The 121896-nt window shown below is 49.5% G+C and overlaps 5 protein-coding genes across 6 annotated transcripts in view; 3 read left to right on the plus strand and 2 right to left on the minus strand.

Moving 5' to 3' along the window:
• Nucleotides 1-3539, minus strand: part of LOC135456378 (adenosine deaminase-like) — a 19302-nt gene extending 15763 nt beyond the window's left edge. Inside the window, exons 1-2 of one of the 2 annotated variants that reach the window (XM_064730178.1) lie at nt 3435-3465; nt 2583-2695 (exon numbers count right to left, since the gene is read on the minus strand). In XM_064730178.1, coding sequence (XP_064586248.1) covers nt 2583-2585 — 3 coding nt within the window. In that variant the 5' untranslated portion in view covers nt 2586-2695; nt 3435-3465. Of the gene's footprint in view, nt 1-2582; nt 2696-3434 lie in introns of both variants that reach the window. The other variant, XM_064730177.1, reaches the window with a different exon arrangement.
• Nucleotides 3540-23983: 20444 nt separating this feature from the next.
• CCN5 (cellular communication network factor 5) lies at nt 23984-29782 on the plus strand. The gene is made up of 5 exons (XM_064730189.1): nt 23984-24091; nt 26388-26604; nt 27189-27443; nt 28007-28200; nt 28667-29782. Exons 1-5 carry the CDS (start codon nt 24032-24034, stop codon nt 28688-28690), a joined length of 750 nt encoding a protein of 249 aa, XP_064586259.1. The 5' UTR covers nt 23984-24031; the 3' UTR covers nt 28691-29782.
• A 3178-nt stretch (nt 29783-32960) lies between these two features.
• Nucleotides 32961-35962, plus strand: LOC135456388 (P2Y purinoceptor 1-like). Its single transcript, XM_064730188.1, has one exon. It carries the CDS (start codon nt 33676-33678, stop codon nt 34726-34728), a length of 1053 nt encoding a protein of 350 aa, XP_064586258.1. The 5' UTR covers nt 32961-33675; the 3' UTR covers nt 34729-35962.
• Nucleotides 35963-47575: 11613 nt separating this feature from the next.
• Nucleotides 47576-53579, plus strand: KCNK15 (potassium two pore domain channel subfamily K member 15). Its single transcript, XM_064730247.1, has 2 exons — nt 47576-47901; nt 51234-53579. The coding sequence occupies exons 1-2, from the start codon at nt 47619-47621 to the stop codon at nt 52145-52147; spliced, it is 1197 nt and encodes a 398-aa protein (XP_064586317.1). The 5' UTR covers nt 47576-47618; the 3' UTR covers nt 52148-53579.
• Nucleotides 53580-56660: 3081 nt separating this feature from the next.
• RIMS4 (regulating synaptic membrane exocytosis 4) lies at nt 56661-112723 on the minus strand. Its single transcript, XM_064729710.1, has 6 exons — nt 112387-112723; nt 80721-80862; nt 67259-67371; nt 66535-66636; nt 66144-66283; nt 56661-64290 (listed from the first exon to the last, which is right to left on the minus strand). Exons 1-6 carry the CDS (start codon nt 112481-112483, stop codon nt 64072-64074), a joined length of 813 nt encoding a protein of 270 aa, XP_064585780.1. The 5' UTR covers nt 112484-112723; the 3' UTR covers nt 56661-64071.
• Nucleotides 112724-121896: the final 9173 nt, after the last annotated feature.

The raw sequence follows: 121896 nt of genomic DNA on the forward strand, positions 1-121896 counted from the left end.
TTGTCAGGGTCTTTTTAAAAATATATACAATGACCAAAGTCAGTCCTCCCCTTTTATTGTGAGGTTTGCAGCAGACGTTAATAGATAATCAGGCTGCTGATAAAGTTGCATCATTTTAAAACCCTTCACAGTGACTTTACCCAGGATTATTTATCAGCCTCTTGAAAGATGGTGATTTAGGCTCATTCTTTTAATCTCAGTGGCTGAAAACCAGGCTAATTGCAGCTCTAATTTGTCAATTATTTGATAAGCGTGACAAATCACTGGAAAAAACAAGTCTGGTTTTAAGGAAATGTGCTGTTAGGAAAAAAGAGTTCCTCATCCTAAATTCATCTCAAATGCTCATTTAGAAGCAAGAGGTGAGAGTGGCTCAAGAGAGTGGAAGTAGCACAGCATTATCCTCAAACCTGAACACTTCACAAATGCACCTGAGAGATGTACCTGTCACCTGCTGGAAGGGGTGAGCCTTTACAAGAGGAACATGGGAGACTACAAGCCCCACAGAGCACCCCTGGAGGAAATATTTGTGCTTTCTATGCATCTGGACAATGATTTATGGGTTTGGTGGCTGAGGAAGAGGAGGATGCTCCAGTGCTGAGCAGCCTGGCACCAACTACATCACTGACCTCAGTGGGAGACCCCTGGTGACATTAATAGGTGATGGTGGCTGTGTGTCATCACAGGTGATGATTCCCATGGGGTGGCAGGGCCATGTGCCCACCAACCCAGCACAGAGCTCACACCCACCCCTGGCTAGAGCACAGCACCCCTTCAGAGCAAAACAAAGAGTAAAACAGAGTCCTGGCACTTAGTGCAGCACCAAGACAACCTCTTACTGCCACCTGGATCTGGGAAGGTTATCCAAGAGCATCCCTGTGCCACACTGGCAAAGAACTGAGCACACAAGGCAGCACTGTGTAAGGCATGGCTCGAGCTCAGGGCAGTCTCAGCAGCACCAGGCTCTGACCACGCCAAGTCAGGGCTCAGGCTGGGCACAAGAGGTGGAGGAGACAAATCCAACATCATCCTCCACACACCATCGTGGACCTGCAGTCCCCTGATGGGCAGGGAGAGTCTGCAGGGCCACAGGGAGTGGGACAGGACATCCAAACCCCCTGGGTACAGCCAGCACAGGCACCTTTGGTACCACCCAGGCTGGGCCAGCAGCCACTCTTCTGTGAGAGGCTGACACACACAGTGTGCCTCACAGAGCAGCTCCCCCATGTCACCTGATGATTATTTTATAAATGAGCTACACCAGTCCCTGGAGAGAGTGGGCCTGACCCCAGAAAGCCCTGTTCCCATTCTGCTCTCCATAGCATGGCACACGGAGCTGCAGGAGAAGACAGCCATACATCCTGAAGTCCCCAAGCTGGGCTGGCCTACAAGAAGGGGGCAGTTAGCAAGGACACGGTCTCTGCTCTGGCTGTGGGACAGAAAGGGTGATGGCTGACATCAAAGGAACATCAAACTTCTCTGTTCTTTTATGGCCTGAGATAAGCAGGGTTCAAAGTTGTCCTGCCACAGCTCCCTGTTCATCACTGCAGGCACTGAGAGTCAGCGAGTTCCTGAAAAACACAGAGGCAGCCCCAGCCCCACATTCAGCTGGGGCAGAAGCTGCTCCAGTTGCCAGAAACATCTCTAAAACACAAAACTGATCGTTCCCAATGGCAGAGCATCCAGAGGAATGAATAGGGCTCATTAACTGACTTCAGGCCCATTTTTTTTCCCCAAGCCTGACTTAGCAGGTTCACAGGACTGAAAGGGACTGCCTGAGTCAGGAAAACGAGTCCCAATAATTGCCAACAGCCAGACAACAGAAGCTGATCTTAGCAGTCAAACCCTGCAGTTTTTCCTAGGTCTTTCTCTTTGGTATTCCAGTCTACCATACACTGGGAAAGCAGAAGCACAAATGAAAGAAGAACTTAAGTTACTTGTCTCAACCAAAAGTTTAAAATCACCAGGATGAATCAACAGCCTTTTTCTTAGTGGAGCTGATGAAGCACCACCATCTCCCAAAACTGAAGTGCACTTAAAAAGGCTTTAACCATCAGCACCTGCCAATGCTCCCTGGATTTTGGTATCAAGGTTTGCCTGCTACTGCACAGATCAGCTTCCTGGAAAGGGAACCATAGTGATAGAATGAAACATGAATCAGACCTGTGCACACTGCCCTTTCCAAGTATGTGAGACTTTCCTGGTGCAAACTCAGCTGAGAGATAAACAGAGTGGGAGTGGATACAAACAGCAGCAAAACCCCCCATCCTTTTGTGGTTTCAGAGACAATCTTCTTCTCTAGAAAAGCCACAAGCTGTTGCCACCACTCACGTTTTCCCAGAGCAGCACCACAACTCCCACACCACTTTTCTTGGTCTCCTCTGCCTTGACTCCTACTTTCCCACAAGAGCCCAGCCTGGCACACCCTGTACAGCACCTCACCCAGACCACAACATGATGGCTGAGCCATCCTGCAGCACAGGCAGTGTTCTTCCATCAGATACAGGACTATTGCTAACCACAGCTCTTTCATCTTCTTCCTCCTCTGGTCCTCTAGGTTACAATCTGGATAATAAAAACATTACCATATGATCCTACTAGAGATGTAGGACACAAGGCATGGAGAGAGTGAAAGACTGGTGCCTGCTGTCAGAGAGTGCTCCAAAGTGGTGCCATGGGTATCTGAAGAATAACTGAACTAAATGTGTAAGAGAAAAAAAAAGCAATGAAACCACAAAAAAAAAAGAAAAAAAAAAGAACAAAAAAAGCACATGCAAACCAACCCCCAAAACAAAATAAAAGACACAAGAGAAAAAAAGAGAAAACATCTGTTTTAGCAGGCTACGATAGCAGTTGGGACGCAGGGCCCTTCAGAGCCTCCCCTTCCCCAGCCGGGCCACCTGTGCATCCCCAGCCCGGCAGAGCCGTGTCCCTGACCGGGTGCTGGGATGAGCCTGACCCGCATCGCCCCGGCGGCGGGATGTGCGGGACACCGGGTCGGCCGTGCCCGTCCCTGAGGGGAGCACCGGCATGGCCCGTGCCCGTCCCTGAGGGGAGCACCGGGACCGCCCGTGCCCGTCCCTGAGGGGAGCACCGGGCCGGGCCAGCGCAGCGCCCTGCTGGGACCGCGGGGTGACAGCGGGGGCACCGAGCGCTGTCCCGGGACACATCCCCAGCGAGGGCTCGGCCGTGCCGCAGCTCCGGCCGGGGCAGCCCCGGGCTGCGGAGAGCAGGAGCGCCCGCCCGGCTCCGGTGCACGGCCGGAGCACGGCACCTCCGCACTGGGCACGGCACCTCCGACACGGGCACGGCACCTCAACCCCGCGCACGGCACCTCAGCCCGGGCGCGCCGCGTTCGCCGCTCCCGTTCGCAGCACCTCGGTGCCGGTGCACGCCCCGTTCCCGGCTCTGCGCCTCCGGCAGCGCCGCCAGCCCACCTTGGGTCCCTCGAAGATTCCCCGTGCCCGCTCCATGCTGCCGCTGCCGCTGCCGCCGCCGTTGCCGCCGCTCTGCCGCCGCCGCCGCTCCGCGCCCGCCCCGCTGGCCCGGCCCCGCCGGCCCCGCCCCGGCCCGCCCCGCGCACGCCGGGCCCGGGGCAGGCACAGGGCGACAGAGCAGAGCGCTTCGGCTGAGGGGAGACGCTGGGGTGCACCCCCTTCCTCCCCCTGCCATGACAGGGACACCTGCCGCTATCCCAGGCTGCTCCGAGCCCCGTCCAGCCCGGCCTTGGACACTGCCGGGGATCCTGGGTCAGCCACAGCTTCTCTGGGCAAGCTGTGCCACCCTCACCATTCTCACAGGGAGAATTTCTTCCTCACGTTTAAAATAAACCCACCCTTCCTGCAATCCCACTTTTGTTTCCTTCAGGATTTGAGGGCCCGGGTGGACCTGCTGATCCAACGATAAGAGTGGCAGAAAATGGAACTGAAAAAAAATGATAGCTTGGCCTGAAGAACAGGAAAGCAATCTCCAGCTTTGATTTCAATCTGAAACCAATTCAACAATGTTTGTTTTAACCTTTCCTGCTCTCAAACCTGCTGCTTAGTGACTTACTTTGTCTGATGGAGTTTGGTCCACCGCATCTACTTGCAGCTCCTGCAAACTCACACTTAGCTTTCCATTTCTTATTTTCAGTGACCTGGCCATGTTTTATGCTGCTTCTCTGCCTCCTGCTTTCCTCTCCCGTGGGTGATGCACATGGCAGCCCACATCTTTTAAGACAGTGAGGCAAAAAGCCACAGAATCACAGAATGCTTGGGAACGGCGGAGATCATTTAGTCCAGCCTCCCTGCTAATACAATTTCACCTAGAGTAGGTTGCACAGGGCCGTGTCCAGGTTGACTTTATCTCCAGAAGAAGAGGCTTTCAGAGTAGCCCGGCCTGCTCCTCTCTGCATGGATTCTCTGATTCTGGGAAGAGCAGAGTTTCAGTCACTCCAGACCCAGAGTCCCCATCTAGCTAAAGGCGAATTTGCCAAATGGAAACTTCCCTAGACTGAGCCTTGGGGAACACCCCTGGGGCCCATGTGCAGCCCTGGGTGAGATGAGATCTAAGATTCCCAGGAGGCACTGAGCAGGCAGCTGGTATTTCCAAAATCACTGCAGAGACAAGCACCACAGTTTAGTTCTTCATGACAGGAGTTCACCTGCCCAGGTGAGGCCATCCCCAGACTACAAGCTGGGCCTGCAGGGAGCCTTGGAGATAAAAATCACTATATCAATGAAAAATACTATTGTTATTTGCTCTGGTGCGTAAGCAGAGAAATCACTTGGGGCTGTGGTTGTGAACACTACCACAAATGGTTGCAAAATAAAGTTTCTTCATCTCCTTCCCCAGCTGTTTTTACTCCAGATGGACACTGTTTGTGGAAGCTGGCAGCAGGGGATTAGCTGCACAGAGCTCTGCTTGTGGGGATGGGCAAGGCTGGGTGCTCCTCCAGCCCTGGGCTGCCGCAGGGGGCCGCAAGCTGCTGCTGGCACTGCTCAGTGAGTGCAGGACATGCCACAGGCTCACTGCTCCACAGGGAAATGTCACCAGCCTCCCTTGTCACTCCTCCCCAGCTTTGCCATGAGAGCAGTGATGGAATTTCTGCCCCAAAGCCAAGTAGGCATTGAGAAAACACTAGTTTCTCAGATCAGATCCCAAGGTTATTTGGGTATGTGCAGCCTGTGGGAATAGCCCAGGGCTTGGCTGATGTGGAAGGTCCATCACCATGTTCTCTTTTATTAAATACAACCTTTCAGGGTGCCCTGACTGCATCCATGCACTGCATGTGCACAGACAAAGCACATTAGTCACAGCTAACAGGCAAAAATGTTCTTTACAAAATAGTGACTGGCAGGGGAAAGTAATCATTGGCTGCTGCCAAGTGTGGGGCCAGCAGCACTCAGGCTTCCAGGAGGCCAAGGGGTGGAGCAGCACTGACCAGGCTTATGGAAAATGAGCAGGAATAAACAAGAGATAGATATTAAATATTTTAAAGATTAAATCTATTTAATAATATAAATTATATATAAATATATTAAATATATTTAGTGCATGATATATTAAATATATTAAATATATGAAATATATGAAATATATGAAATATATTAAATATATTAAATATATTAAATATTTTATTAATATTATATTAAATATTTTTAAATAATTTCAAGCTCCCAAAGCTTTTAAAGTGCTGAATTTGGGAAACACAGTCCTCCCATCTCTGGATGTTTGGGGCACAAACAAAATGGTCCAGGCAGGGTACAAATTAGCCACTGGGTGTGAAACTGCCTCTGGGCAAGGAGAACTCTGGCTCCCATGGACCATTTCACCTGCATATCATGGGGTTTTTTATCAGCCACCTGAAAAACATCTATTTTGCCTAAATAATGACTCACAGCCTATTTGACGTCTGACTTCTGGTTCAAAGCAATTACAACAATAAATAAATACAATAAATGGCAATTTATTGTATTTAATGACAACGATAAATAAACAATGGTGGAAATAGACAGTGCTTTACAAGGATCTTTTGTGGGCACAGCCCTGCTCGATGTGCCATGTACATGAGGACAGAGGTCAATTAGAGCATTTATTTGAGATTAGAGGAAATTACAAGGTAAAAAAAAATAGCCTGTGGGTAATTTTGTGCTGGGAGGAGAGTTGATAGCAAAGGTCAGAAAAAGGCAAATGGAGCTGAACTGGCCAGGGAATGGGAATGGTGCAGTAAGGGGTTTTTGATGGGTTTTTTTCCTGCTTAGCAAATACACGTGTGCTGCAGACTCAGCTCTTTCCAGGAGTGTCAGCACAGTGCATTCATTGGACACAAGTGTGCTGCAGAGCCTTAGAAACACGGCTTGGGCTGATTTTAATTGACCTGACCCTGATCCACTTTATCCATCTTTACCTCTGGCTTAACCGGGTGGCTGCAATAGCTGCTGGGCTGTTGGCATTAAATCTGTGTTTCCCTAGGAGAGCACCACATCTCTCTGCAGCCACAATCCTCAAATCTGTCTTTTAATGGTGAATTCCCACTTTGGAAACCAGAGAGACACAAGGTTTGTCTGGACAAACACAAGGATGCTCTGGGGCCATCCTGGAGGAAGGCAACTGCTCCTCTGCACATGTGTCTGATCCCTGAGGTTAACTGTTTATCTTTTGCATTTTTAGGGAAAATTCCAGGCAGCAAAGTAGGGTAAAACTGATCTTGGAAGTTATTCCAGTGCTTATTTCCCAGGAGCTATATTTAAACCTGTTCCCTTTCTCTTGCCCCCAGAAGTTAACACCAGCTGTGTGTCAGGGCTGCTGACACCTGCAAACAGCTTTCCAAAAATAATAAGAAGTATGTTTATGCTGGGCCTAGATCTTAAAAAAGGCACTTTTCTATTTTGGTTTGGGGTTTTTTGTTAGTTTGTTGGGTTTTTTTTTATTTTAGGTTTGTTTTCTTTTTCTTTTTCTTACCAGATACCAGTATCTCACTGCAGCCCATTCTAAGGGGTAAATGGACGAAAATGTGTTTAGATTCATTAATTCTATCAGTATGAATGCCAGTGTCATGTATAAATATGACATAATGCTGTATTAGTCAACTTTGCCAGATAAGAAGACATTCTCAGCCCAAACATCCATTGCTTCTGCAAAATTTTTGGTTTTGAAACAAAGCCTTATCTCAGCAATTCCCATCTAATTTCTGCAGCTTCCCTGCAGGGCAGGGAGAAGCTCTGCCCCAGGGTGAGCCATCACTGGGGTCACTGGTGGGAACTCAGCTGTGTCCCCTTTGGCTCCTGCTGGGGATCATGGGACTCTGTGGGAAGGGCAAAAACCCCGCTGAGGATCCACCCTGCTCCCCAAAGGGACTTCATTTCCCCTCTGCTCTCAAAGGAGCTGCAAGCAGACACAGCACTGGCCTCCAAAAGCAGAAGCAGATCCTGCACTACCCCCTGGTCTCAAGCAGACTTTCTCCCATCAGCAGGGAGAGGGTGCTGGGCTTTCCCTAAGGGTATTGCAACTGCAGGGCCAAGGGTGTCAGAGAAAACAGGGAGGGCCAGCAAGCAGCTCCTCAGAGGGCTGGTGACTCCTCAGAGGCACCACTGGGCAGACCCCTCTGGGGGGCTCCTGTCTGGCACTGCTCACAAGGAAACCACAACCCTCACAGCCCTGAAACAACACCAGCCTGGAAACAGAGAGAACCTCCGCAGCAGAAACCCCCTGAGACACCACCCAGGGAACAGATGAGGGTTAAAAAAGTTGCATTTTCCCATCTTGGGGCATTTTTAAGCAGCACAGAAATTCACATCCAGCTGATGACATGCCCAGCATGGGCAGAGCCCAGGATGCAGCCACTGGCAGAGCCACGTGGGCTGAGGTAGCCTGCTGCACTGATCCCCTAACCAGATTAGGACTGTAACACAGAGGGCCAATTTGCACCCAGCATTGTGTATCTCACCCTATTCTGAGCATCTCCTGGACAAAAATGCTACCTGAAATGAGCTAGGGGGGAGTTGGACTTCTCCAAATCCCACTGGACAAGAATGCACCCCTCAGGGTTGGTATATGGCACAGCTTTGAAAGGGAGAAAGCAGAGAGAAGGCAGAGAAACACAGTCAGTGCTTTGGGCTGTGGGAAAGAGCAGTGGTCTGTGTTTCAGATTTGGAAATGCCTCCAAGGCCCACCCTGGAAGCTGTGGGATGTCTAAGGATAAAGGCAGCCCCACTCACACAGCAATTTGGGTCCCAGGTGAGAGGAGCACACAGTCCCTGCAGTGCAGAGCAGCCTCACCACCCTGCCCTCTGCTCCACCTGCTCTGTCAGCCTTTGGCACCGCTCAAATCCAGTGCTCAACTCCCAGAACAAGGCCATTATCGTCACAAATGGAAGCAGGGTTCACCTGGCCAGACAGCTCAGCTCCTCCTGGGCTTTGGCTGCCCTTGGATTTCTCTTGTGGGTAAAGACAAGGAGCAATCTCAACCCTGTGGGTAAAGATAAGGAGCCAACTCCACCCTGTGGGTAGAGACAAGGAGCCAACTCCACCCTAGGGCAAGATGTGGCCCCATTCCTCTTGTGCCAGTGCTGTCAAGAGGAGCTGAGAGGAAGCTGAGCCAGCCACAGCAGCTGAGACAAAAACCTCACCAGAATGTGATCTCTGCCAAGGACAGACCAACATCATTTCATGCCAAGACCAAGGAGATAAGGGGGTGGGTGGGTACAAGGCTGCCCTGGCCAAGTGCACCCACCACCTTCACCACAATGGATGATGCCTCAGGTACTGGGAAAGGCTTTGCAGCTGGGAATTACTGAACCTGCTCCTGCTTGCAGCATTGGAACCACCTTATTTACAGTGGGATGGTTCCCCCTCCTGCCTTGCTGAGTGCCCAGAGACCCCACCATACAGGACAGGGGGCCCTTGTGGTGCCTGCACACCGTGGGACTCCAGTCCCGGTGCACAGCAGTCCCTCCCTGTGCTGAGCCCAGTTTTCACAAAGAGAAGCCCAGAGACAAGAGCAGCACGTGGGCCAGGCATGTTCCAGCATATCCCAGTGGGTTCCCTCACCACGCTGGGCAGGTCTCAGGGCAGCTCAGTCTGATTTCCAGCCATTAGGACGTGGGGACATGTTCCTCTTTTGTGTTCCTTAAAAGAATAAACACATCCTGATCACAGCTGGGTGTAGCAGAGCCGTGACTCAGCAATGCAGCCCTGTGTGCTGACATTGCTGCCCTCCTCGAAAACACCACACACCAACAGAGACAAGGTTTGCACCCAGATTCACCCAGTCTGGCACAACAAGCTCCTCCTAAGGGTTTTTAGCATCATCTCAAAAGATTCAGCTCACCTGCAGATCTAAACCTCCATAGGAACAGCCCTGCTGTGTCCAAGCTGTGGTAGGAACATGACCCCAGTGCCCCATTGTCACATTCCTGCCCTCTTCCACAGAGCTGGAAGAGCCCTTCTGGGCCTGGCCCTGAGCACCCTGAGCCCACAGCACAGCCTATTGCTCTGGGACCTCTTGGGGAGGGGGAGGGTACCATTCCAGGCCCCATCCAGGACACATTCCCCCCTCCACCCCTTCCTGCAGCACTTCTCTCCAGGGAATTGCACCGGGAGCAGGATGCCCTGCTCCAGCAAAGGGTCACTGAGCAGGGCAGTACAGATGCAGCTCCCAGGCTGAGCACAAGCCCAGCTGTGGCCAGGGAACACATGGCTCTATTCAAGTCCACTTTTTGAATGAGGACCAAGACACACACGGGCTGACACCTCTGATTTTATCTCTGCAGAGCAGGCCCAGGGGAGCCAAGGCTTTTGCAGTTTTCCACGTATGCAAAGCTCCACAGCCCCAAACCCACAGTGCCCCCGAGCTCTCCCCCCCATTATCCAGAGCTGAATGAGGAGCAGGTCTCCATCCTCACAGGCAACTCACAGCTACATCCAGAGAAGGAGCTCGATCAGATGTCACACCATGTTCCATGGCCTAGAAGTCACAGAGTCACTGGGCAGTGACAGAGATCCCAAAGAAACTTCTGGCCAGTTTCTGCACACCCCACAGCTGTGACCAGCAGGACAAGCTTCTCTGTCCCCAGAAGAGACTCTGATTCCAGGGTTTAACAGCACATGTCACACTGTGGAGGGCTGAGCTGCTCCCCAGCCCTCAGGGTAAGCAGGTAATTAGATTATCAGCACACGGCCAGACGCTGCCATAGGGCCACTGAAGGACAGAGAGGAGCTGAGGACAGCGTTTCTCAGGACTGTGCTGCCACGGGTCAGCACCATCCCCACTGGAATGGCACAAAGAAAAAGCAAGGGAAAAGGCTTTTGCCAAATCTGACCTTCTTAGAGATGGTTTGGATGGGATGGAGCAGCAGGAAACAGAAATTATCTGCATAATATTGCCCCCCTCAGACTCTTTCTAATATCACAGCCTCAGCCCAGGCTGCTGCCACAGCAGGAAACTCCAAATCTCCCCAGCTAAAAGCACAGCACATCCCCTGCACAGAGGAGTTTGGGAGCTCCCAGCTGAACCAAATGCCATCCTCACCTCCCCACAGGGTGCCCAGACAGCACCTTCTGGAGCGTGGTCTGTTGGTTTGTGGATTCCCACACACCCCAGGGACCCACAGCAGCAGCTTTGTGCTTCCTCATGGATTTGAGCTGAGCTCTCAGCCCTTCATCCCACACTCATTTTGGGTGGGACAAGGGGGAGAGGGCTGGGAGCAGGGCTGGTCAGCTGCTGCCAGGATGCAGGAGACACAGCTCACATGGGGAGGTGCTCTCTGTGGAGCCCCTCAGAGCTGGGGAAAGGAGGGCATTTCATCCACTCAAACCCCCAGCACACCAGGGGTTTATTGCTAGGTAATTCCATGGATACAGGCTGTGCCCAAGCCATCCTGCTCAGGCTGGAACACAGCAGTGCCAGAGCTGAAGGGGGGCCCTGATCTTCTCAGCAGCACTCACACACCAGGGCTAAAGAGTCCATCATTGCCCCAGAGCTTCATCTCCAGATCTTCTTTTCAGCCCAGATCTTCGTGGCTGTGCCCAAACCCAGATGTTGGGCCAGAAAAAGGAGCAGCACAGACCCAGAGGTGGCAGCCAGGTCCAACCAAGAGCACAGATAATGAGGCAGCATCACAGTGATGGGGCAGGTCCTAGGCCAAGCCAGAAGTCAGTCTGGCCCTCAGGGCTAAGATCAGGTCCAGGAGCACCAGCAGGTCCAGAGCAGGGTGCAGGGATGACACTGAGCCAGGAAAACAGTCAGCAGGTGGAAGTCAGCACAAAAGGACCCATGGCCAGGCACCACTGTGGCTGTACTGGAGCCCAGCATTGCCCCAGCACAGCCAGAAAGAGTCTGAAGCTCTCTTTAAGCTGAGCTTAAATACAGCTCCTGGGTCCATGGGCATGGAGCAGGTGAGGCTACAAGGCCCATGAGTGTTTGCAGAGCTCTGACATTTGCAGGTCACATCCTGCAAAGCAAAGCAAAGCAAAGCTGGGGGGATTGTCCCCACTCTTCTATCACCCTGACCCTGTAGAGGCCTCAAACCTGGCAGACAGCAGGGCTTGGTTCTGGCATTGGTCCATCCCTGAGACTGCTCCACCCGGCCTGTAGATGGCTTTGGTACAGGAGCTCTTCTCCTGCCCAGATTTGGGATATGAAGAGCAGAAATGTAACTTAAATTGTCCTCCCTGGTCCCAACTCAAAGATGCCATCCCAGGATGCCCAGATTACTCATGCCAGTGAGGGTCTGGCTGATCCCAAACTGAGCACTCACATGAGTTGCTGACTCCTCACACAGGGCTTCCTGAGCAGCACCAGAAACATCCACACCAGGAGCTACTGCAGGTGGAGAAAGGCAGGTGAAGGGGAGAAGAAGCAGACAGAGAAAGGGAATAACCAGGTATTCCCACATTTCTGCCCAGTGCTGGCTCCTGGCAGGACTGGTACTGCTGGGTGTACTGGAGCTCTGTCATGGCAAAGGTGGCTGCAAGCCCCAGGGCCAACTGGCCACAGCCTCTGCTTCAGCAAAAAATGCTTGAAGAGCATCCAGTCTTCACTGTTTTGAGCTGGAATTTTCATGAGCATGAGATGTTTTAATTAATCTAATCTAGGACCCTGACTCAATTAATATTTTATAGGTTCCCCTGGAGCTCTTGTTTTGTTCAGTTCTTGGCTTCAGGGACAGGAGAATTGAAATCAGATTACTTGGAATAAAACAGCTTCAACTTTTAGGCCACTGACTCTGGTGAGGTTGGCTTTGTTTCCGACCAGGTGTGATGCAAAACTGCCCAGGAAGAGTTCTTCCCTCAGTGGCAGCAGAAAGGATTTGCTCAAAGGCAAGGGGTGAATGTCCAGGAGCGGTTCTGGCCCCGAATGCCCACGGGGGACACGGGAATGCCCGCGGGGCACGAGGAGCCCAGCACAGCGGCCACGAGAGGGAGGCAGAGCCCGTGCGCTGCGGGGAGACCGGGGATAAGGGATTGGTAATAAGGGATCAGGGGTAAGGAACTGAGGATAAGGGACCGGGATATAAGGGATCCGGAATGAAATATCGAGGGTAAGGGGCCGGGAATAGGGGATCGGGGAAAGGGACAGGGGATGAGGGATCAGGGGTAAGGGATTGGGATAAGGGACCCAGAATAAAATGGGGCTGTGGGACCGGCAGTAAGGGATTTGGCATAAGGGATAGAGGGAAAGGCATTGGGGATAAAGGATCAGGGATAAGGGATCAGGGGCAAAGGATTGGGACTGCAGAATCGGGGCTGAGATACCAGGGATAAGGGACTGGAGCTATGGGACCAGAGATAAGGGACTGGGGCTCAGGAACCAGGGATAAGGGATTGGGGCTGCAGGATTGGGGCAATGGAGCTGTGGGGCCACCACAGGCAGACCACAGGTTCAGTCCCTACCCTCTGCCCCAGGAACTCTCAGTTTGTCTGCTTGGCCTGGCCAGGTGAAGAAGCCAAGCACCTGGGCGCACAGGTTATGGCTAAACCCTTCCCAAGGGCTGTTTTCTCCTCCTCGGATGCCAAGGCTTTGTGTCATTCCCAGCTCACACCTGGGACATGGGGGGTGAATGGGACATCTTGCAGGACCAGAGGAACACCTGGGCAATCCCTGTGGTAGAGATCCCATCTGTAAACCCAGGGCAGCCACCCCACTGTGCATTATAGAGGGACTGCCAGACAGATGCATTAAGCAGGGCAGGAGCTCATGGGGTGGGCTGTCAGTCCCCAGAGCCCACCCTGTGTCAGTGGTTCTGGCTCAGCCCCAGTTAACACTGTGACAGATTGCACCAGGTGGGGCAGAATCCCTATCACAGGTTTGGTGCTCAGCTGGGCCCCAAAAGCAGTCAGGAAGCCCCAGTGAAGCCCATCATTGTCACACCCTGTGAATGAATGGTCCCTTTGGATGCTGCTGACAAACCTGAACACTCGCTGCCAGCAGAGACTGGGCACTGGCAGCTTCAGACATGCCTGGTCAGGGAGAGGCAGCTGAAAAACTGCAAAATGTGGGGACTACCAGGGGCCAGAAATATGCCAGGGCCAGGAAAGCAGCTAGTGGAGAGGAGGAAAACATGGGGAAGCTTCTGGTTGTTTTTACAACCACATCATGCCAGGTTCAAGCATAGACTTGACAGTGACATACAAGAGAACTGGCTCCTTGACACCAAAGTGACCCACAATACCCCAGTGGCATTTTAAACACCTGATTTCCAGCTAACCAAGAACAACCTGAGGTCAACCCTGTAAGCTGCCACGTCGTGAACAAAACATTCCTTGCAGAAGTCAGCCTTTGGAGGGGTGTTGCACAAGGGGTGGCACCTGGACACAGTGGAGCCAGTCCTCTGGCACTGTCAGCGTGCTCATGTGGTCAGGACAGTGCCAGCAGCACTCGGAGCCAGGGCTTGGCTGCCTCACGGATTTCCAAGACAGACCAAAAGCCCAAGGCTGCCCACCCTCCCCATTCACCAGCTCAAGAAAGAAACTGGGGATGGCAGAGGAATGTAAACCAGGCCAGAGGACTCATTCATCCTCCCACTCCAGCTCGGTGCATTCCAGGCAGCCTCAGCACAGCGTTCTGTGTGCTGCAATCCAGCCCTGCACACGCCTGCCTCTCATCCTCTGCCAGCCCTGACTCTCCAGAGCCACCTCGAGCTGAGGCTGTAATAAATCAGGCAGCAGCTTCCATCCAAGACACGCATTCCCTGGGTTGCTGTGCTGAAAAATGAGTGCTGAGCTTTTCATGTGAACACCTGCAGCCACCAGGCAGCCGTGCTGACCCGGGCTGTGGTGTGGCCTCCCAAATCAAAGGCACCTTGCTGTTCAGACACTGTGAAACTGTGGCCAGTTTGCTGTGCTCAGGACTGGGATTTGGCTCCCACGCCTGATCCTGCAGCTTCTGGGAACCCTGGGCTGGCTGAGTGGTTGAGTTTGAATCCATCAGCCTGTGAATTCAGTGATGAACCATTGCTCTGTAATGAGCTGGTGAGAGATTGGCTGTTGTCATCTTATTGCAGGGGTTCCATACTGGTGTCTCCTTATCACAAAAGTTCCATACCTCCTTGGTGTTTCTCATGGGCAACTCCTCCAAGCACTGACTCTTTCTTCTTCCCAAAGCAGCCAGTGACTCCAGTTCCCTTCTCACCCAGCCACCCCACTCTTTTACAGCATTCTTCTCCTAATCTTTGATAATTGGCCCAGCTGCAACTCCTTAGGGGGTAAGAGTTTACTTTCTACACTATCTTTATTTTCTTATGTTCTATCCCCCTACAACTGGCAGCAAAATCCTCCCAATGGAAGGAGGCTGGGAGGGAAACCTGGGAATGGGTACACACTGGAGGGATGTGCCACAGGCATCTGGAGAAATATCTCCAGCAGAAGAGGTGGGAGCAGGGAGATTTTGCCCAGGGCTTCTGTGGTGGCACCCTGGCAGATCCAGCCTGGGGCAGGAGCTCTGTCAGCCATGGAGGAAGAGCAGCAGTGCTGCTCAGAGCTACTGATCCACCTGGGAAAGGCAGGAGAGTGAGCAGAGCCAGGACACAGGTGCAGCAGTGGCCACGCTCCAGTGACAGTGGCCAGGTCTGGGTCAGTGCTGGTCCCACTGCAGCTGGGCAGAGCCTGCAGGGCCAGGGGCTGGAGGTGGGGAGTGCACGGCCTGAGGCTCCCCCAGCTCCACAGAGAAGCATGGCCCCAAATGGGGAAACTGGAGCCAAGACCAAGCTCATCTGGCTCTGCTTTGCACACTGCTGAGATCTTTCTTGGGTTTATTTTCATGCAGATTCCCAGAATGCAGAGACAGGCAGGAAAGTGAGAGCTGAAAGCAAACAGGAAAAAGGCAGGTTCTCTTCATTTCTATTTTTAGCACTGCGAGCAACATTAGTGTCATTATATTTAGGGAAAAAAAATATTCAGAGCGTTTCCTGCCTCCCCTTTCAATACCTTCAGCTATTTCCTTGCAGATGTTTCCAGGAGCCAGGGTTCAGAGGCAGGAGGAGCAAGGCTGGGCTCTCACTCTGCAGACAAGTCCTGGGAGATGGAATTTGGCTCAAGGCAGGTGCCTGTGGTCCTGTGGACAATCAGGATGTGTCCAGGTCCAAGCAGAAGCTGAGTGACAATGCAGGACCTTTGAGTCCAGGTCCAAGCAGAAGCTGAGTGACAATGCAGGACCTTTGAGCTGCCTCTCTGTGGGATGTAGGTTGGGGTTGCAGGGGGAGGCTGCAGCAGCCAAGGCTGGAGGCTCTGCTTCACTGCAGGATGCTGGGCTGAGCAGAGCATCCTGACCAAGCTGCTGGAGAAGGTACTGCTCTGCAGAAGATGCTGTACCACGGGTCTGAGGTGAACTGTGGCAGCAGCAAAGTGAGATCTCAGAGCTGGGGCTGCACACAGAGAGTGGCTGGTGTCCCCTGGAGCTGGAGCCAGAGCCTGTGGCTGCATCTCTCTTCACAGAGAAGAGCAAGGCACAACTTCTTAAGGAGATTTTCTGGGAATTGCAGCGAGGAACATCAGAGAAAGAAAAAACAATTCTTATCTCAGTTGCTGCTCCTCTTGTCGTGCACAAGTGGAATTCATTGTGGAAGATTGTTTACCTGAAGGGAATTGGTAATTGGATTCTGTTTTGTTTTCTTGACCAATCTCTGCAAGCTGGTCAGGAGACAGTTATGAGATTTGAGTTCTTGTGCAGTTTCAGTCTAGATGTAGTGTAATATAGTAGAGAATAATACAGTATAATAAAGTAATTGATTAGCCTTCTGGTATCAATGGAGTCAGATGCATAATTTCTCCCAGATTTTGGGTCACCTTGCTTTTCCAATAAGAACCCCTGCATTTGTCCCTTGTCCCCTTGTCCAGGCAGGCTTGGCCTGTCCTGCCCAGCTCAGAGGATATTCCTTTGTTGTGACAGCCCTGGGCCCATTGCCTCACACTGGAGGGCTGCAGCTTGCCAAGTGGTTGTGTTTGATCCTCCCAGGGATGCTCCAGAGCAGGATTTCTGGGTGGCAGGCCAGCAGGAGGCAGGGGTGGCCGACCACAGCTCAGCAGGACCATGGAATGTGAGGAAAACCAGGATTTGACTGCGGTCAGCTTCTGGCAGGGAAGAGAGAGGGCAGGCAGATGCTGGGGAAAGGGCTCTCCTAACCCCAGCCACAATGCTACGTGTGGTTTGCAGCAAAATCACAGACCAGCATTTCTCCACGTGGCCTAGGGAGCTTTCTGCCCCAGGAAGAACATGGAGATAATGTTGGAAAAGTATCATGGACAACATACACAGCAGTGAAATCACCTCAAAACATTCTCTGCAGCTGGGCCAGCAGGGAGGGCAGAGGAGTAGCCTGGCTGCCCCATGCACACACAGCTCCCCACACTCCAATTGCTGCCTGCTGACAGCAGTTCCAGGCCACATTGTCCTTCCTGGAGCTTGGTTCATGAGAGGAACTGCCTTGTAAGATGCTCCCCTGGGGCTGGGGCTGACCCCAAACTGGCTGGGAGCAGCTCCTGAGACAAGGACCAGGTGTCTGCACCTGGTTGTCCAAGGCTGGTCATGGTATTGCCAGGCTGCCTTCACCAGCCTTGGCCAACCAGGTACAGACAGTCACAGAAAACAATCATTCCCTTTCTCTATTTCTCTCTCCAAAACCCTGCAGCAGGTGGAAACCCACCTAAATGTTCTTGATTTGAAAGTGCAGGAGGAATGCCTTGCAATTCCCCATCCAGCTCAGCCCATCTTCCTGGGGAACATCAGGACAAAAATGGCATTGTAACAGCCATTCTTCCCTTTCCTGAGAAACCACCATGGCTCAGGGCACCTTTTCCCCAGCCTCAGCTGCTTTCACCGGGGGATATTCCCACCACCTTCATATGGCCACAGGCATCATTCATGCACACCATCTTTGAATCACAGCATGGCTTCAGATGAAAGGGATCTTAAAGACCATCCAGTTCCCAATCACCTGCCATGCCAGGGACATCTTTCACCACACAAAGTTTCTCAAAGCCCCATCTGACCTGGCCTTGGTCTCCAAGGATGTCCCAGGTTCCTCCTCCTGATGTTCTGCTGTGGTGCAGCTCTCTCAGGCACAGCCCTGAGCAGGAAGCCTCTCTCCAGTGCAGATTGACTCACCTGGCACAGCTCAGGCTCAGGCAGGAGGTCTGAGGACACTGTGTTCTCCAGCTGTGTCCCCATGGTCCTGCAGCTCTCCTCAGTGCCCTCACCGAGCCCCTGCCTGGGCTGTGCTGGGTGCCAGCCCCCCTGACCCTCCCCACACTCTGGGGGCACCACAAGCCTCTAAAAAACCAATCTGTGCTGTTGCTTTGTGGTCAGAGCACAGAAGAAGGCCAGCCAAGCAGGCTGGCTGCTTTTATTTGGGCTCAGGGCCTGGATGGGGCAGTCCCCTTCCTGTTCCTTGGGGGGATTCTCATTTGAGGGGATTTTCATTTGGGGAGGATTCTCATTTGGGGGGTGATTCTCATTTGGGGGATACCAGTTTGCAATCAGCAGATCACCACTCTCCCACCTCCCTCAGCACCAGGTCACCCAGCCCAGCAGGCAGGGAGAGAGCACCCAGAGCCAAACACCTTTTACAAATCACTCTGCATAGTTCACATTCTCGGCCGGTTTATGAGCGTTTTAGCTCCTCATATTGATCGGGGCTGGAGCCGAAGTAATTACATTAATCAGAAATCATTTCCCATGATTTTGAGTCATCTTTGAGCTGGTGCCCAGCTGCTCTGCTCTCCCCCCTGCTCCCTGGTACATTCTTTCCAGGCGACATCGCTGCTTCCATAGCCGTGCTGAGACCCAGAGGTTTGTTTGTCTCAGCTGGATCCCACACACACCCTAAAGGTTTCTGTCCTGTCTTTGTTGATTTGGCTGGGGAAGGGGATAAGAGGAGGTGGTTTATGTGAAGTTCATGCTTGGGAAATGTCTCCAGATGTCTCTGGCATCAGGAGGGGTGTAGGGAAGGGCTGGGGGCCTGGGATTCCTTGGCACATGGAGGCATCACTTGCTTCAGCTTTTCCAGTCTTGCTCAGAAGATGGAGAGCAAGCCCAGCCATTGCTTTGTTCCCCAAGGTGGAATTTGGAAGTGGGACTCACCTGCAAACCCTTTGGCATGAGCAGATCCCCCTGCCATCTGGCTTGGGTGCTGACCAGTCATTTGGGGTTTCCAGCTGCTGGGTGTGAAGGGTGAGCTGGCAGCTCATCATTCCCCCCTGCCCAGCTTCCCAATGTGCCCAAGGGCTGTGCTGAAAGCTCCTGCAGGAGCCAGGCTCCTCCTATCATCAGGGACACTGAGGAATGCCCTCTTCCCTGCCTTTGGGAAGGTCCCAGCCACAGCCAGGGGTTTCAGAGCATCCCCTGGAGATGTGCCAGCTGAAGAGGGCTGGCTTTGGCCCAGGTCTCTGTCCCCTCCCCAGCACTGCCCTGGCCCAGCAGCCTGAGCTGCTCCTGCTGCTGGCCAGCCAAGAGCAGCCCTGGGGGTGTGAAGGGCTGTGACATTTGGGGACAGACACAGCCTGTGTCACCCAAAGCTCCTCCAGCACCACACACCTCAGGCACAAAACCACTGTCTCATGTGTACAGTACTTGCACCCTCAAAGCTTTCCCAGAGGCACAGAAAGCAGGGAAAGAACACAACCATCCCCAAACCCTCCTAAAGCAGGGCTGGGAGGGAGCACAGCCATCCCAAACCTTCCTAGAGCAGGGCTGGGAGGGAACACAGCCTCAAACCCTCCTAAAGCAGGGCTGGCACAATTTCAAGGTGAGTTTAGAGACACCCACCAGCATCACTGCCTGCACATCAGTGGGTGCCTCCATTTGCAGCCCCTTTGGGACATGACAGCTGTGTGAGAACATGCAGCACCCTCGAGCAAGACAAGAACTGAAGGAAAACAATGTCTATTTTAGCCTGAAACCACGAGAAAAAATAGAGATGGCCAAAAAGAATGAGCAATTTTATCAGGAAACATGAGCGAGCCATCCAGCTCCACGGAAAATACAAAGGGTCTGTCAGTAACCACACAAGGTCAGGATCTGGGGATTATATCTTGTCTGAAAGATAAAAATTATAGTGATATTTTTTAAAAGAAGTTTATGTTTGATGATGTTTGATACTCAATTAAAAAAATTAACTCCCAGAGGATGACAATATTGAATATGTGATGATTTCTGACACTGTTTTCCAGATAACAATGGAAAACCTCATCTGGCTGAAGTTTCCAAGCTTTGTTTTACAAAAGTCTTATTCTTTGAGTTATCTGAATGTTTAACTTAGTGGGACAATTATGAATTGCTCTTGTCTGGACTGCAGGAAAAAAAAATCTCCCAGAAGTTTTGCCCAGGGTTTGATCTTTCTCTGTTGTCCCTTCACAACAGCTGATGCAAGGCTGTGCTGTGCTAATGAGAAGCCCCTCAGCCTGAAGGATGAGCTCTCACTATAATTTTGGCTAAGCCAAGCCTTTTCTAGGTTGTGACAGTCCATTTGCTCCTCATGTAATCACTCAGCTCCTTCCTCTTGGCACTGTCAGACTCTGAGAGCAGAACCAGCCCCAAGCCCCATTTCTCAGCTCTTCTTTTTACCTACAAACCTCTGGGGAATGGTGAAGGATGCAGTGCTGCCAGCACCAGGCAGGGTTCCTGTCCCTCCTTTGGCAGGGGCCATGCCCTGCTGGCCTTGCCACCGTGGCTGGGAGCTGGGAGGGCTCAGCTGGTCCCAGATGCAGCCAAGGCTCCTGGTGCCGCTGCCTGACCATCAGAACCTGGACAGCAGCCCTGAATTCTTTTCTCACAAGTCACTTGGCCAGGCCCCAGCTGGTAAATACTTTCAGTCCCTGCATCCCAGCCCAGGGTGGGAGCAGTGACCTCAAGGTAAAAGAGTGCCTGGCCCATCCCTGGTCCCTCGGGGTGGCCAGTCCTCTCAGCCTGGCTCTGCTCAACAGCTCAGGTGTGAGAACCAGAGGGAATAAAAATGCCCAGACAGGGGTGGAAATAGCCATCAGCACCTCTCTCTGCTCTTGCTGTTTGAAACTGGAGCCAGATTCATTCTTGGTAGGAAACAATTCTCCCATCTTGCCAAAAAGCAGAGATATTTCAAAATTTCCCAAAGCCATGGTGTTTTCCAGAAGTCTCATGAAAAACATAAGCAGCAGCCACCCCAAAGTGTCCAACAGCCAACGGAGACCTGAGGCATCTCCATTTCAGCTCAGGGCTCTTGGTTTTTCCAAGCTGGATGTCTGTCCACCCTCCATGGGCAGCCCTGCTCCTCTGCAGAGGGGATTTGGGCCAGGAGTGCCCAGGAGCAAAGGGAATGTTCTCCCCACCAAGCCATGGAGCTGGGCAGGAGCAAAGGGAATGTTCTCCCCAGCAAGCCATGGGGCTGGGCTCACCCACATTTTCACATGCAGGACCCAGAACAGCCTCACAGAGCTGGACAGATGGACAGCCTGCCAGAGATGGACATCCAGACCCTGCTCTGACTTCCCCAGCTCTGGGGAGGGTGCTTAACACATGATGTAGAGTAAAAAAGGGGAGTCTCCAGCAAAGGAAAGGCATGAAGGGAGAATATGCTCAATATCCACCCCAGATGGATGCGTTTTCAGCTGAGCAGGGTGTGCAAATGAGAGCTTTTCTGCGTTATTCATGATGGCACGTTAGGAGAGCAAACACATGAAGAACTCAACTCTCTAAAATGCAAATTCACTGGGGCAGTTCCTTCATTTCTATAGAAACAGCAAAGCTTGCCAGTGGCTAACTCAAAGGAGATGTATTCAGATCCCTGTATCAACTATTTTCTTGCACAAGTGACCACAAAAAAAAAAAAAAAAAAAAAAAAAAAAAAAATACCATGGAAACTGTGGAGTGAGACATATGGACTTAATTACTTGCTCTGAAATCACACGTATGGTACAGAACACTCACAGGTTATGTGCTCCAGAGGGGAAGGGCTATAACAACATTTATAAAATGAACTGCTAATGTGCTGTTCTGCTGCAGCTTTGCACATCAGAACAGTTGCAGGGGCTGAATTTCTGTGCCAGGCTCTGCCTGCAGTGACCTGGGTGGGGATGTGGGACCCAGAGCTAGGAGAAGGGAAGCCAAAGCCCAAGTCACCCATGGAGAATCCTCTCTGGGAAGGCAGATCATGGGAGAATTTGTGGGTACCACCCTCCAGCCAGCTCCACTGGGCACCTCCAAAACCCAGCCAGGTCCCAGGGAGGGTTGCCAATGCCATCAGAAGTGTGGGCATCTTGCCAGGCATGGGATGCTGGGTTTGGCCCCATCTGACTTCTTGACCTGGGGGGGTTGGCTTGGCTCAGGCTTTACTCAGGCTCTCTGTCACTGCCTGAGCTCTCACAGCTCCCTGGCGATGTCAAACCTGTGGGGGGAAGCAAGGTCCCCTCTTGTTCAGAGCTGAGCAAAGAATAGAGAGAGGAGCTGACCCTGCAGCCAGGACACATCAGGTGACAGAGGTTCCATGTCCAGCTGGCTCCCCTGGGCAGCCCTGAGCCTCAGCCTCCCCCAGGGGTGCCCTGCTGCCCCCTGAGAGCTCACACAGAGGTCTGTCAGCTGCTCCATGGGTACCTCATTGTGGAAATGAGAGGTTCTTATTTCTGTTACCAGCACTGATTTTTACCTGGGAAATGAAGGTAATCCCTAATAATGAAGGTAATCCCTAATCAATGAAGGTAATCCCTAATCAGGAATCCCTAATAAACCCAAGGCTGGAATAATCAATTGTGGCAGGGCTGGATCAGTACTTTGGCTCTCCCAAGGCACTCCCAGGATGTTTGCTGAGCTGTGGGAGGGCACCAGCTGTGGGGCAGAAAGTGGAACATGAGAGGTGTCTGCAGCCTCAGGTATCAAACCCTCGGGCTGTGAGCACCTGTCAGTGGGTCTGAACCACCCCTTGCCAGTGAGTTCAGAGCAATGTGCCCTCCTCATGCCTCCCCTGCCACGGGCAGGGCTCCAGAGCAGCTCCCTGACCTCCAGGCATGGCCTGGGTGATGCACAGAGCTGGGGCTCCACCATGCAGAGCAGGGGCTCTGGCACTTGCATAGTGACAGCAGCCTTTGGAAGTGTCCTGGTGCTCCCACAAGCTGCCATGACCTCGTTGACAGCCTGGCTGCAGCTCATGAAGCACAGCAGAGATTTGGGGTGGTGATGTGAGAGCTCACCCTGCCCTGCTCCCTGCTGGGCTGTGCCCACCCTGCTCCATGCCCTGCCTGCCAGGCTCTGGAAAACATGGAGCTGAGGCCAGGATTGCTGCTCAGGTGACTGAGAACCTGTTTCACAAAAGCAAAACAGAGGGAGAAAAGGCCAGAGGGAGAGATGCGGCATCACCCTTGGCTGTGTGGTGTTGGTGTTCTGCTTGGAGCAGCCAGCAGCTCCTGTGTGTTGGCCATCACAGACCTGATATCCAGCAGCAGTTCTCATCATGCCTGAATGAAACAGGCACCAGGATCATCCCCTGGCCAGCACAGGAGCAGCAGTCCTGGCCCCAGAACTCATCCTGCAGGAGCCGGGGAGAGCTGCAGGACATCCTGCATCCTTTGAGCTCTGGGCTCACAAGTTGTCCTCTCATATCTTGTGATAAGGTTTGGGAATGGGAATATGGGCAAGTGGCTCTGTCTAGTGTAGGTCTTGAGGTGCTAAGGTTTGTCTTTCCTAAGAGCCAGCCTCACATCCTCAGTCACAGGGGACAAGAGAAAAGCTTGCACAGGGCAGAATGAGAAAGCATTGGGAGGCAATGGCTGAGCACCTGCTTTTCATCCCCAAACTTGGATTTCTAATTCTCACAATTGATTAAGATGATCATAATACTTCAGGGGCTGAATTTGCATTTAACAAGGCTTGAAATCAGCAGGGTCAGACTGCAGCCTTCTCTGCTTCAAGACAATGCAACACGATGTGCATCCAACCACCCCACCCCACCCCACAGCCTCCCCAGTGGCCACAGTCCCTCTCAGGGTGGGGATGATGTGGCAGCACCACCAAAGCAAATCCATTTCCAGCTCCTTTGGGTGACCCCTCTTCCACAGCCTGCCATGCATTAAATACAGGGTTGGATGCACTGTTGCTGCCTGGTCACAGCACTGTCCCACAGCAGCAGCAGGGACAGCCCTGCCAACCCCTTCAAATCCCAAGGGGAAGGTGCCAGCTCTGCCTGGCCAGACTTTGATCAGTAGGATGGGGCATGAAGCTTCCCTGCCAGGCAAGGAGAAAGGAGCTGGATTACCCCAGCAGCCTGGTTGCCCAGACTGCTACCCAGGGACAGCACGGCATCCCTTCCCTTCACTCCTTGTCCCTGTGGACAGCATATTCTCACCTTGAGAAGAGTGGAAATTGCAGCTGGAATGTGGGCTGGAAAGAAAAAAAAAAAAAAAAAAGAAAGGAAAAAAAAGAAAATCTTGAGGCCTGTCCAAACCTACTCATGTTTATATTGGAGCCTGTGAGTGACATCAGAGCAGGGAGAGTATAAACACCAGCAGGACCTACTCTGGGCTTTAAAACCTGCGAACACTGCCTCCAAACTGCCTGGGGGGTGATGTGCTGAAGTGGCACGGGGAGAGCAGCATGACCCTCCAGCTGGAGAAGCAGCTCCTGTTCCTCTCCCTGCTCTGCGTCCTCTCCAAGGTAAGGCACAGGGGGAACCGGGGCAGCTTCAGCCGAGGAGCACCCGGAGAGGGCTGCGGGAGGGAAGGGGTGTCACCACCTCTGAGCCCGGCAGCCGGGCTGGGCTGATACAGGGGCAGAGCTGTGTTCGGAGAGGAGTTTGGGATGAAGCAGCGGGCTCCGAGCGTTCCTGGGCCCGAGGCTCGCTGTGAATGCCCGCAGCGCACAGGAATGCCGGCAATGCGCTGCGCGCCCCTGCCGCTCTCCGCTCTCGGTCCCCGGCGGGCAGCGAGCAGCAGCGGGGCAGCAGCGGCTCCTCCAGGCTCCTACGGGCTCCTCCAGGCTCCTGCAGCCTCCTGCAGGCTCCTCCAGGCTCCTCCATCCCCGCCCAGGCTCCCGAGGCAGGGGCCAAGCCACGAGCACCAGCCCTGGCATTACTCAGCTCTCCCCACTTCTCGGAATGCTCACGCCAAGCCAGTGCCTCCAATGGGATTTTGGGTTGTTGTAGAGGTTTTATTAATTTTATTTTTTTTCTCTTGGACTCTGTGTGAAAATATTTGCCTGTGCAGAGAACAGGAATGTTGAAAAATGTGGGGCATCTCAGCTCCAAGTTCCAATTGCTGCCTGAATCCCCAGGCAGGGATGTTGTGGCCATGTCGTGCCTATTTGACTCTTTTCCCACAGTTCAGGTCTCTGACAGAAGCCACATTGTCATCTAAAGACAAGTAAATTACAAGGAGCAGGGAGAAATAGATTTATGGCTTGGCTAATCTTTCTAAAGCATTGATTTGTAATAACAACCTCCTGAAAGATGAAAAATGCCCTTGGCAAGCTGTAACAGAGCAGTGATTCCTGCCCCAGGTGCTCATGAGTGCCTGGAGAATCACCAAGGGCCATCATGCTGCCAGCCCAAACCTGGCCACCACAGCTGGTCCCTCAGTCCCTGCCACATTAATAATGCTGCTCACTGCAGAACTAGGACAAGACCCAGATTACCCCATCCCAATCCATATTTTAACTCCAGTTATTGGCACTGACACTCCTACAGCTCCATGAAAAGCATCTGAACAGCAAATGGGGAACAGATAGAGCAGCATGAGCCACCCTCTCTGTCTGACTCATCATGTCAGACCTGGTGCCCCTGGGAGAAACTGAAAGAAAAAGAAAAGTGGTATCTAAAACCTGCATGGTCTGGCTGAGCCCATTGATCTCCTGGCAGACTCAGCAGTCACACCAGTACCTAGACCAGGGCAGGGATGAATGTTTTGGTTGCAGGTTTGCTGTGCTGCCCTCAGCACATGCATGGTGCTGAGCAGCAGGGTTGCCAGGGGGCTCACAGCACTGTCAGGCCAGCACTGGTGAAGGATTCACTGCCAAACTGCAGAGCCAGCTCTCGTGGCTTCAGGCTCTATGTGCAATAGCTCTGTCACATGTGATGTGATGGGAGCCCAAGAGCCTAAAAGAACTGTTGGGGCCAGGGTGGTTGTGCAAGCAGGATGAGCCAAGGGTATAAAATCCACCTGCCCAGGTGAACTCCTGTGGGCACCTCCCTGGCAGACAATTGGCTAAGCAGGCAAAGGACTGCAGTGCACAGCCCTGCCAAAGGGATTACTCAGTCTAGGCACGAGGGAAAATAGCTCCCAGTCCTTGAAACGTGCCTATCTCTGGGCTCCTTGCCCAGTGGGCCAGGCCAGGTGAGGATGCTGCAGCCAGGGACAAGCAGAGGATGCAGCTGTCCCAGTGAGGAATGCAGTGAGCTCTGCCTGGCTTCAGAGTCCTGCTGCCGATGCAATGTCCTGGTTTTGGCATGAATGAGAGCTCTTGAGACTGTAAGGAGTGAGGTGCTGTGCACTCCCCATGTGAATTCAGTCCCTGCAAAGTCACTTCTCCTGGGCTGGGCACAGCCTGCTGCCTTGGGGGCAGGCATGGGGATGGGCTGCTTTACCTCCCTCCCTTCCTCTCTCCCACAGGGCTGTTTGGGGCTGCTGACCTCACTAAATAACCACCACTGCCTGGTATGTTCACCTTGTAACTCCATTCTCCTGTGTGTTCAGAGCAGTGGCACACTAAAGTCCCCATCTTTCAGAGTGCTGAGCCTCTGAGCATCCTTGATTCTCCATGGTTTTCCATAGGTGCCCTTCAAAGGGGACAGTAGCTTTGTAGCTTTCCAGGATGCTTTAAGATATTCCCATGGATTTGGAGCTCCCCTCCACCAAAAACCTGTGCCCATGGTTGAGACAAAGTTATCTGGCTGTCCCAGTGACAAAGCAGCTGCCAGCCCAAAACCACCTGTATGGATTCAGCTTTGCCCCCACAGGTTTGTGCCCAGCTGTGCCGGCGGCCCTGCTACTGTCCCTGGGTGCCACCGCGCTGTCCCCGCGGCTCCCCGCTGGTCCTGGATGGCTGTGGCTGCTGCAAGGTCTGTGCCCGGCGCCTGGGAGAGCCCTGCGACTTCCTGCACGTCTGTGACCAGAGCCAGGGCCTCGTCTGTGACTACAGCTCAGCACCTGCGGGGACAGCAGGCATCTGCAACTGTGAGCACAGGGTGCCCCCTTTCCCCTGGGGTACCCCAGAGTCCAGCCCAGCACACAGCCCTGCTCCAGCCATGGCCTCACATGGCTACAGACACCCCGCAGCACCACCAGGGGAGTGGGTGAGGCTGGGAGAGCAGCTTTCCTGAGGATGGTGCATGCAGCTTGGCCGTGCGGCTGTGTCCCGGCTCTTGTGCTGCTTTCTGGCTGAGAATTCAGGGTGGTTTCAGTGACAATGGACAGGGGGGTCCCAGGGATGCCAAGGCTGGAGCCTGGGGGTCCTGCAGAGGAATCTCAGAGAAACTTTTCCCAGCCTGGAAATCCTGAAGGCAGGGTCAGAGCCAAAGGGCAGGGGTGTTCTCACAGTTTGTGAGCTGTTACTTTGAAAAAACAGAGTGAGGAGAGAAAGGGGAGGAGACTGAGTGATGAACATGCTGCTTCACATCCATGTCTGCCCTGCACATTGCTCGGTCAATTCTGTGGTTCCCCACCTCTATCCCTTTGTCCAGCCCCACAATTACCCCCAGCAGTGCCCCTGCCATCCCCATCTCTCTGTCCCTCACGGGCTCCCCGGCTGTCTCTTGCAGTTGAGGACGATGAGGAGGGCTGCGAGGTGAACGGCCGGCTCTACCGAGACGGGGAGGTTTTCCAGCCCAGCTGCAAGATCCAGTGCCACTGCCTGGACGGGGGCTTCACCTGCATCCCGCTGTGCCAGGAGGATGTGCGGCTGCCCAGCCCCGACTGCCCCTTCCCCCGGCGCGTGGAGATCCCGGGGAAATGCTGCCCCGAGTGGATCTGCGAAGGTGCCCGGGAGCAGCCCCTGCCCCGCGATGCCAGGGCAGGTGAGATGCAGGGCAGCTCCAGGGAGGGGATGTGTGACCGTGTTCACAGGGGTTTTTGGTTGAGGGAAGAGACGAGGATCTGACTCCATGTTTCAGAAGGCTTGGTTTATTATTTTATTACATATATTACATTAAACTATACTAAAAGAATAGAAGAAAAGATTTCATCAGAAGGCTAACTAAGAATAGAATAGCAAAGAATGATAACATTCTGTCTCGGACTCTCTGCCCGAGCTAGCTGGACTGCAATTGGCCATTAATTAGAAACATCCAACATGGGCCAATCACAGATGCACCTGTTGCATTCCACAGCAGCAGATAATCATTGTTTACATTTTGTTCCTGAGGCCTCTCAGCTTCTCAGGAGGAAAAGTCCCAAGGAAATTATTTTTCATAAAACATGTCTGCGACAGGGATGCCCACGGAAATCTCTGGGGATGGCGCCTTCACCCCAGGCTGTGAAACACTAGCAGGGGACACCTCCCAGGCCTCTTTACCTGCAGCACCACAGCGTGCACAGCACCTGCCTCCAACCCCCCTTTCCCCCGTGTCGTGTCTTGCAGCCCCCGGGGCGGTGTCCCCGCTGCTGCGGTACCCCTGCCCGCCGTGGGGCACGGAGTGGAGCCCCTGCTCGGCCACCTGCGGGCTGGGCTTTGCCAGCCGCGTGTCCAACCAGAACCGCCTGTGCCGGCTGGAGACCCAGCGGCGCCTCTGCTCGGCCGGGCCCTGCCCGGCCCTGCCCGCAGCGCTGCCCGCGGTGAGTGAGCCTGGGGGGCTGCTCCTCCGGGGGACACACGGGTGATGACAAAGGGAAGGGCCAGCAGCGCTTCTGACCTGTGGGCCCCCATCAGCCCTCCTCAGCCACGAGCTGAGCGTGTCTCAGGACACACGAGCCATCTCCTGAAACAGCTGATGGAGGTGCTGACAGAATGTTGGGGTCTCTGGATGTCTGAATCCAGGAGCACTGTGGATGCCACGCAGGTGAGCTCTGCCCCCATGGCCAGAGATGGATTTGCAGCTCCTGCCTGGCTCCCTGGGCACACACGGGAGGTGCTTCTGCCACCCCTTTATTAGCCTGGCACATCCCCAGGGCTAATCTGCCTTTCTGGTGTGCAGGTGGCACTTTCTGCCCACTTCTTTCCCCCTGCACTGCCATGCTACATGCAGGGGACACACCACCAGCCCTCCCCATGTCCCCACTGATCTCCATTCTGCCTTTCCAGAGGGCAAGAGGAGGTCGTTTGTAGCTGTGCCCACCCTGGATTCACCCTGGAGCCAACGCTTCATCCTGCAAAGAGTCTGGCACAAACCCATGGCACTGTGGTTATGGTGAAGATGGAGGGTGTTTCCACTGGGAAAACAGAGAGGAAATGATGGACTTTGGCTGCAAAGGAGGCTGGAAACAAGAGAACAAGATCCCTGTGTCACCCATCACCTGCCTCCTCTGCACACCCCGCTGCCCCAGGCAGGAGTACTGGGCAGCATTCCGAGTTCCTTAGGCTGAATGAAATGAGAAATGAGGAAATCCTGTTCCAAGCATAAACCACCCAAGAAACCAGGAATTGGTCCTTTCCTGGCCCAGTGAGGCTTCTGAAGAGGTGATGCTGCTTCTCTGCCACATCACACAGCTCTGCTTTGCAGGGACTTCAGGAGAGACCATCTCCAGCACCTGGAAGCCAAAATCCCTGGAGGGAGCCCTCATGCCCTGCCCCCCCAGGGAGGGAGCGGGTCATCGAGCTCCCTGTGACCCCACAAGTCATTGCCACACCAGGCAGAGCTGCTCAGCCATGCAGGAGCTCAGCCAGCCCACGGTACCCACCCTGCCTTCCCGGGCACGGGCAGGGTCCTGCTGATGGCAGTTCTAACTCACCTTCCCCTCATCCCTCCAGAATAAACACGAGCCTTCCCGCTCTGCCTGGCCTCCTCCTCTGGTGGTTTGGCAGGGCTTCGGCAAGCCAGGAGCTCAGACAGCAGCAGACAGACCCGCCTGCCATCCAAGCACATTCCCCGCGAGCCGGGGCCAAGGGAGAAGCAGGGAAAAGGGAAAATAAATCGCAAAGATGAGTCGGGGCCGTCTCCCGACGGGCTGGAGCTGCTCCAGCCACGCAGGAGTCGGCGCAGGAGAGCTGCTCGGCTGCTCTGGCTGTACTTTGTCCCAGTGAAAAGTGCTTCGGGGTGATGGAAAGTGAAACCCAAATGCCCTCTAACGGCCTCGCACAGATGTGCAGAGGGAACGCGCAGCTGGAAGGAGACGCGGTTTGGGTGACGCGTCCAGGTGAGAGATGGACTTCTTAGATGGGTATTTCTGGAACTAAAAATAAAGATGTGCTCATCCAGGAGTGGAGCTTGTGTGTGCAGGGCGAGCCCAGCCCTGCTGTTCAGGGCCAGCTCGGTGGGCGCAGGAAAGTCCTGGCACAGGGTGGGGCAGCTTGGAGGCACCTCAGTTCAGGCTGTTTAGAGTAAGAGAAGGAAAAAGAAAAAAATGTGAATCAAAGCACTGAACACAATATTACAATTTATTACATTCTGGGTTAAATCCTTCACTCTAACTCAGCCATAAGCTCTGCTGATGGCACAGCCCTGGCCATAGCAGTGCCCAGGTCTCCAGTGCTGGGATGTGCAGGAGAGCAGGGCAGGGCATGGCACTGCTGCTGTGTCTGCAGCCACAGAACAGCCTCTTAGCTCCCGCAAATCGATGCCCAAACTCCCCTATAGCTCATTCCTCCTGCTGCCAGGCCCACATTTCCTCCATTCCCCTGGGCTGGGATTTCCCCAGCGTGGTGCAGCCCCATCCCCAGCTCACTGTGCTCCTGAGCAGGGCAGGTCTGGGGCTGAAGGGACGAGAGCCTGAATGGCAGGGGGAGCTCCTCTCTCCAGCCCAAGGAAAAGCCTCCCCTGCAGCACCAGAAATGCAGCAGGCCCAAGGCAGTTCATTCATTCCCTCAGGCCCTGCAAGAACTGAAAAGAAAATGAAAGTAAAGGATGCGGTTCAGCCACCTCATGGGGGTAAAAAAAAAAGAGAAAGAAAAAAAGAAACCTCACTGCTCTTGCAGTAAAACATTGCCTACAAAGAGAATTATTTACTGCAATCATCTGGTGCTCAGCCTGAATACAAATCATTAATTCTGTTTGATGTGGGGCACATGGTGAACCTCCAGCAGGCAGCAAATTGCAGAACAAACAGCTTGGGTTGGCTTTTTCAGTTCTCTGGTGGCCATGCCAAACAACTGGTGACCCAAAGCTCATGTAGACTTCAAAACTACCACATTCCTCGACTGACATGGATAAAACACATTGTGGGTAGTGAAAATCCTGATTTTAAGCCAGTTCTTGTTCAAGCATGTTGGGACTCAGCCACCAAGGCTGGGTGAGCTGCCAGGGCTGTCACACACTCCCAGATCCTGCCTAGCCACCTCTGGGTGATGGTAAAAATCAGAAGGTCACTTTTTAGGCAGCAACCTGCAATTCTCATCTCAAACAAATGACTCAACACACCTCTGCTATAATTATCTTTTTTTTTTCCCTGCAGAATGTCTCTCTGATTCACTAAGCATCTAAATAATGAATTAATGATTCCAAATAAATCAGAGTTATTTTTCCCTATGAATACAGGGAAATCAGCTCTTGCAGTTTGATTGCTAGTCTCACAATATTTCTCTCTAAAGCCCTGCTACCCTGGAAACGTGGTTATTTGAGGCTCTGACGCAGGGTCCTGGCTTTGCCTGCTCGTGTGGGGCAACAGAGGAATCTTCCACCCCATCCACAGGTGATGTGTAAGGATAAAAATCCCCAAACTGAAAGAAAATTCACTCCTATCCTCAAGGCACATCTGCACACAGCCTGGGATGTGCCAACCACACTCCTGAGCCAGCGATGAGCAGCAGAGCACAGCTCATTTCTGTGCAAGCACACGCAGCAGCTGAAGGAAAACTGTCCTGCTGGATGAGTAAACAACATGCATCAGAATTGCTGTTCCAAGCCATTCTCATGACTGATGATTTTTAAATGCATAGAGCTGGGTGAGAGAGGGCTGGATGAGCCCCTTGTTACAGTGAAACATTTTCAGAAACTGAGCACAGGAATGCAGCGCTCAACTGAAAAAAAAAAAAAAATAGTAGATCAAATGGGTTTTTTATTTTTCCTGGAAACACATGATTCAGGTTGTGTGTTTGCAGGAGCTGTCTTGGCCCTGTGTTCTCATCCTGACATCAGCACTGCTGCTGCCTGCCAGAGCCAGGAGCCAGAGGGGAGCATCCTCATGCAGGATGTTTGGGCAGAGCTGGCAGTAGCACCTGGACTGTGAGAGAAACCATGGGTCAAATGAACACCTAAAACACACAGGAGGCAGGCACAAGGGAAAAGCTCTGTGATTGTGCCTCCAAAGGGTCCAGGGAACAGGAGATGTGGAGGGCATGGGGCTCTCCCCATGGACAGAGCTCCCCATGCCCTGCCCTGCTCCTCTCTTCCCACAGCAGGAGGCACCAACTCCAATCTTTCATTCTCAGGACAGGGAAAGCTCTGCCCTCATTGCTGAGAACAGCTCATGACCCTACCCATGATCACAGAAGCCCGCCCAGCCAGCTGCTATCTCTGCCTCAGTTTCCCCAAAGGTTGATGCTCTGGGACAAAGGGAACTGTTCCTCTCCTCTTGCTGCCCTTCTACACCTCCATAAAGCTCTGCAAGTGCCACCCCGAGCCCAGGCTGCAGGAGCAGCTGGAGTGCACAGAGGCAAAGGGGGCAGGAGCAGGGCAGGATGGGGTCACTTCCCTGAGGGGTGCAGCCCCAAGCACCCCCCTGCTGCTGTCACTCCAGCTGCACACACCCACCAGAGCATCTGCAAGCCGCAGCAAAGCCGTATCTTCACCACAAGGAAACAGTTCCACACTTCACCTTCTCGGCGGCACACCCATAACGGTGAGATTTTACTGCATCGGCAGGAAATAACACACGTTTCCCACCGCTTATCTGCTCCAGCAAGCGCTTTCTGAAGTCAACAAACACACTGGTACCTTCAACACTCAGCTAACCCCCATCCCTTCTGCCTCTTGGGCCTGCCCACCGTGTCCCCGAGCGTGGTCCAGAGGAGATGCTCCGCCACTCCCGGGGAGGGATGGACGCGGGTCGGGATGGCTGGGCTGGACTCAGCCTCCCTCCTCCTCCTCCTCCTCCTCCCCACTGGCCGGTGAGATACCAGCCTCCTCCCGCCCCTGCCCGGATTCAATTCCCGGAAAGCAAGCGGACGCGGTCTCTCCAGAGCCTAGCCCTTCACCTCAAGTCGTTTCCCCAAGGTCGAAATGGCTTATCAGGGTAAACCTCTCATTGCTTCCACGTCAGCTTCTGCGCCTGCAGATCCGAGTGACTTCTGGCCCCGTTTATGCTGCAGCAGCGGCTCAGCAATGCGATAGGGGCTGCCCTTCCTCGGGGTCTGCTTTGGGGTCGCTGCTTTTAGTCCTTGGTCCGGTTTCGCATTATCTGGGTGCCTCCTGTGACGGGAAAGGAAGGGCACAGCCCGTCTCACGTCCTCCCTGCACGGGTCTGGAACCGCTGGAAGAAGGAACGGGGAAAGAGTTTTTGTGCTTGGGGAGGAGATGGAAGTAGGCAGCAGGAGCAGCTGTAGGGAGGGGGCAGCTCTTGAGCAGGGCTCACTCTGCCTGTGCTGGGGCAGCCAGCCCGGTGCATCTCTGCCTGCTGGCACTGCCCGCGGCACCGGCGATGGCAGCAGGAGCCCCATGGAACACTTCCAGTGCCCTCCCGGTATTTGTGAGCCTCGCAGCCAGGAGACAGGCTGTCAGGAATGGCAGGGAGAGCGGCTCATGGGGTGCAAGCTTCCATCCCCCGGTGTGGATAACTGGGAGGTTTCTCCTGACCGCGAGTGGGACAGAGCAGGAACAGGCTGAAAGCTTTGGCTCTCCTCCTCAGGCATCCCTGTGCCTCCTGCCTTCCTCCTGCTCCCTGCAGGCACCCCAAACGAGCCGGGGGTGACCCCGGCTCGGAGCGGGCTGGGGGAGGCGCCGGGGGAGTGGCGGAAGCCGCTCGGCCGAGGCTGCTCTCGGCACATCCTCCCCGTGTCCCGGGGAAAGTCCGGCGCCCTGAAGCCCCGGGCCGGGCTCAGCCGGAGCGGAGAGGCGAGGGAAGCCGCAGCCTGTGCCGGAGGACACGGAGCTGCCGCAGCACCGGTGCCCCCGAGCTCTGCCACCCTCTGCCACCCAGGCACGGCTAGCACAGTCCCCGATGGCCGCGGACGCTCTCTCCACGTGGCCCGGCAATGGCACTCGGGCTCTTTGCCCCGTGGATTCCGCCTTCGCCCAGCGCTTCCTGCCAGCCGTGTACCTGACCGTGATCCCCCTGGGGCTGCTGGGCAACGGGCTGGGGCTGTGGCACCTGTGCACGGGGCCCCGCGATGGTGCCCGCCAGCCCCTGAGCCTGCTGGTGGGCAACCTGGGGCTGGCCGACCTGCTCTATGTCAGCACCCTGCCCTTCCTCGTCAGCTACTACCGCCAGGGCAGAGTGTGGATCTTCGGGCAGCCCTGGTGCCGCATCACCCGCAGCCTCTTCCACGTCAACCTCTACGCCAGCATCGGCTTCCTCACCTGCATCAGCATCCACCGCTACCTGGGCATCGTGCACCCGCTGAAGGTGCGGGGCAGGTGCCGGGGTGCCGCCTCCTCCGTGTGGCTCAGCGTGGCTGTGTGGCTCTGGGTCATCGCACAGATAGCTCCCGACCTTGCCTTCAGCAAAGCAGACGGCAACAGGACGGAGTGCCACGACACGACGGGACAGGAGCACCTGCACGTTTACTTGCCCTACACCTTTGCTGTCACCGTGACGGGCTTTGTCATCCCGTTCCTCATCATCATCGGCTGCTACTGCCACGTGGTGTTCGTGCTCTGCAGGAATGACAGCGTGGACGCCAGCCTCAGAAGGAGAAGCATCGGGCTGGTGATCCTCGTCATGGTTCTCTTTTCCATCTGCTTCCTCCCCTATCACATCTTCAGAAACCTCAACCTGTTTTTTCGCTGGCGGCCACCAGGGTCCTGCACACAGGCTTCAAAGGATGTCTATGTTTCCTACCAGGTGACTCGGGGCCTGGCCAGCCTCAACAGTGCCCTCAACCCCTTGCTCTATGTGATCACCAGCAAAGACTGGAGGTCACGAGTGAGAAGCATCAGCCAAAGTGCCAGACAGTGTCTGAGGCCACCCTTCCGGAGCAAAACCTCTGGCCAGGCAGCTGAGGAGAAGAGGAACGACATTCTTTGTAAGGGGGAGGCTTCTAACGAGCTCTGAGGTACCTGACACCCCCCTGCTTCTGCCACATCAGCTTGTGCTTGGCACCTCCCTGGGGGCAGCCCCCACCTGCTTTGCAGAGATGGTGACAGCAGCATCATGGGCTCTGTGCACACAAGGGACAGGCAGGACTGTGATCTGAGAGAAAACTGGGACCAGATTTCAGAAGCAAAACTACTCAGCCCGACTATTTTGGCTATGGAAAGAGATGATCACATTTGCTCCAGTCCACAGTGTTTCCCTCCAGCCCCTGCTGCAGCAGGCTGAGCTGGTTAACATCCCCTTGCTTCCCAGCTCCTGTGTGACTGAGGGATGGAGGGAGTGACACCTTGTCCCTCCACTGCATCCTCCCTCCTCTACTGTACATGGGTTTGAGACAGCATTCCCTCTTTAGCCTAAGGAGAGGTCCTGCATTGCAGAGCAGCTGAGAGGGGAAATTTTTGCAGTGGAGGAAGAGCTTTGGAAATAGAAATATTCATTTAAAAATCAGGTTTTAAGTACATTACCAAGCTGTGCCAGTTCCTGGGTGATTGAGCTGTTTCAGGATCTGTGGGATCCTCTACTGCCCACCTCCTTCGCAGAAGAAAAAGACATTTTTGGCATCACTTCCTCTCTTTTGGAAGAGCACATAGCAGAACTAACAAATGGGCATTTTAAAGTTTTTGGAGGCTATTGATTGGGGTTTTATTTTGGAAGGTGAATGACTGCAGTAGCCTGAACTCCTGCTTTAAGCAGGAAAATGCCAAGGTAGAGTTTGCAAATCTTCAGGTGGGTGCTTGCATCTTGCATCCAGCCTTGAGATGGCATTAGATATGACTTGTAAAAATTGGATGTGCAAATAAAAAGAGAAGTAGCCCTGGCATGAAGGCTTGTGAAGGCAGGATGTGATGGTGAGATTTATCATCACCAGGGGTGACAGATCTCTGCTGTTAAGGTTAGCAGAGGCTCCCAAGCAGTATTTTCATTTTTATCTCGGTGTTACCCACTATGGCCAGCTCAAACACTTCGATTCAATAATGTGATTTGCAGCAGCAGCAGCTTTTGGAGGCCAGCTGAAGGAAGTGGACTGTGAGTTAAAATGAGCCCTTTCTGGGAAAGCACTGGCCCAGGGACGGATGTTGTGCTCTTTTCCTGACATTTATCTCTGTCAGCTGCTCCTACATAGACCCACCTTAGCTGGGCAGAGGAGGGAGCACAGCTGGCTTTCAGTGCAGTTAATATGTCTGCAGTGCAAATAAACACCTCATGCTTTCACTTGTGAGTTGTCTGCCTTCTTTTAAAGCTTTATGGGGGCCTGGGAGCCAGCTGGCCTGCGGGCTGGAGCAGGGGCCTGCCTGCTCAGGGAGTGGTGATGATCTTCCCAGTGCTCTGCAGACAGAAAACTGCTGGGAGGCTGCAGGCAGCCAGTGGGGAGTGATCTGTGACAGGCACGCACTGAGGAGTCAGCTCAGCACCACTCACAGGTCCAGCAGAGCCTGAAATGTCTAGCTCCCACCTCATCCAGAGGAAAACCAAAAATAAAGCATAAATTCACCAACGAGATCTTCTCTCTCTGTAGCAGGAAGATTGAGACATTAGGATCAGACCTAGTCCCTGCTCCTTGCACATGTGCTCCAGATCTGGGCTTCTCCAGAGCTCTGAACTCTTCTCCTTTCCTCAAAAAACACCCACGCCTCTGAAAGCTGTCCAGCTCTTCCATCTTCACACATGGATCCTGTCTAAGATGCTACAGCTCCCCCCTCAAAACCTCCCAGGGCTCTTTATCCCTGGAACCAGAGGGTGGGATTGTGCCTGGACCAACCAGGGCAGCACCCAGCCTGTCCCAGGTGCCACCTGTGGCCTGGGAAGAACTTTTGGGACTGGGTAAACAGGCAAGGAAGGCAGAGAGCAATCATAATTGTTCTTTCCCTTCTCCCAACATTATGCCAGACATTGGCAGGGCCACCCACAAGCATTTTCTGCTGGCAGGAAGGGGTCGGTGACACTGGAGAAGCTGTGCCATGGTTACCTCCTGAATCATCACCCCTTTTGGGCTCCTGCCTTATGGCCAGCTGAACATTCCCCTTTCCCTCCCTTGGCTATCTGTTGCCAGACTCTGAAGATGTCTAAAAGCAAGTGAGAGGAATCCCACCTGCACTCTCTGCTCTTCCCACAGCCTCTCTGCTGCAGCAGCATGGAGCAATGGTCTTCTCTGCAAAATCAAGCTGAAAGCAGATTTTTAACTCCTTTTTCAAGATTAGACCCAACCAATAAATCAAACATGGTGGGAATTCTCTTCCTGACACTAATGGGATCAGGATCAAGCCTGGAAATTTGGCAACATTTCTTGCTTCATTAAATAAACCGCTCTTGGCTGAGGATATGTTGCAAACGCAGTCAAGGTTTGTTATGTTACTGAGAACTTTTGAGCTGACAGCCCAGGGAAGCCAGTCAGGCAGAAATATCAGGCACACATACAGATGCACAGATGTACAACCACTTTTTTCCACAAAAATGCAGAACTGGTTTGGTTTTTTGGCATGCAAAACACTCTACAAGAAGGAAATATTGCTATCAGCAACATCTAAATGCATAGAACTCAACTCTGATTAATTCTTTATTTCATTTTGCACACATTAGATAAAATCAGGCTCTGACTCAGTTCAGGGGTTTTGATATGGCCAGTGGAGCCCTGATTGCTGAACAAGTGTGGGTTGGCTGCCCTGTGCTGAGGATGTGGGCTCGTGCCTTTTTGTCAGAGACTTCACAGCCCGGGAGAGGGGAGCTGCTGCACACAGGGCTGGGGGTGCTGGGGACATTTCTGTGGCACTGGCATGGTGCAGGGGCCTCTGTTGGACAAACAGGCCATGGCCATAACATGAGAACCCTCAGCCCAGAGCATGTGTGAAGCTGGAGGAGAAGCAGCCAGAGCAGGAGGCTCCCACAGGATTTGGGTCCCCATTGCTGCAGGCACCCAGCAGTAGGACTTTGGTGGAGCATCTTTTACAGCGTGGTGGGAGGCTGCATTGTGCACACAAAAAAGGGATGAGTCACTCAGGTCACTGATGAAAGGTCACAGCATTCTCAGATTCTGTGAGAGCCATTTATTTCTTCAGCAAAACAATTTCATTGCTGAAGTACCTTTGGCTGCAGTGACAACAGACCTGACAGGTTATCTTATTTACCAAGGGTATCGATCAGACTGGGAAGGAATAGTAGATGCAATTATCCAGGTGAGCTCGGAAAAATAGTAAATATACCTGCCACTGGGGTGCAGTTGGTGAATATTTTAATAAAAGAGAAAAAGCTGAGTCTTTGTCTACACTACACGGAGTGCTCTGGCATCCGAGGGACCAACAGCTTGTGCAGAAGAGAGCAAATCACAGAAATAGAACAACACTTAGCGTGCCTGCGTGAAGCCATCAGTCCAGTGCCCCTCCTGCGGTGCCTGCAGTTATAAATAGGTGATGGATGCCGTGCTGCGCGGACCGGGGCGGCGGGAGGGCAGGAGCGCTCGGCGGCTCCGGCCCCGCTCGCATTTGTATGTGCGCTGCACAGCGACTGCGGTGCACCCTGCGGGCACCGAGCTGTCCTCGAGGACTCGCCCAGCCCACGTTTAAAAGAGTTGTGGCATTTTTTACGCCGTTCCTTTAAATATCCCCCGCAGCAAGAGCTCCTTGCCCCGGATCGCTGCTCGAGGCAGGCGCCAGCACAGGAGCGGGGCAGTGAGAAAGCCCCGGGAGATGCTCGGTGCACCACGACCTGTGCTGCCTCCTCAGCACCCTGGGAGGAAGCTATCATTTGAATTTTGCCCAACACCTCCGTTCTGTCATGAGCAGGAGACGCTCAGATCCGATCTGGCTCCCTGAAGAGCCCTTCGTGCCAACGTACAGCCCAGCCAGCGTGAAATTCTTCTGCTTGTTTGGGCTTATGGGCAAAAAGTTTACCCTAAGGAGCATCAGAGAGCTCCCAGGCTTTCCAAAGGCACCACAGCTCCTCCTTGGAGAGGCTGCTTCTGTGCTGTGCTCAGGACATCCAAGGACAGGAGACAGATTAACCCTGTCCTGGCTGCTTTGCTCAGATGTGGAGGTGCAGGGGCGCACATCTGTGCCCAGTAGAGGTGGGGAGAGCACCCACCACAGATCTCAGTCTGCTCCTACCAGCACAGCCCATCCTGCAGAACTCCTGTGTGTCCAGTCCAGGCAGTGGGGGACAGTCCCATGGCAATGGGGAGCTGCTGGCACGGAGGAGAGGTCAGGAGCAGTTCACTGGTGGGGGTGCCAAGAGCCAGGAATTCTCACTGAATGAAGTGTTACTTGCTTGGGAGGCACAAACCCCTCTTTGAAAGTGTGCAGTGCTGGCCACACAGTGCCATGCTGAGAGCCCAGAGGAGATGGGGTGCAGTTCCTTTGGGATGCAGCTTATCCATGAGCCTGGGGCTATCCAAGACCCCAGCAGGTCTGCACTACCCATCATGAGATGCTGCAGCTTCCTCAGGGCTGTTGGAGGAAAGAATCTTTCTGCGTGCAAAGCTGAAACAGCAGATCCATGCCTGTAGCCACTATCCCACTGCTCTGAGCTGGGATGTGGGAAAAGCTCTGGCAGGGTGCCCCAGGGCAGACACCATCAGCACAAGGGCCACAGTGAGGCAAAGGGGCTTCATGAGCTGAAACTTTATTTTCCTTTCCAGTGGGGCTTGTAGAAGCAGAGAGTGGCTCATGGACAAAGCAGCAGATTCAGCTGGGAGTAAGGACACATCCTCTCCCAAAGGCATAGCACAGGATGAGTGGTGGACTTGCAGCCACTCCTGCCAATCCCAGACTGGGGAAGGTTCTCATTGCCTCCATGAAGGGGGCTGCTCACACGTGGTTCTCAAGCCAGAAACCCCCAAATGGCCATCCTTGAGCCTGTGTGGAGATGCCCAAGGGATACCCAGAGCATCACCTCCTGTCATTGCCTCAGCTCCTGCCTCAAGAGACACACAAAAGTCAGTTAAATGTTTCAGATCACAGAAAGATTCTGGTTTATTTCTCCATTTACCTCAGGTGGTTTGTCTGCCTCCAAAAAAGCCTATTGTTAATTTAATTCCCTCTGACACATTCATGGCAAATCTGGTGTCCCAGTGCCTGGAACAGCTGGGATTCCTGTGCCATGGTTTGCTGTGTCCCAGGGACACCACACAGCCCCTGGGCAAGGCTGGAAAGGAAGGGCCGGGGCTGGAGCAGGGGACAAGCAGCTGGGCCAAGCAAACACAGGGATGTTTTTGCATTTGCAATGCAGAGAGGATCTGTCTTATCTCCCCAATTAGTCCTTCCAGAGAAAAGCCTGGAGAGAAATAGCTGGAAACTCTTTGTATATAAACAAGACTTAGTAAAATCTGCAGTTTTAAGGTGGAGGAAGAAATACATCCCTAAAATGGTGCTTACACTGCAAGAGAAAACAAGATATTTCATTTTGTTCTGCTCATTCCCCACTGGGAACCTGCTGTGCTGTCAGGCATAGGCAGCAGGAACACTTTCACAGGGCATTTACAGCTCCCTTGGCTGGGAAATCGCTTGTGGCCCCAAACCCAGAGCTGTTCTGGCCACTGGAGGGTGGGACCAGCCATGGAGCATCGCTAGCAGGGGAAGAAAAATGAATCTGGGAGGAATCAAACCCTGCACTGAAAGAAGGCAGTGCCTGGCTGGGAAGCTCAATCAGCCTCTCAGCACCGGTTCTTCAGAGAAAAACAGGAAAGGACATCTTGAGTTTTACTAATAAATGCACTTTTCTCCGGTTGAAGTCGTGGGGCAGCGGGTTATTTTTAGTATCGAAAGGAGCCATTTGCTGTAAACTGTCTGCCCGGGAAGCGGAGCCCAGGGGGCCGCAGACGGGACTGCGGCAGCGCCCCGGCCCCTCACGGCCCCGCAGGCCCCGGTCCCCCACGGCTCCGGCCCCACACGGCCCCGGCTCCGCACGGCCCCGCACAGCCTCGCATGGCCCCGCACAGCCCCGCACTGCCCCTGCCCCGCACAGCCCCGGCCCCACACGGCCCCGCACGGCTCCGCACGGCCCCGCACAGCCCCGCATGGCCCCGCACTGCCCCTGCCCCGCACAGCCCCGGCCCCACACCGGCCCCACATGGCCCCACACGGCCCCGGCCGGCCCGGAGCGGGGCTCAGCTCCCCCGCAGGACCCATCCACTGAGGCAGAGTGGAAATTTTCCAGAGCAGAAATCCATTTTGATTTAGGTGATATGTACGTCTTTGAGTTAAGTCTGTAGCTTGCTGTTTAGTCTGAATGCCTATTCTCTTGAAGGGCCTGTGCTTGGAGAGGCTGCTTCAGCCGAAGGAAAGAGATAAGGGGGAAGCAGACAAAGCAGAGTAACCAGACCCAAGAGTTCTTTCTGATGAAGAAGAATTAGAAGCAAGTGCCACGCGAAATCAGTGAAATAAATATGTATGAACCTATTGTGAAATTGAATGCATATGTATTTGCGAGGGAGATTAAAAGGGATCTATAGTTCCCAGAGGTACGCATGTCATTTTAGGGGAACGATTCCCACATGCATCCAGCTCTGTAATAAACATACTGGCTTTACAACTTTCACAAAAGTTTTGTTTCCCTCCTCAAATCACCACCTCCGACCCTGCCTGAGGCACCAGCCCTGGTGGGGAAGGGCAGTGCCATCGGGTGAGGAGAACCTGCTGAGCACACCCAGCATGTGCGCAGAGACCCCTGCACTGAGGGCACCCAGCATGGCAGAGCCCATCTGTTGGGGAAGATGAAACAGGAAAACCTTAGGAAAACCTTATAAATATGATTGTCTGGCAAAAGATTTTGACAATATATAAACTATAAGTGAGATTGAAATGAAAGCAAGCTTTGAGATACCTTAGTTATTGAACAACTGGAAAATAATGGCATGGCCAGCTGAAGGTAATTCCCTTTTGATGAGACAATTCCCTGTTTGCAGACAGGTCCAAGGGTCAGAGCAGACCCTACTAGCTTGGCAGGAGTACAAAGAGGAGTTTTTAGGGTTTAAAATGTATCAGTATGGTAATGTAATGATTCTTATAGGTTGTATGTAAATGCTAAAGGATTTGTATCTTGTATTAGATTGGTTAGTGAGAATTAGAATATTCAACACAGCAGAAGATTTATTGTATTGGAACAGGAACTTCTCACTCTTACTTCCTCACGCTCTTACCCTTTTACTCTCTCACCCTCTCATCCTCTCTCCCCCTCTCCTCTCTCAGGCCTGCTCTGAGCTGTGTCTGGCAGCTCCCAGCAGGGCCCTGCCCCCAGGCCCTTTGCAATAAACCCCAGGTTCCAGCCCTGGCTGCAGAGATCTCTCGTCTCCGTCCATCCCCACCGTCCTACCCCCTGACGCTCCTACACCCATCCCTCCCCCTGGGGTGTCCCCCAGGATCCCTGCAGCTGTCCAGGACCTTTCCAATCCCTGCAGAGCCATGCTACCATGCCTCCTAGGACAGGGGCAAAGCTGTCAGCGGGGAACCCTCCAGAAGAGCCTCACATATTTGTAATTCCTTCCCAGAGCCTTTGTCCCCCCCAGGCCTGACCTTGCTGGCAGTGCCAGAGGCTGTGATGCAGGGCAGTCATTTATAGCACCGTGATGCTGCTGGGAGCAGAGGCATGCCCAGGCTCCAGCCCTGCTCTCCCTGGGGCCGTGTTCCTACACTGAGGCTGTGCTGGGGGCCACAGCAGCTCAGTTCCAGACTCACCTCACCCAGAAGCAGGACCCTTCTCCAGACACACTCCCAAAGCCTCTCTCCTTCATCCCAGGGATCCAGGGTCTCCTGGCAGTAACCAATCCACTCTGGCACCAGCAGCAGCACCACAGACTCTCCCAGCCCCAAAACCCAATCCTGACTGGCCAACAGCTTTGATTTAACAGGCTCTCAGCAAATATTTCCACAGATTTTTATGTAGAGGCATTATGATTTTATCTTATTATTTTATAATTAAAGCCAAGATCCTCAAACAAAATAAATGAACTGAACTAAAGCGTCCAAGATCAAGAAGTTGCTAAAGCAGAGCAGCACCTTTCCCGTTTGGTTGTGGTCCAGGCACTTTATGGCAGGTACTTTGTGCCTGGCTGATGTTCAACTGACAGCTTTCCAAGCATATAAAAAACTTATTAGGCTGAAAATAGAGTTTGTGACCATCCACTCTCAAGAGTGCTGTCAGCATTTCCAGCCCAGGTCTGCTTTGTGTACAAGCACTGGCAGATCAGGCTGCTGGGGGGAGCGGGGTGGGAAGATGGGGCTGTGTGTCCCCTCACAGAACCCATTTTGGGTAGGAAAGGTAGTTGGGAAAGGCTTTCTGATGAGTTCTGGGCTATTAGGAGGTGGCATGATGAGCTTTAGCCCGGCTGGTACTGGGTAAGGTGGTTGAAGACAGTCACAGGTGGAACTGTGTCCAGCTGCTCTGGGGTTGGAAACCTGGAAGTCACTTCCATGAGAGAGCACGTGGAGGCAATCTGCATTTACAACCAGTTTACATCCAATGCTTCATTGGTTCCCTTGCTGAGCTTCCACATCACAATGCAGAGCAAAGTGCCTGCAGCCATCCAGGCTCCAAAGAGCCCCGGAAGGAGGCAGCAGGAATTCTCAGAGCCCTGGGAAAGCTGTGAGCTTCCTGAGCCTGCAGTAACTCTGGGCATGGCCAAAGGACAGCTCCAAGGCAGCTCCAGCATGCAGGAGGATGTTTTACAGGATGATTTGTGGAGTCATGGGACAGAAGCAAACACTCCATCCAGCCTGGATGCAGTCAGGGGTGCTGTGTCTGCAGAGGAAGGCATTGCCATGGCCCTGCATGCAGACAGGAGGGATCTCTCCTTGTGCCCAGCTCATGGTGCTCCCTGGCTAGGGGCAGCCCAGCAGAGCCTGGAGTCTGCTGTGGCTTAAGGACATCACCTGAACACCTGCAGCTGGTTGTTATCCATACCCTGACACCTAATACTTTCTGGAAATTAACTAATCCATTGCTTTAGAAATACCCTGTGGCTTTGCCAGGCTATCTATAATCTAAGTATAAATGGCATTAAAGCTAGAATAGCTGATGCTTTTACTAAAGCAAACAAAACCATCAATTTGGTGTGTTTAAAAATAACCAAAAGAAGCAGAGTACATCAGGATGCTCCCCAAGCCCTCAGAGAACTGGAGCACCTTGCAGGTGAAACCAGGGAAGGGGCTGACACCTGGTGGGATTTGGGATTGACTCAAGCAGACCCACACAACTGGTCCCTGTTTAGTGCTTTTCATCTGAGACTGCTAAGCAGCTTTGCTTATTTCAATCCATTAGAACTAGAAAAGCTTTTTAATAAACTCCCTGCCAGCCTGGAATTAGTAGATGTGGGCCAATTAGACACATTAATTAGGCACTGGTTTAAACACAGATGAGGTTTGACTTTGTTTACCAGCCTCAGAGGAAGCAGCTTCTCAAAGTTCACCTCCAAAGGATTGGGAAAAAGGCACATTCCCTCCCAGTCACAAGCACCTCCCCACACAAACACTGCACTTGGACTTAGGCTTTATTTTCAGAGCTCCTGCTTTTTCTTTGCCTCCCCATGCAATAAAAATGAGACATTTAATCTCATAATGCAACTTCTCACTGAAAATCAATGATAAAGTACATTATCTTGCCTGCCCTGAACCCACGGCTCCAGCCTGACCTTCCTCAAGCAGGGTGAAGTCCAGGGAAACACAAAGGATGAACTTATGGTTTCCCAGCAGGAAAGTGTGAAACTTTCCTGTGTCTCAGGAGAACAGGGCAGGATGGCCCTCCTCAACAGCCATCTGACACAGTTTGGTGTCACCCATCCCTGTGATCACTGCAGGCAGGAAAATGCAGTGTGTGAGCAGTGAGAGGCAGAGCAGGCTGAATCCAGCCTGAATTTTGAAGCCTCCAGTCCCAATCCAAACACAGCCCTGGCTTGTTACTGGGGGGTTCTCATTAGGAGATGGATCCTGCTATTCTTTTTCCTGTAGAGCAGCATTTATTCTACACCTCTGACCTGCAAAAGGTCAAAGCAAGCCCCAAAAGGGGAAATCAATGACATCCCAATCTCTGTAACTCCCAGGGCAGCAGGGAAAGGCCATGCTGAGGGAAGTTCCCAGACCCTGCAAGGTAAAGATTCCTTCTGGGATCAGGAGAAGACCTTGAATCTAGCCAAGGTCAGCCCACCACAAGCCACAGAGAGGACAGGGCTAGCAGAAGGGAGCACTGAGAGCTGCTCATGCTGTGTCAGCAGAGATGCTCCTCCTGTCCCCAGTGTCCCCAGCCCCAGAGAGGGGAAATGCCACCCACAGACCCCTCTCTGTGTAGGCAGCACTTGGGGAAAGCCATGCTGTATCATCTCTGCCCAAGCATTGCTGGCTCTCATCACAAACACAGGTTTGGAAACAAACTCTGCAAGATTTAGTTGATGATCAACTGAGATTGATGCTGCTGCTAAAGAAACTGGGCAAGCACCTTGTGCCTATTGTCACCCACTGGTGGAGAGCATCTCCCAGGGTTTTCCTGGCTGTAACCAACAATGGCATGTTGGCCCAACATCTGCACAGAGCAGCTGCCTTTCAATAACAGGCTACAGCATCAAATACCACCCAGGGACCCCAGAATTTTATCTGCAAGGCACTGCAGGCTCCAGAACCCCTCCTAAAAGATGTGTGACAGGCACCCAGAGATGCAGTCATCATAAGATCTCCTTCCTCTGCAACAGAAGCTCAGTCAGCAGCTCTGGCTCCTGTCTCCAAGGTGGGAAGTCATTGCTGACCAGTGGAAAAAATTACCAGCACCAGGTAAAGGGCATCTTCATGAGCAGGAGGCCCACACATGCCCGGGGCTGGAGGTTTGACAGCATCCCAGGCCCTGTTAGCAGGGCTGAGAACACAAAGCAGACACATTCCTCCAGCAGAGGCTCTGCCCCATGATTTAGGAGCCTGCAAGCCCTGAGATGTTGAGCAGCACCCAATAGCTTTGCTGCTCCTGATAGATGCTGGAGTCTATTTTTTCTCCAATAACAACTTTCACTAATGGTGCTGGCACAGAGGCTCAGCAAGGAGGAGGGAAGTGGCAAGTGGCCAGGGTGAAAAAGAGTTCACAATTACAGTAGGAAAGGCCACTGTGTCCCTTTGCTGGCCATGGCAATGCTGAGGACAGGGATGGACAGGGCTCTAGGACAGCACTGAGTCACCCCCTCCTTCAGGAGAGCACCCACTGCACCCAGAGCATTTTCAGCAGACACCCAGACATCTGCTTATCTTATTTTTAAACTCCTCAAGTGACAGGGTGCCACAATCTCCCCCACCAGTCTGTTCCAGTGTTTCACTGTCTTCATGGTTAAAAGTTTTTCTTATGTCCATTTCAAACCTTCATTGGTGCAACTAAATCCCAAAGCATCTTCTCCTCTCCAGAGAGAGAAGCAAGATGGATGAAGAGGGATGTAAGCCTTGTTGTTTTTTTCACTTGTGGGTTTTATTCCCAGCCAAAAGAAGAAGAGTTTATTTTCCTGAAAGAGATACTATCGCCTGCAACTCAACACAACTCAGAAGTATCTTTCTATTTTTAAAAGTGAAGTATAGGAGTTACATAAAAGCTATGGTAACCAGGAATGAGAAACAGGGTCTTCAATTTGTGGGCTCTGCCTCCTACCACAGCTAGCTACCCTGCTCCTTGGGGCTGACCTGGGCTGTCCACAGCACATCAATGCAGAGAGGCTGAGCTCACTGCCCCCCACACCAGCACAGGCTGGACAGGCCCCACATCCCCTGTGCCTGCAGCCTCTCACCAATGTGCCAAAGAAAGCAGCAGAAACACTGAATCTGTTTTTCTTCCTTTCTGCCCTCTTAAAACAGCACTGGACACAGCAGGCCAGACTCTGCTCTGGTAACCAGCTGGGAAAAGGATGACACAGATAAAGCAGACAGATAACACAAACAAATAACACAGATAACACAGATAGATAATGCAGGTAACACTGACAGATAACGCAGATAACATAGATAACACAGATAGATAACACAGATAACACAGATAAATAACGCAGATAACATAGACAACACAGTTAACACAGATAGATAACACAGATAGCACAGATAGATAATACAGGTAACACAGATAGCACAGATAGATAACACAGCACAGATAGATAACACAGATAGATTGCACAGGTAACACAAATGGATTACACAGGTAACACCTCAGTGTTTCTCAGCACCATGGGTGTGAAGCAGCCCAGAGCTGGGCAGAGCAGCAGGAGCCAGGGCTGGCCATGCAGGGGTGATACCCCAGGGATGATAGCACAGGGACGACACCACAGGGTACTTGGCGACAGCCACACAGCCCCAAAGGCCCTTGCTTTCGGGAGGGCAAGCCAAGAGGGTGTAGGCACAAGAAACTCCTCCAGCCTGGGAGCATCCAGGGGCAGCTTCGGGGAACAGGGATGTTATTGCTGTCACTGGCACGAGAATGAACCACGGCCTAGCTAGGGCTCACCTGCAACCGGGCTCTGCCCGGGGCTGCCAGGCTGGGAGGGCTCGGGGCACACCAGAGCCAGCCTAGGTGTGCATGCGTGCTGGAGCCCGCAGGAGCCGATGCCCGGGGCAGGCAGGAGCCAGTGCCGGGGCAGGAGAAGCCCGTGCCCGGAGCAGCAGCAGCCGGTGCCCGGGGCAGGCAGGAGGCGCTGCGCGGTGCCCGGGTTCGGTGCGCGGTGCGGGGTGAGCCGTGCGCGCTCGGTGCGCGGGGGGCGGTGCGCGGTCGCGGGGCTGCGCGGGCGGTGCGCGGTGCCCGGGCTCGGTGCGCGGGGGGCGGTGCGCGGTGCGGGGGTGCGCGGGGGGCGGGCGGGGGGCGGCAGCGGCGGCGGGGCCATGCGGAGCCCGGGCTGAGCGCGGCGGCCGCCCCTCGCCATGAAGCGGCAGAACCTGCGCACGGCCGCGCTCATCCTCTGCATCTTCTCCTACCTGCTGGTGGGCGCCGCGGTCTTCGATGCGCTGGAGTCGGAGGCGGAGAGCGGCCGCAAGCGGCTGCTGGAGCAGAAGCGCGGGGAGCTGCGGAGGAAGTACCGCTTCTCCGCCGACGATTACCGGGAGCTGGAGCGGCTGGTGCTGCAGGCCGAGCCGCACCGCGCCGGCCGCCAGTGGAAGTTCGCCGGCTCCTTCTACTTCGCCATCACGGTCATCACCACCATCGGTGAGTGCGGGCAGCCCGGCCGGCGCGCCCGGCATCCCTGCATCCCTCCATCGCTGAACCTCTGCACCCCGTGTGCCTCCATCCAACCTTCCTGCACCCCGTGTGCTTCCATCGCTGCCTCCCGTGTCCCTCCATCCCCACGCCCCTGCATCCCGTGTCCCTCTATGTCCCCGCGCCCCATCCTTCTCCAGCCCTACGCCTCAGTACCCCGGGAGCTCCAGGGCAGGCTGGGGGGTGCCCGCACGGCAGAGGCAGGTGTCACCCTTGCAAGGCTGGGACATCTCTGACCTTGTGGGACCCCAGGGCCCAGTGGTGGGCAAGGTGACCCATGGGCAGGCTGGGGCCACCCTGTGCTGGGGGTGCTGCTGTGGCTGGGGCTGAAGACACGGCATTGTGCCAGGGAGGCAGCAGCCTGGGGAGCTCCTGCAGGAGCCTTTGGAGCACGAGCTGCCAAAGTTGGCAGCGGTGTGGGAGGGCAGAGGTAGGGGCCGTGTCTGTCCCCTGTGCTGGCTACAGCCAGTGAGCTGCCTCAAGAGCTGGGCAAGAATTGTTGGCTTAAAACTCTGGGTGTTTGGCTGTGTGAGATCTGCTCCACGGAGCCAAGAGAGCCACGAGCCAGTGCCTGCTGCCCTGCCTGCACAGAACCCTGCAGAGACATGGGTGTCAGCCTGGAGGGGAGTGATTGATCCACATTAAACTCCTCTGTAGACTCACTTATCCATACTAGAGCCCAGTGCCTTGGTTTGTCCGCTTCAATTTTGCAAGAGGATGAAACTAAATTGAATGAGGGTTGCCTTAATTGAGGTGAGATTAGCCACAAGGGAGTTGAGCATTGTTTAATGAATCCACTTTGATTAATTCATGCACCCTTGGCATCCCGTGGGGGTAGACAGGGATTCTGTGCTCGTGTCGCTGCCTGTGCTAAAATTTCAGCAGATGTGTTTTGGAGGCAGGAATCTGAGGCCATATCCTGCCCTGGTACAGCCAGCAGCCCCCTCCTGTTCTCCAGGAGAGGACTTCAGCCTTCCCAAAGGGCTTGGGATGGTTGAAATACCTCTAGTAGCTGGGAGCATCATCCCTCAGGACAAGGGTTGGTGGGATGAGCTGCATTGTGTTAGCAGAGGACCAGAGGTGGAAGAGGGACAGGTATCTTGCCTGTGCTCCCATGGGGTGTGGTGTGGCGTTGTGCAGCTGGGAACACACATGGTCAGCAAACCACGGTGGGCTCAGGGCATGGCTCAGGTCAGACCCCAGCAGGAGGGGAAGATGAACAGCTTCAGCAAAAATCCCCATCATCACCTGACAGGTTATAGCTTCATTTACATGATTTTCCTGTTGGCTGTGACAAACAATGGCTGTGCTTATCACACACCCCCTGTGATAAATAATTTCAGCCCAGGTGCCGTATTTCTCAAACACTGACATGTTAGATCTCTTTATATTGGGCTGTGCTCCAAATCTCAGTTTTAATGTTGTTGTATCTGTGTTTACTCTTTCTAATTCCCTTTGTCATTTCAAAACCATCAGTCAAACACTCCTTCAATGGTCTCTCAGGGTATAACAATTGTTTTTCCACTTACTGCTCTTGTGGATCATTATCTTTACATCCTCATTGCTGTCATTGTATTATCTTGTAGCCTGGGACCTGGTGATTGCACTCAGTTATTAAGCTTGGATCTGACTGGGAGGTTTTGCCACCGCAGACTCCTGCCTGCTCTCTATTTCATGAAATGTGGCATGCAGGCATTAAATCCATCATTTTTTGTTGTGTGAATTTGTGAACAGAGAGAGCAATTAGAAGCTGGTCCCTTGCTGCCTGCTGGCACTTCTGAGCACAGCATAGTGAAGGACAATGCTGTCCTCAGCCCCTCAGCCCTGTCCCATGCAGGAGTTTCCTGGAGCAGGAGGTGTGCTCAGGAGCCCAGGATAACATGGTTATCCCCCTTGGTCCTTCCATCAGTGGGTGCAGCACCTTCCCCAAGTATCCTGGAAATCCACGGGCAGCAAGGACTGAGGTGAAGCCAAGACACCACTTAAAACAAGACTGTGGATAACAAGAGGGTGTTTTCTCCCATGTTCCCCATGCAAAAGTCACACAAATTCCTGCAGAAAGTGAAAATACAAATAGCTGTTTGTGGCAGGCCTGGCAGCAGTGCAGGAAGGAGCTGGCACTGTTCTGCAGGCACTTTCAGAAGGGAAGTTTCAGACCCTGGTAGTTTCCTGTAGAAGCAACTCAAAAGAAAGGCTCAGATGCCTTTGGATGCCTTTGGATGATGTTACTCCCCATGCCACGTGACTCCTTGCTCTGATTTTGTTACTCATCTCTGAGGTCAGGGGCCACCAATTTCTGCTAAGCTGCTGTAATTGAGGTGGGCACGGAATCACTGGAGCCTGGAACATGCAGTGAATACCTCAGTGTGCCTCACAGTGTAATTGTGTGTGTCCTTGAGTCACTGCTCTGAAACTTGGGCCAAGGTGGAGAAATTAAATCTCAGAAGGTGTTCAAGGAGAACCTTGTTGTCCTGGAGCTCCTTGTCCCCAGGAAAAGGGCTGACAAGACTGTGGTGGCATAAATGCTCCCTACCCTGCATCTAAACCAGCACAGCCCCTCCTCTGCAACAGGCCAGTGGTGCTTTAGGTCTGAGTCTTAGGGACACTGGAGTAAATCTGGAGTGGGTCTGCAGAGGTCCTTCCAGACTTAGCTGCTCCTGTGGAGACTGTCCCTGTAGCACAGGGGTGCAGGGTTGCTCTGGCTCCTGTCCAACAGGCCACACAGCATGTGCTCACAGAGATGAGACTCAAATGTTTGTGACCCTGGACGGCTTGGGAGGAGGAGGAGGAGGTGACAGGGGAGGTGGCAATGCCCCTGCAAGGGCAGCTGTGGATGGTCCTGGCTGGGTGTGTTTCTCCCCACAGGGTGATCTGGCGCTGTTGGTCTCAGCATCTTGCACAGCCTCTGTTCCCCCTCGGTGTGGGGTTCAGGTTACCCTGCACACCTGGCACAGCATCCTGGTCCCTGAATTATTCATGAGCTGCAGGAGGCTTGCAGACCCCAGTCCAGCTCTAGGCCTCCTCTTGGCCTCTGTCACACTGGGGGCTATCAGGAGGGTACCTTCTCTCTTTAGGGGTCAAATGAGGTTCTGCCTACACACATGTGCCATCATCCCAAAGGATGGGCATCCCATGGCCCCATTAGCATTGCCTACAGATCTATTATTGAGTTCCATTCTTCCCCCCATTTTTCTACTGCTCCTCTTGGTCACAGGGCAGCCTTGCTGGAAACCCCAGTGAGAGTCTGATGCCACCTTTCTTCTTCCCTGTGTCCTTCACAGGTTATGGGCACGCTGCTCCAGGCACAGACGCTGGCAAAGTCTTCTGCATGTTCTACGCCATCCTGGGCATCCCCCTGACGCTGGTCATGTTCCAGAGCCTGGGGGAGCGCATGAACACCGTCGTGAGGCTGCTGCTCAAGAAGATCAAGAAGTGTCTGGGCATGAGGACAACCCATGTGTCCATGGAGAACATGGTCCTGGTGGGCTTTCTGTCCTGCATGGGCACCCTGTGCATCGGCGCCGCAGCCTTCTCTTATTTCGAGGGCTGGACTTTCTTCCACGCCTACTACTACTGCTTCATCACCTTGACCACTATTGGCTTTGGAGACTTTGTGGCTCTGCAGAAGAACGAGGCTTTGCAGAAGAAGCCCCCGTACGTGGCTTTCAGCTTCATGTACATCCTGGTGGGCCTGACGGTCATCGGCGCCTTCCTCAACCTGGTGGTGCTGCGCTTCCTCACCATGAACTCGGAGGACGAGCGGCGTGATGCCGAGGAGCGAGCCTCGCTCAGGAGAGCCCACAACAACATCCACCTCAAGCCCAAAGAGGACAGCCGCAGCAGCAATGCCATTTTTCTCCCCGCGGAGGACAGGACAAGCCAGATGAACCTGATCCCGCTGGTGCAGGAGGAGGCCGAGAGGCAGCGGCGGCAGTCGGCCGTGTCTGCGGCCGAGGTGCCGTCCTTCTGCACCTGCCTGTGCTACAGGCCCCAGGTGTGCGGCAGCCCGGCGCCCTCCCACCCCGAGACCCTGAGCTGCCACACCAACCCCGTGTACTACAACTCCATTTCCTACAAAATCGACGAGGTGTCCCTGAGCACGCGGGGGCAGACCGGCTCTTCCCCTGGGAGCACTTTGTCCTCCAGCAGCCCCCGCTGCCGGCAGCACCCCCGGCTGCGGAGGAGATCCATCTAGGAGCGTGTGCTGAGCCACACTCAGTGCTCCAGTCTTACTATGCTGATAAATTAAGAACAGAGATGTCAGGTTCTTCTTACTCATTTCTTCTGTTCCTCTCCCTCCCCCCAGCAGGAGCCTCTAAATCCTGTTGGGAAATAATGATTCCTTTTTTGCAAGCACTGAGTGACATTGTTAGTTTTTCTTTGTTTTTTCCTCCCAAGTAGGGAGGAAAATATTTGGGACTGGCAAGAGCCCCCCCCTCACACCCCAATGTGAATTCCCCCCCTCCCACCACAGTGAGCTGCAGGTTTGCTGTCCCACCTCCCTGCTCCCCAAAGGCTGCATTGCTGCCCTCCCACCCTGCTGAGCCTTGGCTGTGCCTGCTGCCAGCACATGACTCTTGCTCCATGGGCTGGGTTGCATTTGCTGAATGTCAAAACCAAAGTGTGTGTGAGCAAGCCTTGCAAGGCTGGGGAGTACCAAGTTGTCCCCTGGCCCCAGGTGCGGGTAAGTCAGTGCCACACAATAGGTTTGTGGCTGGTGGGTGGGCAGGGAGAGGTGGGCAGGAGGGAATGGGCTGCAGTCCTGAGCTCAGCACATGGGGACAGCTTCATGGAGGAACTTCACCTCCTGTAAGCAGCCCTCTGGGTCTGACCTCAGGCTTGTGGCTGGCTCAGTGCTTTTGGAAGCTGGAGGCCCATGCACTCACCCACTTGCCCACCAGCACACCTTGTCTCTTACACCTCCCCACCATGGCTAGATCCTCCTGGCTGAAATGGCTGGAGGGACAGTGTGCCCCATTCCCAGGGGAAGCTGAACTCCTCCAGTCCAGCCCAGCCCAGCCCCAGCTCCCCTCCATGCTGAGCCCAGACTGTACTGAGGGCAGCCCCAGGGAGAGCCTTCTGAACTACAGTCACCTGCAAACAGCTTGGTCCTAAGCAGATTTTTTTTTCTTAGCTAAAATCACCCTTTCATTCCTTCCCCACCTTTCCTCCAGCTGGCAGCCCAGCAGCTGTGCTGGCTCCTCACTCCTCCCAGTCCCTGTGAGCCCATGGGTTTGTGCTTGCTGCTGCTGGGGTTATCTGAGGTGGGGGTGTCCCATCTCCTCGTTAATCCCCGTGTGGGATGTGGTACCTGCACAGCCACACCTGGGCAGCTCTTTCCAGCTGGTGTGACCCCAGCGTGGCCTTTGTCCATCCTGTCTCATCTGCATGAAAGCAGGGCTCTGACAGTGGTAGGAGCTCTATTGATTTTTTTTTTCTCCAATAATGGACATTTTAACTCTCAGTTCTATTTAAAATACCCTCTGAGGGGGTTTTTGTGGAGAGATAGCCCCTTTTCCTGGTGGGGAAAGCATGCAGAATTGCCAGCATTGTAAAGGTCTCAGGGCAAGCTTTGCTCTCTCCTCCTTTTGTTCTGGGTGGCAGCTTAATAAAAGGTGAATCCATCAGGTGGTGCTTGATTATTTGTCACAAGGACGAGCAAAGGGATGTGTCCAAGCCCCAAACTCCAAATCCCTGTGGGCACTCAGGCAGAGAGCAGGATGCAGGTGCTGCTGGGCTGCCACCAGGGGCTGGTTTGTGACACTTTCACCTGGGTGCTCCCAGGCCCTTTGGGTGGGTGACATTCCAGGGGCTGCAAGGTCCAACCACTGCCTCATTTGCAGCAGTGGGGCAGAACTACTCCAGTTGGGTGAGCCTTGGATTAAAGGGAAAGGGGCAGGAGGGGGGAACAAAGCAGGCTGTGAGTGTGGAAAACAGGCTTAAAAATGAGGTTTTCATTGGCTTCTCAGCTCCTCAGTGTGTCAGTTCACGCTGATCCCACCAGCTCAGCCCTTTTGTTCCCATGTTCCATCTCCCCCACCCTCCCCACAGATTTCAGCCCAAGGTTTGGCTGTTGCTGTGCTGCCCTTTGCCATCAGAGCTGAGCAGATGGAAATCTCTCCCTCTTTCCACGCTGAGCCGTGTACATCCTCCCAGTGGCCACCTCTCACCCTCACCCACCACTGTGGAAAGAAGCAGGTTCTTGATTCCTGCTCAAGTCACCTGTGTGGTATTGCCTTGGTGAGATCCACCTCTGGTGGAGCTGAAGCAGGAGAAAACCTGACCCCAGAGGCTGAGCCAGCCTTGCACCCTCCCTCTGGATCCAGCAGGGCACTGCCCAAGCTCAGTGGCTCCGTGGTTGTGCCCCAGAGCCCACGATGCAGCCAAGCAGAGGCAGCAGGGCTGGCTGTGTGACCTCCACAGCCTGGAGGGCAGTGCTGTGCTGAGGTGACAGCAGCTGCTGTAGCTGCTGCTCCCATGTGGCCTGAGCTTCCAGGCAGCACTGCCTGGCTGCTCAGTGACAGCCTGAGCCCCATCCTGCTTGGGAAGCTGGGGGTGGTCTGAAGATGGGAGATGCTGGGCTGCCCCCTGACACTCTAGAGAAACCTCCCTCCTCCTCCTCTTCCATCACTGCTCCCCCAGGGGCTGTAGCTGGGGCAGGTGGGAAGCTGCCCCTTGGTCTCACCCTGGTGACCTACAGAGGGATTTGGAGGCATGACAAACACCTTTTAAGAAATCCTTAGTGAACAATGGCTTTGTGATCCCTCATTCCCACAGGACAAGGACTTGCAGTAGCTGCCCAGAGAATGGTGCCTATTGTCAGCACCACCACCTCCTCCACAGACCCCTCCAGCAGCATCCCCCAGACATTTCCCACCCAAGGGCTCACAGCTCCAGGTCATCCAGGCACAGCTGCATATCCAGTAACATCTGAGGGTCTCCTTCCCTGGGGTCCCCAGGCTCCCCTACACCCACTCTGGGTGTTCTCAACAGCCTGGGCCAGGGGTGGCTTTTTTCTGCCAACAGTCTTCACTTCCAGGGTTTCAAAATCACCCTGGAATGGCCAGGGCTGACCATGATGGGTCATGGAAAGAAAACAGCAGGAGCTTTAGACTGGGGTGGTGTCATGGTTTGACCAGGAAGGAGTGGGAATTCTGGGAAGCTGTGGTCAAACCAATGAAGGTTTTGGGTTTCATACTGACACCTGGTGTAGCCAGTGGGGTTTGGACACACCTCCGAGAATACACAGGGGTTAAAAGCAGGGCACTGCCCTGGCACTTCCTCTTTTGGACATCGTCGGGCGAAGAGGTCAGATCTCTTCCCCGCCCGGCCCGCTGCTGCTGGGCGGGGGAGGGGCCAGCCATGCGGTAGGCCTGGGGCCTGGACAGAGGTGGGGGTTGAGGGGGCTTTCAAGGATGGAAGGGTGGGGGAGCCCCAAGAGACATCGAGACATCGGGCAGCCAGCCCCCCCCCCCCTCCCCCCAGGAGAGCAGCCAGCCAGGAGGAGAAGGAGGGAGACTGCCCGGCCGGAGCGGCAGCGTGTGGGCAGCGTGCGTGGGAGTCGCTCCGGGACCGACAGCAGAGACTGAAAACTTTTAACCCTTTCTTGCATGATTGGGGCCTTACAAAAATGCTAATCCTCCTCGAAGCTGAATAAGAAGGGAGATGAGAGATGAGATGACTTGGCCCGGAGATTGTGGAGATGATTGGATGGGGAGAGATGATTTGGAGTGGCCTTTTGGCTGGACTTTTTCTTGTAGCCATGGACTCAGTTGTTCCTGTGACACAGACTGCATTTAGGGGGAGGCAGTGCCTCAAAACCAGGAGGGTTCATTTGTGAGGACCCCCGGCCCCAGGGGGTTGGAAAAATATGGGGGGGACAGTTGTCCCAAAAGCAGAGACTGTGCCTTTTTGGAGTGAGACAAGGCATCCTTGAAAGACCACCCTAAAAGCAGCTCTGATCCATGCGCGGTGGTGAGAGCACTGAGCATGGAAGGAACATGTCACAAGCGGCAAAAGGACTTTTTTTCCCGGGCAGTGCCGAAGTGACAGGGAAGCACACGAGGTTCTCAGTGTGTCTCCACGAGAAGCCTATGGAACGAGAAGGACTCCTTTCCTCTTCATGAACTGCAGTTTGAGTATACTAAAGTGTCGTGCCGGGCTGGGCAGTTGGTGTTTTTTGAGAGAATGTATTGGATTGGGAAAGTCAGGGAGTGGGGAGGAGGAAAAGTGGTTTTTGTAAGGTTTTCAATTTTTTTCCTTTTCCTTATAGTCTTTCCCTATTTTTTCCTGTAGTTTTAGGTAATAAAGTGTTCTTTATGTTTAAGTTGGAGCCTGTTTTGCTTATTCCTGGTCACATCTCACAGCAGACACCAGGGTGAGGCATTTTCATGGGGGCACTGGCTCTGTGCCAGGCTCAAACCATGACAGGTGGTGAGCAGAGCACAAGTGGGAGCAAGCTTAGCTCTGTGCCTGGAGATGCCCAAGGCCAAAGTGGCTCAGGGAAATGCAGGTTTGAAGCTGGGGCTGATTGAGGGAGCCAGGGTGACAGCCCTTCCACACAGCACTGGACACACCAGGCTGAGCTGCTCTCATTCCCTACAGGCACAAGGAGAAGGAAGGGTCCAGCTGAAATCCCAGGTTGAAGATAACAGTGGTGACAAGAGAGAGGGCAGACACACTCCACAGAAAACCTCCAACACACCATAGGAAAAAAAAAAGGTTTTATTATCACCATTATCAACGTTTTCATTAGCTTAACACTGAATTGTAAATCACTTATTCATTACATATTGTCTGAATAAAACCTACAGACAGGAAAAAAGTATAGCAGAATCCTCTCCTGACTACAGACGAGTGGCCAGTGTCCCACCTTCCACCCAAGGCAGCCCAGGCACCTCCAAGCCACCTGGGCAAGCAGGCTGCCAGCTCCATTGCCTGTGCTCCCTCTGGCTCCACAGAGATTACACCCCACCAAATGATGTTAAAAACCTCCAGGAAGTTTTGGAGAGGGTTGCAGAGGCCAAAAAGAGCAGATCTCAGCTGCCCCCACTCCTAGGGAAAAGCAAGAGGAGTGTTGCAGTGCGCCTGCAAAGTCACTGGGTTTTGTGGAGGAGTAAGGAAGTAAAAAGGCTGAACCTGTGAAAGCAGATTTCCCTGCAGTGGCCAGACCCTGGCAGTGGGGTAGGGGCAGGGATGGGCTGGGGATGGCTGATCCATCCCCAAGCAGAGGCCAGCTCTGCCACACCGTGAGGGATGGATGTGTCAGTGCAGGGATGTGTGGGCAGCCTCAGCCCCCTCGGGCTGGAATAAGGCCTCGTGTCCAGAGGGCAGTGGGGACCCATGGAGGGAGCAGAGGGCGGTGGGGAAAGCAAAGGGAAGGTGGAGGAAAGCTCGCTGGGAGCTCCCTTCTCCCAGCCCTGTCCTCTCCTGGCTGTCAGGGATGGCACATCCTGCCTGCCTGGGCTGCCCAGCCCTGCAGAGGAGCCCTGGCTCCTTCCAAGGATGGGAAAGGGAGCAGTTTGAATACACTGGCAGGACATGGGCATCCCTGGTGGGTGGCAGGCCATGGCAGTGCTGCGTGAGGGGGTCTCAGGGAGGCACTGCATCCCCAGGATGCCCTTTCACCATGCAGGGAGCAGGAGGAAGACAATCCCAGTGTGGTGAGGCTAGGGGAACATGCCTTAAGATTCACCCTCCAAACCTCACTTTCCCTGGCTCCAAAGCTAAAACCAGCTCCAGGTCAAGAGGATGGAATCACCAAAGAAGAGACCAGCGTGCAAGCACTGGGTCGGAAGCAACACCTCAAAGAAAAAAAACTGCTGAAGGATTTGAAGCTCCAGGCTGGCATTTAGTGGGACCTGGAGTCCCCATGGGCAGATATCCTAACATTTGGTGCCCAAGCAACCACAAAAACCAGCTCTTGCAGAGCTTGTGGGATGGCTTCAGCAAGGTGTGCCTCAGTCATTCTCTTGGTTGGTTCTGCTGCCACCATGGCTCAGTGAGTGGAGCTCACAGGTGCCTGGGCTCAGTGTGTGCCCACAGGGCCTCTCTGCCAGACACAGCCCTTCCCTGCCCCTGCACAGGGGGCTCAGCCCGTGTAACACACCCAGAGCAAATGCCAAGGCTGGACCTGCCCAAGCTGGACTGCTTTGGTTGCCAAGTCACAAAGGGAAAGTCCTGGGGTCACTGCCTCTGTTTGCTGGTGCTCTGGAAAGGGCTGGTGCAAGGTCCTTCTGTTTCAGCCACTAAAGTGCAAAGAACCAAATGCTACAAAGAAACTCTCCCCAGTTCCTCTCCTCCACCAGGATAAAAGCAGCTACCACGGGCAAGGGAGGGCAGAGGGTGCCTGTACTGTGGGAAGAGTGGAGGCTCCCAGGGTGAGTGTGATGCTGCTGTTCTGGGTGAGCAGCTGGGGATGGATCTGAGGCTGCCTGGTGGTGACTGGGACGTGGCCACTGAGCAGAGGAGTCTGGCAGTGAGAGCTGAAGCCACATTCTGAGAACACCTAATCCCTTGCAAACTCCCTGTGGAATCACCGTGTTCACAGACACACACCCTGGCAGGTGTGCACTGGGGTAAACACAAAAAGCCTTTCACTGATCATTCTCTTTTCACTGATCATCCTCTTTTCCAAATGCTTGGCTCAAATCTGGCAGCTGCAATTTCATTTTAGATGCTCCCTCCAGGTGACAATAGGCCCTGGACTCCTCTACTGATGGCACTTTGCATTCACACTTATCTCTCTCTGTCTCTTCAAAGCATTTCACAAAAAACAGGAATTCTTCCAGCATTCCTTGGGGCTCCCAGCAGCACTGGGACCTGCTGCCTGCACAGTCAGCAGCCTGACAATCTTGAGAACAACATGGACACTTGTCCTGTGGGAAATGCCGGGAGGAATCCACAGGCAATGGACTGGGATGCTGTTTTGAAGCTCTTTTATTCTATCACTGAATCAATTATGGAGCTGACTTAAAATCCAGTATCCTGATCCTGCCACTTTAGAAAAATCAGAGAGCCCAGCACTAGCAAATTTCTGAAGCAAGGCACAGAACAACCTGTGCCTGTTTTACACCTTGGTCCCCCTGATCCCCTACAAAGGTGCAACCTCTCTGCCTTGGGTGGAATTTTCTAACAAAATGGACAAATACCACCTATGAAATGGACAAAATAACCCACAGAGCCTTCAAAGAAGAGCAGCCCAACCTGCTGCTCTGAAAAAAACCCTCCCTTTAGCCTGCCCCAGGTATCTTGAGGAAAATAGGCAGCTGTCAGGCAGAACTCAAGTGGCCCCAGAGTGCAAAGGCTTTTTTGCTTTATCAGGGCTACAATGGCAGTGGGATCCATTCTCGTCAAGTTACAAATACTAGATAGCCTAAGAAAAACAGGAGATTGAAACAGTCATGAAGTTTATACTGAAACTATTTTTTACCTCTGTAGTATGAAGTCACCTACAGCTGTTTCTTTCTTCATCTAAGAGAGATCTCATGTCGATGGGCACAGACACTCACAGAGAATCTATAGAATGAATATATCTCGCAGGGCAACAGCCCGGTCTTTGTTTTTTTACAATCAAAGTTAATATGGATCTTTTTCAAAAGTGATGTTGTTCCGATTGAAGACAATTATAAACTGTATCAACAATATGTACTACAGCCTGCAAGTCACAATCTGTGCACACCCAATGGAATATATTATTGCTTGGTAGCCTATTAGACTTTGTTTATAAAAAGATTTTTATACAGAGTACAGGATTATGACAAAACTAGCTAAGTAGTTCTCATCTTGAAAATACAACATCTATTCTTTCAACAAAGTAGCTGAGAGTTAATGAACAATAACAAATATTTACTAATAATTTTATGGCCAGTTTGAACAGAATTTCTTATAGGACTCTTTTCTGGTGTTTATTTACATATGCCTCTTTTCTTTTGGAAAAAAGTTGATAAAATATAACAAGGAACATAGAAATGAAAAGAATGAGTAAACTTCATACCAAGAACATCAAACAGTTTTGAAAACACTAAATTATGTTACCTGTTAAAAAACATACATATCATTTTGTCTTTAAAGAAAAATATTTTTCCTGTTTTAAAATATTACCAACAGCATGTAATAAACTAACTTAAAATGAGTTTCATAAAAAAGTTGTCTTGCTGTCTAAACATTACTAAACATGCCTAGGTTGAGATTCTGTTAACTGCCTCAACATCTTAAAAACAGCTCCTTTACAGGAACTTGTGATATTCATACTCCAGAAGACCTGCAAATTTAGAACAGTACAATGATAAAGGATCTGGTAGCTAGGAACAATAAATATATATTTTCACTCAAAGCAGATAATTCTGCAGTGTCCTTTGAAACAATCCATGGCCAAGAAATGCTGGCCCTGACCCTGCCCACAGTGCCTGCAGCGCAAAGGGATGCTCCAGCAGCCCCAGCTGCAGGATGAGGACCCATGGATGGAATTGCAGACTGAGGACCTTGGCCATCCCAGCTGTGTTGGGGCAAAGGGAAAGAAACACCAGGAGACTGGGAAAAATATCACGTTTTGTTTTCCTGAACAAACCAGGACCATGGTCACGGCTGCTTTTTGCTCAGAGCACAAAGAGGACAAAGCCACATGCAAGGCTGCTCTCCCTGTGTGCAGGGGATTCCCGCTGGGGAGAGATCATTCTGCTCTCAGCATCAAGATTTCTTTGTTTTCCACAATGCAGGTAACATTTAGGGATTGGCTCTCCATGGGTTTTTTGGCCAGCAATGCTCCCATTACCTTTACAATGTAGCAGTTCATGCACAAGGAACAGAGAATCACCCCTGAGTTGGGCAGGTATTTATCTCTCCTCAGTCTCATCCCTCACAATCACTCACCAACCAAAAATACTGTGACACCTTTTTGTTCTTTTATTTAAGTCTCCTGCTCTTCCTCTCTCCCTCCCTGGCTGTAACCAACAGCAAGACTCAGGCACAGGAAAAGACTCAGCCAGGAATTGCAAAGGGGACAAAAATTCAGTTTTCAGCTGCTCATCACTATGGCAAAACGCTGCTTTATACACGACCACACTGGTAATCCCAACTCTCACACCACATCACCTTAGACAGAAACTGGGCAGCCAAATTTTTTGGGGAAAAGTGGGTTAGGCTTTATAAAAATAGGCTATTCCAAGCCTGAGACTTGTCTTGGATGCTACACTGGGAGTCTTCAACTTGCAGAGTTCTTTTTTAACTACAATACCCCATGGCCAGTGCAGGAATTGAGTATGAATTTGTGAAGTGAAGCAAGAATTTAACTGCAGGGTACCGTGGAACGCCCCCAGACTCACTGTGTGTCCTGTGGGCTCTTGCAGAAGGGCTCCTTGAGTCTGCTTTGTGAAGGAAGCACTCGCCAGTCCATGTGACTGTGCTGTGCTTGGCAGCCAGGGACTGCAGGGCTCACTTACTGGGGAGAAACAGGACTTGGAGAGAGTCAAACAAAAGCACTGGACCACAATCAACCACGTAAAAAATGCAGAAGAAAATCGCATGGAGCAGACTGCGAAACTGCCTCCAAATGGCAGAATTGGAGATGTTAACAAAAATAACACAACTAGAACCATAACTTCTTTATTTCACCCTGACAGTGACCCTTCAGCATGATTAAAACCAGACGGAAGATAGTCCTCGGTGTAAGGAGTCCTGTGGTAACTAAACTGATCATCACTGAGCCTGCAGAGCTCTCAGAGGGGCAGGAAACAGAGACAAGCTGCATCTGCCAGGCACACAGGAACTGAGCTTTTTGACAGACAGTCGTTAAACAAAGTTTTCTGGGGAAATATTTTTGGCATTTATAGTCTCCTACTCCCCATTAAAAACTGCAAAAATGCTGCATTCGTCTTACTGGGCACAGGAAACTCAGGATTAACTTAGCTCTTACTGGTAGATAATGTCCAAACTCAGTACCAATACAAAGCTTTTGGCATAACTTAAGACAGAAGCCCTGTTGCCAGGTCTGGTGTGTACCTGGAGCTCCCCACAGTCCTTTTAAAGTCATAGTTATTAAAAGATCCAGTGCTACAAACCACTAAATCTACCTAATCTATTCTAGTTCATACACATATTGTACAATATTGCCTAGTACTCACTACATACCAAGAGGAAAAGATGCTGACTTGAATTACAGTAAATGTGCTTCTTTTTTAAAAATAAAAATAAAAGAGAGAGCGCCACAACATAGTTTGACCAGCATGCAACAAACTTTCTTCAGCTAATATATAGAAATTGTCTAATACATTAGAAAAAATAATTAGTGAGAGGCCAGAGACATATTTAATCAAGGAAATTAAGAGATTTATCTGAAATGTTGAGGCTTTTGCCACTGAAGACTCAAAAAATTAGTCATTCTATGTCCCTTGTCCTCCTTCCCTCTCCTTTATATTATATATTTTTTTACAGATTATTGTAAGGCCTATATAATTTTTGCATCTATCCTGTAATTTATCTCAAAATAATTTAAAATGCCATAGACAAGCTAGGACCAAAAGCAACTGCTTTTACCATCCACTCAACACTCATGCTTTTACTCTAAAAAAGCTGAGGTCCACATGCAGAAATAAATGCTCTATGACAGGCCAAGAATCTGCTCATTCCTACATGGGACACGGGACCTTCACTTTTAAACCACAAAGCAAAACATCTCTAAAAGTTTATTCTGGGACAGCAGTCATCAAATCCTCATTCAGGAACTAAGACAAAACCTAGCCAAAACAGAGCTATCAACAGAAAATCTTGGGAGATTCTCTGTGATTCTGGATAATTTAATTGTCTGAAGGATCCAGAGCACTTCCTCCAGCACATGGCTCTGCTGGCAGCAGCTGCCACAGCTCAGCAAATGTGCTTTACTCATTCCATGAACAGAACACACGTGCTGTGACCACTGTGCCACCACATTCCTCACTCTCACCATTCCTCTCTGTACTTTGGGGATCACATCTCCTCCTGCAGGACACTTGTCAATGCCTGTGTAGTGCCAGGACTGCCTAAAGCTCCCCTCTCTCCACAGGGAAGGTTGTGGGCTCTCCAGCACCTTTATCTCAGATGGCAAACTGAGATTCTGTTCTTGGGCACCCCCAGAACCCCCCATTTCCTCTCCCATGGCAGAATAAAACAAACAGTCCTGTTTCAGGTCTGGGAAGGAAGGGCAGCATCTCCAGCAGATATGTACCAGTACCAAGGAGATGAAGGAAAAAGGCAGGAGATAGAAGACATCATGACTGAAAGATGCACAGCAACAAGTAAGGGAGTCAGCAAACTGCAGAATGTCTTATCTGACAATACAAAACACCTCAAGCTGCAAGTGTGACGTTCAGCTCCCACTTCTAGTGTTTTGGGGTTTTTTTGTGAGCAAAATTGTGGTTAATTAGCCTGCTAAACTCGAACTCTGTTTAAACTGTCTGCTCTAAGTGGGTGCTACTTGTTCTCCCACCAAGTATGCTTCATCAGCAGTGTTAGACACGTAATGCAGTAAAGACACTTGCTGGTAATTTGGCACAGTTTGAAAACACAGCAACGACAGTGTTACAGCTAACATGACTCAGTGACAGGGAACTGATTCTAAAGAAAGAGTTGCAGGCTTTTTTCTTCTTCTTCCTCTCAGAAAGAAAGACATTATAAAAAGACCTAATGCTTCCTCTTAAACTTTCCGTTCCTGCTCTTTTTTAGGCCAGATGATGACCTCAAAATTTTTCAGGTACTTTCTTGTGAAAGAATTCATATTAGAAATTTCTAACACGCACAGCTAAGAGAAATCAATTCCTTACTCCCCCCAAATTCTTTCGAATGCTGCAACTTTCCAGGGTTAATATTGATCTGAAACAAGGGTCCAAGAATGACAGCGAGAGAAGTGAAACAAGAGGTGTATGTCTAATTTGACAACTAGGACTCATGCCCCATGGCACCTCCTCCTCGGACGGAGAGGGCACAGTGCCCTCCCCCTCGTCTTCTGTCTAAGGTCACTGGGTTATCCTCCTCTTCCAGCTCCACAAGAACTGATTGAACATGCATTGCGCTTGAGGTCAGAGTTCCAGCAAACAAAACCTTGACAGCATGTTTAAAAAACAAAAGCAGTTCCCCCTTCCTTACTCACTAAGACCTGTCACAGCAGGGTCCCACTGTGCTCTCCAGGGAAAGCTGGGAGGACTGGCGCAGGAGCGGGCCCGTGGTGGGATCTACCATCGAGGAGGTTGGGAAGAGCTTGTACCAGCCGATTGCTAAAGTTGACAAATCCAGTTCTTCCAGGAGAACCCTGGCCACTCCCATGAAGTGCTTGCGCTCCATGCGTCCATAGTTTCCCCAGACTATCACCTTGGGGACAAGAAGGGGGAGCACAGTTAATCCTCCAAGTTTCACACTTCCTTGGGAAGCACAAGTCTGACCAATCCTTCTACCCATCCAACTTTCTGGAGCTTTGCTACAGCCTGAGAAGACCAGAAACATTTACTCTATCAACAGGCAACATGAAGCCCTGCTGATGATATTACTATTTTATTTTAGGCATGTTTACAAATCCTAATGTTATGGGATTTTTTTTTTTTTCTCCCATGGAGCAGAGGTGAATGCGCATGTGGACAAGACACCATTCTGCTGGGCAGGGGCAGCACCTGCACAAAGTCTCCTCAGGGCTGCAGTCCAACACCTGCAGGTAAAATCTGGTCCTGCCATATAACAGGCCTTGGACACCAAAAGGTGGCCAGGAGGATAAGGGCAGGAGGAGCTCCTGATCTGGAAAGATAAACCAAAAAAAAAAAAAGGTGGGCAACAACTTGGGCCAAAAGCCAACAGTTTGAGGAGAAGAGCATGTTTTAACTTTGCACACGGAGCTCGTGCCACGAGGCAGATGGAGATGAGGCATGGCCACTCACCTGGAGAAGGGCAGGAGCCAGGGACACAACACGAGGGGCACACATGAGTGACATGCAGGGCAAGCAGGACAGACGGCCCAGAACGGCTCACAGACACAGGGGAAGGGCAATGACAGAGCTGGCAGAGGAGCAGGGAAAGCTGAGTCACACTTACGACACGATGGAGACCAGTGGGTGGAAGAACAAATGCAGTGAGGGTCATGGGCTTAGGCATGCTGGAGGTCTGGCCAGGTGGCCCTGTCGTGACAAAGGTGACGACTGACTGCAGAGTGAGTCCGTGCTCTGAGGAGGAGAGGATGAGTAGGATGGGTTATGACGACAATTAGTGATCTCTGGATAATCCTGACAGCTTCTTTCCCTAAGCTCCTAACAGCCACAACACTACAGTTTTCTGTAAAATGAGGTAGGAGAGACAATGAATGTCAATCAAAATCCAAAAGTTCACATCTCAGCAGGAGATGGAGCAAGGCACTGCACAAAGAGGGTTTGGTGAGATGTCCATTAGCAAAAAAAGCCAAGCTCCTCAATTTATTCTTGGAGTAAGTGCCTTTCCTGGCAGCAAGGCAGCAGGTAAGGAAACCCATGAAAGGCAAGAGCAGACCAAGCCAGGTCCCACTCCATTTCAGTCATAAATGTGCAGTTTTGTTGCATCAGGGGAAAATGCTTCTAATCAAGGCAAATGAGGTAGAAATCACTGAAGAAAAGGGTCCAGCAGGTTAGCTGGCAATTTAGACACCAGTGGATGTAAAGAATAGAAACTCAAGGATTAATTACATTAGTATTACAAACAGATTTTAGCCAGGCTTTATTGGATGGAAATTATTTTTATAAGATTTAACAATGCAAATCACTCTTTGCTCTGGAAACATAGGTACAGAATTGAAAATATGAGTATGGCAGAAAACACATGGCAGTAACAGAAGAGACAGAAAAAGGTAGGATATGTAACTGGGTGATGGCAAAGCAGAGTGCCCTGAATGTGTATAAGCATAGAAGGCAACCCATGCTGCAAGATCATTTTAGCATCCTAACTGGGTGGGAAAAAAAGAATTAAAAAAATTAAAAATCAATAATTTCCTGGTAGGCAGTTCCTGGCAAGGTGTCAAATAATCATCAGCTTGAGTATGAAGAAAGAGGGATTCCTCTCCCTTTGTTAAGTTCATACTGAGTGCATTTGGTTCGATGCAAACTTTGGCTTTGTCTCATCTGTGTTAATTAACCAGCATGACAGGACTCAGTACTTTCCATGAGAGGTGGAAAAGAGAGAGGGGCAGACCTGAGACTTGCTCATCTTACCTGTAATACTTTACCCTGGGGACTCTCAGCAAACAGCAACACCTGATTGTACAAAGGGTCCAGTGACTTGCGAGCCACTTTTGTCTTCTTTTTCGCAATGCACACGCCATTCTCTAGCAGGTAAGCCTTGATGTAAGCAGCTGGAACAAAAAACATGGTCAAATATGAAGAAAATCTTCATGCTCACTTTAGAAAAAACAATGTGGCATGTCTCAGGTGTTTCTAAAGAAGGCAGTTACAGAAGGGAAAAGATTTGCCCAAGCAGCTTTGTTTTCAGTACCACACACAGGCTCCTTAGTCCTGCCAAGCAAAAATTCAAATTTTCCCCGTTCACAAGCATTGTGGGAGGCTGGGGCTCAGGGAGGTGCTGTAGGAGATCAAAACATCCTACCTGGCAGTGTTTTGGAGCCAGGTTTTGGTGTCAGTCCTCGAGCCTGAATGATATCCACTTCAAGCTGTCCATTTCGCTCTTGCAAGCCAATTTCCACATCCCCTAAACCAAAATGTCAAAATATATAGAAGACTTTCAAAATAATAGTCTTTGGTTACAAAAATCTTTAAAAAACAATCTTCAAGTCCCTCCTGCACATGTCTGTGTCTGATTTCCTCCTGTATTACTCTGGAGCAGCTCCACAGTGATTCCAGGCCACATTTTCTACTGCAAACTTCACTGGGAGCCCTCTAAAATGGCTTTGGTGGCTCTGCCTCCTACTCTTTGTGGCAGCAAGCTTCTCATCTCTCCAAAATGGAAGAACCTAGGACGGCAAGCTGCTTTGGAAAATGCAATTATGGTGGACCACGGCAAAATTCTTACAGAGCCTGATGGGCCTTAGAGAAGGAAAAACCCCACAAGATGCATTTTCAGGACTTTAGCTGCATTTTAGTCAGTCTGTGCCTTTCAGAGCTGAGGGAGAAAAGCATAAAGCTGCTGCTCTCCTCCTAATGCCACATTTGCTGCAGTCAGCAAAACCTTTCAGCCAAGCTCGCTCGATTTAACAGAGAAATGGAGCAGGACAGTGTTAGACCAGCAGATGCTGGACACATTATTAGGCAGCTTGTAGGAGCTGTCTGCTCAGGGCTCAGTTAAAGCCACCCAACTCCTTTGTGTTCCTTACCCATCGAGGTGGTGGCCAAGGTCTGACGGCCAACAAACTGTGCAGGGCCCATGCTCCCCAGGAAGTCACTAAACTGCCCAGCAGATGCCAGATGGACTCCACTGAAATTCAAGCTGCAAGAGAAAATTATTTTGGCTAGTGGTTAATCTGCATTTTAAAGCAACTCAGTAACTAAAGAACCAGATTTATCTTCGAAATGAATGACGCCTATAGAGCCTTTTTTTTGAGCAAAACTCGATGGTTTCCACACAGTTTAGTTAGATGGAATGCATTTAAAATCTCTTTCCTTGTCCAAAAACCCCAAGAAAGGCTGCAGTCACCAGCTGGTCAATATTTGTTTAGTTATAACTAATTGTCTCTAAGGAAAATCTCTGCTATCTCAGGCTCATATGTGGCTGTCACCTCTCCAGGTAACAGATTGCTAGAATAGCTTATAGGATGTCTCTTGGTAGCCATTCCTTCCCAATCCTCATTTCTGCAGAGGAAATAATCCATCTAGAGCAGCAGTTAAAAGTGAGATGAGCAGGGCAAGGATCAATCCCCTTGGGACTCAATTCCCCATCCATTTATCACACATACAGAGCAAAACATCTCCTTTTGGATTAGAGGGTCTCATTTCCTCCTGCTCAACACCAGAAGCATCCACCCTGTCCACACTGTGGTTTTCATATCTACTTCCACAACTGTAGCCACAAAGAGGATCTGAATACGGGTGGCAATAGGGCAACATCCTCAAACACCAGCAGTGTCTCTGCCACAGCCACCACAGCAAAACAAAAGCTGTTGGGAGGACAGAGCCTCCAAATCTCATCTCCAGGCACTGAGGCTGGCCCATGGCAAGCTACAGGTGCTGGTCACTGCACTGGGACATGTGTGTAGCAACACAAAAGAGTCAAACTCAGTGGTACACTGATACAAATGAAGATTTACCCAGCTGTACCCTGATTCACGCAGCTGTTTCGGAGGTTGTAGAAGAACTTGCTGCAAATGGTAAGGAGGAGGCTTGAGGCCAGCATTTGACACCTACATTTGTCCCACAGGCATCTGCCAAGCCATGACACAGCTGCTGAGCCACGTCAGGAGCTGTGTGCTGGGATACCCACGCTGCCGTGCCGGGCGCCGCTCTCTGCCTGCTGCGTGCCAAAGCCAGGCACAATGACAAACCTCCTCCACTTCTCCAAACTTCCCTGAATGGGGGCAATTAGCCAGGGAGTGATGTAGCCCCCGTTCCCCAAACCCCTTTCTCACAATGGAGCTGTGAGGAGGCTGCAGGTTGGGTACAAGTGACGGCAGAGAGGAGCCCTGCCTGCGGGGTGGGCAGGCTCTCACACAGCTGAGTCAGCCACAAAGCCTTGGTGATGCCCCCCTGCTAGCCAGTTACATTTAAAAGACATTAAAAAGAAAAGGAATTCTTTTCCAACCCCATTCAAGCAGCAGTGTGTTAATTTCAGGTTGGGATTTCAGCTATTTGCAGACCTGCTCTCAGCCCCATGGGAATATTTATTTATTCTGACAGGGAAGGAGGATGCCAGCACACACACCTCAGCAGCTCACCACTCGTGGGGACTGAAGGGGACATGTCACTAGCGTGGGTTCATGGGGTGGCTTAGCTCCCTGTGACAGGGGCACTGCCTTAAATGGCCCAACTTTTCCACAGAATACTGCACCTCCCCTCTAGTCTGACCTGGCTCTTTGAGAAACCTGGTTATTGCTGCTGGGCAGGCAGAGCTGCTGAGCCATCAGCATGGAAAAACCTGCCCTTGAGCTCTTCACGAATGTCACCTTTGTGCAAAGGGATGAGGGAGTCTCAGCATCCTGGGTGACAGGCTTGGGAGGGGCTCTGCTTGGGTGTATTTTCCTCCGTTCAGTGTTTCTTTCACCCTGCATCCACTGTTTGCACCAACACTCCAGGTGATATTTTGAGATACAGCAGAAACAGCAGCATTTATTTGGCATTTCTCTCAGTTTCCTGTGTCACCAGCTCCTTACCAGCACAAGGTGCATCCCCAATGTCCAGGGCCACACTCTGCTCCCTGTGGGCGCACAATTCCTGCCCCACCACCCACCTGGCATCTGTCAGCCCCCCATGGCAGCCATCCCTGGGACCAGGGCAGAGCTGCTGATTTGTGGCTCCCCAGGATAAACTGCGCACACAGAGAGAGGGAGAGCCCCAGGGCTGGAAAATCTGCAGGGACATGGCATGGGGGAAGCAGAGAAGAGGGAGCCCAGAGCCAGACAGGCTTTATCAGGCTCGTGATTTGCCCATACAAGGAGGGAAGAAGTGAGTTCTGTGCACATGAGGACCAGTGAGACTCCGTGACCCTGCTGGCTCAGGCATTTTGGGCTGCACACAGACAGTCAAAAAAGGATGAAAACTAGTGCCTAGAGAACTCAAAATAGTGCAGGAAAAAGGGAGATCTGACAGACAAAGACGTAAGATGCAGCACAAGATGAATGGACCATCAGGCAGAAGGTAAATGTTTTCTTTATTCTCTTCAACTCATGGAAGACAAATGGGCCAAACTCGGGTCTCACTGCTGCCCTGGGGAGTGTGTGACCTGAACCAGCACGTAAATAACAATCTGGCAAGACAACTCATGGCTGTTCAGGGAAATGTTCACTGCTGTGCTCAGAACAGATGCTTGGGCTAATTAGCAAGATGCTGAGGACCAGGACAGAGGAGGGGAAGCCCAGGACTGAGTGAAGCTGAGGGCTATGAGAGTTCACAGTACACCCAGAACCAGGTCTTGGAGCAATTCCTCTCTAGGGGAAACTCAGCTATGTTACTGCAGAGGACACACAAAGGTGGGAGAAGACCATCCACAGAAACCCCTCTGGCCCCTGAACACTCAAAACAATTCAATAAACCATTTCCTGGTACCTGCCAGGGAGAATCACATCAAAGGCTGATGCCAAGCACTCCTCTGCACTATTCCTGTGTGAGAGGAGGCACCTGTGCTCCCACACCAGCCCATCCCTCCTCTGCTCTAGCAGATGTCCCTGCCAAGGCAGCAGGGCTGGAACCAGATGATATTTAAGGTCCCTTCCAAGCTTTTATGTGATGCTAACTACAAATGCTGCTAGCAAAGGCTCTGCCCAGCAGCTGGGGCAGCTCAGGAAAAAGCAAAAACACTTGCTAACAGAGCAGCTGATGCTGCAGCCTGCATTGATGATATAGAGGAAAAAAGCAGCAGAGTATGAAGGACAGTGTTAAAAAGCACAAGAACAAGGACTGTTGGGGTAAAGGTGAACCAATGGCAACTGGAAGTGCTTACAGCAAAGCAAAGGCTGCTGTTCCCCTCCATAAATTCAGGAGTCAGAGAGCTCTGGATGACCTTGAAATGATGAATGCTCTGCAGTGCAATCCACAGCAAGAGGGCAGGACATTGCTGCAGGGCCACCCAGGCTGGGCCACCAGCACAGAGCCTTGCAAGGAGGGCAGTGGAGCTGCTGCTTGAATGGAGCTGCTGATCCCAAGGGAATGGCAAAGCTCACTTAAAAACACAGGCCAAGGTCAAGACTCAATCAGTCTGGATAACAGCCCTAGTTAATGGGTTTACTAGCACTATAAGAAACTCAGTATTAAATTAGACAGTTAATGTTCCCCACTGTTGTTACATTTGACTGGGAAGGGAAGACATAGGAATTACTTCTATAATAGATTATGCCATTAGCTGGTGGAACTGGCTGCTATGTTGCACAGAGGCTGACCTTTTGCAGTCCTGCTTTATTAGACACTAGAAGCAGCAGCTCTAAATCTTGGCTTTGACCAATTCCTGGACATATATTTGGGTATTGCCAATAACCCTGGAATGGAAACAATTTCTGTCTGGAAAAATCATAACCTATCTCCAAGAAATCTACTGCTTCTCCCTTGAGGGGAGAGGGAAGGGGAAAATAAAACGGCAGACATTTAGTATGAATGTGGATTAAACCCAGCAGGAAAGATTTAGCAGAATAGACTAAATTTCAGATGCTCAAATTCAGCTTGGTGAGCTGTCTGTCAAACGCTCAGAGAAGCTGGGATGGTGAGGGGGACATGTATGGTGAGATTGCTGGGACAGGCTCTCCCCATTCCCTCACTTGTTTTTCCTGCTGTTAAAGCAGGGAGGAAAAGAGCTCCAGGGAACACTGTGACTTCTTTTAACTCCTTAAATGCAGCCCTGATGCTCCCAAGAGCCCTTCCCTGCCACTCTGGAACATGCTGCAGGCTCAGCAGGCTTTTCCTGCCTGCCCTTTGCATATACCAAGCTGTTCTGACCTGCCCTTGATGCAGAAACCAGCTCTCCAGCTGAACCAGCACACGCTGGATGTGCTGGAGACAGGCTCCTGAAGGGATCTGCCGCAGGTGACAGTGGTGTCTCCACCCTGGGTGACAGCCAGCAGATGTTTCACACACACTGGAGCAATCCTGGAAAGCTCTGCCCCTCCCATTGCCCAAAACGTCTGTCCCTTAAGGGGAACAATCACTACAACCTGCTTATCACTGATATGAGATGTCCGTTTTTCATTGCATCTAAAGAGAAATGCTAAAAATAGCCAGAGGAATAAAGGGGGAGAGCTTTGCAGCTGACTTGCAAAGAGCAGCTGCCAGAGCCAGCAGGGCCCTGTGACAGGACCATCTCACGCTGCAAAGAGCTGCACACAGAGAAGATTAACAGGTGACACTTGTCAGCCTTTTGTCTAAAGGGCACAAATCCTCCACTGAGCAAGGGCAGCGCAGCCTTTGAACAGCAAAGCAAAATTAATTATCTCTTCTCTGGCCCTTTGCTTTCACTAATCATGATTTACAGGCTCTGCTCTGCCACAGCCAAATGGGGATGATTTTAACACAGTTAAAGATGATGGGTTTGCTGTGGAATTGGTCCTAAGTTGAATGCAATGCTGTTGTTGGCCAGAAGGCAGAGGGAGAGCACAGGGAGGTCAGCGATGCCTCCTGCGTGTCAAGGACAAATGAAGGACATTTTGCTGGAGGATGCTCAGACCATGGTCTTCAGCTGTAGGCAAGGAGGCAGAGCAGGGACAGCAGAAAGATAACACTGGATATTAGCAATAATAATATTACTGGATACTACTGATCCTGGGATCTCTGAGCCCACCAACACAGCAGAAACCTGCAGCAAGGTTAACCCTGGCTGCACAGGCACCAGCTCCCACCAAGGCTCAGTGCAAGCTGCAAACACCAACTCAGCATCAAATAACCATTGCTGTGCCCCAACTGTCCCCAGCACAAGAGCCAGGAGGCACGGCAGTGGGGACACAGCTAGGGACAGCAGGGACACACCTAGGGACAGCAAGGAGCCGGGGACAGCGGAGACACACCTGGGGACAGAGGGAGCCGGGGACAGCAGAGACACACCTGGGGACAGCAGAGACACACCTAGGAACAGCAGGGACACAGCTAGCAACAGCAGGGACATGCCTGGGAACAGCAGGGACAAACCTGGGGACAGCAGAGACACACCGAGGAACAGCAGGGACACGCCTGGGGACAGCAGGGACACACCTGCGGACAGCATGGAGCTGGGGACAGCAGGGACAGACCAGCGGACAGCATGGAGCTGGGGACAGCAGGACACACCGAGCGACAGAGGGAGCCGGAACAGCCGCGAGAGGGAGACACCAGCCCACGGCAGCGCCGCAGCTCCCGCACTCCTTCGGGGCCGTGCAGGGCAGGCACCAACCACCGGCCCGGCTTTATGGCACAGAGGACAGAGCCATAAACCCCTTCTGTCTTTTTGTGACATGTTTCTATGCAGAATAAGACTGGCTGTATATACAGACAGGGGAACAAGAAGCTGGATAGCAGCACCGTGGAAAGGGACCTGGGGGTCCTGGTTGATGGCAAGTTGAATATGATCAGCATATTCATACTCCCTGGAAGCTGGGAGAGCCAAGCCTGTCCTGGGCATCAGACACAGCATTGGCAGCAAGGGAGGGGATTGTCCTGCCCTGCTCTGCACTGGTGCAGCCTCACCTCAAGTCCTGGGGGCAGTTTTGGCACAGCAATATAAAAAAGACATTGAACTATTAGAGACCATTACTCAAAAGATGCCACACGGATGGTGATGGGACTGGAGGGGAAACCTTATGGGAAATACTGGAGGTAGCATGGTTTGTTCATTCTGGAGTAGACCAAGGGGAGACTTCATTGTGGTTTTCAACATCCCCATGAGAGGAAGGAAGCAGAGGGGCAGGTATTGAACTCTTCCCTCTGATGACCAGTGACAGATCCTGAAGAAATGGTTTAGAGCTGAGTCAGGGGGGGGTTAGGCTGGATATTAGAAAGCTTTTCACCCTGAGGGTGGTCGGGCACTGGAACAGGCTCCCCAGGGCAGTGGTCACAGCCCTGAGTCTGTCTGAGCTCTAGAACTGCTTCAAGGCACAGGGTGGATTCCTGGGGTGTCCTGGGCAGGGCCAGGAGTTGGGCTTCAGGATCCTCATGGGTCCCTTCCAACTCAGCATATTCTACATTCTACGGATCTTAGAAGCTGTGTGCTCAAACTGGGGCTGAAACTGCCCAGACCTTCTTCTTTTAAACACAACATTCCTAATCCTGATTATTTACAAAATCTGTGCAGCCTCTGAAGACTGTGCTCTCGTGCTGCATGCTGTAGGTCAGGGAGTATGAGATCTGTCCTCTGTAGAGTAATTTAAGAGTGGCTTAAAGGCTCCTTGCCAGCTGCTTGCTTCTCTGCTCGTTCAGGGTAGCAGCATTTCCTGACCTGCTCCTTGCAAAGATCTGTGGGCAAATCATGCAGTCGCTCCCTTCATGGCACAGCAGCTGCTCCTTATATATGACTGGATGGAGAACCAGCTTTTCAGAGTTTGCTTGTAAACTGATCAGGATTTGAATGCTTAGATGGACAACACTGATTTCAATGCAAAATGCTATGATGAAAATGCAGAGCAGCAGTGCTGATTCCTCTCACACAGCGTATGTGGCTCTGCTCAGTCCCTTCCCCACTCCTGCCTGCTGGTGGCTGCAGATTAGCATGCAGAGTGTGCAGAGGCAGACACTTTTAGGGAAAATGTATCATTAATTTCTTTTCCTGTCCGTGCAGAGTTTGTCCGACCTCTTTTCTAAATCTATTTTTAAATTGCTCCTGGGACTCTGTATGCCAGGTATCCCATTATGCTGCTGAGAGTGTTTGCAGAATCAGCTTGTCAAAATCTTGTAATACTCACAGGAAATATGGTCAGAATGCATCTCCACAGGTCAGCCAGTCACACCCAGGTCCCAAGGCCAGAGCAGCCTTATTTACACCATCCAGGACAGCTGCTTTTCTAACCTGTTCTTAAATACTTCCCAGAGAGTTTATTCCTGTGCATTATTTTACTTTGTCCTTCCAAATATTTTCCCAGTTTTTCCTCTTTACACATCAGTCCTGAACATCCTTTGTGAATTATCAGTTTGAAAAACAGACCACATATTCTGTTCTTTTCCTCTTGATATCATACTTTTTTATAAGTCTTACTAGACCTTGGGACTGGTCTTGATTGTGCTAACGTGTAATGGCCACACACTCACTGCTGTGCCTGTGCAGAGGAAATACAGAGCAAGGCATTCATCTCCCTTCACAGGCTGGGTGTAACACCCTTTTGTCCAGAAGCTCTCTCAGGAGAAGAGAATTTTGTGTCCTTCCCTTGGACCAAATCCCCATTCCTGTCTCTCTGTTTCACACGTTGCACACCTTGGCTCCCACAGAACTCCACTGCTTTGGGTTCAGCGAGGTGGTGAGGCCAGACAGCTCCAACACAGCCACCCCCTGGCACACCCAGACAACAGCTATTTTCGGAAGATAACATTTTGCCTTGTTCTTTTCATGGATTCGTTTACACCATCCACACAAACACCTATTTGCCATCATCTCAAGTCTCCAGAGGTGATACATTCTTAAAGAGCTGCTCCACTGTGTCTGGTATGTGCACGGGATGTGTCTGGGCTCAGGGTTCAGAAATTACTGCTCTGTTCTTGTAAAAAAAAAGCCTCTTTTTTTAATCTTCTCATGGCACAAACTTGCCAAAATTAATAAGCAAGCTGCCTAAACACAGCCATGCATCTCAGTGGTCTGACTTGCACAGCTAACTGATACATCACACATCTACATCTAACACGGAGCTAAACTCTCCAGCTCTATCTTTAAAAAACAGGGACAGCAACAGATTCCTTCAGCCAGAAGAAATGGGGAGAGGGAAGTCTTCTCTGAGACTGATAACATATTTGACAGTTATTTTATTTGAGCATTAAAAAAACCCCATCAGAACTCCAATTTCAGGGAGCAGTAATGTTCTGTGTAACAATCACACTCATCCATATTGCATGTTAACGTCTTTTAAATCGCATCTCCCAGGCAGGAGCCAAGCAGAATCTATCAGCTAAGGAGGAAGGCAGAACTTGCCAATGTCCATTACCCCATCTTTCAAACATTTATGGTGTGCAGGAGCAATATGCATGCAGCTACACTGTCCAGGGACTGGGCACAGAGCCCCTGTCAAAGTCGATGTGAGCGCTGCAGGAGCCTTCACTTTGGCTGGGAAGGTTTTCCATGACCCAAACCCACCCTAACCCCACCAACTGCACACCCCTCCTGTGCCAGGCAAGATCTCCAACTCTGCCTCTCAACAAGCTCTGTTTCTCCCTGGGCCACTCCAGTTTCTGTAGCATTTTTAGCACTGTGACGTGCTGTCTTCTGTGCTGTAACACATTGTACTCCGCTCGCGTATCCCGCTCCTTCTGCTCTGCTCTATGAATTCTGCCACTGAAACAGTGCTATAAAAACTATGCAGTGAATTCTGCACAAAGACCTCCCCCACTCCCTTCCCCACCTTGCCAGGCTAGCTCCATTTTTAGCAATCACTAGTCATCTAGATGCACTGAATAAAAGATAGCTACCTGTCTTCAGTGAGCAATTCTGTCTGCTCCCAAGGGGTTGCTGAAGGTGGGATTCACTGTATTTCCTGCTGGAACTACAGCTCTCAAGGTCACATCCTTTCCAAGCTGTTCTGGTCAAGCTTTGCCTGCACAAAAGGATGTGCTGCTGCTGAACAGGCTAAGGAATTTCTTGATATATTACAGAAATAATCTCCATGCCTTTCCTGGTTTCCAGCTCAAAAGACACAGATTTCTTGCAGCCTGAACTGATATTAACATGTTTCATTACATTTCTTTAAAGGACTTGAATAAAAAGAGGCCTGAAGATAATCTGTTATAAAAGAGTCTTGAAGTCTCCTGGCTTTGGAAATCAAACAAGAAACATTCAAGGAATAGCTGCAATGTGAACCTCCTGAATGGGGCATTCAGGAATCAAGTCTTTTAGTCATTCTTGAATGTTGATGATAATTTCTGGTGAATTTTCATGTGGCCAGTATTTCCTCCTGCTTCTTGTTAATTATTATTCCACAGTGAAGCTGAGAAGGGCAGCAGCTCCCCCAGCCTAAGTCCCAGTGCTGGCTCACACCAGCCCAGGGCAGAGCTGGTACCAGACACAGGAGGAAGCCAAGAGGTGTGAGATGCCCTTGCAGGTGGCACTTGTGCCAGGCTGTGTCCTGCTCCTGCCCAGGGCACAACAGGGCAGGGCTCAGGCAGCACTGCCCTCACCAAGGAGAAGAGAGCTGAGATGGAAACAACAAGATGTTTCCTCACTGGACCTGCACACTCATCTCAGATAATATGAGAACAATCCTTCAAGTCTTTGTTAGTCACCACCTGCTGTGCTTTTCTAAGGTAAAAATCACCTGATCTCTCCAGAACTTAATCATCTCAGCAGTAGCCAGCAAGAACAAAAGCCCTATGAGTACCACTCACTAGGCACTATGGCAGCTAGCAGGCTTTTGTTCCAGGTCCATTTTTATCTTTCTGCTCCATTTTCAGGAAGAAAAGTGTTTGGCAGGAACAAGTTACATGCAAGTCCAGAATCTACTGCTTTTTGAATGCTGTACATGGTCTCGTGCAGCTGCAGCAAAACCCAGCCAAAACAAGATGTAGATGGTGCAAGAGCCAGGATGGAGCTGAGATTCTGCTGAATCTCACAGGGATGTTTGTGAGTTATTCCTATATTGGGAATTGTATCCTTGCAGCAATCCTGGTGTCCTGAGACTACCCCACAGGCACTTACTACAGTGGGCAACTGTTTCCTCAAGCGAATCTTTAAGAATAGACATAGAAGAAAATATTCACTGCTGTAGGATTTGTAACCAGTGCTAAGACTGTTCTGGATGAATTATGAATGGAAACATCTGTGTACATGAAAGCACAACCAACCTGGCTGCAGCTGATCTGTTCTACACTGACAGGGGAAGAACAGACAACAAGGTTTGAGAGAACATCACTTCCATACCCTGTTTGAGGGCAGATTGTAGCCATAAAGATCCCCCAAAAAAGGGAACTAAAAAGTGGCAGTGCTGCTTGAGATCTACAGAGATGAAAAAGTGCAAGACCCTGAGGTGAAAGATCACTCCAAAATAGCAGGTAAGTCCTAGAAAGTGTAAGAAAAACACAGTCTAAGAGCCAGTCTGCTGTGAAGAACAACTCAGCAGACACAGCGAGGGCTTGACAGATGGTGTCCCCTGTCCTCCCTGCAGCACACAACCCAGCCTGGCTCCAGCACCTGGACTGATGAGGCTTGGTGCCCACATGGGGTGGTGAGAGCATGAGGGAATGAAACCTGGAATGGGAATGACTGAAAACAGCTTTGTTCATGGTAAATATCTACTTCTCCTTCTACAAAGTCTCATATTGAGTTTTATTATATTCATTTCCTATACTAGTGCGCAACCAGTGTGCAATAGAAAATCTGGATAAGAAGGTTGGAGGACTTCTTGTCTGGCAAAAATTTACACAAAGCAGTGTGTTCACAATGTCAGCGTTTCCTGGCATGCTATATGAGCTTTAACTCCAGGAGATGCATCATTTAGCCCAGCTAGTCTCCACTATACTTCATTTTCAGGTAAAAGGAGTATACAAAAGAAGGCCTAGCATACCTCAGAGGTATAGCCCTACATAATAAGCCTCTCCATGAAAAAAAAATCTGGATTTTATGCACACTGGTGTTCACATGAAAGCAGCATTGCTCAAAATCATGCACTTCAGAACATTCTTAAACTGTCATACCTTGCACTAGCACAGAGCAGCTCCCTGCAACAAAAAGCAGTCAGTGAGCAACACATTCTAAAAGCAGTTTGTATGGCTGAGGGCAGGTATTTAGGTCTGCTGCAGCAAAGTTTCACCAAATCTTTGATCACTTCAGCATGCCACCTTTGGAAGTTGTCCTGTCAGTCCTTAAATTGATAAGGATCATAAGAATACATGGAAGTTGAGAGGTGAATCCATCTTTTTCCAGGTGTGGACACACCAAAGGGATGCATGGGTGGAAAGAGCTAAAACAGCAATGCCTTGCTGAAAACCAGGGGCTTGACAGTCACTGCTGAAAACTCTCTGACCTGGGAGAATCTGCTGCACCAGTCACAAACCCAGCTTTTATTAGAAAGAAAATCAACTTGCCACAGCTAACTGAGACATATGAATCTTCATTCTGCCTCCCTGGGAAGACAGCTACAGCAAATGAGAGAGGTCAAGAGAAATCTGATTTAGGAGAACACATTTCTGTTCCTCGAGGCTATTCCCCAAACAATTCCATTCTTTGCTGCAGGAAAAGAAAGCAGAGAAACTCCCCTCCCACCATGTTTCAAGAGAATTGAGCCCTCTTAGCTCTTTGTACTCTCAGCCCTGTTTGCTTATCACTTGTGGCTCAGACAGATAGCTGCAATTCCCACCGGGTTCCCAGAAGGGATTAATTATCCCACCCAGGAACAAAGCATCCAGGAACCACTTAATCACACTTTTCAGAGAAGGGAAGAAACCACCCCATCCCTGGCTGAGGTGCTGGCAAGGATGATCTGGCAGGGTTCAAGGCTGGAATGCCAAACCTCAGGCTTGTTCTAATAAAGACAATTGCATTGCAAGACAGGTTTTTCCTTTTTCTGTCCAGCTGGTAGCTGCATGTCACCTGCCTTCAGGGTGAGACAGCACTTGCAGGGGTGCAGTATTTTGTTGGCAGAAATACTCCCCTTCCACGAAAGCAGCTGATGGAAGCAGAGAGAGGACACAAACCATCCAGGGAACTACACCCCTTCCCAGGAGGATAAGCTATGTAAATATGAAAAAGAAAGAATTTTGCCCTGCATGAAAGCAGATTCTTACTCCTCATTGCCCAGGGAATGAACTTAATCACTAATCCTCTGCATCTAGTAGCGGAGGCAGAACTCCAAGCCACAGGACTGTGCTGGTGTAGCAGGAAAATTTCCCTGGAGACAGCAGCTCACAGAAAAGATAAGGTACATCACAGCTTTGGAGTGACAAGATTGCTATCGCAGTCTGTGCCTCATTACTATTTTGAACCTCCAGCACAGATCTATGATGCCTTTCCAGGATTAGCCTACTTCTAAAGCTAAAGAAAGTCTCCCTTAATTTACAGCTTGTTACTTATTTAACACCAGAATTACATTAATTGAGAGTGCTTTTGGACTATCTCAGCATTTTAGCTGTACAGTGTACTTGGAATACCACACAGGACTCGAGGGAGCATAGAGAGTGATGCCAAGTGTAGTCCTTGGCTTGAACAGGACACCTTTCAGGTATAGAAACATTGTGGCCACACACCTAGAAAGCACAAAATCAGATGGTATATACTGCCTTCCTCTTTAAACACTGTGGGTTTTTTGCTTCCAAAGATTCCCATGAATAGTCATCTTAGTAAAATAATTAAATTTCCATATATGGCTTCAAGTAATGGAAATACAAAAACCAGAACTGGAGACAAGTCAGGTCTCAAAGTCCTGGCCTAAATATCCCCTGCTTTGCACTCTGGTAAAAAGCCTAAATGCAAGCATGTTGTAACTTCTCTTAGAGTCAAAAATCTTTTCTGAAACCCATTCTTTTAGGACACTATAACTGAGATGAAACAAAATTAAGTTTTTTACCGAAGTACACACAGGCTCCAGAATATATATCTTGATATGAGAATTTTGCTGCACTATCATGTATTTTATTACTTTCACCCTTTTCAGCACCTTGAAACTTCTGCCTGCCCCAAACCAAAGGGCTATTTTGAAACAGGGGAAATGGAGAACTATTGTGCAACATTAAAAACTACTGGCTTATAATTTACGAGCAGTAATGAGCCTCTGCTATTGACCCTGAATTACTCATCCAAAGGCAAAGTGGTTAAAAGTAATGGGTATCTGCTTCAGCTCAGAGTAATGAGGACACTAAAAAAAGTATATAAACAGTCAAGTATGTGCCAGCTATGCAGACAGAGAGATCTGCTCTAATTGCATGGGCAGTACACCTGCAGCACAGCAAGTCAGAAAAACACATCGTCCATCATGCTGCAGGAAAATTAATAGGTTCAGGGACAGTGCATCCCACGAGTGATTAGCCAGCTCCTTTTTGATGACTTACTTTCCCTCTGATCCATAGCTGTTCATGCTGTCCTCGATGGACTCGTGGCTGGCCTGGCGCACGGTCCTGCTGGGCATTTCCACGGCCAGGCCGGTCTCTGTGCTCCTCTGGATGGCTCCCTTCAGCCTCCGACCATCACCATCTGGGAACACACGGGAGAAACGGCAGTCAGCCTCTGTTCCCACAGCCTCTGCACTCACAGAGCCAAGGAGAAGCAGAGAAGGTCTTTTGGAAGACCAGTCTTTATTATATAGGAAATATATTTCTTTATTTCTTTATTATAAAATAGAAAATTTTATAATAAATATATAATTTATTTAGTATAATATATAATATATGTAATATAATAAATTATATATTATAAATATATAATTTATTATATTACATATATTATTATTATCATATAAATTATAATTAATTCCTTTATTTTAGGAGATATATATCTATAAAAGGCATTTATATATAATAAATGCCTTTATTATATAGGAAATGTATTTCTGTATTCCTTTATTATAAAATAGAAAATTTTATAATAAATTATATATTTATTATATTATACATTATTAATATAGAAATATATATAATAATTTATACATACATATATACATTTATACACATATATGTGTATATATATGTATATATAAATATATATAATATATCATTTATACATACATATATACAATTTATACACATATATATATGTATATATATATGTATATATATATGTGTATATATATAAAAAAATAAAAATTCTAATACACTCCTTTATTATAAAATATAAAATTCCTTTATTACAAAAGAAAATAACATTTCCCTTACCCAGCCCTGCTTCATCATCAGCTCCTGAGTCACCTCTGGATCACACTCACTGCTCCACCATGTCAGGCCCAGCAGATAATTAGAGCATGCACACCCCCCTACCTGCTCCAACCATTTGTACCAATTAATTACCCATTGAGAAGGCAGCCACACCAGCTGGCTACACCCAGAGCTACCCAGTCAGGGAACACAGCAGCAGCAACCACGGGCACAGCTGATGCCTCCAAGCCTTTCCCAAATCCCATGTTGCTGCCTCAGGTTGTGTGGAACAGCACAAAGAGTGGCAGGTCCTGGTGGGCATCAAGGGGAGGAAAAGGCCAGGCAGCACCAGAGGTGCTGTCAAAGCAGGAGCCCCCTCCCAGATCTGCCACAGGGGAATGGTTGGGCACAGCCAAAATGTTCCCTGGTGACACCAGAAAGGCACCAGCAGTGGAAAACCCTGGAGAGGACGATTCCCCTTGACAGACGCCCTCAGCCACAGCGTAGAGGGAATTAAGTAGGTTCTGGTTCCTCCTGGGTGCAGTCTTCAGAGGCTCAGCCCTCTGAAATTAACAGCTGCTATTTTCATCCTCCATCTCAAGCAGTCTGTTTCTCAGAACAAACCATGTTATGCAATGAATATGTAATGAATACCATTACTATTAATTGCTGTAGCTGGTGTTAGGAAGCTCCAGATTTCATCCCACATAGAGCACTCATCCTGAAACACATCTGCTACAAGTTTTCTGAACAAAGCAAAAATTATCTCCATCCTCTGAAGATGCTCAGTCATTACCCTGGATTCAGGCAACAAACCTCTGACCCACAGTGCTCTCAGAAACCTTCCAACTTTTTTGAGTACCACCTCCAGAGGAGAAATGACCCAGCTATTGAGTCTGGAGAACTCAGGATTGCCAAATATTAAAGAAAGCAAATCTTTCAAAGAATCACAGGATGGGTGAGGTTGGAAGGGACCACAGTGGGTCATCTGATGCATCCTCCCTGCTGGAACAGGGTCATGCTAGAGCACACTGCACAGGATTACATCAAGACAGTTCTTGAATATCTCCAGTAAGGGAGACTCCACAACTTTCTGGGCAACCTGTTCCAGTGCACCCACACAGTAAAGAAGTTCTTCCTCATATTCAGGTGGAACTTCTGGTGAATCACTTTCTGAACTACTTTGGAAATATGAGGGTATCTGTAATAACCTGCCTAAAATACACAGTTATTTGTAGCAGGCTGCTTGACCTAAAATACTTTTCTTTAGATCTTGGTGGGAAGAGGGACTTTGGAAAAAAAATTCCGTAAGATACCAGAAATGCTTCCTATCTCACTTCTCCAATTATATCTACATGGAAATGCAAAGACAAAAATTCTCCTATCAATACAGCTGCAAAGTACCTTTTCCTCTACTACCATGAGGTTTCCAACTGGGTAAATGTGCTGGCCCCAGGGCTCTGTACCAGCTGCTGTCCCCACATATGGTGCAGCCTGTGTACACACGTCCCTGTGAGCTGAGGGGATCGAATTTGCACATTCTGGGTTAACATTAACTACAGTTTGTGCTGTTTGTGTGCCTAGAGCAATGCATGAAGCACATTGTACAAATCAGGAAGTCACACAAATGTAAAACATATTTCTCGTGCTTTCAAAACCCAAACCTTCAGGCAAGACTATCAATATGGGCATCAACAAAAGCGAAGCTTTGTGAAATGGCCATGCTTGTTCTCCCTATCAGTGCAGAGCAGCTCCCTTTGATTCACCCTCCTTAGCCTTGTGCAGCTCACTGGAGCCTCTGATGGGGTTTGTAGGCTCCTCTGAGGGCACATCCCACAGCCATGTGGGCAGGCTTGATGGTCCATTTCACTTGTCTTGCATTCACCTCCACAAACAATCTCTGAGTCATCCACATGCACCAGTGCCCATCCTTCCTCCTCGTGTGCACTCAGAGCACTCATCCTCCTGCCCTTTCAGGTTACTCCCCACAAGAGCTCTGCTGGCAGCCAGAGTCAAAGCATCAAATGACACAAATGTAGGAAACAAATTAAAAATGCCCCACTGCCCAGCCACACAACATCTGCTTAAAAAAAAATCTCTTATTTCCCCAATCTAACGAGATGTGCCTGGAGACACTCAGAATTAAAAGACTATTCATCCACAGCTGGCAGCAAACGAGAGGCTTGGGACAGAGCAAGGGTTTGGAGCAATACAAGGTACTTGCTCTATTCTATCTTCTGATTGAAAGCTAGGGAAATAAAGCAGAAGGGCCCAAAGGCAAGGAAAGGCAGCACTGTGGGAGCACCAGGGCACTATACTAGAGATTTAGCTGGCACAGGGCAAGTTCAGCTGTAGAGCACCACATGCACAGCTTTCCACTGCTGGGTGGGTCATCTTCTAGTAGTCCTGATTGCTTTTGCAGATTGGGGGGAAAAAAGGAAAAAAATGGCAAAAGTTTAATTGAGAATCTCTGTAAAACAAGACAATGGGAATAAAGGACAAAGATCCTTTGTTCCTCCGTCTTCTTCTTCCAGTCAGAGATGCACAGCAAGTCCTGCATCTTACAAATGATCTCTCATTATTCTGGAGAAAGGTTGGAGAAACCTTTCTCCCCCTACAGTCTCTTCTTGCTGAAAGTTTTCTTTAAACAGAAGGAGAATGGTTTTTTTGTCAAAAAGGCAAGCTCCCAAACCACAGTAGCCAGAGGCATGACTGAAACAGGGTAAGAGATCATCATATGCACTAGAAATGCCATCAGAAAGGAGGCACAGGTTCCTAAACTATCCCCATCAGCTGGGAGTGTAGGACAGATCAGGTATAGCACACCTGGAAAAGAAATAAATATGGATGACACTGCACTTCTCATCTGTGAGCCAAAAATATTTCACAAGCAACAGTCACTGACCATCAACCTTCTCTGGTCAGCGTGGAGCATGGCATAGGGGCTGTGCCTCCTCCCCTTCCTGAAATCTTTGTGCTTTGACACCTTTGCCAATCAGAAGGTAAATGAAATGCATCTATGTGGGTGTTGCCTGGCAAAATCATTTGTCTTAATTTGTCAGTGGTATCTGAAACAAGTAAGAGCAGTATCGACATTTTCTGCAGCGTCACCAGATTTATTCCCTGCACCTCTTCCAATTAAGCAGCAAACAAGAGAGGTTAAGCAGTCAGTCAAGCCTGCAGTGCAACATCTCACTAAGAGAGGATTTCAGTTTGGGATGACCTTGGGGAGAAGAAATTCTTTGGTCAAAAATCCAGGATGAAGATACACAGCACCTCGCTGACGCCAACAACCAGAAGGGCCCGGGAGTTGCTCTGCCAAGCTCTCAGTGCTGACAGGTGCTTTGATTTTGCTCTGCTCAGCCAAACAATTTATGTTTGGCTAAAGAATATCTTCTAAAGCACTATCCACTCTGGGTGTGAAGAATATCAAGAGATGCAGAATCTGCCATTTGCCTGCACAATTTATTTTACTACCTGACATTTAGAGATGTGGCTTAAGCTTGCCTGGTTTCAGCTTTCACACATCAGGTTTTTTTAGTGCCCTTCTCCACCCCAAGAGCTGCTTTGTGTTCTCACTATACAGACTTTTCTGCAGTGCAGATGAGTTATCTCTCAATCTTATTTTGACAAGTTAAACAGACTGAGAACTCTATGTCTCTCATGCTCTGGCATTTTTTTTCTCCTGGCCTTGAATCTTTCTAACAACCTCCCCAGGTTTTAAACGCCCTTTTGAGAACAGAACTGGAGTCTGCATTTAAGAGCAGAAACGCATGCAGAGGCAAAAATCAGCTTGTACTCTCATCTTCACTACTTCTGCTGGCATCTCCCAAGACCAGAGTATGCTCCTGGTCCCGTCCCACCTCACCTGAAGGCTGTGCAGTCCCTTGCCTGTCCTGTTGGCAAGACCTTGCAGAACATTATAATAAAAAAATACGTAACAAAATGAATTTTAATCTAAGAGAAAGCAAGCAAAACTCCAGACAGTTTTATAGAGCTCTCCCACCCTCAATACTATTTACTCTTTATCTGATGTCCATATCACCTGTGAATTAAGTGAGGTTTAAACTCATGCTTGCTCCAAATCAAATGAAAACACTGAGCACCACCAGGCCTTCAAGAGAGCCCTCCAGGCTTTGATATTTCCTTGACAATTGCTTTTTGATACATGAAGCAAGGCTTTAATCCACTTATCACAATCACATTTTTAGGGCCATGTAGTTCTAGGACAAAACCCTAACATACTTACCACACTTACCAAGTATCTGTGTCTTCTAAAACTTGGCGAAAAAATAATTTCTCACAAGACCCATTTTCCCTACCTTCTTCTTGATTGATATTAATTATATCCCATCATTTTATTCATTATGAATTATATCTCATTATCATGTTTCCTCTCATCTTTGAGTGATGTCAGACCAGCCAACCAGAAATTCCTTCCAAGCAGCCCAGTAACAAATGAAGAGGAGCAAGGTGACCATGGAGATGCCCTGTACAGAGCAGAGCCTCTTCTGGAGAGCTCTCTTAACTAAACTTTCAACTGCCAACCAAGAGGCAATTCTTCTCCAGGATGGTGCCACTCCTGTGCAAGAGCTGCCACCAAGAACTGGATTTGCCTGAAATTATGGGGTGGGAAAAATAAGAACGGTGCTGCTCCCTTCTCTCCCCCAAGGAAAGAGTAACCACTCCTCACGTCCTCTTTGACATCACTCCCACACACAACTCTTTGAAGCTCTTCCTCTCTGCTGCTGGCAGGCCTCTCCATGCTCAGAGGCCAGCAAGTCTTGAAAAATCTGTGAGTCTGGCAATAACTCATCACAAGGTCATGATTATATAATTATTACTCTTACACAGAATTACTCGACAATAGGTGTTTATTGATGGCACTTCTGAGAGACAGAAGTGTCTCTCACTGTTATCCCTACACTGTCTAATCTCTTAGCATTTCCTTTTCCTCCACCCAGGTACTTGTTACAATCCTTCTGTTTTCCACTTTGTTTTCAATTTTCTCCTCCACTGCAGCTTGCCACCATCACAAAAAGAACCCAGCATGATGCATGTGCTACAGACCCTCCTGTACTTTAGAATTAATTGGTATTGATTTAGCCCTGAGATTAGGCATTGACTGACTTTCAACTCAATCAGCCTGACTCCTAAATTACCCAACCACTCCCAAGCACAGAGCACAGTGGCACCCAAAGCACAGGGACACACAGCACCAACATGGGCCACCCAAGATACCCAGGGTCTGGCAAAACACTGTGAGCAGCTGTTATCCTTTCCCAAACTTCAGCTTGAGGTGCCAGGGGGAAAATCGGGAAGGGAAATCACTTGGATGCTTACTTTTGTTTGCTCCTGCTGCAAAGCTCAGAAAAATACAACATTTTGTATTTTCCAAGAAAGTCAGTCCAAGCTTGAGCAAAGAGACTGCATCCCCACTGCTTTTCTTATCCAGGTGCAGCAGTATGGAACAATTCCCATCCAAACATGCTGCAGGGCATCAGCCTGGGCAGACTCTGCTCCCTGGATTCACACCTGGGTTCCTCAGCACATGAATCGCCTGCTTTGCTCCAAAATACAAACCTGAGCTTATGAAGCATGAAGAACTGACAGCTCCAGCAAGGGACCACAGAAAAACCCATCTGGCAGAGTCAAGGAAGCCTTCAGAGCACGCTGTAGATCAGGCAGAGCAGAGCCAGGACAGGACCTGACTGCCTGCAGAGGAGATTTGCCTGGAGCAATCTCCTTTCAGTTCAACTGCCTGCTCCATCCTTGGCTCAAACACAGGCTCACAAGCCCTTCCATTTTATGCAGTCACTAACTTCACTCTTGGGTTTTGACCCTAGGAGTTTTTTCTAGCTTTCCTCCCCATGGAGATCTGCCCCTGAGAAAAGATGAAGCGGTTTGGGGCTGAAAACAAAGGGAAAACATCAAGCACCCACCTGGATAACATCACCTGCTGAGGTGAGGGAGGTCCCCAAGTCCAACAATTTGGGATGTCTGTGGGAGTCTCAGCTCAGCTCCCTATCAGACTGCTAAAGGACTGACCATTCCACCTCCTACCTGTTTTCAGCTACTCTGAGAAAAGAGTCAGCACATTAACTTCTCCACTTGAAACTTTGCCACTGCATTGTTGCTCCTGAAGTGTTTAAAAAAAAATTCTCCGGTTTAGTCAGACGCTGACTGCCTGTGACACGTACTAAGACCTGTGTGCCATGAATCAGTTCTGAGATGAATAAAAATTCCATTGTTCAGCTTCAAATGAGAGAAAGAGAAGCCTTCCCACTGCCTTGCATGAATACCCAACACCTGTGACAGCCTGGCACACACTGAGCTGTTGGCTGCCAGGGTGGGCAGCACAGGCCCCTCTGCAGGGCTGCTCTGTTCAGAGCAAGCCCTGATGCTCTCCTAAGGGGCTGCTTCTGCTGAGGGAAAAAAAAAATATTTTTATATATATATATATATATAAATACTGGATTGTCACTTCAGAATGCAGTTTAACGAGATGAACTCAATCTCATCATGCCTGGCAAGCCCTGACATCCTGCAAAGCATTCCCTACATCAACATCCTAATGGAGTGTGAATTATGAGCACCTAAAGAGAGGCAGTTTGTACTGTGCTCCAGAACATGCCAGGCTATCATCACAGCCTGAGTAATCCACCAGAATGACAGAAAATGGCTGGGGATAAGCAGGGGCACTAATCAGGCTGCATGCTTCGTTCCCCTTGTCCTAGTTTCAGACACCAACAAAATCACACTCTTTCTTTCCAAATTAAGCACAGAATCTTTGTGAGATAGAAAAAAAAAAATCAGCATGTTAATTCTAATCTGTGGAGGTTAGGTACATTCACAGGGTTAGGAAAGTTCAATCAACTCTTCTTGTGAGAGCCAGAAAAATAGTAAAATTAGCAACTATTTGCATTGCTGTTACAGCTACCAACTCCAGCTGAATGCAGAGCAGGGCCGGGACACCCTGACTGCATGGGAAACCTCTGGAGATGCCAATGAGACACCTCCAAATTCCCACTGCAGCACAGCTCCAATCCCACTGCTCCTGATCCACAAGGATATTTCAGATATTTCAGCACAGAAAAGCTTTCTCTCATCCTAGCACTCTCACTGGCCTGTCCTCACTCAGATGTGGGGATGTGAAACCAACTCCCCCTGAACCCAGAGGTTTCTGTTCTTCCCCCATTAGAAGATGACCAAAAATCATTCCCAAAGGTGTTCCACACAGCATTGGAAGGCTTGCATTGCTGACACCCAGTGTAAATATAATCAAAGACCATAATCACCATTAGAAGACAACTGAAAATCATTCACAGGGTTATTTTCAAGACCAGCCTCTGAGGCTGCCTTCCCTGGCTCCCCCACAACCCAGCCCAAACCCCAGCTCCTCAGGCACTTAAAGCAGCATTTTTCCCTCCATGCTGGTCTGAGCTGCAGTTTGGTTTAAATCCAGCTGTGCCTGTAGTTAAGCAAGTCTCCACCCCAGAAGATGTTATTATCTCTTGTAGCTTGTCTGGGGCATGGGTAGAGTATCAATTTCTCCTCCTTTCTTCAAAAGCTCCATTTTCTTATTTTAAACATATTTTTTTCTCCTCCTTTTGAGGTTAAAACCAAATAGTTCCCATGATGCTATTTTTAATTGTGACCTTTTTGATAATTCATCTATATAAAAAATTTAACAGCCAAAATTTTCATTTAGAAGTGTCTAAAGAAGTAGTTCTGCAGCAAACACATAGCCAGGAAAATCCTTTGGAGATTTTTTTCCTTTCCTGTCAAAAGAGAGAAAGCCAACAGCCAAAAAGGTAAACACATATGTTCACTGTCAATGACTTTCAAATGGAGTTTGTGACTACCATAAAAATTGTTTCACTTTTCACTACAGAAAAGCTGCAGTACCATAACACTAACAAAAATGTTTGGTTCTTTCAGAGTACTTCATGGGAACCACTTTGCAGCTAGACCCAGCTCTTCAGAATTCTTTCCATGTCTCTATTTTGTTTGCAGCAGCAGGATCCAAATAGCTTTATCTGATGGATGCTTTTGCATTTTTATTTTTATAAGAAAATGGAACACACTGCCCCCTTCTCTTCCCCCCATCTGCCAGGCTTTGCAGTAGAGTCTGATTAAATGAAACGTCCATAGCCACCCAGAAAATTCACTGCTCTAATATTTCTGCAGCAATGAAACCTGAACATTGCTCTGCCTGTAGCCCAGGTCTCCAGGGAAAGACAAGCACAGAACTGCTGATGTTGTCTGGGACACATCTGGGACAGACATCCCACATCCCAGGCCCTTCTTCACCTGCTGCTTTTGTGCTTGGGCAAGGGGTGATGGCTTCAAAATGTAATCTTACTATGATACTTGGAGTGCAATAAATCAGATACACACACACACAACACTCTCTCAATGCATGGTAACTGGCGGATTCAATCTTTCCACTTCTTGCATTTTAGGTTTTAAGCCTCACCAAGAGTTAAACGCCCCTCTGACATCAGCCCATCTGGGAACCCCAGAGGGTCTGCAGCCCAAGTCCAGGAAAATTTACCTGATGGGCTCAGAGAACACATACATTTGGCACAGGCAATTAATCTAACTGATTTACTTAAACTACAACACTGTAATATTTACTCCCTAGAAAGCTGTGGGAAGTGTCATACACAGAAACATCAACCAGCGGTGCTCTCCATGTTCTCAGTTCCAAACTCTTGGAACTTTGCCAGCTGTCAAGATGTGGGTATCAAGAAAACATCAAAGTAGAAAGATGAGTGGCTGGTTAGTGTGCCAACACCATCTCAGGGCTTTCTTCTTGTTTTAATTCACAAGGAGAATTAGAGGTTGAGCCAATTTATGTCCCCATGGCTGGAAGTCCTCCAGCTAACCAACGTAAGTTGTGAAGGCCAGGTGAGGTTCTCTGCTTAATTACAAGAGAGTTGAACCAGAGCACCCTGATGTCCTAATTCTGCCATCCATCTCACACTATTAATAACTGAGGATGTTGCCTAAGTCCAGGTTCTGAAATATGAATGAGCCTGAGCTGCAGAAAACCTCTTGATTTAGAAAAGGATCACAAAAATGAGGTGAATTCACAAAAATAAAGCTACTAGAAAGAGCCATTGTAGAGAAAGATGGCATGAGATGAAAGAGCTGCCCTGCCTACACTTCACTGAGCCAGGAAATTTTGCATGAGGCTGCTGTGCCATTCTGAGCCTGCTGGACCTGCCTGCTCACCAAGTGCCCCTCCTGGCAGAGCCCAGCATCCGGCTCTTCAATTTTGGGAAGCAAGCAGGGGCAAAGTAACTTCAGCAGCCTGTTTGCAAGCTGTGCTTCCCTGCTGCAAAAGACTCAGGTCATGAGCCTCCTGAAGCCACCAAAACCTGCCAGAGGTGCTGACACACCTTTCTGTCCCACTGGATGCTCAGCTCCAGCAGTCTGCTTCCATCCACAAGGTGAATTTTAAACTGAGATTAGGTATCAGGCCTTTTCTCCCACGGGCACTAGCTTATGTGTGTCTCTCTCTCTACCCAGAGCCATCTTTTCCAGCATTTTTACAGTCTGCATATCTTGGATTTTTCCCCCAAATTTAGCTGAAACTAGAAAGTGTCTGCTACATAGTAATGATGGGAAGAAAGTCGGGACAGCAGCTCAAGCATTGAAGAAATACTTGCCTCCCTCAAAATCACAGCTACTACACAGCAGGTAAAGTTTAGTTTTGACAGACAAAATTCAGAGGAAGCAGTTGACAAGGCCATATTTATTAATGAGATTTCTTCCCTTTTCTTCTGTCCTACTGATGCTCTTTTAGGAGTGAGCAGCTTTGTCAAGACCACGTGTGTGTGAGTGCAGAGAGCAACAGTCTTGGCACAATGCATGAGTCATGCAACCTTTTGTTCACTCGTTATAAATACAATTAAAAACACAGCCCCATTTCCTTAACAGGCACAAAGCCACACAGAACCCTGGAGTCATTCATAAACTAGAATCCTCGTGCAGAATTGCGTTTAGAACAGCATTTGATTTGTGTTTAGCTTGGGTAATAATTACTTCATCATATTTTCCTTAAGGAAATGAATGCTCAAATTCACAAGGAGTGAAACTTTAATTATACACACTGCTTAATAACTTGTGTCCATTTGGAAGCGATTATTTGATGCACTATGGAAGCAGAGAGGGGGGAGCCAATGGTCTGGTTTCCAAAGAAGTTAAACAACTTCAGGCATTGAGTTCCTAACTGCAGACAATCTCACCAGATGCTACAACTGCTTGTGTTGGGCTTCACCAAAGGTGCTTTTCACGGAATACCTGTGGCAAATGCAAGAGGAGCATGCTCTTCCCCTCTAACTCTACATATTGCTTTGACTCACATGGGCACATCCCATGACAGGTCCATGGCTATGGAGTGTCTGTTGTGCCAGGCAGCACCACAGCCCACCACAGGGGCACTAAAGGGAACCCTTTTCATTCCAAATGGTACCAAGAACTGTACAAACCCTCTGTTTATAGCACACCTGTGGTGCTGAAGGGAGAGCTCAGAGATTGACTGCATTTCCCAAAAGCCTGCAAATGGAGCCAGTGCACTCACAGTATTTCTCTCACACAGATCCCTTTCAGGATTGAGGTTCTGGATCAAGTGCCAGGTTCTGCTCGGGTGGAGTGAAAGGAGAGCACCCAGCCCTTCATGACTGCAGTAATTTCATAGCAGATATCTCATGACAGCTGGAAGGGAAGGTCAGGCTCCAATGCCCAGAAGCAGGACAGGAGCTATGGTTTTTTACGCTGCTAAGTCATTCAGGGTGACTAAGAAATCAAAGTGAGTTTGTATCACTGCAAACAGCCCTGCCAATCATCCATCACAGATATCTCCAACTGGGGACAAGTCAGGCCGTCACACATGGAAAACACCATCCAATACCAAAAACAGAGGCGCTGGAATTTAACTAGCAGACACCTTAGAAAAAACATTCAAGCAAAATTTTCACAGCCCAAACCCTGAAGAGACACATGCAAGCTCTCATCCGAGTGACACACTCTCCCACAGATGAACATGGCAGACACATAGCTGCCTCCTACATCTGCCTGCTGCATGCACAAAAGCAGCACTCAGAGAGAAAAACATCCCAGATTATTTGAAGTCCTTTGGGAAATTCAGTTCACTGTTTGTCTATGCAGTGTACTGAGCTTTCAATAGAGGAGAAAAAGCCTTTTGGCCAGAGCTGGAAAATAAACATGATGTGTTCATCTCTGCTGAAAGATACTGCAGAATGTGGGAAACCAACCAAAATATCATGTCTCGATGTAGATTACTGAGGATGGAAGCAAAAAATCATCAGATTAATATAGATTAATTAATACACTTTAGGAACAATACCAAAATCTCGTTTTCTCAATTATCAGCAACTAGATGTAGTAAGAATCAGTCCCTTGTGAAGAAGAGGCACATCAGTGTTCAATATCTTATTGAACTGAATTTGCATTAATCACACACAGTGAACAACAGCCACACACCAGCACAGCATCCTGAGAAGCAATGCCTGTTTGCAGCATGGCTACCCCATGACATGTACCTGGCACAAAGTTCACCAAAATCCCTTGATCTGTGCCAAATATTTCTGAACAAATTCTGTAGAAGGAGCAAGGATGAACAAAATGCTTTAGAGCGCCCTGCTAATCTCTCTCTACTACGAGAGCAGAAAAGAGAGCAGTTGAAGAAGCAATTGTGATACAGACAGCATCAGCCTTGCAGGCAACACTGACAGTTCAGCGAGATCAAATACGCACTAAAGGGCAGCGTGTGAGTGAAAAAATAGTTTTAATGTAACCACAAAAAAAAAAAGTTTGATGGGAATCTCTTTATAAAATGTGCAGGCAACGACTTCTCCACAGTAATGGAAGAAGGTCAGGAGAGGACACCGTGCTTACGAAGCGCCTGCATCACTGCCACTTCCTCCCTTCTGATACCTGCAGGTAACTTTCATGTTTCTGTTCTGGGCAGACATAAGGAAGCCTTGGGATTTCTCAAGATGTTACTGGCAAGGTCAGAGAAGTACAATCCCCTTCCATCATCACCTGGGCTCCCAGCACTCTGTTTCACTCAGCTGCACAGCAACTGTGCCAGCGACCTGTGCCAGCCACCCACCCCACCAGGCCCCACCCTTCACACTCATTCCAACAGGGAAACACACAGAAGGAGGTAGGACACACAGTTTTGAAAATGAGCTTGAAGGTGAGACCCTCACTCCCAACCCATTCACAGCCTCCGATCACAAGTCACAATTACAAATCGAGCTCAGGAGTGAAATAATCCTTTCCTCCTCCTCCTGCAGAGACAGGAGTTCAAGGCTCTGTTTCCCTGGCAACAAAAAAGAGCATCATAACAGCCTCCTTGCTAGCAAATGACATATGAAAACGTGTCACTTTTTTTTTCTCTCCAGTGTCTTTCATCACCAGGGAATTAGCCTGAATTCAGAACTTTCCACTCAGCAAGAATGGAAATAGATATCCATTACTGCTATTTAAAATGCAGTATCTTTGGAGCCTTTAAGCTTGTCCAGAGGTAGGTAGTAAGTAAGGGATTTTCATTTATTAAGTAAAGAAAGGAAAAAAAACCCTAACCTTGCTGAAGTTCACCTTTTAAGACAAATTATAGAACTTGAAGAGTTTGGGGAAAAAAATGCAGCTCATAAATTTATGAGCTGCATTTTAGATTCTGTTAATATTCACTTTTGAAAAGCATTAGAAATGAAGATTACAAATTTAATAATGCAACACATGGGAGGAATTATCCTCCTCCCCATATAAAAAGGCAATTTGCTCTTGCCTATAAATTGACTTTCTATTACTGTCATTAAACCAGCATAATGTGCTATAATTAGGGTCTGCCCTGCCACAGCTCTGTGGCAACCCACAGCCAAGAACTCATCATGCCAACTTTATCAGACATCCTCATGAGGCAACAGGGGCAGTGGCACTGCTGGATATCTCCTCACTGCAGGACTTTGGGGTGCTCATGGACATTTATGAGGGGTCAAAAAGAAATTGGATTAAATCAATGAGGAAAAAATTCAAGAGTAGAGAAAGTCCCTAAGCCATGAATCAGTGGAAGGTGGGCCAGCATCCTGAAGCAGCATCCTAAGAAATTTTGCCTGACTTTCTCCAGTTACCTTGACAGACACAAAGATCTCTTACTCCTTCCCTTTTGCCACAACAGAGAAATGAGATCAGTCCTCAGACTGCAGCAGTTCCCCGTTCATTTCCTAAGCTCCTTCCAGGTTCTCCTCCTCTGTAGTTTGTGCAAACTGAGTGCCCTGCACGGTCTGTGCAAGCCCCATCACACCTGCAGAGAATCTGTCACTCCCTCCCATGCTCATGTGTAACTCCACCTGTGCCTGGACCATAAGGGATGATTTTGCAATGCCCACATGAGAACCTACCAAACAGCAAAAACATTAAAATCTATATTCAGTGGTTTCCTCAAACAGGCAACTACATTTAAACAGCTCAACTGAAAGAGCATTAAAATTGTGCTGGCAGGTATTTACTGTCCCATTTCCCATGGCTCCTTCTCCATCTTTCAGTTATGGATGGGTTGTGACATATTGAAATAATAAAAATCTCAATAACAGAAACCTCTTTGCCACTTCTCAGCACTAGCACCATTCTTCCCTTTCACCAGCCATGTACCTAAACAGACAGATGTTAATTCTGTCATCTGCCTTTTTTTTTTTAAACCATTTTCACTTTTCTTTATGCAGCAGGCAGCTGGAAGACTTGCTCACATCTCAGTTACTTCTGGAACAAATCTGAGCAACCAGCACTGAGGGAGTGAGTTGACAGCATCTGCTGGTGGTTCTTGCTCTTCCTTTGCTCATGAATTGTCCTGAATTTTAAAAGAAAAGCAGCGGGTACCTGTTCAAGATTACCAAAGTATGACTGGTCAGTGCAGCCCAGCAGGTGCTCTGTGCCTGAGGAAGCAGACTGGCAGGCCAGGCCAGGCCAGCACTGGACCTTCAAGCCCCACTGGTCAGCTTTGACAGGTCCTGCCCTTTGCTCCATGACAAGTCAGTTCTTAAGACTGCTGGATGACAGTCTGTCCACTTAAAAACTTCTCATTCGCCAAATATTCATTCAAAGAAGCTTAGCATCTCAGAATGAACATGAAGGGGACTTGTGATAATCAAAGTGAACCCATTTGCAAGTCTGACACATGCACAGAAAGCACTTTGCAGTCTCCACCAAAGCCTGGTTTAGTCTCCCTGCTGAAGCAATTTTTAGGTCAGAACACATGCAGATGTTTGGAGGTCTGTGCTTTGTCCTTGGCCTGTTTTGGAGAAGGATGTAACATTTTGCTTCTGCTCCAACTGTATATTTTCATCAGAGAAACCACAAGGCCACACTTGATTTGAAGTCACTCCTGAATTCTATTCCTCTGGATCCATGACTGAATAATGCATCCTCCTTCTATCACATAACCCATATTCCTGATTGAACTGTCCTCCTGTTGTATCCATTCTCCTTAGAAACTTGCCTTTATGAAGCATGACTTGGCCCTTCTGAACATTACACAATATTTGTCTTTCCCATGTATTTTCTGCTACAGATCCGTGACTTTTCCCCGTATTTAACCGTCATATGGAACAGCTTTCCCTTTCAACAGTCACAGCTGCTTAATGAATTCAAAGTGTGACATTTTGTTTTCCACGGTGAGGTGTGTGAGAAGTGTAAACCATGGCTGAGAGATGAACTAGAAAACACAGAGGGCACAGAGCCCTTCCCACCAGCCAGACACAACACTCTCAACAGCACCAACTGCACCTTGCAAGGCTCAGCTTCACTCAGTTAATTGACAGACTTCACTAAAGAAATCAAAATGTCAGCTTCAGGAAGTTTATACAAGCTTCTATACACAATAGAGTTTCACAAGCCCCAAAGAGATCTTCTTGTGCTTGGTTCTCAGTGTGCTATCCCACCTGGACACTTGGAAGCTTTGCTCAAACAACAGTTCCAGGATCCAAGGGGATTCAGAGCCTCGAAAGACTTCCCAGGGCACTGCACAAATTCCTCTGATGCCACCCACACGGGAGGCTACAAATTGGCACCAGTAGTTGTCAACATTTTGTTTTGATCTTCTGGCAAACAAATCCACCCTCTGAAATGTTTGCAGGATGCCGAGATAAAAAGCAGCAATGAATAAAACCCAAAGAAGTTTGAAGAGTTTATTTTTACCAAGTAATCAATACCTTCTGGCAGTCTTCCTCCAGCTCTAATAATACCAGCGAGGACAGTGACCCTTGGCAGGTTTTGTACACTGTTCTACAAACATTACCTAATTAACCATCACAATCCAATCCTAGAAAAAAGAAAGCATGATCTGAAGTTCTCCTACAACCAGAGAGAGAGAGAATGAGTGCTGGGAAGGGCTACTGATAACAAGGTTGTAGTTTGGGAGTTACAGCTCTTGCACATCAGTCTAACCATGCTGCCCCTCGGGGCCAGCTGAAATGGTGTGGTTTTCACACAATCTGTGCTTAGCACAACCCTTGGTTTCACTCAGCTGTGAGAAAGCACTAGGACAGTGTCCGAGTCAACTCATTAATAAATCAAGTGACAATAAAACAGTTGGATGGAGATGAATTATTGAAATCAAAGCAACTTAGTGCTCAGAGACAAAACTAAACTCTGTAAGCTGGGAGCTACTGAGCACAGAGCCTGATGCTCCTCAGAACAGCTTTACTGAAACGCTGCAAACTGCCAGTCCAGTTCAGAAGGGGATTCAGCATTTCAGTGGGGTGGTGAGATATTGATCCTGATCATCAATATTAAAGATGGAAGAGGAATCTCAGGTCATCAAGTCAACCATGAAAGGCATCTCAGGGGATGCCTAAACCAAGTCTAAGAAACAGGTCTAAATCCAGAGTCAGCATATGTGTCAATATAAATCCAGGTCTGGATTCTTCTGAACAGAGTATTCTTCTATTACTTTGGGGCAGCCATTACAGAGTCACAATATTTAGTCAACCTTTTACTTCTACAGTCATTAATCATGCACCATTTAACTACTGGTTTGTCATTAACATTCTTAATCCTTTTCAAATCCTTCTGCTTATTTTCACATCTTTTTTCAATCCCATTCTATGTGTCTTGCTAATTACACTCCTTAACTGTCATAGGCTGTTTCAACAGACATGTTGAGCCAGACGTGGTTTGATCACTTGCTGTTTTATGTGCCCAATGAATCCCTTGCTATTGAGATATTTAAAATATAAACAGTGCTATTGGAAGATGATCAACTGTACTTAATTATCTGAACAACTTCCTGTAACTCTGGGGAGGAAGGGCAAATGACCATTTAACAATGTACTCAAAACCAAGATTTCCAATCTCATAAAAAAGAACAATGAAAAAGGAAAAAAAGGGCTTAGGGTTCCATCTTCTCCAAATACAGAGCTTTGCATGCTTGGCAGACAGTACTGGTTTCAAAGTACTGTTATTTGCAATTTTGCTGCGTCCTGAGCCAACCTTTCCTACCAGTCTCAGAAGACTCCATATCCAGAAGTCAGCACACCACAGCCTAAGAGTCACAGGCCACCAAAAGTAAGGTCACATCCAAATGAGAGATGCCAAAACTTGATTTCAGATGAATGAGAGCAGATATCACCTGAAAACTTAAAGGAAAGGCAATTATTCATGGTCAAAAGGAAGAGAAGTACTGTGATATATAGGAAAGAAGGAACTGAGGGAAGTAGGTGGCCAATCTTGATGGAACAACTCTCAGAAACACCCAGAGCACTGGAAATGTCAGCCCAGCTTTACACGTCCACACATTCACTCCCAGTGACAAGCTTGACTACACAACTTGACAGAGCAAATGTCACCCTGAACACTTCCTCTCCTGCATCTCAGTCTTCATTTCACTTCTACAACCGTGTCCCGACCTGTCATGCAGGGGATGCAAAGCTTAAAACCACATGTGCGTAATGAAGAGATGAGTTCATGAAGAGCCTGGAAGAGCAGCCAGCTCATTCAGCCCAGAGGAGAGCCAACAGAGGCTGGAGAGGGCCATTATATGCTACCATTGCCAGCTACTAAATCAGTATCTTCAAGGATAGAAGGAACTGAACATTTCCTTCTCTTCCACACCCATTTCCTTCTCTTCCATCCCCTCAGACATGGCTGTCAGCTCAGAGGGGAGCAGAACTCCCTGCACTTGGTATTCCCTGGACAGTTCTGTCCAGGCATGGTTTGCCACACCCATTGAAGCCAAAATGTGCGGCTAAAACAGGTGAAGGAACAAATACCTTCCAAGATATCATCAGCACTATGCAGGAAGGTTGTGCAGCTTCCACATGCCAAGAAAAATGCCACGGACACCATAATCCCCAAATGCACTCACATCATGCAACCCCATTAGATCAGCAGCTCCTAATTAATTTAGCGTGTGGATCAGTCCTCAAACACCTTTTGCTATCACTAAGACCTCCTGAAAGTGATGAAGAGGAATCATTATGCATAACACCCTCAAGAACTTGCTGTAAACACATTTGGCAGCACAGGGAGGTTCCTTTATGGCATAATCCATTTTTACATACACCTAATATTTTCAGGTTTTCAACTGATTGTCAAGAGTGTTTGTAGAGGCTGTTAATGAATCTCAGTGCTAAAAGCAGTTACAATTCTGTAGCTATTAATACAACGTGACATCAGTTATATCAGCTTCCGAGTGAATCACAGTTTGCAATCTTGTAGGTGTTCGATAGCTGTTGTCACATCGAAATAGAACATTGTTAAATATACCCCAAGTCTGTCCTAGTTCTGCAGCTCTTTTCCCCCTTCCTGCACTGCAGCCTTAGTGGACTAAGCAGAGGAATGTCAAGAGGAAAACGCAGGTTGACTCTTCAGATCAGCAGGCTATAAAATGTTCACTTTTGACCGCAATTTCCTCTCAAATTTGAAGACTATAAGCAGTTAAAAGAACAGGTCACCAAACCTTTTATGATGCCTAAACCCTCCAAGATGTACTTATATCAAAATGTTAAGCTTTTTATGCCCCCTCTTTGTAAACTGAAATAACAGGCTGATAATCTTTCCTGACATAGTAGTTTAGCATTAAAGCAGGCAAAATCCAGTTTTCAAACCATTAACTGAGTATTAACTGAGTATCAGATGCCAAATGCTGCTTTAATCTGCATAACTGATATTCACAGAATGCTCCTGTCTTGCTCAGCTTGTATATAAAAGCACATTCTTAACAAAACTGGCACAAGCCTGTGAAATTATTAATATTTTGCTCAGTGAAGCATTTTCAGACCATCATGTTGTCCCTGCTTCAGGATTCAACCCTCTCACCAACATTCTTCATGCAGGTATGCATACCCTGTATGGGCGATCTTTGGAAACCCAGCCTTAGAGCTCCAGAGCAAAGATGTTTTAGAAAATATACAGCTTTCTACATTTCAGGAAATTAAACAAAATTATGGCCTGAAATAAGACTTCCTGATTTTTACAGTCACTCTGTCCAACAAGCTTGCTGCCATTCTGCAGCAGACAGCTGCAGTGAACAGACTGTGAAAACAGTCAAATTCACCAAATAAAATGGACTGTGGATAATTTGCCTGGTATTATTCCTAGAGCAACAAGCCAGATTTTGCCTCAACCAACCATGCAATATTTCATAGAGTGTTTTAGTAGGTAAGCCAGGCAGTACTGAGACAGAAATAGAAAAATATTGAAATAGGGCCCACACGATGCCAGGTTTAGAGGCACTTGGCTTGGATTGGGTCTTGGGAAAAACTGAGTTTAGGACATAGCAGTGTCTCCTGTGCAGGAGCAGTAAAAGTGTTTCTGAAGAGACTGAGCAGCCAGGTCACAGGAACAGACCTACTCCTGTTACTAGGCAGATGCCAGGAATTCAGTGGAAACAGATGAAAAACAAATTTACAGAATGATTAACTTGGGACTCTGGCACGACTCAAAGCAGAGCACTGGGCAAGACAGGAGAGCTGAGAATTATTGTTGTGAAACAGTTCAGAAGTAGGTCTGGACAAACAGAAATTATTGAAAAATCAAGTCCTGCTCCTTCCCCTAGCCTCAACAGGTACTGTCTCACACCTCACATTTAGCCTCTCAGACCCTTTCGACCAGATGTGAAGATCATAAGGTCTGGGTTCCATCATAGATGATCCCTTTATGCTGAAGCACCACTGTGTGAAAAACATCTTTGTTGTGTACCCACATTCCTTGAATTGCACATCCACAGCCTGTTCACACTGGGCAGGCAAATCCTTATTTAAATATCTCTTTGCCCTTGCCATTTGCAGAAACTTCACGTGCACAATAACTAACCCCAGATCTCTCTCCTGCTCTAATAAAATACCAAGCAGGAGTCAGAAACGTGCACTGGTGGAAGGTCTACAGGCTGCCATACAGGAAACATCTCCACCTTTGTTATTTCTCGCCAAAGCTCTAGCTTATATTGAGAACAGCTTTCCCTATGTCAAGGGAAAAGAGCCAATAAACATGTGTGGAAAAAAACTATGATGCTAATTTTGGAATACCTGGCAGAAATACAGAAATATAGGAAGACAAGGGGAAAATAAACCTTGGGGAATACTGAAAATCCTGGCGAGACACAGAGGTAGCAGCAAAAACTGAAATATTTTTTAGGCAAGTTCAAAACATTGATCAAGGCATGATGAAACCTCCAGGTAGCCATGGAGGAAACTCCACCCAAAGGTGTGAGGCAGGGTCCAAAACCAGCCCAGGGCAGCTGATGGCTCCTGCTAAGCAAGGGGAGGAGGGAGCAGACCAGCAGGCTGCAGATGGACATCAGCAACAGGCTTTTCTGGGCTGAAAGGATGTCCCAAAGCAAGACCAGAGTGTCTGTCCAAACTGAGTGATCTCAGAGCTGCCTAACAGGAGTGTGGTGCTCTGATGCCAGGTAGGGCACAGCTACTGCAGCTGTCCCATCTGATGGAGGGAAAGCTGCTTCCTCAGCGCAGCAGAAAGCAGATCCAGGTGCTTTTGAGCCCAACCATGATCATGAGAGCGTTGCTACGCTAAAGGAAGGAATCATTGCCTTACTTAAGGCACCCAAAAGCCCAGAGAGAGCCTCTCCTCCACCCTCAGCCCCACAACTGAAGAAATCCACATGATCCCGTACCACAGCCCTCCTCAAGGCCCCAGATGGAGGAGGAAAGTACATCGACGACAGCCTGCGCTGACACCACAGCAGGAGAACGGGTGTCATGGGATGCTAAGGTTGCCATGGCAATGTCCTCATAGCACGTAACATTTTGACACTGTCTGTTTGGCGAGCAGCAGCAGCGATGTGGCAGCCTGCAAAGGCAGGAGGAAGCGGCTGTGCGAGTTTGCCACGCTTGTTCCCGCAGCCGGCAGCCAATTCAAACTGTCTGGGCATTGGAGTTTGACCAATCTGGCAGCTCCGCTTCCTAAAGTGCACGAGGAAGCTTTTAACAGCCACTGCTCCATAAATCACCCTGATTTAACAGGCTCTGTTTGCCAGGCTGAGCGCTGGCCTGCACGCCCACTTTCAGCGCTGCCTGCCCTGCTTTCCACACCAGCGTTCTCAATGCTCCCCTATTGTATCTGCTGGGAATGTCCCCCAAGGCAGGAAGGAATGATGGATCTGACCCCATGTTCTCAGAAGGACAATTTATTACTTTATGATACTATATTATATTAAAGAATGCTGTACTATACTAAAGAATACAGAAACGAAACTTACTAAAATGCTAAAAAGCTAATAATGAAAACTTGTGACTCTTGACACAGCTTGGCCCTAATTGGCCAATGAGTCAAAACAACTCACTCCAGAATCCAATGAAACAATCACCTGTGGTAAACAATCTTCAAACACAATATGAGCACAACACAGGAGAAGCAAATGAGATAAGAATTGCTTTCCTTTTCTCTGAGGCTTCTCAGCTTCCCAGGAGAAAAGTCCTGGGTGAAGGGATTTTTTCAGAGAATGTGAATGCTACACTCCCCCATCCAAGTTCAACTTCTTGAACTGCAGGGTTCCCAGGGAGGGTCTGCTCCTCTGCTCCAGCTGGCTTTGCACAGCCAGGGCAGAAGACTCAGCCCTACACTTGCAGAGGGGTGGGGTGATCTTGGGAACTGCCAAAAGCAGACACAGCCCCAAATCCCATTCACTTTCAACAAATACCAGATTCATAAGCATTTTTGAGAAAGCTCAACTTTGCACATTTAATATTTAAAACAAGCACTGACTCTTGTAGAAATTGCTCATGGCAGAATGCTTGGTTTTATCTCAAGGTACATTAGATAATGTGATCTAAGCCTTTCCTCTTTTCTTACATTACAACAAAAATCCTGTATCTGGAGGGGATATACTGTGGACTATGCGATCCATAAAGACAGATGTGTGGGGAGCAACTCACACAAAAATGCCTGGGTTTTTGGCAAACATACCAAATTCACCATTGAAATGCAACAGTGGGTTGTGACAGCAATTCCTGCAATTCCTTTTGCTTTGGAGGGATCTGGGGGAAAGCAGAATACTGACAAGCTTCAAAAGTTAGTCTGGAGCACTGTCTACCCTTATTGTGAATTTAATTTAAACTGCTATAAAGGTGGAAGGGCTCTGCAGAGCAGTTACTCTAATTCCACAGGCTAGAGAGGTCTCAGGGCAGGAGGCAGCAGAGCTTCAGCAGAGGGACAGCAGCACAACCTGAATGTAAGGGACAGGGAAAGTTACTGGGTCTGAGTTGTCATGATACTTTCAGGAATTAATCAACTACAGCAGCTGGAAATCCAACAGGCATTAGAAAGGAAAAGCCTTCCCTTTTTTTTCTTCTGACAATCTGATTAAAACACAAATATGGATATAAAGCAGCCGCCTTACAATCTTGAGTGAAGGTTTCCTAACTTTTCACCGGAGCTGTGATAACATGCATAAAATACAAGAAAAGAAAGGTGAATAGTAAAAATAAAAGAAAAAAAAAAGAAAAACCCATCCACACAATCCTCCCAGGATGCTGAAAAGTGCTAAACAAGGAGATGGATTTACAACACGGGAAAAAAAAAATCTTAATCTTCTTAGACATCTTGGCTGCGACACAATTAACATGTTTTCCATCCACGTGGCAGGATACATTCCCTGCTAACTGTAAATATGCATACTGCTGGTGGGCAGCTGGCAAAAGTCCCACACCACTGGGAAACTGTCACCACTGGGAAATGTCAGCCTCATCCACACGGCCCAGGGAGCTGAGCGAGGGGCAGCCTGTCCCACACTCCTGTCCCTTGGTGACACTGCTGCTGGATCACTCTGCAAGTCTGAGCCCACCAAGAGCCGAGCTGCTGCTCCTCAGAGGATGGGCAGCTCCAGAGAGGGACACGGCCATGTGTTTGTTCCTTGGGCACAGAGACTGTAACTTCTCAAATCAGATGTCACCAATGTGAAGCACAGTAAGAACCACTATTATCCTCATTGCAGCTGCTAACTGGGAATGACAGCCTGGCAGCCCCTTGACCTGAGCATCACAGAATGAAGTGATGAGAAGGTGCCCGACAAAACAGCCCACTCTCAACTCAAAGGTCTTCAAGGATGCTGCATTTCACCTCAGTTACAGAGCATCTCCTCCAGCGCCCAAATTCAACCACAAACATTGCTGCATTCCTGGAGCCCAGGGGACAAAGCATCTTATTACATTTACCTCACCTCCCAATCCTACAAATATCCCATAAGCACGGGTCTTTCTAAACAGATATTGAATTCAGACCAATACCCATGGGATGAAAAAGCTCAACCCTCCAAATCAACACAAAGAAAATCACTAAAGGCACATGTAAAAACCAGTAATTTCAGAGCACTGAAAAAATTAACATACAAATGCCAGAAAGGGAATGAGTAGCCAACAGCACTCATGCTGGGAATGATCTGGAAAATAGCATGGATCATACCCTGAGTGTTAGCCAGGAGCAAGAGTGTGTATTTACAGGAATACTGCATACAAAGTGTGGGAAACAGATATTCCTCACTGCAAGGGGGCAGACAGCACAGCAACCAGGGCTCTGACCACCCTGCTCCTCCTGCACAATCCCAAATCCAGCAAGAGGGCCAACATTTGGAAAACTGCTTTATTCAAAAAAAAAAAAAAAACAAAACCAAAAAAAACCCCTCAACAACAAAAAAGAAGACCAACAAAAAACCAAAACACCTGACGAAAACAAAACCATCCATCAGGTTTCTTTGGTCCAAACAGCAAAAGGAGGGAGAGGGACGCCAGGCAGCACTGGCTGTCATTAGAGCCATTTCTTGGCTTGGAATTACTGGCACAAGAAGGAACAGCTTTGTGATTTGAAGAGTTGCTTTGAAGAGCAGTGATCAATTGCTTGCCATGTTGCCGGGAGCAATGCAATAGCAATCCTCTATTTCTATTCAGATTTAAGCTAAATTTTAGGCTAAACTATTCTTCTGATTAGGAGGAGATTAGTTACTTAGGGAACAGATATAAGTGACCCCTCTACCTCTACATTTGCAAGAATAAGGACACAGACAATAGCTTAAATTTCTCTTAGTCACAAAACAGTTTTGAGAAAAATGTGTCATTTACCTCTGTACACAGTGTACTCTCCAAATTGTTGAGCACTCAGACATTTTAGACTGGTTTCTGCAAGGCTGTATGAGTGCTCTGTGTTTTGGACAAAGCTGATAGAACACCCTGATGGCACAAAGGTGGAACATTATCCATCTCAGTGATTTAACTGTGGCTGGATCTGACTATAAGGTCAGGCTACAGAGCTTGCTGTACCCCCATGTGGGGAGGCTGTATCAGGGCTACTCAGCCTTTACAAGTGTGCTGCTTTGCAAAAGCCAAGCCAAGGACAAAACTTAAATGCAGATTTCAAGGCATGGTTTGACAGACAGCAGAGAGTGCCTAATTTGTGTGTCATCAGCAGATGACTTAAGCAATGGCACAACTGATGGATCATTGTGCTGCAGAACCCCAGTTGTGACACGTGTTGTCATACAGTATAGCAACCTCCCAGAAAATAAAACCAAATCCCAAGGAACATCATCTGGATAGATGGGATATTCAAAATGTGTTGAACACTTCCGCAGAGGAGCAGAAATCCTTATTCAAATATGTTAATGGTGCTTCTCAACAGATGTCTGTGGGAGAGAGGAGGAGACGGCAGGGCTGAGAGCCTTGAGTGAGTCAGGTCTCACTGCCCCACTAAAACCATCAATGACTTACAGACCATTTCCTAAATTAAATTGTTCACATTTCTAATCTAACTGAAGGCATTCAAATATAAGCAAATAGTGCTTCAGAAAACAATTGCACAGATAAATTATTCCTCGAGACAACTACTCCAATCAAACTTAATTCTTCCCTACACAAAGCAGATCCACACATTCTGTCAAACAGGAATGTTGAAGCAAAGTAGCTACAGCGTTTCACAACTTGTCCTGATGCAAGAATCTGACAGAGCAAAGATAATTTTTTTTTTTTTTTGCCTGGAGAACAGAGTGCTTTTGAATTAATAAATGTTGCATTAGAATTAACTGCACATGAAATAGAAGCTGTAAAAAAACAGTGTCTCCTAGATAGAAAGCTTTCCAGGGACAGATTCTTCTACTTGGAAACTAGCTGACAGCAGAATAAGAGAAAGAGACATCCTTTTTCTGTGGCTGGCAGGGGTCACATCTAACCCACCCTCAACAACTCCTGCACACACAGCTGAACTCAGCATCATCCTCTGAATACCTAGAAGTACATCAGGCCACCTTCCAGGGAAGGAGACACCACACTGTGCTCCCCATGGCTGCAGGTGTGCGCTGCAAAAGCTCAGGGGACAGCAGCGCCACCATCACGGCCCATGACCCCATCCACATCCCTCTCCCCTGTAAACCCACACCCTGCTGACCACCAAGGAAACTTCTAGGCAGCACTTTGTGGCACAGTGCTTGAGCTCCCTGGGTTAGCAGCTGCTGCTCTTCCTCCACCTTACATCAGCATTTCTAACAATTCCCAGCACGGCACAGGCGGACGCTGCCGGTCGGGGGGTGCTGGAGGGCTCTGCAGGATGCGCCATGGGGGACAGCAACGGGGAGCAGCTGGTGGGCCAGGAAGGCAGCCTGGCACGCTGAGCCCTGGCCGATGCCACGTCACCCTTCCCCGCGCTCGCCCATCTGTCCCACGGTCCCCATCTGCCGGGTTCTGCCACGGACCACGAGCAACGCTGACATCCTGCTTTGCCTTTCCACAGGCACAGCAAGAACCTGGCCCAGCACCGCGGCTCTCACGTGCAGTCACAGCACCGAGAGCAACACAAACAAGGACAAGGTTTCCAATCGCTTGCGCCTCGTGCTGACTCATTCTCAGCCTCCCATGGCCACTGAAGACAAAACCTGTTGTTATCTGTACCTGCGCTCCCCTGAGCACACGTGCAGCAGCAGCAGGGCCTGAGAGCAGAAAGCTGCTCCAGTGCTCAGGGCAGGGAAGGGACAGCGAGGATTGCTCAGCTCTGCCTGACCAGGTAAAGAATCAGTCGCTGTATTTGGGATCGGGATTATCTCATAACCAGGTCTGGATCACCAGCCTCTGCAGGTCTTACCCACAGCCTCCTCTTCCAGGCTGCTGGTCCCTTTCATACAATTTCCTTACAGTTCTTCCAGAACTGTTCTCATTTTTTTATTTCAACTTAATCCATTTATGAAATAAACATGTTTACCTTGAGCTAGAATGTGCCCAGCAGGGAGAGAGGCATTTCTTACAATCACCAGGATAACCTACAGCCAAAGATGCACTCCTTACTGTGCAAGAACAGAGAAAAGCCCTGGATTTTACTGCCTCCTGCACCAACCAAGAGAGCTGGCAATGCATGCCCAAGTGAGCTCTAGGGGCAATCTTTGCATGAATAAACTATCCAATCATTTATAAAACATTTATTAAAAAATAGCTAACATTCCAGATGGATGTATAATTTCCCCTGTTCCCTACGTGTCTGCCACATGAGCACAGCTACCTATCTTACAAACAACTAACAAAACTGGTTAGAGGCTTCCAGAGCTCCAAAAATTAACTCTGGATGAAGCAAACCCAAAGTAAGCACAAAAAGGACTTAACACACTTGGGCTATATTAAAAAATAAAAAAAAAGTAAAAATGGACTAGTTAAGTCTTGAATCATAATTTTCTTTTAAACCATATGTACCCCAATACAGTGCTGCAACTGAGATATATCCATGGCAACATGAAAACACACATAGGGGCTCTCTCTATTTAATAGCTTTGTAACGCTTAATGTTTGAAATTATAGAGCAGGTCAATGTTTAAAATTATGAGGAAGTTCAATACATAAAACCCAAACACAAGAATATCCTAAACTAACCTAAATATCCACAGCCCCTTCTTACACCACAATAGTTTAAATGTTTTTTATCAATCCATTAAATTTGTATTTCACATAGTTTCTCTTCAAAGCAATTGATCGTAACACAGTGCCTCTGCCAGTACTTTATAATGTGTGAAAGCAGCAGCCTGGGCTGAATTTTATCTCTAATTCAACTCTTTTCTGAATGAGCAGCTGACACAAGGAAGGCTCACTGTCAGTATCTAGGAGACATTTTGACTTTGGAAACCATTTTCTCTCTGCCAGACACTTGGTTCCAGCTGGCTGAGACACGATTTGATTCTCCCATCTTGCAGCAAGGACAGGGGTCTGCCAAGATGGGCAGTCCCTGTGCTGAGGTCCTGACCAGGGAGGGGACACTTGCCAGTCCCTCAGAGCTGCTCTGTGCCTTCCCCTGCTGCCTGACCAGAGCAGTCCTGCTCCTCACACTTGTGTAAGGAACCTGGTGCAGATGCTCAAGCTGGATCTGGATTCCAGGGTAGCTGCATGGGCAGTGTGACCCATGGCTACAATTCCAGACATCCAAATCTGCATCCCTGTCAGAGCATGCTACAGATGCCTTCTGTCAGTGCAAGCAGGTGTCCTTCCATAGAAAACCGGGGTGTAGGATGAAAGGAGCTGGTGCACTGCAGGGTCTCACCCACCTGGGCCACAGCACAGCTGGAGCACACACCCAGACCTGAACAGCGCTGCTGGATCCTGCAGTTTAGGCACAAGAAAGGAAACCCCATCCCTTCCAGTGTTTTTTTGCATTTACCTACCTGTCTTTCTTTAGGTGTAGCTCCTGTCCTCTGCAGTACACAGGGTCCTGGTCTGGAAGCTGTCACCCCTCCAGAGCCGAGCACTGCTTCTGACTTCCCAACTCCCAGTGGGTTCAGCACTGCCACATCAACTGTCCCAGCTACTCAAACCACCTCCTCTCCCCTGCTCAAAGCCTGCTTAGTCTGCATGTGCAGCTCTAAGTCGGTTATTGGTACTCTCTTCAAAATCCTTACTTTCTGTTCTGCTTCAGCCACGTTTCCAAACCTCACGCCCAACAAAAATGGTTCTCCTCCACACCATTAGCCTTAAGGATGACCTTCATCCTGAACTGGGGAGGGCTGTGCTAAGGCCACCATCAGTCAAAGAGGGATTTCACACACCCCATTCCCTCAGCTTTCATTATGAGCTGCACCCAGGTGCACCACAAGCTGCCTACAATGCATGTGCCCACAGCCATCATGGATCCTGTTATTAACCTACACGCACTTGTCACTTGGCAGGTTCAGTCCTCAGCAGTTTGGTTCCTTCTGACATGTTCCCACAGGAATATCAGCATTCCAAACAGCTGATTCCAGCCAAGACCAAACGTATGGCAGATCCTCAGAAAAGCTCAGATTTGTGTTCACAAGATTTGTGTCAGAAACAGGCATTCTAGAAATGTGCCCACAAAGAGTGCATGACTGACTTTTACCTCCTCTTACTCTACTGCTCCACAACTGAAATGTAGGATAGACATTTGCATAAGTTAAACCAACAATTATTCTGATAATAACTGCAGTTTAAAAATCCTTAAACTTCACTGACATTGCTGGGGACCTCAGTGGAGCGAAGACAGTGGCACCCAGCCAGCAGGAAGGCCAGCAACATTACCATGCTGAGATCAAAAGAGTTATTAACCCAAGTCCTTGATCTGCTGAGTGCATTTTGGCTATTTCAAAGCCCCACTGCAACTTCCTGGCAAAAAAAGCTCCACATTTGCTCAGAGCATCTTCTTTTGTAGATGCAGCTGAGGAATGAAAAGGGTATTGGAACCCTGAAGTCTACATCCACCTCTTTGGAGAGACACATGGACATGAAATATCTGAAACTCCACCACCCTCATGCTCTGGAAGCACTCAAATGTGATCCTGTCTCTTGCTCTGTTGCCTTCCTGCCTCCACTGGCTGCCTGCTTCTGCACATGAAGAGATTATCTGCACCCAGATTCACTGCTCAGAACCCCGTCCAGACACACTGCAGGTCTACCAGGCAAAGGAATTGTGGAAGATGAGGAGAGTCTTTTCACCTTATGTCCACAAGGTAGACCGCAAAGAAGAGCCATGGCAGGAAGGGAAATATTGTATAAGTAAAAGTATACTCTGTATTTTTCAAAAGCAGAGTCATTTTTCCAGACTAAAAGGGTGAAACACTGGAAGCCAGAGGTGTTGTTACCACTGCCCAAATACGGCCACGGCTCTCAGCACATCTGTAAATTTCCTTTTAGGCTCCTTTGATATTACCCACCCATAGTAACTTAAATGAAACACCTCAAGAATTTTTCTTGCTTGTAGATTTAAACGATCATTAGGCTGTTTTCCCCTACCAGAGGAAAACGTCACATTTCCCTTAAGCTTGGTCATTTATCAGCTCTTCTCCTTTCTCTGTAGGACGGCTATTCTCTTAAAGATGTGGTTCTCAGCTTCAGACAAAATGGATGATGTGTCTGTTTGAAATAGGATTGTTTACTTTGTCAATGCCCCTGGGATCAATTTCATTTTTTTCTGCCTCCTCCTATAGAGAACATCTTGCCAAGTGCAGTATTCATCTCCCTGAATGAGCTATCGAGATCTATTTTTTTGACAGAAATCATGCTGCAACCCAAACTGATCAGAATCTCTCACTATTTCAGAAGCATGCATGGGTATGAATAATATAGAATCTTATCTGGCACAATTTCAGCATTTCTCTTATAATTTCTCTTTCATGTAATCTACTTGCTTGAGAAAATTACACACTTGTAGTTTTAAGACCAAAAATAAAAAGCAGCACACGTTCCTCCTGGCTGGTAGCTCATACATGTCTGAGCACACACTCACAGGCACGAAATACAGGAGCAGCACTGCAACATCCCCATCGCACTGAATCCACCCTGAGCAGCTTCACTGACCAGACAACTCACACAGGCAGGATCTGCCCATAAGCTGCTGGAGAATGAGGTTTTAATTGGAGATTTATTTAATTCAGAGACAAGTACTTGTGTTGTATTAAGAGCAGCTTATTAACATTCAATCATGAACATTCACTAAGCGTGAAGAAATAAAATTCAGCACAAAAACATTTTTTTTAAGCGCTGGAAGAGGAAGCATTCACCTATACTATCACCTTGCTCAGGGCAGGAGGGGCTGGACACCAGGGAATGAAATGCTGTCCCAGGCATTGTGCTGGGTTCTCATACTTGAGCATGTCTCACTATCAATCATTCCTGAAGCAACAGCGCTGAGACTTCCCAAAGCTCCCGTTATTGTCTTGTACACTCCTCAGCATTCCAGCCAAATCTGAAGTGCAAATAAATCATCAGCAAAATTTTTAGACAAAAATTTTTTAAACTACATCTGTTGGAGGAGACAATCCTCTGCCTGCCACCCCTGCATGATGCTGATGACAAGTCTAGGTTAATCACACAGATGATGAATTGATTCTTACGTCAACTCCTTTAAAAACAACATCGTTACAGGTGTAGCAGCTGGCGGGCTGATGTATTCCTGCTGGCATCTGCACATCTTGGGATGAGCCACTAGACAAAGGAGCATGCCGGCATTTTGAGGGATGCAACCATGACAGTCAGCGTTAAAATACGCCTTAGTTACCAACTTTTTATTATTTGCCACTCACAAGACTCACAGGTTCAGTCCCTAGTGCAGTGTGCACTGGGAAAAACACCCCTCAATTCGCAGGGATGCGCCGGGAATGGACAGAGGGCTCTCAGACCGACCGCTCTCCATCCACTCCCGCGCACGCCCTCCCTCCCTGTCTCCCTACCCACGCAGCGGCTGTGCTGCCCTCTACTCCCCGCACCTTCCCCAGCTCCCACCACCCTTCCTCGCCCCTTCAACCCAATGCCTTTCCTACTTTTCCCTACCAGTGCCCCTCTTTTATAAGCTTGGTCGCATTTTATGACCACCACCACCAGTCTGAGGCCAGAAAGGTCTTTCTGATGCCGGCAAAAAAAAATCACTGCATCCATTCTGAAAAGCTTATTGTTTTGGGATTTACTCTGCCCTCATTTAAACGGAATCCCATTATTCGTCTCTCCAAAAGCAGCACGGTGTACGGCGCTAACAACCCCTGGGAACGATCAGCCCGAGAGTTGAGGGTGTATAAATCAGAGCGGACACACCACCCGGCAGGATGGACGCCTCCTCCCTGAGCTCTGCCCTTCATTCTCACAGAGGAGGATGGAGCGGGAGCCGCTCCATTTGCAAATAACCCGTGTTTCCTATCGATCGGCAGCCGGAGCGTGTTCCACCGCTGGAGCACATTCCCAGTTTTAACCTCCACAGGCACCCGCATCCAGCGGTCCCCAGCATCCCTCGGACACCCGCGCGGATGAACCCCCGGCGGGGTCGGGGATGGCGCTGACACGGAGCACACCCACCCTCGCCTGCCCAGACACACAGCCCCGGGAACCACCGCCCCCCGGTGCTCCCCGGCCCCCCGTACCCGCGTCCTCCTCGTCGAAGCTGTTCATGCAGGGGAAGTAGATGGCCAGGGCCTCGAAGGAGGCGGAGAGGCTGAGGCGGCTCTGCGACCGCTCCATGAAGAGCCCGGCTCCGGGGGCGCCGCCGGGGGTCTCGCCCGCGGCCGCGGGCGGCTTGGCGAGCTTGGCCGCCCCATTCTTCACTCGGAGCACGGCCCGCGGCGTCTTGGCGGCGGCGGGGCCGCGCTGAGGCGGCGGGGAGAGGAGAGGAGAGGCAGGCGAGGCGAGGCGAGGCGAGGCGGGAGCGCGGAGCGGCGCGGAGCAGAGCGCAGCCACCTGCTGCCGCCCGGCCGGCCCTGCGCGCCGCCCGCCCCCGCCCCGCCGCAGCGCCGCCAATCGCCAACCGGGGGCGGGACGGGCCCGGCGCGGCCGCGCTGCCCCCGCCCTGAGCGGCCCCGGTCCCCTCAGCCCCGGGCGGCCCCGGCTCCCTCAGCCCCAAGCGGCCCCGGCTCCTCGATCCCCCTGGCCCGGGCGGCCCCGGCTCCGCGCTGCCCCCGCCTTGAGCGGCCCCGGCTCCTCGATCCCCCTGGCCCGGGCGGCCCCGGCTCCCTCAGCCCCGAGCGGCCCCGGCTCCGCGATCCCCCTGGCCCGGGCGGCCCCGGCTCCGCGCTGCGCCTGCCCTGAGCCTGGCCCGGGGCAGCCGCGGTTGTGTTCTCGCCTTCCCCGGGCCGGGAAGGTCCTTCGCATTGAGATAACGTAGGTGTAGATTTGCTTGTGAATTGATCTGGGAAAGTGAAATTGACAGAAATTGATTTATTTCTGAAATAGACAGAAATTTATTTGTTTATTTATGAAATGGACAGATGTTTATATTTTTTGAAATATACAGAATTTTGTTTATTTATTTGTTTCTGAAATAGACAGAAATTTATTTATTTTCATTTATTCACCGAGAAAGTGAAATTGACAGAGGGGGAGATGCAGGAGGAAGAGTGTGGTCCTGGCTTTGATCTCAGAGTGTGACGGCAGAAAACAACCTTGAAGATTTCAGGAGTAGAACCTTGAAGGTTTCTTCTGAAAGAGAGGGGATGTAAGTGACCGCGGTGTGAATGGAGGAGCAGCCCAGCTCCCAGCCTTCTCCCACGTACCTCTCTTTAGACACACAAAAACCTCTTCCCAATATATAAAAGCTGCAATTTGGATGTATACAAGCTCCCAGGCAGAAAGCACATAAACCAGGAGGTTTTCCTTGGTGTGTTACATTAAATGGGAAGGCTGGTGGCTGTTGTGGCTCAGCATTGAGCCCATTCTGCAGCACCCTGTGGGATAGAAGCTGCTGTGCTCTGTGAAATGAGCAAATTTTAGATCCCTCCCCAAGTCTCATTTTTTTCCAACAAGCTTTATGGAGAATTAGTGGTTCAAGACTGCCAGCTGTCCACAGGTGCTGCCTATGGCAGAGGCATCACAGCATCTCCCAGTCCTGCCTTGAGGAAGGAAAGCAGTATAGCCTTATTTATTCAGTGCAACAAAACCCTAGGATGGTATTAGACAGAGTGCTTTAGTGGTCTGCACAAAAAGGTTGCTGTCCCCTCAGGGAACAAAGGAAGATGTTCCTCATGCTTGGTCTGTCCCCCCATCCTGATAACTAAATGTCACCCCACTGAAATGACAGGCCTGCTTGTCCTACTCCAAAAATGCATATTGAGAGTCCAATATCTCCCTTAGGAATAGTGTGGCTAAACAGCCTGTATTCTCCATTCTCAAACAGTTAATTCATCAATCCATTAAAAGTTTTCTGTCTGCTGAAAATCCTACCAGAGCTGTATGGTATTTGTGGCTGCCAGTGCCCAGAAGCAGCAGGAGCAGGGCTGCTCCCAGGGAAGGGATGCCAGGGACAAACCTATGGCCAGGCACAGTCCCCTGCCATGGGAGGCAGAGCAGGAGGGGATGGCAGTGCCTCCTGTCAACACACCAGCTCCAAAGTCATCCATGGAAAGCCAAACATCAGCTCAGGATCAGGTCTGAGACAGTCTCACATACAGCCCAGGCAAGAGCTAGAAGCCCCCCAGGCTTGGAGATTAAATGGAGCTCCTGACAGAGAGGGTAAATGTGAGGCCCAAATGAAGGTTTTTGGGGTAATGACAGCTGACTGTACTCAGCCCTGACATCCAGGTTCTTCATTACTGGTGATGCATCCAGAATGGCAGAGGTCGTATGAATATCAGATGCCAAGATGAGTTTGCAGGACTTCCTAAAAGAAAATATGCTATTTAATTCAAAAACTAATCAAAACTTGCTCTGGAGTTGGTGAGTTATATGAATTACTTCATCAAAGCTAGGCTAGGCAGGCAGTAAAGCAGAAGGAACAGAATGAACTTATTACAGACAATGATATCTCCAGGTCTGAGTTTTGAAAGGCAAAGGAATCAGTGAGGAATGTATTACCATATGTTTAAGAAGAGATTTCAATAGCACCAATCAAGGCATTAAGAGCAGCTACAGGCACAAATTTAGGTGCATTAAAACTGTTAAGACAGCTCCTGTCTACCAGTCCTGCCAGCACATTTGATCAGAGGAGCAAGAGGCATCTGTGAATCAAAATTTGCTTCCAGGTTGCCAGGCACAGAAGTTACCTAAAAGTGCTGACAGCTGGTTTTTTTTCATTTAAAGACTGCAATAAAAAATTTAAATGGGGAATAGAAGTTCAATCTCAACTTCATGCGGTGTCCATCTAAATTGCTTGTTTCACTACATCTTGGAAGCACAGTGATGGCAGACACAGGCATGGAGAGTTAATCTCTGTCTCCAACACTGTTTTCTTCACCAGCATACTAGGACTGAAGACCCTTCTGCTTTTAGTGCTTTGAGACCTCCTTCTGAGGTGCTGAGGGGGAGCATCATCATCCCCACCCACCTCTGTGCCCCTTTCTCCATGCTCATCCATCTGCCAGAGACACAGTCTGAACCTGTTGCACCTGCACAGCACCACTGGGTCACACTCTCTAAATGCTCCTTTTGTGCATTTTTCCAGGCTGTCTTCCACCTCCCTCTTTTCTATATCTGTGGGACCAGCCATGCTCGAGTCCTTCTCTGCTCCTGTCTGCCCCAGAGTGGCTTGGGCTGAGTGCTCTAAACATCATCCCTTAGCTTTGGTGTCATCTGCTTCTCATTTCACTGCTACATTTTGCTCCTCAGAGCCAGGGCAAATATGTGTCCTGCAGGGCTCTTTGATTATTGGCTGGGCCAAAACTTCCTAAACCAAAACCATCTGCCTTAAAGTGAGCCAAAATGCACTGACAGCTGGAAATGGGATGGACAGTTAAAGGAGTAATGCCCTCCGGATGCCTGGAGGAAACTGTTTGTTTTGGCTGCCTGTTTAAGGGAAATGGGGATTTGCAATGAAGCTGGAAATTGTTAATCTCTAAGACTTCTTCATTGATCGACATGGTCAGCAAGATCCTTGGGAGGGACTTGCAGAAGTGAGGATAAACAGGGAGGAAGATTCCTGTAATGCTGTAAATAAGCTGAGAGTGCAGGCAAGAACAAATAAACTCCAAGATTTACTGCCTCCAGAGCAGCAGTCTGTGGCTGCCCCAGTGGAAGTGCTTAATTGATTGTTTCCCCAGTGAAGCAGGCTCTGACTGATTGAACCATGGAAAGCTCTGATAGATTTTTCCTGCTGGCTCTTTCTCTTCCCACTAGTCACGTAGCTTGTATTTTTGCCTTTACTCTTAGGTGTCTAGGTCAGCCTAGGAAGTTCATTTTTATACTGGAGCAAGAGGATATGCTGCCCTCTCCCTCTTGTACTCCCTATGGTTTTGTGTATGCCTGTTTGGAAATAAAACCAAACTCTCTGATTTGTGTATGTTTGCTCTTTCTGCTCTCTCTGCCCACTGCTTGCTCAAAAAATAGTCTACATGCTGGGAGCTCAAATGCAGCACAGAAACAAGCCCTGCTAGTGAAAACACATGCATAAATCTGCTCAGAGTAAATACAGCATTCCTCAGGGTGAGGAGGGTTGGGCTCCTCCCTGTCTCGTGCTACCCCTTCCCTGCTCTGAGCAAAGCTGATGCTGGAGCCAGGCAGCTCATGGTTGGCAGCACACAATGTTCTCCAGCACCCAAAAACAAACACAGACTTGACCATCCCTGCTCTTCAGGGCTCTAATTGATTCCACTTAGGAGTTCCTCTTGACCTTTCTGGGCAGGCTGGGGGGCAGGAGGTGAGATGGACTGAGCATGGATACCCAGAACCAGGGACTGAACACCAGAGAAGGGCCTGGGGTGCCATGGCATGGCATCAGTGCAGGGAGATGCCCTGAGCTACTGGCTCAGGTGCCACAGCTTCACTGGGCTTGGTTGTTGTACACTTACGTAACAATACATATTTTAACTTATTTATTCTTTCTTGCTATGTGTGTAGAGGGAATACTGCAGGCTGATGGCTCAAAGAACCAGGCATAGTATAAATACAGAGTGAAAGTCTTTATAAATACAGAGTGAAAGCCTTACTCTTCCCCAAGTGCTCACTGTCCAAGAAGCCAAGACAAAGAACAGAAGGAAATATAATTTTTTTTAATTCAAGTTCAGGGTACAAAGCATGTGGGTTTTGGTTGGCTTGCCCAACACTGTATAAGGAAAATCTGTTGGAGCTAGGAACTGACTGTAGATTTCCTGCCATAATCTCAAAACTACCTCCTGCTTTTCACTAATAGAAGCAATGTTCTAACCTTAGCAAAATTAAATTATAAGCCAGACAGGTTTTCACAACATCCTTTGTTGGCTGTGGTCCAGGCAAGCCAGGAGTGCTCTGGTTTGTCACAGCTGAACCGCATAATGCCCTAAAGAGCAGCCAGGCTGCTACCTGTGTGGAGCCTTTCACCATGCTGACAGCCCATCTAAGAGCACAGATCCTGTTGTTTTAGTCACATCTCTCTCACGCCCTCTCTAGCTATCAAAACCAAGCCCACAAAGGTGCTAAGTGACTGGTGAGGCAGAGCCCAGAGGATGAGTAATGAGAGGCTGAGCCGTCAGCCTCGGGTCCCTTGCTGGCCCTGCTGCTTCTCACATTTGTCTAGCCAGGGTTTTCCTGAGGCAAGACAGCTCAAGGCTGCACAGCACGTGCTCTGCTCTGTTCTTATTGTTGGTATCTTCTAAAACTGAATGGGTTCTTACTGTTGGTATCTTCTAAAACTGAATGGGTTCAGCCCATTCAGTGACTTCCAAGCCCTGGCAGCAGGAGTTTGGATGGGCTGGACACTCCCATGGGGTATAACTCAGCAGACCATCTTCTGCTTCACTGTGTTCTTCTCAATGCTGGGGTTTGGGTCAGGCTTTTATTTGGTTCAGTCAGCCAGGATGAGTAAAAGGATGTTAAATCAGGCTGATTCTCTTCTGATGACTAAAATGCACATCCAGCCTGATGAAGTGCAGGGTAGTGGTGATGTGCAGACACATTGTCTGTTGCAATATTCACTCACATGTGAAAGGGAAGAGGAAGCACCTGCATGTAGAAAGTGCTGTTAAGAGCAAGTACTGGCTTATCCACTTCCCTGATTTATAATAAACAAACCATCTCCCCAGGGGCTGTGCTATTCCCCAGCTCTCCAGGCTGGGAAATGGCTAGGCACAGTGAGGAAAAGCTTGAGATCTGGGAAAAAGAGAATGGAAGATCAAAAGCAAGAAGGAGGCCAAAAATGCAGTGTGGGAGGCACAAGAGGAGAAGGAAAGGACTGGGGAGTTTAGCCAGTCCAAAAAAGTTTTGCAGCCAGAGGCAAGTTCAAGAGATCTGAAGAAATGGACTTGGGCACATCCTGTGGCTGGGAGAAAAAGAGACAGTGAGCAGGAGCTCATGTACACAAACAGCCCATCCAGCTCCTCCAAAAAGAGAGAAGCCATCTGGAACTCCATCAATAGTCAGTGTTTTAGAGCACCTGGCTGACTGACCACACATGAGAGAGGGGTGCAGCTCAGGCAGGTGGGTGCCTGTCCTGTGTGGCTGTAAATCCACAGAGGCTGCTGTGGAAACCTGAACCACGGGGGTTTCATTCTGTGAAGCATCCTACAGAGCAGACATTTTGTGGCAAATTTCCCAGGGGTTTGGGAGAGGAGTTTGGCAGATTGTGGCAGTATGAAAGGATGGAAATGTGCAGACAAACCATTTCCTTCAGTCCTTTCATTCATATCGGCTCATGGTGTTGGCATTGTCACAACAGAGGCAATGCTGGGAATGACAGGTGGAATTTAGTGCATTTGGATTTTAATCAGCAATTATTGTAAAACACAATGATGCTTCAACTGGTGGGTAATTTAGCTCCAATTCCAAAAATATAGACTCATCCACTCTAAATGTCCAATCTCTTCCCTCCAAGCAAACTAGCACATAGAAATGTATGAATGATAACCAAGCAAAGTAATGATGGCTGGAGAATTAAGATGGCTCAGAACTACCCAGCCAAATTACATATTAATAGAATGGCAGCCATCCCAGGCCAGGCTTAGAGAGACTCAGGCTGGCCTTTCTCACTGGCACTTCAAGGGCTGTGTCTCTATCTGATTCCCCTGTGCACTCACACAGGCACAGAGGAAAGGAGAGATTTAAAATATTTAAATACTGTTGTAGCAACAACATTCAGTGCCAAGACTGGGAAGTTCTGCTACCTGTGCACCTACAGCATTTCTTGGAAGGAATACAGAAAACAGAATCATAACATCACAGACATTTCATCTTTCTGGTGTTCTGAGTTTGTGAATTTAGCTTTTTAGCTAAGAATGCATTTGTGAGCTACTGCCACACCTGGCATTCAGAAACTCTCAGAGCTGAACAGCTCCCAGCCACTCTGGGAAGCATTCCATAGCAGGATCTGCCCATGCCCTGGACAGCACTAAACCAGCTCAGACATCATTGGAGAAACCCAGAAAATGAGCTCTGTGTCCAGTGTGCTCCTGGAGCTGGTTTTGTTTGGGTTTTATGAAATTACAGAAGAGTTTGGGCTGGGAGGAAGACCCCTGAAGTTCCATCCCCCTGCTGTGGGCAGGGACACCTTCCACTTGACCAGGTTGCTCAGGGCCCCATCCAATCTGGCCTTGAACATTTCCAGAGGCAGCCACAGCTTCCTTGGGGAGCCTGTGCCAGGGCCTCACCCCTCTCATAGGTAAGATTTTCTTCCTAATATCTAGTCTAATCCTGCCCTCTGGTTGTTTGAAGCCATCTTTCCTTGTCCTGTCAATCCATGCAAATTCTTGTCCCAAGCCCCTCTCCAGCTCCCTGTAGCCCCTTTAGGCACTGGAAGGGGCTTGAGGGCTCCCCAGAGCCTTCTCCAGGCTGAATAGCCCCAGCTCTCCCAGCCTGTCTCCAGAGCAAAGGGGCTCCAGCCCTTGGAGCATCTTTGGGACCTTCTCAGGTGTCACTGCAGCAGCTCCACATCCTTGTGTTGTGTTCCCCAGAGCTGGGTGCTGTGGCAGCAGCTCTCTGGCCACAGAGAGAAACACAACTTTCCCAGGCATTGTGCTGGGTAAGGCTGTGAGAAGATCAGAGAAAAGAATGAGAAACAATTCTTATATTAATTCACAGCACCTTGTATTGTGAACATGGGGACTGTGTTAGTGAGATTTATTTACCAAAGGGTGGTTTCTTAATTCTTAATTAGCCCATGGTGATGGTGTTTGGGTTTGAGGACCAATTAGGTCAACCTGTATTGTAACTGTCTATAAAAGATCCATGGGCTTCTTAATAAAGATTATTATTGATCAGCCTTCTGTGAATCATGGAGTCTATGCTAATCATTGCCTGTTTGGGGACACCTTGACATTACAGGATGCAGCCCTGCAGGTGTGGTCTCACCAGAGCTGAGCAGAGGGAGAGAACCACCCCCAACCTGCTGGTATTGCTGCAATCCCTGCCATAAACATCCCTTAGAGCAGAGACCTTTCAGCAGCCCAATGAATGGTAATTTAATTTAGTTTTGATGTGAGGATTTGGGTCCTTCAGTTGCCAGAACATATAACCATGTGGACAAAATGTTTCTCACTGCCACCTGCCTCGCCCCAGCATTTCTGCTCCCCTGCAGGAGGGGCCCACCAGGGCCATGGATGCTGCTGAAGTCGGTGGCTTTTGGACTGCAGCCCCTTTGCACACAGCTCCCAGCCTGGGAGGAAACCAGTCTGTGAAATATCTCTTTTAAATGAGTCCGCTGTTTCTAATAAGAGGACAGAAATAATCCTCTGTGAGGCTTCCTACAGATGGGTTTTAGTACCTGTAAATGTTGTAACAAACGGATTTGCTCCGGGGTTGGATGGACATTGGCAGATTTATGGAATGAGGTGATGCAGGTGCAGCACAACTGGAATTTGTGGGGACAAATCCCTGCAAGCACGTGAGGGTATTTCAGATGTGTTTCCATCCTGTGCCTGCACCTGGACGGGGGGTGGTGTCAGCCTAAAGGGTTTTTGTGCCCCACAGTGCTGGGCAAGGCACTAGGAGCCAATGGAGAAGGGAGAAAATTCCTTTTCTTCACCTCAGGTGCTAACAACAGCTTGGTGAAACGTGTTTCCATCTTTCTGCCACAGAAGCTGCTTTAACCCTTTCTCTTGTTTCCTTGCCTTTTCCCTCCTCCTTCCTCCAGGCTGTGATAACTGTGTCCCCAAAGGAAAGGAAGATTCACTTGTCTGCAGTTAGCAGAGGGGCTAAATTTGTTATACATTATGCACATTCTTCACGATGCAGCATTTCTTGCTTGAACTTGAGAGGAATAATGTTACATAAGAAGCCCCTAACAGATTGTCTATAGAACACTACACAAGACAAATAGTTCAAAGCTGTGACTCAAACTGTGGAACTACAAATTGGAAGCAAGGCCAGTGCTGATCAACCAAGTGACAACACATGTTTGATCATAATACCCTAAAACATTGCATCTGCTTGAAAATAAACAGAGATCTTAATGACCTGTTGTAGTTATCACCAGCAAACTCACATTTAGCTTCACAACTCAATTCTGTCTTCTGACAGTCCCAAAAAAAAAAAAAAAAAGTGAAAAAAGTGCTCTACCTTTCAAAATGCCTTATCTATAAATGCCATCAACAGACTGCTCCTTCAAGTGTTGTAACTCCTCTCTTAAATCTCTAAGTATAGAAAACTATAGAAGGAAATATAGAAGGAAATGTAGGGGATTCTGTACTGGGCAGAATGTGTATCTTCTGAAAGCTTAAAGCAGCACACTATGAAATTCACTACAGGCATGTCTTGGAAATATATTTTTACATTGATTGTTTTAGTACTCTCAGAGTTATTATATTTCTTATCATCTGCCTATAAAGATACACTGGTAGCACCAGTGAAAATCCAGATACTGTTTTCATGTTTTTACAGACGCTATATTTCACCCCAAGTACTGGAATATATCACTCCATTTCTTATCTCACCCGTCTTGTTTTTATTCCCCTCTTCACATTTAATTTCAACTCTTTTTTACATTTGCAGTCTCATCAAATCATTCACCCTTTTTTTCAGTCTGTTTCAGGGCACGGTTGCCA

Source organism: Zonotrichia leucophrys, chromosome 20, assembly GCF_028769735.1.
Source record: "Zonotrichia leucophrys gambelii isolate GWCS_2022_RI chromosome 20, RI_Zleu_2.0, whole genome shotgun sequence".
NCBI lineage: Eukaryota > Metazoa > Chordata > Aves > Passeriformes > Passerellidae > Zonotrichia > Zonotrichia leucophrys.

Excerpts from the sequence above, each read along its gene's own strand:
- CCN5 (XM_064730189.1), top strand. The coding sequence starts at position 24,032 with ATGACCCTCCAGCTGGAGAAGCAGCTCCTGTTCCTCTCCCTGCTCTGC. Across the intron at positions 26,605-27,188 it reads GACAGCAGGCATCTGCAACT|TTGAGGACGATGAGGAGGGC; the intron begins GTGAGCACAGGG and ends TGTCTCTTGCAG. Across the intron at positions 28,201-28,666 it reads TGCCCGCAGCGCTGCCCGCG|AGGGCAAGAGGAGGTCGTTT; the intron begins GTGAGTGAGCCT and ends CTGCCTTTCCAG.
- LOC135456388 (XM_064730188.1), top strand. The coding sequence starts at position 33,676 with ATGGCCGCGGACGCTCTCTCCACGTGGCCCGGCAATGGCACTCGGGCT.
- KCNK15 (XM_064730247.1), top strand. The coding sequence starts at position 47,619 with ATGAAGCGGCAGAACCTGCGCACGGCCGCGCTCATCCTCTGCATCTTC. Across the intron at positions 47,902-51,233 it reads CACGGTCATCACCACCATCG|GTTATGGGCACGCTGCTCCA; the intron begins GTGAGTGCGGGC and ends TGTCCTTCACAG.
- RIMS4 (XM_064729710.1), bottom strand. The coding sequence starts at position 112,483 with ATGGAGCGGTCGCAGAGCCGCCTCAGCCTCTCCGCCTCCTTCGAGGCC. Across the intron at positions 80,863-112,386 it reads CTTCGACGAGGAGGACGCGG|ATGGTGATGGTCGGAGGCTG; the intron begins GTACGGGGGGCC and ends GTGTGTTCCCAG. Across the intron at positions 66,637-67,258 it reads CTTGGCCACCACCTCGATGG|GGGATGTGGAAATTGGCTTG; the intron begins GTAAGGAACACA and ends ATTTTGGTTTAG.